The sequence below is a fragment of the Electrona antarctica genome (assembly GCF_951216825.1).
Source record: "Electrona antarctica genome assembly, chromosome: 13".
NCBI lineage: Eukaryota > Metazoa > Chordata > Actinopteri > Myctophiformes > Myctophidae > Electrona > Electrona antarctica.
Window position 1 is genome coordinate 21,559,729 of NC_136794.1, and position 144,179 is coordinate 21,703,907.

The 144,179-nt window shown below is 42.0% G+C and overlaps 8 protein-coding genes and 1 long non-coding RNA gene across 14 annotated transcripts in view; 3 read left to right on the forward strand and 6 right to left on the reverse strand.

Annotated features, from left to right (window-relative positions):
* Positions 1-27,510: 27,510 nt before the first annotated feature.
* Positions 27,511-48,370, reverse strand: LOC306935289. 2 transcript variants are annotated; one of them, XR_013791376.1, is made up of 4 exons: positions 48,248-48,370; positions 47,437-47,555; positions 44,016-44,074; positions 27,511-27,671 (listed from the first exon to the last, which is right to left on the reverse strand). It is a non-coding gene; the product is annotated as an uncharacterized lncRNA (long non-coding RNA). The 2 variants fall into 2 exon arrangements; XR_013791377.1 differs by lacking the exons at positions 27,511-27,671; positions 44,016-44,074 and adding an exon at positions 46,248-47,030.
* galnt5 (polypeptide N-acetylgalactosaminyltransferase 5) lies at positions 48,274-56,859 on the forward strand. The gene is made up of 10 exons (XM_079518252.1): positions 48,274-49,834; positions 50,549-50,715; positions 50,971-51,090; positions 51,415-51,550; positions 51,689-51,808; positions 52,016-52,133; positions 52,420-52,749; positions 53,127-53,207; positions 53,641-53,793; positions 55,583-56,859. The coding sequence occupies exons 1-10, from the start codon at positions 48,645-48,647 to the stop codon at positions 55,718-55,720; spliced, it is 2,553 nt and encodes an 850-aa protein (XP_079374378.1). The 5' UTR covers positions 48,274-48,644; the 3' UTR covers positions 55,721-56,859.
* On the reverse strand, positions 56,271-58,719 carry ermn (ermin; the record flags this gene model as incomplete). Its single annotated transcript, XM_079517693.1, has 2 exons — positions 56,271-57,991; positions 58,230-58,719. 2 exons carry the CDS (start codon positions 58,717-58,719, stop codon positions 57,594-57,596), a joined length of 888 nt encoding a protein of 295 aa, XP_079373819.1. The 3' UTR covers positions 56,271-57,593.
* A 2,691-nt stretch (positions 58,720-61,410) lies between these two features.
* Positions 61,411-68,714, reverse strand: cytip (cytohesin 1 interacting protein; the record flags this gene model as incomplete). The annotated part of the gene is made up of 10 exons (XM_079517694.1): positions 61,411-61,913; positions 62,675-62,741; positions 62,987-63,053; positions 63,665-63,758; positions 64,932-65,043; positions 65,516-65,570; positions 65,654-65,703; positions 65,982-66,146; positions 66,631-66,707; positions 68,672-68,714. 10 exons carry the CDS (start codon positions 68,712-68,714, stop codon positions 61,411-61,413), a joined length of 1,233 nt encoding a protein of 410 aa, XP_079373820.1.
* A 543-nt stretch (positions 68,715-69,257) lies between these two features.
* On the reverse strand, positions 69,258-86,435 carry acvr1c (activin A receptor type 1C). 4 transcript variants are annotated; one of them, XM_079518260.1, is made up of 9 exons: positions 86,329-86,435; positions 82,392-82,664; positions 75,787-76,029; positions 74,541-74,771; positions 73,595-73,762; positions 73,256-73,412; positions 71,835-71,959; positions 71,485-71,567; positions 69,258-71,058 (listed from the first exon to the last, which is right to left on the reverse strand). In XM_079518260.1, exons 1-9 carry the CDS (start codon positions 86,390-86,392, stop codon positions 70,933-70,935), a joined length of 1,470 nt encoding a protein of 489 aa, XP_079374386.1. In that variant the 5' UTR covers positions 86,393-86,435; the 3' UTR covers positions 69,258-70,932. The 4 variants fall into 4 exon arrangements, with proteins under 4 accessions (XP_079374386.1, XP_079374384.1, XP_079374385.1 ...); XM_079518258.1 differs by having other exon boundaries at positions 71,485-71,615; XM_079518259.1 differs by having other exon boundaries at positions 71,485-71,615; positions 75,787-76,008; positions 82,377-82,664.
* A 4,766-nt stretch (positions 86,436-91,201) lies between these two features.
* Positions 91,202-120,479, reverse strand: LOC306935280 (activin receptor type-1-like). Its single transcript, XM_079518253.1, has 12 exons — positions 120,090-120,479; positions 105,104-105,181; positions 102,496-102,753; positions 101,766-102,041; positions 101,120-101,386; positions 99,393-99,598; positions 97,056-97,155; positions 95,893-96,039; positions 95,498-95,773; positions 94,068-94,265; positions 93,164-93,294; positions 91,202-92,323 (listed from the first exon to the last, which is right to left on the reverse strand). The coding sequence occupies exons 2-12, from the start codon at positions 105,156-105,158 to the stop codon at positions 92,186-92,188; spliced, it is 2,052 nt and encodes a 683-aa protein (XP_079374379.1). The 5' UTR covers positions 105,159-105,181; positions 120,090-120,479; the 3' UTR covers positions 91,202-92,185.
* A 4,157-nt stretch (positions 120,480-124,636) lies between these two features.
* Positions 124,637-129,524, forward strand: LOC306935288 (uncharacterized protein C7orf57-like). 2 transcript variants are annotated; one of them, XM_079518264.1, is made up of 8 exons: positions 124,637-124,778; positions 124,998-125,053; positions 125,249-125,395; positions 125,481-125,568; positions 125,970-126,081; positions 126,477-126,550; positions 127,475-127,584; positions 128,576-129,524. In XM_079518264.1, exons 2-8 carry the CDS (start codon positions 125,011-125,013, stop codon positions 128,599-128,601), a joined length of 600 nt encoding a protein of 199 aa, XP_079374390.1. In that variant the 5' UTR covers positions 124,637-124,778; positions 124,998-125,010; the 3' UTR covers positions 128,602-129,524. The 2 variants fall into 2 exon arrangements, with proteins under 2 accessions (XP_079374390.1, XP_079374391.1); XM_079518265.1 differs by having other exon boundaries at positions 128,579-129,524.
* Positions 129,525-129,836: 312 nt separating this feature from the next.
* upp2 (uridine phosphorylase 2) lies at positions 129,837-133,622 on the forward strand. Its single transcript, XM_079518263.1, has 7 exons — positions 129,837-129,945; positions 130,217-130,331; positions 130,416-130,574; positions 130,766-130,880; positions 131,918-132,127; positions 132,507-132,653; positions 133,097-133,622. Exons 1-7 carry the CDS (start codon positions 129,893-129,895, stop codon positions 133,264-133,266), a joined length of 969 nt encoding a protein of 322 aa, XP_079374389.1. The 5' UTR covers positions 129,837-129,892; the 3' UTR covers positions 133,267-133,622.
* Positions 133,623-136,767: 3,145 nt separating this feature from the next.
* Positions 136,768-144,179, reverse strand: part of LOC306935283 (coiled-coil domain-containing protein 148-like) — a 51,254-nt gene continuing 43,842 nt past the window's right edge. Inside the window, exons 11-15 of the mRNA XM_079518256.1 lie at positions 140,842-140,982; positions 139,164-139,282; positions 138,578-138,695; positions 138,251-138,388; positions 136,768-137,117 (exon numbers count right to left, since the gene is read on the reverse strand). Coding sequence (XP_079374382.1) covers positions 136,971-137,117; positions 138,251-138,388; positions 138,578-138,695; positions 139,164-139,282; positions 140,842-140,982 — 663 coding nt within the window. The 3' untranslated portion in view covers positions 136,768-136,970. The remainder of the gene's footprint in view (positions 137,118-138,250; positions 138,389-138,577; positions 138,696-139,163; positions 139,283-140,841; positions 140,983-144,179) is intronic.

Consider the following 144,179-nt stretch of genomic DNA (forward strand, 5'->3'; position numbering starts at 1 on the left):
ACCGATGTTTTGACCGATGTTGTCAAAAAGTAGAACATTATCTAATAATAAAACTTAGATTTGATCCAGGTTTCTATTTGAGAACATTAAACTTATTATGCTTTGGCAAATACTTAATTCACAAGATGCGCAATACCGTAAGAACAGTGCATTTAGAGGGCTACTCTATACTCTCTGTAGCTTTTAATCCCAGATAGTTACAGTAGCGACATGTTTTGGTAAAAGGATATCATTAATCATGGGTATAATCAGATGACATCAGGTCATGGCCCACTAAGTGTGTTTTCCTCATTATGGTAATATGGAGGAGAGGGGTGTGTTTCCACGCTTTTTTATTCTGACACTTCTTTTCATGACAACCTGCTCCTGATTGAGGAGGAGAAAAAAAACGCTAGCACGTGGACACAAAGCCCATCTCTTTGAATCACTGTAATCTGACTAAATCACGCCTCCGATCAACTCATTTTAAGAGCCAGTGCAAATGGTTTTAAAGTACACTGCACGTTAAAATACCGGTACCCTCTTTTTTTCTTTTCTTTTTTTTTTTACAGTTCCTGCAAATACGACATTATTCTCAAAGTAAAGTACCGGTATGTATAATTGAGGGTCGGTACAGACAGAAATTAATTAACCACATGATCCCTAAAGTCCCTGTTCTGAGGTGAATATTCCAAAATAGCAGATCCACAAGCTCAAAATGCGACACACGTCGATGTAAGTGTGTAGCTCGGCTATTTTCAGCTAAAAGATTTGGTGTAGAATGAAAAAAGTATAGGAAGCCTAGTAGTATACACCCCTGGGGGACGCTGGTCAACAAAGTACAGTACATAGGGTAGGTGGTTACGTCAATTTGTTTAGCTCCAAAAATAATAGTTTATTTTTATTTATAAATTCATAGTATCCTCCACCCCCAGATTATGAATATACTGAACACAGTTCTGTGGTGGTAGAAAATAAACTATAGGCTATTTACTGTCTCCTTGATATATGAAGTTTGTGGTTTTGATTGTGTGTGATTATGTTCTGGGAGAATGACCTTTTAGTGGCAACCGTACTGTAGTATAATGAGGATGTGTCTGTCGACAGGAGTACAGTGACGAGACGAGACCAGGCATCCACCGCTGAGCGAATCGATCCACCCGGTGCCATGTGTAGGGGAGAATCTGAAATATTTCAACGGCTCCTTCCCCCCTCCGATACACAGGTGGATACAAGATCTCATCGAACCGCTCTGGGGCACTCGAGGCAGGCTGAGACATCTTGTAGAATAAGAAGTAGAGAGAGGCGCACGGGTTCTTTTGTCTGTGGCCAAAACCAGAAATGACTGGACTGGAATGGCTTGTCTAATTATATTTGTTAACAACTTAAAACCTCATTTGTTGACTGGGGGTCCCCCAGGGGTTGATACTTATCCCCTCCTTTGTTCAACGACAAATCTTTTCTGAAAATAGCCGATCTTCAAGCTCATAACACACGTGTTGCGACACGTTGTGAGCTTGTAGATTGGCTATGTTCAGCAAATGTTCACCTATGTTTCCCAAATGTTCGCCTATTATAGCATGACCAGAATAGGACCGCTAGGGTTCGTGTGGTTTAAATCAGGTAATTTGTTGGTCAACATACTATACTGTATGAGTACAGTATTGAGACTGCATATCATACTGTATTGAGATCATGGATCTGACATCAACTTGTTGAACATTTCACCATGAGTCTGTTGGTGGTCAATAGAATCATCCGTGTAATAAGGAAGGTGAATATCAAAGCCACTAGAATTGTCTTTGTCGTCAGACTTCAGGCTATATTTATTTAATAATTTATCTTGCTCACCGGTTTATTATTAGACGTTAGGTAACTGGCAATGTGACAATGTTGTATCGTCCTAATGCCAGTCAATGTGGAGAAGACGAGAGAATTGGAGGCAAAAAGAGTGATGTGTGGATTGATATGGTGATGGATTCTCTTACCTCCACCTTCTCATTAACTCTGGCCTGGGTAATATGACCTGGGAGAGATTTTCTCCACCCACTTCAACCCTAACACTGAGTCTCCAAGCCCTGCTAGGTAAGCCCCCATCTCATAAAGCACAATTAAGTGGGCCAATCAAACAGGCTTAGAATCACTCCTCTAGTGCCTCAACTCCATAATTAACCAAAATATTTCATCAGCAATGAATCAGCCACATGGATTTCATGTCAATCATAACGTTGTAATTTGATGTGACTTTTTCTTCGAGGACTACTCAGTGTGATTGGGAGGAGTGATTTAAAAATGATGTATACATTTATTTTCTACCCAGATTTGTGTCTACTAATGAAATTATAAAAATCAACCTTTTTTTTCTTGAAAAAGAAAAAGAAAGAAAAAAGAAAGGAAAATCTAGCTTAGTTTTTTTGCATTGGCTGAATGTGATTTGAGTGCATAGTGAATAGTTTATCTCTGGGGTCTGAGCCCTAACTATGGGAGCAGAGCACCAGTGAAACATTAATCACCAAAGTATTATGGCTCATATCCTTGGACAGCACATTAATTCAGGTGGCTATTAGGCTGCCTTGCAGCCAACCTTCGACAAAGGTCCACATTGAAATTCAGTTGACAGTGTGGAGAAATCTAGCAACTACAGTGTTGGTGGGTCCCAACAATAAAGTAAAATTCCAATTATTATTACATGCAATTAAAGTAAGCATTTTAACAAAATTGAGTAGCCTACATTTAACTACATTGGGCAGTGGAAGTAATCGTTGTGGACCAGTGCTGTTCATCTTCGCCGTCAACAGGGACAGACATTCTACCTGGTTGGAGAAAAATAAAATAAAATAAAATAAAAATAACAAAAGGGCTGGAGCCACACCAATTAGAAAGGCTCTTCCTCCTGCCTCCCTCAGAACAGCCAGCCTCCGCTAAAGGTCAGCCTGAAATTTGAATGACAGGGCCAAAGACTTTTTACTCATAATTTTTGTGTTTGCAATAGATTTCGGAGCAATTCGCAGCCTTAAAGGCCTTAAGTGAGCGCAGCAATTAATTGTAATGAATAATCTGACAAATCTGGTTGACATATGGCTGCTAATACTCCTCTTTTCTAGTGGGAGCAGTGAAAGGATTAGATTACCTCAAATGAAATCTGGGAGCAGCACCGTGCCATCTGTATGTACAGGGACAAGGCAGTACATAAAACGGGACGTGGGCGGAACTGGAGCCTGCATACTCCCCACACAGCCTGACTTCCTTCCGCCTCGCCTGCAACTGATTTGGGAATAGAGTCGCCGCCGTTCGTTTATTTAAAAAAAAAATCTCATTTTATTGAACCAGCTGCCTCCCAAGAAGTAAAAAGCAATATAGCCCAGGCGTCGCTAAAATCGAAGACAGCGGGAAAAGTAAACAAACATGACAGAAGTGATAAGTGTTGTGCAAACACATAAACATCGCAGTGTCACGCCACCCGAGTGCAGAGAAGCAATAACTTTATTAAAAGCATTAAAGAGTATTCTAAGAGCATATATAGAGAGCTTCACATCTGATCAGCATTATACACCAGCAAATGCTAAATAAGGTTTATTTAGCGATTGGCAAACTTCATTGTATGCCGTCATCGCTTGCTTAGCAAACTTTTTGTCTACTTTTGTTGATAGCTGATCAAAGTTGCCAAAAAGCTATTTTGAAGAATACTTACTAAATAGAAAGTAAATAGTTTAATAGAGGATACTCGTAAAAAAAAAAATTATATCTATACATGCACCGTGTCTCTGTCTGTACGTGTGTACGGCTGTAATCCACGTAACTCGAGAACCGTTCGCCCCACCCACTTCAAAGTCGACACACACGTTCCACACCCCCACATGGAGTGGGGTGCCTGGTGTCGAGATGGTCGGACCCACGGTTGTCCAGAACCGCCACAAAAGGCCTCTGCCCAGGCTCTGGACAGGGTCCATATATGGAGCTGGCCTGTTCTGACATCACAACACTCCATATTTGGCCATGCCTGACACAGAACCCCATATAGGAATAAAGGGACACAGATGTTCTGATCTATCTGCATAGACTGCATAGTCTATCTGCATAGACTCCATATTTGGGCATGTCTGACAAAGAACTCCATATATGGGCATAAAAGGGACACAGACCTACTAACTGTCTGGGGAATGTATTCCCAACCTGCATCGTTCCAAGTAGGCCAGTGTACTCCCGCAGCAAACCATGCATTAGCAGGGTCCAGCCTCCACACAAATGAAAGGAAATGCGATTTCAAGGGGGTGTGGTTAACCAGGCTACGAAAATCTTTGACGGAGAGGATAGAGCGGATCATATAATTCATTCATTGGGAGATCTATAGCCCAAACCACACAAATGGGTCGAGACTCGAGACAAATGGGTCGGTAGCGTTCGTCGCAATGGTGTGATATGTCCTGATGCACGTCGGCGCATGGATAACGACAGCACAGAAGTGCCAAAACTGCGAAAAATCGCGGAATGAGAAAAATCTTTACGAAGCCCTTTGGGCTTGAACCCAAAGGGCTTATTAGGGTTCAAGCCCTTTGGGCTTGAACCCTAATAATACATGTATTTTGTATATGATTTTAACATACAAATATGTTATATTGTACATTATTATTTATTGTACTTTATTATAGGCACTGAAAATAACTCAAACAACACAAGCTGATATAAAAATAGCCTGATCTTGAGCACTGTGAAACAATGCATGTGCAGGGCCTGGGAGTGTGCTGCTGTATCAACAGAGCAGATTAGGTGTAATGGCGTCATAGTGAAAATGCCTGCTAACAGCCTGATAAAAGAACAGCATTCTGCAGGATGTCTGTTAACAGCTAGCTGACATAAGCAGCCAGATCAGCACATTCATCCGTAGAGAGAAAAACCTGACCCTGTAATATGCATCAACATTCATGTTATTCTCAGCCTCTAAAGTGTGGAGGTCCCCTCTGACAGTTTGCTCCAAAACCTAATAATGTTTTTGTTGGTAGACACTTTGATCCAAATGGACATAATATTTTGTGAATAGGCCTACAATTTAGAGTCAGAGCGATATCGGCTGGGCCAAGCTGTCATTATTTGACAGATAGTCAGCAATTATGCAGTAATATTTTCAAAAATATTACTTAAAAGCTGTGAACTTCAGTGGTTAAATAATTATTTGTGCGCCCCTCCAATGCACGGCTTTTGAAATTATGTCATATGACAGTCAAGTCTATGGACCTTTAATGTTTGTTTAGAGCACTTTTGACAAAAATCTAATGGCAACCAAGTCTATGGACTTTTAATGTTTGTTTAGGGCAACATTGACGACGTGAGACTGGTTTCGTTCTATACAATAACACACTGCATTCATAACGTATATAGTGGCAGTGATTCAGCCACAGTGGGTAACACTCACTTCACATGAGTGTGATTTTGTTAAACATACAATATCATTTAAATGTTCTCAAATATAACTTTAACCAAATCTAAATTTCACAAATAGATTTAGAAAATGTGTCATTTTTGGACAAAATATCGGTCAAAACATCAGTAATCGGTGGTCTAGGACTGTCAAAAATGGGGATTGGCATCGGCCCGGCTCTAATTCAGTTAAAGCATGGGTAGTCAAAGAGTTTTCTTTGAAGATAACAATATGCAAGTTTGTAAAAAGGTGTTCATTTTGGTGTAATGGGCATCTAGTGCGTAATCTAGTGAAAATCAAAGCGCTTCACAAAACTACTGTGCACAGAAAAGGGGGACTGTGTGTTTGGAACGTTTCCTGTGAGAAAAAAAATCATCTGTAAGCAGAGATGTGAGATCTGAGACAGTGCAGTCTGCTCACATCTGCCTCAGCAGCGTTAACGTGATGAGATCCCACCTAGAAAACACACACTAATCACCTCAACCAAAAGACAGCAGGTGTCGGCTTGGATATCACTCACTACCGTCTGCTTTATGATCCCCACTTTAACCCTGTTGCAGCTCTCGTACAGAACCCCGCACAGACAACATTTATTCCACCTATAACAGAGAAGGGGGGAATGACATAAACACCCATATTCCTTCTTAGGAAATGCATTTGGAGCGGATAGTTCATAAGCCTGGGGTCTCACATTTAATTGCAGGAATTGAATAAAGAGCGGCTTCCATGAGGTACTGGTGTGTGGCTGGCATAATTGCCGGGGAACAGGTCTTAATTTAAACCGGGGGGTAATTATCATGCAGAGCATACCCACCCAGAATGTTTGCATAACTATCACAAGCGTTTTCATAAATGATGCTTTAATTAGTCTTAATTAGAATTTGTTTAAGTCAGCAGGGAATGCAGAGCCCGTGAAATGATGTATGTAATAAGCATCAGGGCCCGCTCTGTTTTTTCCCCCCTTACTTGGGGAATAGAGCTGACAAAATCACATCACATTAAATTGATTCAGTCAGAATTAAAATTCTTATGGTATTAATTAAATGGGGGGAAGATCTCATTAGCAGGCTGTGTGGTGAGGGAGAGACTTTCTCTGCCAGCAGATGTGATGGTGTCAGGGCTGCTGTACACGCTCGCCATTAGGGGCCCCAGACGAGGAGAAAGTGAGGGATGAAGGGAGGGAGGGACGGAGGACAGGAGGGAGCGAAGGGGAGTACAGGGACCAGTGATACACAGAGGGACTGAGAAAGAGTAGAGACAGAGAAAGGTGGCAAGAAAGAATAGAGAGTGGGTAGTAGTGGGGGGGAGAGAGAGAGAGAGAGAGAGAGAGAGAGAGAGAGAGAGAGAGAGAGAGAGAGAGACAGACAGACAGACAGACAGACAGACAGACAGACAGACAGACAGACAGACAGACAGACAGACAGACAGACAGACAGACAGACAGACAGACAGACAGACAGACAGACAGACAGACAGACAGACAGACACAGAGATAGCTGGGGCCCGTATTTGTTGGAAGGAGGGGTGGGGGCGAGGTGGCAGCATATTATTAATAGGATGTAGGGCTGCTCACCATCTATAGCTTTATTTAGCTTCATTTGGTCTATTTGGCTGGAAGAATTCAATAAGAGGAGAGCTAATGACCTGACCAGATACCCTGTTATCAGCACTGATGAGACACCCTTCTGCTTGACTCTTTATACAGCTGCTCTAATAGGCTTCTGGAAGATTCTTACCTCGCCTACTGTACAGGCCTCCGCTCTGGAAAAATAGAACATGATTTTGCCTTAGGGAGGTTCACTTTGCTGTTAAAGGACTCCAATGATCCTCTTGTTAGGGAACTAATAACTATTGACACGCGTCCTTATGAACTCAATTGCAGAATAACAAAACCCAGTGCAGCTGTGCCCGCTGTTCAGAGGAACAGATACCTCTTTTACCCTATTGTGTCTATTTCCAGCGTGGCTTTTTGTCCCTCAGGTAGTGTGTGACATCTTCAGGTCAGGAGATACTTGTGATGTTGAGCAATAGACACATTGTTGCCCCCCCCACAGCAGCTGTCACTTTGACTGAATTGCAACCTTGGGTCGAAAGAAAAATAGGAGCGGAAAGGAAGAATAAAATCACAAAGGGGTTCTCCGTACAGTGCATCCTCATGGGCCAATGAGGGAGGGACTATCAGAGGTAATAGTGGGTCTCTAAGGTCTGGATAGGAGTCATATCTCATATTTTGTGGAAGGTAGTAAATATGAACTAGTGCGAGATGCATCTCACTTGTGTTTTTCATATTTTGGAGCACAATAGGCTATGGCTCTTTGGACCATCACATTTATTTGACAATGAAGTTAAAATGTCCAAGCAAAGCTCTGAATAATCCAAAATTGCTCTCTAAAACCCCTAAGGCATATATGGGCCGGCGCTGTAAACACTAGAAGCCCTGCACTGTATTGAATCCAATGAAAATGATAATGTTGGGGAAAAATGGCCCCAGGCGATGTAGCTGCAACCTAGCATTGCCAATGTTACAAGGCATCGCTGTCCCTTTTATTAGAAGCAAGCATGGCTGTTAGTAGGTCCTGCATAAATATTTAGGGTAAATACACAGTATATCATTTTTCTTCACACTTGAATTGCATTATGATTTCCATGCAGACTCAGGTGAGCCGGGGTCAGGGAACTAAATTAAGTGGGTCTTGGAAGCAGCTGCAAAGGGTTCTCTCTTTAACCATGCTTGGCTGGTTAAGCTATCAAAAGCCGCTTGTACATGCATCATAAAAAACATTGGGTGTGTGTTTAAACTGGTATTAAAATGCTGTTGACCCTTAAAATTAGAAAGTGAAACGCGCAACTCCTTGCATGGTAATTATTTCATGTCCATCTCGGGCACAGTGGAGTAGCGACGTATAACCGAGGCCCCTTGGAAATTTATCGACGGCCAAGCGGAAAAGTCAGGTGGTTCATTTATGACGATGGAGTGTGATGACATCACGCCATAAAAGCCCGCCATAGGGTCAGATGGCATGAGCACTATGGTCCTACGAGTCTTTGTGTTTGTTATGCATGAATATAAAAGGTGCAGGGTCTTTGTGGAATGGTTGGCGTTGCTTTGCTATGATGTATTGTGAAATCAACTGCTGTTCTTTGAACGGCAATGTTCTGTAAGAGTAAGTCAACTATATCACTGCTTGTATTGCGTAAATGTTAGTGTTATACTGGAACTCCGGTCTATTGCGTTCCTGTATGCCACCAATGTGGAGGGTTTCACAAACATGTGTGATGCTTTTGTGAAGTGCTCTATTAACCCTTGAACTCCCGTTGACGGGATTGACGGATTGGATCAATAAATCCAAACCTTCCGTTGACGGAATTGACGGGCTGTCAATCGGGAGCTTAATCGGGAGCTTAATGTAGCAAAAATTAGAATTTTTTGGCTAATTTGGCTAACGGCCGATGTAATCTTCCTAAAACTGACCGAAATCCGCGCGTGCACGGTCGATCACGCACGCGCGTGATCGCGCATGCATCGCTGCGTAAAATGCGATGTTTTGGGCTTGATTAGAGCTTAATTTGACTTAGTTATGAAAAATACGATGATAGCTTAGCATTCCGGACATCTAATAGTGTTGCACAGTAGCAAAGATACTACCAGATATTTTGATCGCAAACCGGAAGTCGTCATCGCTCACTCGCTCTATTTGGTCAGAATCGGCATAATGGTGACGTTACCGCCACCATCAGGACTGATTGTCCCAATACTATAGTCTTGCCCCGTCAAAATGAGATATAGTGTGTAAATCGCGGATTTTTCTTTTGGCATTAAAATTATGAATTAAAAATATGAATATATGTCACAAAAAGGCTGCTATTGGGGGTGGCAGGTTTTAGGGTTTTAATATGCATTTCGGGTGGAACTGGAAAAGCTTCCAGAAGTACCTCTGAAGGTGGCCTTCAAAAGGTTTCTGAAACGCATCTCCCACTTTAAGTACTCTTAAAATCATGCTGCCACTGTGGGCTCCTCCCTCACACAAATGACAATCTGAGAAAAGTGACACCTTCCTTATCCACGATGTGTGATGCGGAGGTTTTATTAGAACACAACTGCATTTTAATGTAATATCTTAACAGTAAATAGCATACATCTTTTACCAGGAACCTTAAGCGCAATAGCAATTCTCAATAAGCATGGAAACAACTGTATACGCAGAGGTCATTTTGATAATTTAGCTAATTTATAATAATTAGCTGTTGTATATTCATTAGCCTTTTAATTGGCCGGCTCTGGGGACAGCCAGTGATTCCAGTCAGTCAAACACACTAATGATACAAAAACGTGCACGGATGCACGCACACACACACGCACGCACGCACGCACGCACGCACGCACGCACGCACGCACGCATGCACATACACATGCTCTCCACACAGAAAGACCACACAGACGTATAACCTCTTCCTGAACTTCTATAGAACACTCTTATTTCAATCGTTGCAGCTTTCAATACAGCTGTCGGTTTTGGCCTGCAGAAGTGTGAGGCTGAATATCCAAGGTTTGTCGTTAGCGAGAGGGGGCTACCTGTGACATCTGCGCTGGCATGTTGGGAGATAATCCTCCATGTGATTGTCAGACAAATTGGGGGTCACTGGCGCTGCAGACAGGGGAGTGGCAAGGGACACTGTGGAGATGTTCAATCACGGACGGGCCCTTTTGGGAGCCTCCCTTTGCATGTCCTCCAGCCCACATGCTTCTCTCTCTCTCTCTCTCTCTCTTTCACCTCTCTGTTCCTCCCTCTCCTCTCTGCTGCCTGCCCACAGCTGCTGGGCCTCCACTGGGAGGGAGTTGTATTATGGCTGGGTTAATTTACTGATTAATATCCAGCCACTAGATCCAGCTTTCCCCAGATGGCCAATTAAAAAGTACAACTGGCAGAGCACGTAGGCCTGGCAGCAGGTTGCCGTTGGGCCCAGGGCTGGAGGCTGTGACAGAAGGTAGGTCCTGTTTGGACCACACTAGCCACTGACTATCTCTACACGCCTTGACTCTCCTCACCAGAAGGACAAAGTTGACTAGAGCCACATTACTGTGCAGAACACAGGAGAACAGGACATTAGGTGGATGTGTTGGTCTCTCACTGTCTAAAAGCCCATTGAAACTGCTATTACCCAGAATAGAATGTGATGTAAGCCTACAGTGAAAGGGTAGGGCGCTAGAGAGGAGTTGACCTACCGTTTTTAAGGATAAGAGACCTTTTAAAGGCCAATAGTAAAACGCAACACAGCTAGATCAACATTGATATAGAGTACAAAATAGCTTAATAGGAATTAAAACATTATACTCTGTGTGTGTGCGTGCGTGCGTGCGTGCGTACAGTCTTAACCACTTTAACCCTGGCATATATATATATTTTTTTTTTTGTAAGAAAATATAATCTTTCAATAAAAACCACAACTGTGCAAATATGCACAACACATCGTGATGCAACTCATTGTGAGCTTATAATAGGGCAGAACAAAGTATATATGACTTTGGTTCATTTGAGAGGGGGGTGAAACAACCAAAAAGGTGATTAGCGTACGCTGAATCAGCGCATGCTAAAATGCCAATGCAACCCACCTCGCTGCTGAAGGAACTCACTATGCCAAACATGGACAGGACTCTGCCACCAAACAGCTGAGGAGACACTGGAGTTCATCCGGGTTCAAAGGCAACAAGGAGGTAATGGCTGCATAGGGCCAGCAGCACCAACTCCCTTCCCACAGTGTCAGGGAGTCCCAGTGGACTATCATTTTATTGACCGGGGCAGTTGCTCATTGACAGTAAGGTCTATTAGCTATTTATTAAATGATACAAATTGTACTGATACAAATTCTATTTTCTCATTGCCTTTGTGAATACTTAAAGGGCCACTTCACCCCTTTTGCAACCAGATCTTATCTGGTCTCATTTCCTTCCTGGACCACATGTTGTCTCAGTCATAGATATTTCATAGATATTTTAAACACACAGATGCACAAAGCTGGGCATAGGATGGGGCTAGCGCCCCTCAAAAAAATACAAATCACACCTGTGGGCCCGGACGGTTAGCTCAGCGGTTAGCTCAACCGACTCGACTCCCGATCCCGATGGCCTTTGCCGCATGTCTTCCCCCCCATTTCCTGTCAGATTACTTTCAACCTATCAATAAAGGCACACTGGAGAAAAACCTTTCTGCTGTAAACAATGCAACAAGAGTTTCAGTCAGTTGGGTCAACTGAAGAGACACCAGCATGTCCACACTGGAGACAAACATTCCACTGTTAACAGTCCAGGAGTCGTCAACATTTTCCATAACCACAACCTGTTGTAGATTAAACAATCTTCCAAAAATGAAGGAATGACAAAGTTCTTCAGGGTGAAGTATTCATTAAGAAGATTCGGCAGAGTAACAACATACAGAGAGTGAGGAACAGGCCTCCTTAGCCCCTCCGGGCGCAAGCCTCCCCAACCCCATTCTCAGACAGTCTTTATAGTCTTGTCTTAACAGAGATGCTATACTGAATGTCCATATAAGGATCTGCGCTAAACATAAGGGTGACACACAAATAAGTATACCTTTGCTGACAGCGTGGATGAGTCAAAGTCAGCTGTTAGATTGACAGCTACAGTTGAATTAGACTGGTGAGCAAAGAGACTTAATGGAAGGCAGAGAAATTCACAATAATGCATATATTTGGCAATGTATTTGGCATTCTAGAATTTCCATTACAAACCCCTTTGCTGGGAGTGAGAAGAAGCAGGGACGGACCCTTTTTCCCTTTGTTACAAAAACAAATCACACCCGTGTGAAGCGAGGGGCGCTCTTGTCATCGTACAAATTTACGTCATATTTGGCGGACATTTGACCTAATTTCTCCTTTCATTGTCAATGACAAATATGAGACGTGTGGGGACAAGATTTACGTCATATTTGGCATAAATCTCCTTTCATTGTCAATGGCAAATATTGAGACGTGTGGGGACAAAAGCTGTATAGGGGCTAGAGCCCCTCAAAAATCACACCTGTGTGAAGTGAGGAGCGCTCTTGTCGTCATACATCATCCAATAAAAAATGAATATACGGGCCCAGGCGGTGGCGTAACCGTCTGGGCACCCGACTGGTAATCCAGTCGTGCCGCGGGTTCGACTCCCGAGCCCGACACGGCCTTTACTGCATGTCTTCCCCCATCTCTCTCCCGTTTCCTGTCAGCCTACTGTCTGTCCCTTCAAAAACCAATAAAAGGCGTAAGCCGCAAAAAAAATAAATAAATGAATATACGTCTTCATGAATGAATTTGTCAACTTATGTTATTATCTTTTAACCATGATACAATGCTAGCGCCCTTCAAAAACAAATCACACACGTGTGAAGGGAGCTGCAGTGCATTGGAGCTGTGTCTTCAACGAAGGCGGAAGTCAAGTGGAAGTGCGGAAGGCAATGCGGAAGGCCAATCCGCATGGCCAATACTGGCCAATCACAGCGCATCTTTTCCGGGACCTATATTAATTAAATCGAAGGGAGCTTTATTGGCATGAAACATTTACATTGTCTCTGATTGGCCTACCGAAGGTCTCCTTCCGTTACGCACGTGGAAGCTTGGCAAGCTTCCGCTATGCTTCGCAAGGAATCTCCATATAGTATAAAGAAGGATAGACTGATCTGGCGCGAAGCTCCGCCCCCTCCGCTATTCATGTCAGTGGAAGTTGCTCAGTGGCGTTTTGAAGCACCCGGAAGGACCGTCTCAAAACGTCTACTTCCGCATTGGACCACCACATTTTGGTGGTCCAATGCGGAAGTGCAACCGAGCGCTCAATGTTAAAGCCCAGCTGCACGGGGTTTCCCGGTCATGAATCCACGGGTCCGCCTGTAGTCCCTCCTCTTACCACTAGGGCCCAGTGCTTCAACGTTGGAGTGCCTCACTGGCCCCTTGGGAATCTGGGGAAAGCTTGCCTCCGTGTTGCCTTCAAGAGAGACAAACGCCCCAGAGCCGATGGAGGTGTCTACCTTTTTATGTCTATGGTGTCAGTAAGACAACCCTCCCCCTCTCCACAAGGAGGAGCAGTGCACCAAAGCATTATGGTCAAACCCTAGTCAAACACACAGACTACATAATTTTTCTGGCCATAGGGTGGAAATTTCAGATTGTGCTACCGTTAACTACTACAAATAGTGAATAGTGACTCTTCCAGCGGTGAAATGTCCCTTTAAGGCTATGGATATGAGATAAACAAATTATCACCCGGCATTCAAAATTGTTGCCCTCGTTATCCAACCTCATGCAACAACGAATGCCTGTGAGATAATAAATGAACAAATAATATATAACATATATTTGCAAAAATCTTTTCAGATTTAATCAAAGGAAAGGACACATTCTCTACGTTTCCATGTGCTCTGGGTAGGCTGAATATTACCCGTCCGGGAATACTAATACTGTCCGTTACGCAGCAGTGTGTTCACTGTTGTTTTCAATACAACGACCCCCACGTTATGAGACGCCGCTATATTTAGATGGAGCCCATTAGAATACAGGTCTTAATACTGACACAAAGCATATAAATGGGCTGGGGTTGCCATGGAAACCCAGTAAATACAATGGCCGCTGCCACAGCTGTGAGAGCAACGGTAATTAATAACTGAATTATGGGATGGAGATAGAAAGCCAGACAGACCCATGCCGCCTTGCAGGGTCCTTTGATAAAGGAGAGTTTAATACAAACAGTTGTACTTCTACTGGGTCAGCTAAACCAGGGATATCTGGGCCATCGCTGTTCAAAGAGAAAAAGGCCAGGAACAGAATTGATGGCCCATTTCATTATGTAATTGCCTCTTTAACTCCCTCGTTCTGAGCAATCGCTCTTTAAACTCAAGCTCAAGGTAATGTATGCAGAAATATGAAGGTAGTCTCACAGACAGATAATTCAGTAAATAGCTGTAATCTTTGCATCACCTTTAACCGCCCCACACAGCCGGCCGGGGTGTCATCTTGAAACCTTAAGAGCTTTAAATGTAGAGGCACTGTACATAAGGAAACACCAGTTCGCTGCTTAAGCCCAGTTTATACTTCAGGACCAATACGGCTGTGCAACAATGTCAAAATGAGTCCTGCAGAAAACAGAGCCAAACTGATTCTTCAAGGATAAAACTATCCTGGGGGGTGGCCGTAGCTTAGTGGGTAGAGAAGCCTTAGCCAGCCTGTGTAATAAGGTCACCAGTTCGCCTCCTGGCCTGCCCATGTCTATGTGTCCAAGTAGACATGTCCCTGAGCAACTCTTAACCCCCAACAGCTCTCCCCAGAGCAACAATCACAACCATCTAAGCAGCCATCAGCTGGGTGAAGCTGAAACAGAATTTGCCCGGCACCAACTGAATTTGGCTGCAGGATTAATGAAGTTCATGAAAAGAACAAAGAAAGTAGAACTTGATGCTGTGGAAATCAAAAGAGGCCTTTGGTGGAGTGTGGTGTTGCAACAAGGCACCGACCGGGCAGCCTTTACGCTGCCACCCCAAGTGTCGGGGTACAGGGAGCACAAAGCTAGATATGATTGCCTACAAGAAGAGTGATGCTTCCTCTGGCCTCTGACCCTTGACCTTACGGCGCGCCCTACACAGAATCAAAGCAAACACCGGGCCGCTGTTCACAGCCTCTGAAGTGGGGAGATGCGGTAACACAACGTGGGTGACCCGCTTCCTTTCATTTTCTTCCTTCATAAAAATCCCCCAAATGAAAAATGTGATGCAACACACAAAGCAGTGTGTGTTGGGAAGGCTGCACTCTTATTGAAGGGTCAGTGGTAGGATCACCGGGAGAAGGTCACCAAAGACCCCAAATTCACACCCCATAATTGAGTAACAGGGGTCGCTGATTGCAAGGCAAGAAGCATAGCCGTAAGACGCGGAGGCTGGAGTTCCCCATGGCTCGTCCATTTAGAAAAAGGAACAGAGAGGGAGACAAAACGTTTGAAGGAGTCTTCTTGAAAGACAAGATATTGGATTGTCTTCCCAGGTCGACCACTGTGATAGAAAATGAACACTTAATCCATTTTTGGCGGGAACCCCTTTTGGTGTTTTAAACATTATGTTATAATTTAGCTATTGAAAAATAGCAGATCTACAAGCTCATATCGCGCCACCGAGTGGCGCGCTATGAGCTTGTAGGTCTGCTATTTTTGAAAAATCGTAAAAATGCAGCACAAATCTTTGAATAGGTATATATTCGTTCAGAGCAAACGTTTTTTTTATTTCGACGTCAGGCCTAAATGGATTAATTAACTGAGCAGCAGAATTGTAACAGGAACCAACCACACAGAGTGAGGGAGTAAAGAAGAAATGGAGAGAGAGAGAGAGAGAGAGAGAGAGAGAGAGAGAGAGAGAGAGAGAGAGACAGAGACAGAGAAAGAGAGAGAGAGAGAGAGTGAGAGAGAGAGATTTCTCTACGTAATTAGATCAATTGGGCATGAAGTGAAGTGGCCTCATTGAGGAAGAGTGTGTTGGTCTGAAGTGGGATCACTGACTGAGGTTTGATTAGAATTTGATCGTTAATGCAAAAAAAAGAAAAAGGAAAAACCGATAGGACCACTCAGTATAAATCCCTTATATATTTTCTAATTAGAGGACTGCAGAATTGTTTGTATTTATTTTCTAATGACTGATGTGTGCGTGAATCTTAGCATTAAGAAAAGCCAGACCTTAATGTACATCATAAATAGCCTTTATGGCAAACGTGCTTGTCACGATCAAATCATTAGAGGTAATTAATTACGTCCCTGATAATTCACCTGAGTGCTTTATGTCCTCTCACTGCGCCCATCAATTACTTCAACAGCGGGTATCGAGGTAGGGATGAGTGTTTCTTATCCACTTCCATGCCTAGATCCAACCAACAACTTTCCAGCCACTATAGCATGCTCCTCTAACCTTTTAGGCCAAAGCTTCCCCTCTTTAAACTGCTCTACGTGTGATCTACAAAACACTGCTTTTCCAGTGGTGATCCAGTGAGATTTATTTTCAGCATTTTACAGTTTACTCTTGAATGATGATGAAACTCCAAAAGAGTCCTGTGGAGAAGTTCCATCTCAATAAATACTAGCCTAGGTAGACATGCGCTGAACATTAAAAAACAATCACACTTGTGTGAAGTAAGGGGCGCTCTTATCATCATACATCACATTCCGTGATCAGCCAATCAAATAATCACATTCCGTGCTACAAAAACACACACAAAGCTGTGTATAAGAGGGGCTAGCGCCCCTCAAAAAGTAACATCCTGGTAGTGTTAATAAAGTGATAAATTCCTCTATGATTTGAGACGTTTTTGGCATGATTAATTCATCCTCTCTTGTATGAGAACCCAGAATTGAGGCTTGTCCCAACATGGCACCCCCCCCCCCATCCCGGGATGGGACGCCTCTATGGCCCAGTGGAGCAGTTAGTGTGTCTTGGTGTCTCTGCTGCACCTCCAGTCACAGACAGACAAGGGGACAAGTGTGAGGGATGGGCCTCATCGTCCAGGGGAAGCGGCTTGTGTCGGCCGCCCACGCCGCGGCCTCCCCTGTGTGAAATTGGCTGAGAGGATGTAGACGTATTCCAAGCACTGATCCATGGCTCGGGATAAACAAGCGAGCATCTCGCTTTCGCTCCCAGAAGGTCACAAAGCGTCCCCGTGAAACAGTAAGTGACACTGTCTCTTCCGTACTGGCTAACGGCGGAGGCTGACCACCCCCCAACTCCAACCCCAACCACCTCGTCCCCCCCTCTGTGTAGGTGTCCTGTATGTAACCATGTCTACACCTCTCCGATGGGAGCACTGATATTTAGGTGACTGAGTGTACAATCTTAATGAACAACACCACCCCACCTTAAAATCCTTGATGTTTATTTAACCCGGGAAGAGTGTAGGATGGAACCAAATGGACCCATAAGAATGGAACCAAATGGACCCATAAGGATGGAACCAAATGGACCCATAAGCGTAAGGTTCCATCCGTGCACTAGGATGGAACCAAATGGACCCATAAGCGTAAGGTTCCATCCGTGCACTAGGATGGAACCAAATGGACCCATAAGCGTAAGGTTCCATCCGTGCACTCTTCAGAGTTAAATAAACATGAGGGAATTTCACAACCATGCAGTGACGGATACTCATCAAGTTGTCATTGAGCAAACCAAGCTGCAGATACATTACTGTGATGCATGCAGTCTGTGACTGAAGATCCATGAACTACCACAAACACCTGTAATGTCTCCACCAGACGACACATGGCGAATCATCTGACTCATACTGTATATCATCTGTTCAGTTCAGTAGACTCAGGCAAAAAAAAAAAGACTACAGACTACAAAAAACGCAAGTTAGATGCTAATCTCACCACCACCGATGGGTAAGCGGGTGAGACAGGGCTTGAGAGCTGTGCATGAAATCAGATTGCGGCTGCAGTAAAATGGACTGGGGGAAAGGCATGAATGTAATTAAAGTGGCTGACACTTTTATACTGGGTAATGGGAGTCCAGGGCCCAGCTATTCCCAGACCATCTCCCCTCGCGCTCGTATGGAGTGCATTTTTAATACCGCCCCTACACGACGACTTAAATGCAACTCTCAAGGCCTTCATGGAGAAGTAATACTGATGTGTAAATAGGATAAATGCCAACATCCGAGGGTTTAAGGGATATAGTAAATAAACATTACCTCGTGCACAAAAGACATAAAACCACTGGAGCATCTGGCCATTGAAGAGAGACAGAAGGATGAAAGCAAGGCAGAGTTAGGCAAGGCTTGAAGGACATAATGATATGCAATGCAATAATAAATGCATAAATGCTAAATTAAAGCACATGAATGGAATTCTAGCGGATAATACAAAAGGCACAATGTCGATTTTAATTAATTTAAATCCAACTCTGAGCGACAATTCACAATGATTGAGATGTTCATGATTTCCATCTGCTTAATTATGATGGCTATTAACAAACACATTTGCAGCAAATCTGAAAATACGGACACCTGGATTTTGATAAATGCAGATACAAGGAATGCGTTATTATCTTCCTTACTTTAGAAATAAATTCTAAAAGTTGTGAAGCAAACGGAGGCATAGGAAAAACTGTTTAAGCTTTGTCCAATCTGTAATGTATTTGTTAACACAGGTAGGAAGGAGGGAGCCTTTGGAACACAGAGAGGCCGGTAATGAAGAAGTTAATAAGAGGAATGGTACCCCTGGAATCTTCCTCAACCAGCCAGGTCCCACAATTTAATCTGTAATAAATAATCCAGCATCATTGTGAGGTGGCATCTCATAATGGCAAATGAAATATGCTGGTATGATAGGTACAATAAATCTGGATTTCCCTATGGTTCCCCCAGGCTAGGACAATATGCAACTATAGTGCTCTCTGTCAGGAGGAGCAGATCTCAGAGCCCTCATAAAATCTAAATGGGCACTAATTAGGCAGGCCTTCCCTCTCACACTTACTATTTCTATTGACATTTCCGGCGCCCCTCCTCCCTCTCCCGCTCGCACCGTCCATAAGTCACTGAAAGAAGAACTCCCAGGATTGCAGATCACAGGGCTGTTATAAAGGGAACTTTAACTTAGGGGTAATGAATAAATTTGGACCCCTGTGCAGTACATGTTTCTTTTGTCTTGCACCCAAGCATACTCATGCATCTAAATGGTCATTTGCTTTGGAGCGACCAGTGCCACAATGGTGTAAATTAAACGTACTGTAGTGTACAGTATATGAACATGTCTTTGACTTTGATTAGGCATATTTTGGTTAATAAATATTGACATTGTAAAATCAAATCTAATGCACCCATACCTGTATGTTCTTGACATAATACTGTAAGTAGCAAGCTAACATTTTTCAGAAAGAAACATTTGTTATATTGTAATAGTTTCAACTATCAAGACAATATCAGTCTCTTAAGACATTTAGCATGTCATGTATTAAGCTATCAGCTAAGAATGCTCATCATGGTTTCCACATCCTGCAAATACTAGTAAAGCCTAGTCTCAATAACTTCTCCATTGGTAACATTGGGGGGCCAAGAGAATGGCATGAGGTGTGTGTGTGTGTGTGTGTGTGTGTGTGTGTGTGTGTGTGTGTGTGTGTGTGTGTGTGTGTGTGTGTGTGTGTGTGTGTGTGTGTGTGTGTGGGGGTCAGGTAAATATATATGCATTCTTGGCTGCTGCAAATTAATAAAACAGTGACGTGTGCCCAGCACAGGTCTGCTTGTTGAACATATGCTGCGAGCACGGCTAAGCCATCTGGCTCAGAGTCAAGTATTCCCACCAACTGTACTCTTATGTGCTACCTGACAGTGGAAAAGCTCTATTCCCTTGGCATCAGGGGCACAAATGGAGAAATATTATTGAAATGATTATCTGCATCAAGACTCAGATTTGGGCTGACATTTGGCTGGCTCTGTGTAATCCGAGGGGTTGTCTAGGAGAGGGCGGAGAGGGGGTTTGCCGGTAAGCCATGGCGGGATGATTAATGAAGCCAGGATACTGGGTGGACCCAACCCACCTCCACCCAGACCCAGGGGCCGAGCCCTGCATATGAAATTGGCCTGTGCTGCTCATCTCCCTGGGAGAGATGCCGATGATCTCAAACCCTCCCCCCCCCACACCCCTCTCGACACCGCTCCAGTCAGCAAACGCCACGCCAAAGCTCTGGCAGATCCAGGCTTACACAGGAGGAGATGCTCTTGTCACTCTGAGGCTGATGTGGGGATGTGAAGGAAGACTGGTTGGGAGGAGACCTGCAGAATCTACGCACCTGCTCCTCTGTCAGGCACGCTTCCACGGCTCTAGATTCTATTATCTTCCGACTAACTTTCAAGTGAACATCTGCAGTACTCCGTGTGGATGCAATTTTAACCACTTAATCCAGATTTATACTTTGTCATAGATGTCATTTTAGAGGGTGAAAAAAAATCTAATAACTTTGAAGATATTCGCATATTTTGGCCAGAATATTGATGCCAGGTTGAACATGGTTAATCAAGAACTTCTAAAATAAGTGCCTGTTATTGTAATTTGATTTTTTTTTAATAAATGTTATTTAAGGTAAAAATAACAAAAAGGGGTTTACAGAGTGCATCATCAGATAATAAAAGGACTATAAAATCTGGAGTATTAATTCAGCTCAGAGAGTATTAAAAATACTGACCAGTGAAGGATACATTTTTACACTCTCTGGGTTCAATTAAGACTCCGGATTTTCCTGCGCACTCCACAATTACACTGGTGGAAACCTTGGGTGCTTTACATCACTACAGCAGCCTTGTCGAGGCTCTCCCTCTGCCCCTTAGGCTTGATGGATGGGCCCGTGAAAGCCTCTTAGGACGCCGGTAATCGGATAACAGCAAAACCGACTCCTTGACCACAAGGAAGAGAAAAAACAGTGCCATGTTGCTCATGAATGAACACGGGAGCGACGGCGAAGGAAGTAATTCAGAAACGCGAGGAACGTCTTTAATCATGCCGTGTCGATGATTAGTCATAGACAATGTCGCTTTGTTAAAAGTGTACTGTAATTAATAACTGGAGCAGGGCAGAACAATCGGGGGAGCGAGTGTCATGCATTGTACAATACTAGAGAAGTGATTTCTAAATAGTGTAAATTAGGTGTTTACCTATTGTGATCCTGCTAGTGACACTGCAGCCTCTCTGTTTCCTTGAGAACAAGACCGGAGAGAATGATTAATTGCAAGCTCACGGCTTTTACAGCTTCAAGAGTAAATCAACTTCTAAGAAGTGCTAACTTGCTAAAATATAAACTAATTTTAGGCCCAGATATTAAAATATAATCCATCTTCTTCCTCCACAGGGAAAGCTAATTAGAAAATGTGACTGGCATAGAGGAGAGGAGAGGTGGAGGAATGGTGGGATTAGGCTCAGGAGCAGAAAAATCACACTCCTCGTGGCTAAATCTGGGGATTTCTATACACTTCAGATCAAGTCTTTTCCCCATTGCCACACACCGTTTGTCATACTTCACAAGACAGCTGCAGTATTTAAAAAGGGATATTTAAACAAATTATTGTGAAATTTCTTGCATGCGATCAATGAATAGATAATCGGTACAGATACTTGTAAATGTGTCTGTGTGTGTGTGTGTGTGTGTGTGTGTGTGTGTGTGTGTGTGTGTGTGTGTGTGTGTGTGTGTGTGTGTGCGTGTGCGTGTGAATATAGAATAGATAGATAGATAGATATGGATATATATACTGTAGAGAGAGATAGAGATATATCAATATATCAATGTAGATTCATTTAAATTAAGATGACAAGTCCCTCACACATTTAAATCAGGATTTCCTTTTTCATCCGTTTACAAGGAATAATGAGGGAAAAGCCTGTTTTCTCCATGAGAAATATTGATGCTTGTATCTCTCTGTGTGGAGCTTTTATTTGAACCTGTGCCTGGCACAGGTTTGCTTTAATACAATAGCCAATAAACAACAGTTGCCTGGGGCATAGAGACTACCTGACTGGGCTCGACCAGCATTCAGCTGTTGTATTCTTCATATGTATTGACCTTATGCACTAAAACATCCACAGCCTATTGTAGAATGCAATTTATACCCCAATGGAATGCAGTAGTTCAAAATGGTGGGGGGGTCCACAGTGTCCCAATCTCGAGGTCTAAAACAGAGAGCATGGCACAGCTGCAGTAATGAACAGAACGATAAATGCCTGATTAATTGATCTTGTAAGTGCTGCACTGTAAACAGTGGCACATCTCACTTACGCAGATATTTTGAATGTCAGAGCGATTGTTTCATATGTAAATTAGTGTGAATAAGCTCTGTCACAGTGCTGTGAGTACAGCATGTCACAGGAGCGCACACATGCAACAGAGCTGAGTAGTCCCAGCCAGCCGGGCTCTCACACGAGTCCCTGAGGAGAATCCCATGAGAGAAGCAGCATTCACAGTGGTGACAGTTTAAAGGCAATAAGCCTGATGTGACCAATAATAAAGACCAGCAAAGTGGCCATGGGAGAGAGTTCTATTCCTGCTACTTTCAAAACAACATAACAAACAAGTGTTCTTCAGGAGTAGACCATGAGCGGGTCCAAAGTTAAAAAGATGTTTTTTCTTTTTTTTCCCCCAGAGCTTTCTTGAACTGAAGCACTTAGTTCATCATTAGTGAAACCTTACGACTTCTTCCCAATCTGAGCATCAGATCTGAGCATCAGAGAAGGATGTAATTTTGTTGAGTGGCAAATCGACAATTTATTTTCAACAGCCGTGTTCATTTAACCCTTTCACTAAGTGACCTAGCTCTATAATCCATTTACAGAGGCACATTTTATTCCTATAATAGCGGCCCAATTGCTTGCCTGCTGGGTTCACAATGCCTTCCTACTGTCTGTAATTACCCAGAAACACTCAAGGAAATAGAAGAATAAAAACATACAAGTCCATACAACACTTTCTCTTGCTGAACCAATTTGATATCATGCAAACTGCACAAATAAAGTGATGGTACAGAATATTTGCATTAAAAAAAGTTCAAATTCTTTAATTTATTCACAGCTATAAAAGCAGCAAAGAAAATATGAACTCCTTCTCCAAAACCCAAGCTCATAAAAACTACAGAAAGCAATGGCATCCAATCAAAATTGTACCTAATAAAGTAACATTTACAAACATAAAACTGTAAAATCTCTTCAATGCATTGTGGCCCAGTTCTCTTTACTCTACACAACCAGATGGGTCTTTAGATTCGTCCTCTGCATAATCAACTTTTGTGCTGGAACTTTAGCGGCAGACAACAGTTCTTACAATTCAGTGCAATTGTAGCCTGTGTGAGGATGACAAATTTCTGAACTAGTTTGGAGACAAGACTGCTACCAGGGAAGGCAGTGGCCAATCTGATGGAGGGTCAAGCGAGTCTCATTTGGAATTCAGCACTGCAACATTGCCATCTTTTGGCCAGGCAGTATACTCAAAACTCTCAGGCATCTGACTAAATCCACACTGAAGTTACAGCACAGATTCTAGGGAAACATTATAGCCTAGGCTTTTTCCTTCAAGAATGTACAAAATAATCAATCCTACAAACTATTGTTGCATTATCTCTACAAACCTATTGATCACAGTTCTTGATTGGTAAATTGTGCATTTATTTTCTATTTCCTCTGAAGGTAATATTGCAGAATATCAAACATCTAAAATAATATGGCATGGACAAAACATAGAGGAAAACTGGCAGAGAACAAAACATAGCCAGTAGGACATGTTTTGTTTAGAATAAACAAATGTTATTTTATTTAGGAATTTGATTAATTTTATTTTATTGAGGAATTCTATTCAGAAAATAATTCCTGAATTGTGCATTATGTTCGAGTGTAAGTCATATTTCCAAATATTTTATTGATAACTCCATCACAGGATGGTTTGTGAAAACAAACACCTCTTCTTGCCTGATCTCGCATCTACAGCCCCTCTTCAGGGGACAAAGCTAGAGACATGTGGTCAACACAGACGACCGAGTAGGTATACCTGATCTCCATCTGAATAAATATTTGTCCGAAAACGCCAATGCTGTCCTTTTTTCCCACGGTGGTGTGTGGGACATCATGGATAAGGGAGTGGATGGGCTCTGACAGAGAATGACAATTCATCCGTCCGTCCCTCTAACTGACATGTCACATTCTCTGATGACTTTATTGTGCTCCCTGTCACCGCACTTAATCTGTGTGTCAGTCAAACTGGAGCGTCCCACGCCACCACCACTACGTCTGCACAGCACGGCTAATACCCACCCTTTTTAATGACGTTACATTTGGAGTAATGTCATTCAGAATAGCACAGACATTATCTTCTATTTGCATCATTCAGCCAGTGCTTTGGCCGATAGAGAGCTGGTCATTTCCCCATCCATTTCCACTAGGATGACAGATGTCAAGATGAACACTGCATATTATTTACTATAGCCATGATTTTTTCCCCCTTTATCAGACACAGACATGATGTCTCACTTTACTCTCGGCTGCCAGCCATTGCATCAAAACCTGATATTTCTGTATAATTTCATATTATAGGCCTACCTGAAATTGGGGGTCCTTTTTTGTAGCCTAAATTCTCTTATATTACTGTCAGGACACAATTGTGTTGACATAGCAAGTTTTGTCAAATGTTTCAGGATAGATTTTCTTGCAGTGCTTGTTAGATTGTAAAAGAACATCTTGGTTTAAACAATCCGGAAATTGCTTTTATTGCCAAAAAGAGAGCTTACTCTACTTTGAAAAGTGCCTTTAACAAGACCTCCTTATCAACGCTACGACTACAAACATCAATTTAATCCTGGCAGGGAGGACTGCACTAAAATTAACAAATCGCCCACTTATTACATGGTGCACACATGCCGTATTATACTATTTGTCAATTTAATCTACTAAGACTACAATCTCTTTTCTATTCCGAGCAACAGTTTCGCAGGCTAATTAATAAGTCCTAATGCTTGAGACCAAATGCTTGACAGTAGTTAGTAGAATGTTCCCCCTTGTACCACTGTCTCCTTCAGGTGCCATGATGGCTTTATAATGCACATGCCACAAATGATTGTGAAAGATGTGAATTCCCCTGGCAATCTGTTTGGCTCTCATGTCATTGGAAATGAGTAAGCAGCATTGCCAGCCTGTAAGCATCAGAGGTAACCAAATCTTTTTTTACTGACAGTGCATTTTCTCTCCCATCAGAGGCCCCAGCACCTAATTAAATGTATTTAGCATCATAAATATTCCAGGGGGACAGGTTGACACTGTGAATTAATGTCTCGCCTCAATACTAGAGCCTCTCCATTATTGGCTATGGTGAGCGAGTTGCCCGGTGCCAGGTAAATGCTGCTGCTTGCGCTTCTTGTTATAAATGAATGGCACATTTGTTTTCCAACACTGCAGAGCTGAAAATATAGTGATATTGATGAAATCACAAAACCCTGTGGAGGGAGACATAAACATTTGTAAATCTCTTTTTGATTAACTGCTAAAGTAAAATAAATAAATAAATAAAATAAATCAGTAATTGGATTTGTAGTTTTAGCAGCTACGCTTAAATTGCTCTATCGTTATAACTTCATCCCAAATACTTTAAAATTTGCTACAGCAAAACTAAAGTGTACATAACCAATGAGTATGTAAGGTAGCGATATACATACACTGTACTGTGTGAGTGTTGTTTATTTGCACTAAAACTAAAAGGGTTCACTTGGAAAATAGCCGATCTGCACTCACCGACTCATTGTGAACTTGTAGATCGGCTATTTTCGGCACGTGACACTAGCGTGCAACAAAGTATAAATTAAGCATAGCAGTCTTGTTATGCTGTTGTGTCCGTTTCCACCAGCCTATGCTCACCATTTATTTCTTACCCCTCTTTCTTGAGACCTACACACTCTTGTTCCAAAGTACATCGTCAAAACTTTCCAAAAGACTTCACTTCACACCGTCGTCAACCAGCTGTAGTATTTCTGTGCCCCTGCATCACCTTGATGGTACATTCACAAGTGCCCTCTGCTCAACAATGCCCACCGCAAACCCCTTAGGAAGACAGCAGGGATTTCTTTTGGACGACTTCCTAGGGGTTTGAAGCTCTTCCCAGGGTTTCACCCTTGAAGAAGACATTTCACAGCTTATTTGTTGCGCTCCTACTGTGTCTGAGGAGCGTGGAGAAGGGTACCAGTCTACAAACCAACCGCCAGAACAAAAAGATACGAATGCCAAAAGGGGCAGAGAGAGGGTGGGGGGAGGGTTTGAGGCTAAGAATTATCCGTTATTATGTTCATGTGTGTAAATCCAGATATTTTTCTCATTTTCTCACATCTTCTTGCCCGCAATTCTGCATAGACATCACTTTTCTCTTCGCTCAACACTTGTAATTGCAATTTGCAAGAGCTAAACTAATTTTACGACATGAGTACACCTGTATTCATCTCCATATTAATAGAAAACAGGAAGTATAAATCCCAATTTTCCACCAGCCAGTGTCACAGGAGATGTTCCTTGAGGGAGAGTGCTGTCTCCTCTCCATTAAAATATTGGTGCTCTCCCCTCGCTCTCCCTCTAGAGTGTCCCCTCTGAGCCCAAATCAGATATCATAATTATGAATGGCACCCTATCTACATTACAGGGCTTGACACATGTAATATCCATATATGCCATTGCACATTTAAGTTCCCACCGTAAAGGTGTTCTCCTTGTTGAGTTATAGTATTATGGGGAGCGGCTCTAGAATACAGGCCCCAGCGAGTCTCATTTAGCTGCAGAAAAGGGAGGTTTGACTGATGAGGCTCATTTAAATGTAAGCACAAGCACATTGTCCTAAAATATCTCCCAGAAAAGAGAACAAACTTTTATACCAGTCTCAAAGTCACTGGAAATTTCACTTTATGTCGTCAGCCTCAGCTACGTATGAACCGATTTGAAAGGACAGATTTGATCTGCAACAAATTTCAATGCAGATTGCAAGCTTATTTATTTTTGCTAAATGTCCAGCTTTGAGGGTTTGTGTAAACACAAACATTGAATGCCATTGACAATGAATTGCCAGTTTTGAGTGACAAACATTGTGTAAACACAAACATTGAAGACAAAAGTGAGGACGCAAATTGTGATTGGCCGGAATGAGATGATGTATGATGATAAGAGCGCCCCTCACTTCACACAGGTGTGATTTCTTTTACATACATATAAATGAAAAAAATCCTTCTGTTTCTCAGCAAAATAAAATATGGTATTTTAGTTTAGACTAACCAATGATGAATATGAGAGTCTCGCTGTGAGCTGCTGTGTGCTCCCGCATCCCCGCGTGTGTGTTCAACATTGCACCATGAAATAGAAAGCCTGGGAGCCATTGTCAGGTCAGACTCTACAAAGCTACGGCCGTTGTAGGTGGTCTACGTCGCTTCATTAGCAACAACGTGAGCGGTGGTCTAATGAACTTAAGACAACGCTAATTAACGGGAGAGAACAAAGGCTTAACATTTTTAGAAATGAGAGGTGCCCAAGCCCGCTTGTATGACAGCGTTTAAGCCAACCTTAATCCGCTTGTGATGCAGCACGCCGTGCCTCGACCCGCATGGCGCCAGGGCAGGTCAGAGGGAGCAGCTCCATACCTTCGCCGATACAGTCACCTGTGACAATCCTTTATGGGCTGATAAAGTAAAAGGGAAGTCTCTCAAGGAAGCGAGCGCTGACTTGGCGGAGGGTTCCCCCAGGGACCAGGTGTCAGGGTTGTCTATCAGTGGGCTGAAAGGAGAAAAGGGACGTGTTACTGGGCTCTATTGTACCCTGGTTGTCATTGACTGATCGGGCCCATTTAGCCGGCTTTCACAGTGAATGAAACCACCTGAATAGATGAAAGCGAGACAGCCTTCCTGACAAACAAGGAGCCGTGGAATATTCATGGAGGATCTGCGAGGGAAAGATTAATGTATTAGAAATTAAAATGGGGGCCCGGACGTATGATCTTGCTCTAACACTTGGCCAGACCTGTGTCACCCACCGCTAGCGCCTGAAGTCGGCACATGCCGCTGCCAAGGTGGAGAGGAATCATTAAGCACCCTGCCATTGTGTGAGCAGAATAATCAAACTTCACCCTCCTATTCTCTCCCTCCACACCGACAATGAATAATTCCGGAGCCATTTGCAATGTTAACGGCACCTATCTGTGCCATCCATGCCTTTATGATAAGAGCTCCAAATATGCATTTCAACGGTCTGAACAGAGGCCGCTTCGCCGGCATTTCAAAGGACACCTGTCAGTCATCTGAAAGAGCTGTCAGTCTCTGTCACGCAACGGTGCCAGTGAAATGGCCCAAAAGATAATCTTTACTCTCTCTCTTTCTCTCTCTCCACCCCTCTCTTTCACGCCAGAGCTTTTCCGTTTGCAATAGAGTGACAAGTGATTTACACTGGAAAATAGATTGTGTTTAAAACTGAAAAAGGGGCTTATTCTCGTAGGCAGGCGTATTCTTTGCAGGTTTACAACTGTATCAAATATGCTATCATAAATGTGATCTTGGCAACACTGAATGTCATTATGTGTGATACCATGAGCACTAGACAGGCTACTGAGCTCAAAGGTGACAGTGATAATTCCTATCTCTCCAAACAGAGTCCTGTGTGAGAATGTGTGTGTGTGTGTGTGTGTGTGTGTGTGTGGCTGTGTGTGTGTGTGTGTGTGTGTGTGTGAGTGTGTGTGTGTGTGTGTGTGTGCGTGCAAGAGGGGCAAAAAGTGGTGTGCCCCTCAAAGTCTGACCTTATTAGATGGAATCTCAAAATTGTGTGGCGTACATAGTAAAAATACAGAAACTTAGTTTAACGCTGAATGGTCAAAAACTATGAGATCAGAATTAATACAAAATTAAAAAGTATATTTACTATAAACTTTAATTATTTTTGTATTATTTTGTACTATACATCTCTATATCCGTAAACCAGATTTTACTTGCATGGCAACTTGGTTGGCAAAGAGGCTACTGGAGCCCTTCTCATGTAGGCCAGTAATTTGTTAAGCATGACTAACTTGCATGCCTGCCACTAGCTGTTGTTGGTATTTACAGTGGAGTGCAGAAGATGTACTTTGGACCTCAGCTTGCAGGGCCAGGGCAGGACAGGACAGGATAGGGCCCATTAGGTACCCTATGGCCACTCCATGGACTAGCTAGCACACCCAGTACTTATAGCATACAGTCCACATTACCATAGGACAATTATGTCACAAGGGGAACGTGAACGCAATGACACTTAATGGGTCATGAATAAAGCAAAGCAGAGTTTTACTATACTGTGCACAGCCTTTGTCTCCCATCTTCCCAGTGTGTTATCCAATGACACAGATGTGGGAAAAGAATGCAGAAAAGAATGAGGCAAACGGTACTCTCCCAATTATGAGAGGAGATCAGAGTGAGGAGCGAAAAGTCATGCATACCAAAATTTCATTAACATATGTCAAGCACTGAACTCCAGTACAACTGCCTGAAACAGTTCCTCAACATGCTGCCGGGAACATTTCCAAAATCCAGTGTCACTTTAGTTCATCCAACACAAGCCTGTACAGAGCTCCGTGGAAAACGCTTACCCCATCCAAAAATTCTTTGTTGTTTTCCAGCGAGTCGGACCACTTTCGAACAGAACAAACACCAATTTGACGGCCGATTCGTTCAATTTTTGGGCACTCCTCTCTGCTACATAGTTTCCACAGCATGTCTCTTCACTCAACAATATCCTCATTGTGGCTTGGGAAGGACACGGTTCAAGAAGTGACTCAGTCGATGAATGTTCACTTTCATTTCTGAGCCCAGTAGGCTGGCATAATCCCTGATACTGAGCCCTGACTCACCGGCCTTCTCTTGGATTGACTGTTCTTTTTCTTCCCGTCTTCCATTGTGGAAAATGACTTGCTGTTGTTGCACTTTTGACATGACACTTTGTTTGACTAGAGACTCTCACTGACCAAAATGTATCACACAGTGACAACAAGGCGGTTGTGAGCAAAAATATTAGGATCATGAAACGCATGGAAGACGGATGAGCCCACATTACAAATAATTCATGAGTGACTGAAATGTTCTGAGTTAATCAAATGATGTGAATAAAGGAACAGAAGCGGGTAGTTATCTTGTTCTTTCTTCTTTCTTTCTTCCTCTCCATTTTGAGTTCCTCACAGAAATAAATGTCAATAGATGTGCATGTACAACAGCTTTCTTACAAATTATTCAGTGACTATAATTTTGCAGTTGAAAAAGTCACAAGAAAGCCATTTACCTGAGTCACAAATGAGTATGTAATTGAGTCCTTGGGGAAAATAACTCAGCTTAACTACTGGAAATAATGTGTAAATTCAATACATTTCCTAATGAGCTCATTTGAGTTTGCTGCAATTATATTTGCTATAGTCTAGGTGCAGATAGAATTCCACAGCAGAGTTGAGGCGGACAAAACCACAGCTCCCTTGTATTCATTAAAATTAGCATATGGACCTGTCAACACTTCTCGGAGGCGCGTTGTAACAATGCCATTTAGCCCCGCATCAAGCCAATGCCAATGGAATGAATGCGTGTGGTGGGTAAATGCCTCCCCACCCCTAGCGACAGGGGTGGACTGGGACTGGCAAACCCAGCTCTGACGCACAAAAGAGCCTGCGTTTTTACAGCCAGGCGCTGGCCTCTGACCAGGGGCCGTCCACATCAACACTGCTTACACTCCACGTTACCTCCAAGCTATAATGGCCCATGCCGATGCACACAACCCAACCACTGGTGGTGGGGGGGGGGTGGGGGGGGGGGGGGGGGGGGGGAGAGAGACGCAGACAGACAGACACATGGAATAAAGCTAAATAAAATCTCAAGACTGAAAATGTAATGATGATGTTTTAGGCCGACCAGCTAAAGAAATCACAGATTTGAGGCATTACGGTTGCTTTTATGATATTTCTGAGACCATTCATGCTTCTAAGCTTGTATTCTATTGCTAGTTTGATCACTTCAAAGACTCTTTCATCTCAAAATAACTAATGACCGAAAATAACCAATCTACAACATGCTTTCACAGAAGACACACTGGCTTCCATGGAATCCAAATGACTGAAATCAGTCGTGGCGACTGAGAACTTAAATCCATGCAGACAGACAGAGATAGGAATAGAGTACCAAGAGGCAAAGGACAAGAGGTGGGTGCCTGGGCGGGTGATTGCGGGGACAAGAGAATAAGAGCAAAGGAGAGAGAGATATATAGGCAGAGATAAGAAGAGAAAAAGATGAGTCTTTGTTAGTATATTCATATTCATACACATGTCCGTGTCATGGATCTCCGCCTTTTATTTAGGGGAGGATAAATAATAAAAATAGAACCCCCAAAACTTTAAAATAAATAATAAAACATACAAAGTGAACTTAGAGAAATGTCCTTATCAAAAGGTGTCAGGAATAAGGAGAAGATGGAAAAGAGCTCCTTTGTTGTTTGTCATCACTTACGTCGGAGGCGCCAGTGAAGGCAAGGTATTGTTGCACAGCAGTGCACAGAAGGCCCCTGGTTGCATTGTTGTGCCAGGATTTTAAAACAGGCGCTAGTTATCAATAGACCGCAGACTATTCGACTCACTCAGCTGTGCCTCTCGATACACTTCAGAATCTCGCATGCTGAACGGCCAGGCATGATCTCACACAATTGGGCATCTTCACTGACAGATCCTTTCTCTCTCCAGATGGATTCACGTTTCTCCCCTCTGTCTATTTCTAACGGATCGGCCGGGGGTTGCTCTGGGTTTCTCCCTTCAGCGCATATATTATCAGGCTTAAGCACTATTTCAATTAATAAAATCCCATTAGAATGTGCCATTTTGGATATTTGTGGCCCGGCCTGTATTAAGACATAATTAACCTTGCGATTTGCTTGTGACAGCAGAAATGGATTCTGTGAATTCAGCGCCATAAGGAGGGTATAGGTGAATGAAAGAGAGGAGACAAGGCCCTGACTGTACTCTGCACTGATCTGCACACATGTGATTATCTGGAGGAGAACAAATCCAAATGTAAAAGCCCTGGGCAGGCTTTGATATTTCCGTCATTGGTTCGTCAGCTATGACCTGGGCTACATCTAACAGACCTAGACTGGGGGTCAGTGGAAGAGCACATGAAGATGACTTGACCGCGCGCTGTGCGCGCGGACACATACACACGCGCGGACACACACACACGCGCGCGGACACACACGCGTGCGGACACACACACACGCGGACACACACACACACACACACACACACTCTCTCTCTCTCTCCTCTAGGCTCATTATGGTTACCTTTGTCTAGTATTTGGTGCCATTACCACTCCCTCCCCAGCACTAAAAGCACAGGAACCGCCTTTATCCTGTCACTGTGCTAATTAGAAGATTACATACTGTACTCACACCTCCGTAGGACAGGGCCTTAATGAGCATGAAGGGAGACTAATCGAGTTTTCTTACTCCTTTTGTGACATAAGCTATATACGTACTCTAGGTATTAACGAGCTGGAGTGGACACCAAGCAAATTCTACCCTAGTTTGAGCAGAACAATTGTATTGTATATGATGAGACTGAGCTTAAAAACTGACTGAGCTCGTAAAAAAATGCTTTAAATTAGGATAACCGTGTCATATTATGATCGCCATATTGCAGTTTGGCGAATAAACTTAGGATAATGAGAAGGATGTTAATGAGTAGCATGCTAAAGTAATCTCTGCATTCCACAATGCCTTCACAAAATATATGCTCCAGCTTCCCAACAGTTGCTCTGTACAATATTAAACAAACATTATGATAAAGATCAAACATTGACAGCTCCTAATGCAGTCTCTCTGTAAGTTAATACATTTCATTTTTTAACCATGGCCAAATACATTCAAGAGATAACAATAACAAAGGAAGGAATCAAGTTAAAGAACAGTTTTCCAGTCACTTTGGTTGTTGGATCAAAGTGTTTCATGGACGTTAACCACATGAATCATAGCATCGCTATTCTGAGATTTACAATATCCCAATGTGTCGCAACATGACATATTGTGAGCTTGTATAATGGCTATTTTCATTATTTGTAGGTCGCAGTTAACTATGGAATCGTTGATTTCCCGTCAGTGTGTGTGTTAGTTGGTTGGTTGGTCGGTCTGTCGGGGTGAGAGAACACGTGACATCATCAGGGATGGAGCACGTGATATCACATGACATCATCAGGGATGGAGATCTCTGATGTCATCAATATTAAGCCCATATATGGAGATCCCTGAATTCATCAATATTGGCCAGAAACTCTACATCTGACCACAAACATTGAAACCTTAGATCTCCATATATGGAGCTGACCTGTTCTGACATTCCATATGTTGATCCTTCCCCATCCATCCTTCCTCTTCGATGTCTCCCTTTTGACTGATACCTGTCCATTTAAACTCTAGACAGGCCTGCCCCAAAGTTATTAGTGCAGCCGTGCCCGGCAGCCGGCGGAAACTATAGTTCTCAACAGGCCCGAAAATGAAGATCTTACCACCCATTCCAAAGCACTAGCGCTCGCCCAGCAGTCTGCTGTCACCCAGGTGGATGCGTGCTTCTCTGCTTCTCGCCCTCAGGCGTCGTACTGGTTGATAGCACAGTGGAGAGACACAGGAAACAGGGAGAGACTGAGACATGCAGACAATCTGCCACAAATGGAACGGGACATACTGTCAATAATTAAAGCCTATACTGTATGTGGTACTGCCTTAACCACTTGGCCATCACCGCCCCGATCGGCTATTTACAATGAAGATATTTGGTATATAGAGAGAAAAGAGGAGGGACTCCGGTCAATGAAGTATAAGGTTTATAAAGGGGTGCATAGTCCTACACCCTATCTCAAACCCTCACCCTAACCTCCCACGGGGCAGCACACCTAAACCTAACCTTAACCCTCTCCCAACCCTTAATGCACCCCTCACCAACCTTAATCCTGTCGTTTTAACGAATGCTATGTACTCTAACCAATGCTATGTCTAACCAAAGTATGCCTCCCCTGTAAACATTAGAGCACTTATTACTGAGACTGTGGCTACATTTTATTCCATACACTTACCTAAGTCTTCCTCATCAGGGTCCAGTTGCAATTTAGCATGTAGGCATTTAACAGGCAGGCACTCTTATGCGGAGCAACTTACAAGTGCAAGATTAGAGTACATGGCATGACCCCTAGTCAACAAGGGTTGGTCATGGTCATGTAAGTAGAGTGTGTGGGTTGGTCATGGTCATGTAAGTAGAGTGTGAGGGTTGGTCATGGTCATGTAAGTAGAGTGTGTGGTGGGGGTTGTACTACAAAGTAAGTTCTTTGCAGTGGTAAAATAAAATGGTAAATGGTGCATTTATATAGCGCCTTTATCCAAGGCGCTTTACATAGATTGTGCATTACATTCACCCATTCACACACACATTCATACACCGATTGCAGCGGAAGCCATGCAAGGTACCAACCAGCACATCGGGAGCAATTTGGGGTTCAGTGTCTTGCCCAAGGACACTTCGACATGTAGACAGGAGGAGCCGGGATTCGAACCGCCGACCCATGGATCATTGGACGACCTGCTCTACCTCCTGAGCCACAGCCGCCCAGTGCTACATATAACTAGCTACTAATGACGAGACACCATGTCCAAAAACTGTAGTACTAATCAGATATGTTTCAATCAGTGCCATAAACATATAATCTAATATATATTGGCTATACTGTTTTTGCAGGTCTGAATAGGCAGTTATTGCCCAAATGGAGTACATCCTTACATTGCATACAATAATGAATATGAATATTCTTGACTGACACTTAACCCCATACTGAAACACACACACACACACACACACACACACACACACACACACACACACACACACACACACACACACACACACACACACACACACACACACACACACACACACACACACACACACACACACACACACACACACACACACACACACACACACACACACACACACACACACACACACACACACACACACACACACACACACACACATGCCTCTATTCTACTACATCGCCTCTATTCTACTGAAACTATGAAAACTGTAAATAATGGGGAAAAGGACTTTCATCCATAGGATAAATCTGACTCCAGTCTGTGATTTTAACAGATTTTTTAAGTCTGCCACTGCTTCCCATGACAGCTTACAACTGTTTCTCTTTGTGTGTGTGAGACTGTGTGTGTAGAGAAGTACAGCCAAGCTCAAATTTCTCTCGTCCCTTCAAGCGCAAAATACAAAAAGGCTCTGCTGCCACTACCTGATTCAATCAAGTGTGTTACATTGTATACCCATGGGCAACAAGGCGACTTGTATTTTAATTAATAATGTAATACCCTAGTCTCAAAGGCTCAGCCCCCCTGGCATTCGCACTGCCTTTTTTTGTAAACACTTTCAAGAAACCAACAGAGATGATGCTTGGAGCCTTTCTTTCTACACGTTCTCCCTCATGCAGCTGGAGTCGATCCATAATGGTTGGGCCTATAACTAACACAGCAGCGTTCTCAAGCAGTTTGAGAGTAAATGAAAACGCGCTCTTGTACTGTACAACCTGAGTGTTAGTTTAACTCTGAACGTGTACAAATGGTACCAAATGCTATTCAGCACCATTTTGTACACTCTTGGAATTACAAATGGATAGATTAATACTGAGGATTTTACTGTGTGTACCAATTTCTAATTAACTAAGACCAGTTTGTCTGCAACTGTGGTACTTTAGATTATAAGGGGAATTTAAACGTAAAAGAAAGAAAGGAAGAATAGTGGAGAAGAGGTAGTAGGCCTATAAGACCCACGCGAGCCGAGCACATTGATTGGTGTGAATGTAAGCTAATGTTTAGGGCTATGAAGAGACACATAGCCATGGGTGTTGTGTTGTGAAGAATCACAAGCACAGTGAAGGGTGACAAATATGCCTCTTTGGAGATCCTGAACTGGAAGGAACCCTGAGGGAGCTCAGGGGCTTGTGGGATGTGGGCTGTATTCAACCTTTCTCCGTAGCCTCAAAGCAGAAGTACAGCGACAAATGAGGCACTTTTACGCCGTGCCACGAGAAGAAAATGACTAATCTCTTATTCCCCAAAACATATGGGACAACGTAGAATGAAGGGATGGATGAGCTGCTGAAACAACTAGGCAGCACATAGAGAAGGATATAGTGAACGGAATATATCAAACTACAGAGATGACTAAATCATAAGAATCATGAAAGAACAAAACGAATGGTGGCATATTAAGACAAAGGAAATGGAATACTTAAATTTGATTCTACCGTTATTTTATTTGTGGTTATCGTTATTTTAATAACTTGTTTATTAACATTTAGGCAAAAGCCATTATCATCAATTAGATCTCAGGCAATAATGGTATTTTGATCTGAAAAGACCCTGTTTCCCACAAACACCACAACTGATGAAATACAATTATTGTATTTCATCTGTTGTGGGTTTACCATTAATACAATATAACTTTAACTATAACTATTATTATAAGAATATTTCTAAACACAAATTCTGAGGTCCAAAATGTTTTAATTATTTTCATATGAACACAAGACACGAGTCTAAAGTGATTATTCCTGCCCTCAGAGAATGGCTGTCTCCCTGCGCTCTGTCAAAAGGTCAATTATGGCCCCAAACCGCCATGCAGTGACAGTGACCTGGAAGCAGTACTGATGACCCCACAACCAGGGGCCCAAAAGAGTTGATAATCTAACATGCGGGCCGCCTGCAGCCATGGAAATCTGACATTTGTCCTTATTCAAATGAACACGAACAATATGCAATGCATGCCTCTCCCTAACCTGTGCCAAATATAAGTCATAGGGACCAGCAGACTTAAAGCATTGTCCTGCAACTCCTGCCAACCATGTCCTCTAAACCCTATCCCTGTCTCTCCTCTAAAAAAAACATGTCCCTGTCTGTCCTCTAAAAAACATGTCCCTCTCTGTCCTCTAAAAAACATGTCCCTCTCTGTCCTCTAAAAAACATGTCCCTGTCTGTCCTCTAAAAAACAATGTCCCTGTCTGTCCTTTAAAGTCTAAATCATGTCCCCGTCTGTCCTCTAAACCATGTCCCTGTCTGTCCTCTAAAAGATACGTCCCTGTCTGTCCTCTAAAAGATACGTCCCTGTCTGTCCTCTAAAAGATACGTCCCTGTCTGTCCGCTAAACCATGTCCCTGTCTGTTCTCTAAACCATGTCCCTGTCTGTCCTCTAAAAGATACGTCCCTGTCTATCCTCTAAACCATGTCCCTGTCTGTTCTCTAAACCATGTCCCTGTCTATCCTCTAAAAGATACGTCCCTGTCTGTCCTCTAAACCATGTCCCTGGCTGTCCTCTAAACCATGTCCCTGTCTGTTCTCTAAACCATGTCCCTGTCTGTCCTCTAAACCATGTCCCTGTCTGTTCTCTAAACCATGTCCCTGTCTGTCCTCTAAAAGATACGTCCCTGTCTGTCCGCTAAACCATGTCCCTGGCTGTCCTCTAAACCATGTCCCTGTCTGTCCTCTAAAAAAACTTGTCCCTGTCTGTCCTCTAAAGTCTAAATCATGTCCCCGTCTGTCCTCTAAACCATGTCCCTGGCTGTCCTCTAAACCATGTCCCTGTCTGTCCTCTAAACCATGTCCCTGTCTGTTCTCTAAACCATGTCCCTGTCTGTCCTCTAAACAATGTCCCTGTCTGTCCTCTAAAAAACATGTCCCTGTCTGTCCTCTAAAGTCTAAATCATGTCCCCGTCTGTCCTCTAAACCATGTCCCTGTCTGTCCTCTAAAAGATACGTCCCTGTCTGTCCTCTAAACCATGTCCCTGTCTGTCCTCTAAAAGATACTTCCCTGTCTGTCCTCTAAACCATGTCCCTGTCTGTCCTCTAAAAGATACGTCCCTGTCTGTCCTCTAAACCATGTCCAAGGTGACCATGTCTGCCCGTCCTCAGCAGCATGTCCCTGATACCCATTCTCAAACATGTTCATGTCCAGAACCCTGAAATGTATAGGAATTCAATTTGAAATAGATCTCGTGTCAGAGAACCCCATAAGAGCAGATTAGACTTTCTCTCTTCTAGACAGTGAAATAATAGTGAAACTAGAAAAAGCGCTCCTTGGAGCACAGGTCTCCGCCAGGTCAGGTAGGTTATTGTGGCCTCCTGGCGCTATAACAGGCCAATGTGAAAAGGGTGGGATTTATTCCTCGGCCTAGTAGGAATGTGCATGCAAGATTTCACTGCACACTACGTTCATGCTTTGAAGCATTTTGTTCAAAACGGGCCAATCCTGTAACTTTGAAAGCCAATGTTAGCCAATTAGGATGGAATATGAAATATCTGACAGCTCCATGTTGATCACATGACTATAGAGATTTGTGGGATTTTGGGAATCTTAAAAAATCTTTTTGGAAAACAATCAGCCTCATGGTGGTGCTATAACGCTCAACGGTGCAGGAGATTATACACACGGACAGACAGACAGGGGCGAAAACATTCTCCTCCAGCTATTGCCTGGCGGAGACAATTAAGATTGATGATATGTACATTAATATTGTTGGATAGTAACTATTAGAATAGATTTAGGAGAATCATCAAAATAATGAGAGAGGGGGTACTATCAGCAACAGCTCAAGGGGTACATTGGACAAAAATACTGCTTTAAACCATGTCCCTGCTTTTCCCACTGACCTAAGGCATGCAGCAATAAGGTCTCTCAAAGTACCTCTACATTATGATTCTTAATTTCAAGGACCCTTGTTTGATATTAGCCATGGACTCCCATTTGATCACTGTAAAATCCACAGTGTTAAAGGGGTATTTTACTTTAAAACACTGCTGGGGTCATTTTAACGTCTACTCTGGCTTTCATGTGCACCCCAGACTGTTTTTAAGTTGTTTCATATTTTATATTGAATTTATCAGACACGCCCCTCCTATATACTGTACGTAAGCCCATTGAACTGAAGTAGATGTTAAAATGACCTCAGAGCTGTTAATTTAACTCTGAGAGTATGGGCCAATTTGGTTCAATTAAGAATGAAATGGACCATTACGAGTCTGTTACGAGTGTATAAATGATACACTCGTTACAGACTCGTAAGGGTCCATTTAGGTCTTAATTGTTAATGATTTAGCTGGAGGTCCCCCAAAAACCCCACAAAGGCCACTGGGGCTCCCTGGAGCCCACGTTGACAACCACAACAAAATCAGTTCATATGGGTTATCAGATAGGGAATAATATGTTTTTCATACATTTTAAAATGTTCCTGCATAGAAAGGCCACCTTAAACTAAATCTATGAGAACTTGATTGTTGAATGCCGTAAAATAGGACACATAATGACAAGCTTGAGGTTAGCCACATTCACTGCACAGTACACAACAAAATCCAGAGTGCCAATGTAGCTCTGAAAGGTTACAAATTGACCTGTACGGGTCCGCTTTTGCACACTTTCAGTCAGAAGTACATTAACACTCTTATTGTGTTGTAAAAGAAACGGGCGGGGAGGGGGGGTTGCTCTATAAGAGGGTTACTGCGACAATACCAGTTTCCCTACCAGTAAATTCCCTCTGAATAGCACTTGCCGGGAGCATCACCTACCATGTCAAATGTTTATCCATGTGGACTTTCCATCTCATGTTGTTTGGTCTGGAGGTACTGTAGAGAGGTGGCTGATAAACCGTATGACACAGAGCAGCGGCTCCCGTGTCTTCGGGGCATTCCACAGAGCATGATCATGAAAAGCAGAAACGCCAAGCAAACTGTAAAAGGTTGAGCCGTGGAAAACGTATTTCTTCTGCACGTCAGTTAATTCCCCCCCCACCCCACCCAACAGCCCCTCTTTGGTTCCATATCACTTTTTCTATTATGCTTCGACCGCATCGAAAACATAATACAAATCACGTTCTGCTGGAAGAAATCTAATCATTATACCCCCCCATGAAAAAACAACGGATAGCCAGTGAAAAATGGGGGGGGGGATTGTTATTTTTCACATTCTAATTCACATCACAAAGAACCCAAAAGAAACACTACTGTATATCAGATTGGTTTGCTGCCTTTTGCCCCCAGCCATGCAGCACACACTGATATTAGTTTTAAATACAGATTGCTGGCAATAGCGCAACAGAAGGCCCCATGCCTGCCACACTGGCCCGGCATGGACTGCTCCACGCGGTTGGCTCGCCGAGACGACTTCAATCAAGCAAACAAAAAAAAATAAAAAAAATAAAAGGCTCAGATAAATGTAGTTCTTTGGGTTCTGTCAACTGTAAACTGTTATTGATCCCCACAAATGAAATTTGTTCACGCTGATCGATCAAACGCATTATCTGTGTTTTCCAGTCTATTACCAGCAAGTGGAAACTCAAGAGGCGTCAATAAATAGAGTTGGGTCACCCCGGGTAGAATCCCTCCGAGCTGGAGGGGCTGTAAAAACAGGCGACCAAACATAAGCACTTGTACTTAAAGGTAATGGACCTGTGTCATGACTAAACACTAAATGCCTGGGGTGGCTGGCTATAGAAAGCACTTCTGTAGCACCTTCAAGGTCTGGAGACACTAGTGTGTGTTTCTGTACCTCTTTTTCTCCTTGTCGCTCTCTCTCAAACACACACAGACACACGCGTGCACATGCACAGTGCACACACAGGCAAGGGCAAGCACACATACAAGAGCACGCACGCGCACGCGCACACGCACACACACACACACACACACACACACACACACACACACACACACACACACACACACACACACACACACACACACACACACACACACACACACACACACGAAAGCCTTCCAGCTGGCACCCTGCAACTGTACTTGGCAGGTCGAGGGGAACAAGAGAATTAAACCTATATTGCCCCAGCTACCAGTTCTCAAATATCAACGGAGTCCAGCTCTTCACTGGGGACTGGTGAGAGGAAAGCATGTCAGTTGTACAAGCAGTTCCATCTGGCACCACTCCATTCAACTGATCTGCTGAGAGCTACTGTGGGAGAAAAGTTTTCATGGAGAAACTAAGTGGAAGAGAAGGGGGTTCACCACATAAAGGTGGATAACACCATATAAAAGGTGGATAACAAACTATCCCTGTTGTAGCTCATGTCTTATTCAACAGGATAAAGTTTGAACAAAAAGCACAATGATCGGTTTGGCAAACCCGTGGCGTTACTAGTTTGTACTATCTATTTGTATATAATGGCAGTAGTGTGACGACCAAGTGATATGAACATGTGTCTACTGTAGCCTTGCACTCCCATCAGTTTGTCTTTAAAATTATTAATTAGGTTTCTAATTAAATGTCCTTCTGTTGGCCATCAAACTGAATAGGAGCACGTCAGCACGATGATGATATAAGTCATTAGATTAGTCCATGTATAGAAATTCTGGGAATGATATTTAACACAGAGATTAAGTGTTGTTGACTCAGAAACCCAGAAGCACCACAGAAACTAAACATTGAAATGAGTATAGGATCTGGGAAACTCCTTAAAATCTACATCCCTTAAAGAGGTATAACATTATATCAAGAAACACCTTACAGCGCTAATAAAAAAATCCATATAATGTTATGAACAGTTACTAATAGTTCCGTATGAATAATTCCGTATGCGCCGTATTATGATTTTACAACATACCCTCTCTATGTTGATTATAGCTGTAGTAAGATGACTTTCTATCATGATTATTGCTGCCTGTGACTGAGCCCCTGAGCTTCAGAATCCTCCACTGAACTTCACTTCAACTATCTACTTCTTCGGTCCCTTTGCATTTCTTCAGACTAACAGAAGAGTGACAGCTTGTCCACAAATCAAAGGCAGCCTTACTAGAAATAAGAATATCCGCCCCTCTACAGTGATAGAGCAGCCCTGATAAGCCCTTTATTATGGAAAATTATTTTAAACAGCATAAAACGGCAGAGGCTCAATTTTTTCCCATGTTTCTGCCACTATCACTCTGGCTATTGGATAAGATGTCTACATTTATTGCAGTATAATTCGGCAGGAAAGGAGATAAAAGGCTGCTGAATAAAATATGAGGCGAAGGCTGTAAATTGTAGCAATGCATATCGTCTCATTCAAATGTAGGACGCAATTACCATCTGGTACACTCATCAGTCCCCTCCTTTATGACTTAATTATATGTTTAATGCTATCAGATCAAGGAAAGGGCAAAACAGATGAATGAGAGAGAAGGAGAAAAGATTCCGCAACAAGACAAAAGGCAGATGAAAAGAAACATAAAGGGGTGGAATTGATTTCATTTACCAGGAAATAGAAAAAGTTAATTTAGATACAATGCTCCCTCATCTCCGGTGCCTTTGTAAGATAATAAACCTGCCGTGTTTGCCAATAGGTCTCATATGAGTCCAACAAAAGAAGTCAAGTTCCTCAAATCCAAATGTCTGCCTGCATTCCTTTGAGAGAATGGCAACTTTGTGGATATTTCAAAGTATTATCTGATCATTGCAATTCCTATCCCTGCCATGAAATACATTCTCAATAAAAGTTTAATCACTGGAGTTATAAGTGGATCCAACATGAATTAAGATATATAACATTTGCATACTGGTATATCTCACACACACACACACACACACACACACACACTTCATTAACCAATTAAGCCCTATTACAAAAAAAGACTGATTTAGAGGTTCACAACAACATGTCTCAGTGCAATGCATCAAGGGGCTTGTAGATCAGATATTTTCCTTATTTTAGAAGATGCAAACAAATTTAAAGAAAACTAGATAAAGTGCCCCTCGGGGCACAAGTCTCCACCAGGGCATGTCAGGTTGTGGCTATAATAGGCCAATGTGTAAAGGGTGCCATTTCTTCTTACTAAACTTTGAAAGCCAATGTTAGCCAATTAGGATGGAATATGAAATATCGGACAGATCCGTCTTGAACACATGACTATAGAGATACTGTGTAACGATTTGTGGGATTTTTGGACAGAATCTGGAGGAGTAATATCAAAAAATGTGTTTTACAAAAGTCGGCATCCTGGTGGCGATATAACAGACGGTTCTGGAAAATTTGGGGCAGAGGTTCATCGTGGGAGTGTGTGTGCAAAATTTGGCATCGACCAGGTTAACAGTGCCGGAGATTAGCTGGTAACAGACGGACGGACGCACACACACACACACACGCACACGGACGGACGGAGTGCAAAACATACTCTCTCCCCATGCCTTCGGCCTGGTGGAGACAAAAATGTCAATGATTACAAGCCCAAAATAGGGATGTAGAAGGTTATACTAGCCTACGCCCTGAAACGTTTTGTTTGGATACACATGGCATAATAACCTCATGCTCAGTGTGCAGAAAACAAACTTGGGGTGGTCCAAATGGCTTTGGGGGAAAAGGCTAGCCAGTGGGCATCCCAGGTGCCAGCGGGCACTGTCCTAACTGTGTACCTTTGGCCAGAACTCATTATAGTGTGACATTTAGGTCTGCTGCTGTCCATGCCAAGTCAGCCCCTTGGATTGAGACAAATTATGTAGTTATTTTTTTATGTCAGACATTAAGTCATGTCCAGTGGGAGGGAAATCAGTATCACCTTCATGTCACCTGCTCAAAAGAATGAATGTGGGGAAGGCAGTGGACATCGTAACCATTTATGTCCTATTTTCAAACAATTAAAATGTTCTGTTAAATTTCAAAGACCCCCACCCCCCCTCCACACATACACACGCACTTATTTTTTGTTTTTTACATTTTCTCCTATGACCTACCAAAACAAGGGATGCGATGAGAAATATTCTGTTCTATCAAAGCTAAACTTAACAAGTATATTTTGATACTATGACATATCATCTTTGAAGGTTCAGAAAAGAAAGGTTAACAGTAGCAGTGTAGATTGTTAGTCAGAAATAGGGTTTGCAGTGAAATTTGGCAAAAATAAATAAATATAAATGAATAAATAAATCACAGTATAATACGGCACACAAGCAACGTCACAGTCATGTTCAACCCTATTCAACCTTTGCTAAAGTGTATTCTGCTTCCAAGGTAACCATGGAAGCTATCTCACAAATCCAAAGAGATATTCTACCTGTATACTGCAGAACTCTTGAAATATCCTTTTGGTGGTGCTCTTGTTGTCTTCAAAGGCTGGAGAGATAGAAAACAGTGAATAGAATACATTAAAACAATGCATCATTTGTGGTAGGTAAATTACTAATGTAACTAGTAACTAAGTAATTTGACACTTCATGCTGAGACTTTATTTCACCGATTTGAACTGTACAGAATGCAGATGGTTTGATAGAACACAGTATCATACACTTACCTGTCCTGTATCACTGATAGTGGTTTTATGACTATCATATAGCGTTTTGAAACTGTTCTACCTTAAAGATCAATATGTATTTCAAACATATCGGGATTTGTGGCACAAACCAGTACTTGAGAGGTAACATTTATACACTATATATTATACAATATATATAATTTATTATCATGGCAAAGGGAGTTACTGAGTGCAGAACTTCTTGTTCTCCGTTTCAAATAATTTCAGAAACCTATGTGGAAGAGAAGTCCCTCCCCATTGCAATATGAACAGAGCAAAAGCTCCATCTTGTGGCCTGAAATGTGTACAGTACTATAGTACAGACTGAGTACTCAAATGATTCCCTAGATTATCCCGCATTGCCAACTGCAGGATGATTGCAAACAAAGTTGTTCTAAATCTAGCAGACAGCTAGGCAGCAGTAAACTCAAACATGCATGGGTCAAACATTGAAACACCAAATCCATTAGTCAGTGTCACTCTGCTCAAATTGCTGTGTCCTTATAGAAGAAATCTCAAGAAACATCAATCAATGCACCTCATTTACTTGTAGGAGCACAATTAGAGATGTACAGAGATACAGAAATACAGTGCGTGACAGTCGGTACAAAATTAACACAAATGTCTGAATTCACAGTCACCGAGTGAACAAGCTTTAGTAGGCTTCAGGTATCTCATGACACATGAAATAAATCAAAAGTATTTATTTGGCTTGTACTGTGGGGTAAATTATAGATAATATAGCAGTTGATAAATTCAGAGTACAGTCCAGTTGGATATTTTCCACACAAACTTCAAGATGTAACAAACAGAAAAAGTGGGCGTAATTGATTTCAAGTTAATTGTGCAAAGGTCTCCCTGATGGGTACCATCTGTCAAAACAAGCTGTACATTCACTAATTCTAATCATAATTAATTAAATGGCTAACAAATTACATACATCATAGTTAACATAGAGGGGGAAACGACCGCAGGAACTGTTATGAAACAAATTAGCTTTAACAATGAAAGAAAATTACATCACATAACTAAATATTGTACTCATTTCCGCAAGCCATATTTCTTAATGAATTCTCTAATTAATTTAATTCACACAATGTGCATAATTTGGAGCTGAAAATGTCAGTGGGTCAGACTTAACCGTATTCTTGCTGGCTGTCTATTTCAACGACTGCTGTATTAGCAAAACATGACCTCTATGCAAATTACAGGGACCAACTGTTGTAATTTTAATTCCAGGGTCTAATTAACATGTTCTAAAGATATCTTACAACTACATTTAGCCCATTTTACATATGCCAGTGTCAATTTAAGACCTTCATTTGCCTGTATTTCATTTTGTATAATCCCTTGGATAGGATAAGGATACTATGATGATACTGATAAAACATATTGATATGACCAAATGTTACAATGATTGATATGACCGTATGTTACAATGATGGAAAGTTATTTTTGTTCACTCTAAAACTCTAAAAATTCTCACACCCATTGAGTCACAAAAAAAATCAGTTATTTTTGGTGAGTGACAGTCATGCACCAAAGTATAAATTAGGTTTTATGCACTGCTGCTCAATCCTATTTCAAAGCCCTTGATTTAGGGTAGCATTTTACTGTACCAGAGGTTGACGTGTAAGCAACCACTTCAATGTTCAATGTGTATCTCTCTCTCTTTCTCAATTCAATTCAAAGGTGCTTTATTGGCATGAGAAAACATACGTTTACATTACCAAAAAGTGGAACAAAACAATCAAGATAAAACAATACAATAAAATAAATGTGTAAACAGAGCTGTGTTACAGTAACACTTTGAGTAATACTATCTTGTGAAACTATAAAAAAAGATTTTTTTTTTAATACATCCATAAAGGAGACATTAGCTTTATATTTATATTCCCCCCCCCCCCCCCCCCCCCTGCATAAGAACTGGAGTCTGAAGGACCTGGCCATATTGAGGTCAACAGTCCCCCAGTGTAATCCAGTAGGAGTAGGTAATGGTGATTGACTCAAGAGGTGCCCTTTTGCCAGGGAATCTTTGGTGGTTCTTTACAGGACCATTTAGGTATTTTAGGAGAACTACAGTACTGTAATTGATCCCAAGTGGAACAGCTGTTATTTCTACACATAGCAAGCAACACACAATTTCAAGACTTTCTGTATTAGAACCAATGGAAAGCCAATATCTTTTCCAGTGTTGTAACTGAACAGCTAGCATGAAAACCACCAAATAATTAAATTCTCTGTAGTCAAGGAAAACCATGCCTATAGTTATTACAAAATAATTTAGTTCACAACACTGGGATACTGTTTACATACTATTAAGTCACAACACAGGTTAGTGGACTACAGTATGTCATTTCAGGAAATTAAACAGATTTTGTGTTATTATATACTAACAAATAATGTCTAAACTTAAAGTCAAACACTACATGTCACCTGTTCTATCTTGCTATAGTGTCTTCCCTAACCCCACCACCATTAAATAGAGAGAAAATGCAATCAAATTCAGCAAAATGATCACATCGTGTGTGTGGATGCAAAAATGGATGAATAAATGAATAAATTGGCCAGTGAATGGAACATATAAACTAACACATGCATTGCAGAGCTTGGGGGCTATCCCGAGGCCAATCATTTAGCTAACACGCTAATGAAAGCCTGTGTAGTGTGGCTAAGGGCAGCCACCAGGGGAGGTACGACTCCTCTCTCTCTTCATGTTGAGGTCGGGGACTGTTAATAGGCTGGATGGAGCCAGTGTGACTCCCAGGAGATTGTCTGCTGATGAAGAGGAAAACCTGTCGTCGCCCTCACTAATCACTGCCTAATGGCCACAGTAATACAGGTTTTGGTGTGTGTGTGTGTGTGTGTGTGTGTGTGTGTGTGTGTGTGTGTGTGTGTGTGTGTGTGTGTGTGTGTGTGTGTGTGTGAGAAAGAGAGAGAGATTGAGTATACAACACCACCTTCAAATTGAAGGTGGTGTTGTATACTATAGCATTGTTTTTCTATAAAGTTTTCATGTTCGGTAGCTGTCTCGCATCTCTCCAGTTCTTTAGTAAACAGAAAACATTTTCAGGTCAAGATACAGATTTCATCCAATCAAAAGTGATAACTCATAATGCATACAAGAGAGAAATCATGAAACAAAAAATTAACAGACCTATCTAAAAAGGTATTGTCTGCTTACCAGTAAGACGTCGGGCGAGAAGCGTGTGCACGCATCCGCCTGGGTGACAGCAGACTGCTGGGCGAGCGCTGGCGCTTTGGCATGGTGGGTAAGATCTTAATTTTTGGGCCTGTTAAGAACTGAGAATAACAGGGAGACTGTTATGGTTGAAATGATGAAATGAAATGATCATGAAATGATCATTGTCACAATAGAGCTTTAACCATTAACAACAACAAAAATGTAGTAGTAGTATATAGTATGAGAATAATATCTAAATTTTAAGTTGTATCTCAAAATAATGACTGTAATTAAGTGTGCCTGCATGCAATGGGAAAACACAGCCTATTGTTATTTTATTTAAAAATGACATAGCCTATCTCAAAATGATAATAAATAGTATCTCAACACGTGATGAACTTTCTTAAAACAATGGAGTGAGGAGTCTGGAGTGATGATTAATTAAAAAAAATAATGAGAAACCTCAAAATACTGAATTATCACAAACATTTGAAACATTAATTCATTTTCAGAAAGTTGTTCATTTTGACATGCATTTTCTTTCTTTCTTTACATTTAGCGTTACGTTCTTCCATACAGTAGCCTAGCTCTGAGTCTGGTCCATAGTTCATAGAGCTGTACGGAATCTAGACTGTACGGATTCCTCCGTACAGTAGTAGCCTATACTGCTCTGGTCCATCTAGTTAGCCTACATTACTTTGGATATTTGACACTTTGTTGCCACCCCGCCTCCACGTGGGCCGAAACTTTGTCGTTTTCTGTCCAATCACCATGTGCTCTCAAAGTGCAAAGTTGAAGTAAAGCTACGTACGTCGTGGTTCCATAATGAATCACTCTCATGGCGTGCTGGATTTTATATGGAACGACCGTTTCGCTTCTCCTCTTCTTACCGACGGACGCCTGGGTGAGTTGAGCGAAACAAAACAACTTGTCCGGTGAGGAGGAAATGCTCCCAGGCGTCCGGTGTTTATTACAGGACAGGACACTGACTGCACCGTGCGCGTGTGCGCGGTCCCGTTGATGCCACCGAAATGAGCACAGAGTCATCCGTGACTGACGTGCCACGCAGGCAGAGCTATATCTTTACCAAAGAACAGCAAAGTTTTGTTGCAGTAGTAATAAGTATGAGCGAGTGGCGCCACTGCTACGATATGTTGACAATCTGAGTTATTTTTCCTGCTTATTGGATCCAAGTTTTGTTTTTAAATATGAAGACCATAAGGAGATTCTTTAGGGATAGTGGGAGGGTCCTAGGGTTTGTTTTCATAGCTTCTGTCATTTGGCTACTGTTCGATATGGCGGCACTTCGTATATCATTAAATGATGTGAATACTAGTGGTCAGCTGTTGAAGGAGCGTGTGATCAAGGAAAGGGAGATCATGAAACAACGGACGACCAAAGTGACACTGTTGGATAACCGGGGTTTTAGACATCCAGTGCAGAAGGTGGACTTGGATATAGACTATGCGGGCAAAGGGCCACTCATTGCAGTGAACAAGGTCGCCGAAGTGTACAGACACCGAGCAAAGAAACCGGAACAAAAGTTGAGAGAAAATAAACTGAGCTCCTTTCAACAGCAAGGACATATCAAACCCAAGCTTGACAGTCCAAACTATGTGGTTTCTAAGCACAATGAAAATGCTACCCCACAACATATCACTCCAAAGAAAAGTTTAATTGTAGAAAACAAGGCTCCTGCCAAAATAGCAGTGAACCTAGACCTGAGTGAGACAAAAACAGATGTAAAGGAAGCTAAAGAAAATGTAATGTTACACGCTGTACAGGAAGCTAAAGAACATGTAATATTACATGCAGTGGTTTCTAATATTACCAAAGTGCCACCTAGTGTTCAGGGAGAAAAGCACCTCATCCAACCTACCTCACAGAAGAAACTCCATAACATTGGGGATTCACTACAAAAAGCTGTTGAAAACATGGACTCAAAGACAATAGAGAAAGGCAAGGATGAACCCATGCCAAAGTCTAACAAACAGGCAACCCATATCAAGACTGAGGCAATGCACCTAGTTAAAACCACTTCTAAACCTCCCAATGAGGTAAAATCAAAAGAGTTGGATGGCAAGAAAGAGGAAAAGCAGGTCAAAGTTGATGTGAGCGAACCCCTGAAACCTACAATCAACCTCAAGTTACAACCGGGAGTGGACTTCAAGGAAAACTCCACGGTTGCACGTAAACCAGGTGTCCACAAAGTTCTCCCTCTTGACATGACTCATGCCCCTAGAGATGCCAATGCGGTTGGCCAGTTTGGTCATGCTGCCATCGTTCCCATTGAGAAGGACGCGGAGTCGAAGAAGAGATGGAATGAAGGACACTTCAATGTCTACTTGAGCGAACAGATCCCAGTGGACCGTGCAATCCCTGATACAAGACCTGAGGCGTGAGTCTTGCGTGTATAATATTATATAATTTTATATTAAATAAGGGGGTAGAGAGTGGCAGACAACATTGTCACTATGATGACTCATATATATTACACCAATCAAACAATACTGTATATATTACACAAATCAAAAGCATTAAGAATGAACTAGGACACTCTGCCCCTGAGAGTGTAGATGGTGGATGGATACAGTAGAATATCAGGGGTGCCCACACCTTTTTGACTTGAGAGCTACTTTCAAAATGGCTCAACAAGATCTACCCACCTAAAAAAGAATATTATACCATTGCTGAAAATAGTTAAAATATGGAATAGCAGCGCTGGACGCTGGTGTTACATATAAGACAAATCCACTTGGAATGGAGATATGGAATAGGTAGGTCGTTTTTTTGTATTTAATCTGTAATGCTACTGATGTTTGTGCACAGCAACACTCTTGAAAACAAAATATTGCATTGTGGGTTTAAGCTGACAGGCCCTTTTTGATGTCAATCAATGAATCAAGTCACATTAGTGACAGATGCCAAAAATGTTGTTTATACTTTTTTATAGGGGCATCTCATGTGATCTACCTGCACAGCCCTTGTGATCTACTGGTAGATCACAATCTACCTTTTGGGCACCCCTAAGTAGATGGTCAAATCCTCAATGTTAATTTAACTGTTTCTCCTGCAACCTCTGCCGTGTGCTAAATGTAATGTGTTTTCCTAGGTGTGCACAGAGTATTGTCCACGACAATTTGCCCACTACCAGTGTGATCTTCTGCTTTGTGGATGAGGTGTGGTCCACACTGCTCCGCTCTGTGCATAGTGTTCTCAACAGGTCCCCACCTCAGCTCCTCAAAGAGATCATCCTGGTCGATGACTTCAGCTCCAAAGGTATTGGAATGTTACGAAGATCATTTTCGTAACTGGTGAAGATATTCACCAGTGTTAGTAACTTAGTCAAAGGAGCTGTAAGGGATGTTGTTTAGTTAACAAAACATTTTTTTAAGTTACAGCTTTATATTTTGATAGTAATGATTGCTATCGAGTGTTCACATTCAGTAACAGTGGTCTCCCCTCTCTCCATGCCAGCTCTTTAAATCCACAGAAATAAATCAGAAGTTTGACCACTGTTCTTTCCTTTCACAGACTATCTGAAAGACCAGCTGGATGTGTACATGTCCCAGTTTCCCAAAGTCCGCATTATTCGTCTGAAGGAGAGGGAGGGTCTGATCAGGGCTCGGATGGTAGGAGCTGCAGTTGCCAAAGGTAAATATACTGTACAAAAATAGAAATCCCATATCATTACATAGAGGGGTTTATTAATTTAATTTCTTCATTTCACAGCACAACTAGCAGCCCAGCCCTAAATAAATCTATTCATGTACTGCATTAGGGTTGCTTATGTACACTTATGTTGTATTGTAAGTATAAAACAATATCTTATCAATAAGGCACTGAAAAGCGTTCATTACCAGGAAGTAATATTTGAATTTGTTATGGTGCCTCACCCACACTAAGTAAATATATTACATCCTTGTCCTGTTGAGATGTGGCTGTGTGACTGAAACAGTTTGTTTGCTTTCCTTTCAGGCGAGGTTCTTACTTTCCTTGACTCCCATGTTGAATGCAATGTGGGCTGGTTGGAGCCGCTTTTAGAGAGAGTCTACCTGGACAGAAAGAAAGTGGCATGTCCGGTTATTGAAGTCATCAGTGATAAGGATTTGAGGTGACCGTGTAACGCATCCTGTTCAATGTCATAATGCATGTCTGTGCAGTGTTGAAATAAGTATAAAAGCAAATGGCATGTTGATCTGCAAATCTCAACAAAATTATTAATTCTTCCATGTTGGGGGTTTCTTTTCAGTTATGTGCTTGTCGACAACTTCCAAAGAGGTATATTTAAATGGCCTTTGGTGTTTGGCTGGAGCACATTATCAGAAGAGCACATCAAGAAGAACAACCTGACAGTCATAAGTCCAATTAGGCAAGTGTTCAATTACAAACATTGAAACTCGACACACTGGTTGCTTTTTGTGCACTTTGCAGCTGCTTCCCATAGTAGGGTTTGAATGGACAAAAGGTGGAGTTTGTTCGAAAACAAATTGTAGTAGCATCTTTACTATCTTGGCATTTAGATTAGAATAATTGCCAAACTACTGCTGCTAAATAAACTACTAATTCAATTATACAGGTGTCCAGTTATGGCTGGGGGTCTTTTCTCTATAGACAAGAAATACTTCTATGAACTGGGTGCCTATGATCCTGGACTGGATGTATGGGGAGGAGAGAACATGGAGATTTCATTTAAGGTAAAGTGTATTTTAGCTAATTTAATACTCAAAATATATCCCTTGCAACTATGTAATCAAAACACTTGCAAGTCAGTTAACAGAATATACATTAAAGTATGACGGATCTGTGCAAAATTGCTAAAACGAATGGCGTGACATCAGCCAATGAGATCAACCCATGGCCATCTGGCTTCTACAGTTTAAAAAATCACAGAAAACTTTCTTGACATGTTGATATCATACTTGGTATAGGTACCATGCAGCACTTCTAACCTCATGATGATGTCCTTTTGTCACTGGACAGATCTGGATGTGTGGGGGAGAAATCGAGATAATCCCCTGTTCCAGAGTGGGCCACATTTTCCGAGGCCAAAACCCCTACAAGTTCCCCAAGGACAGGCAAAAGACTGTGGAGCGTAACCTAGCCCGTGTGGTCGAGGTGTGGCTGGATGAATACAAGGACCTCTTCTATGGCCATGGCTACCACCACCTGCAGTACAAGAACGTCATTGACATTGGCAACCTCACCGAGCAGATCGAGCTGAGGAAGAGGCTCAAGTGCAAGAACTTCAAGTGGTACCTGGATAATGTATATCCAGATATTGATGCTCCTTTAACCAAAGCAGAGGGCCTGGTATGTTGATTTGATTCTAAACAGTTGTTTGTATTCAGTACCGACTCACAATGCTCTAACCTTTGCTTTCACTTTAACCCTGTTTACATATCCCTAAACATTCTCTAAATAAAAGGACAATTGTATATGTTTCCTAAGAAGTCAGTGATGTCTCTGTGGAGAGATCTTTAATGACTCAACCCAAACAAGAGCCTGTTGTGCTCGTATTGAACAAAGACTGGCCTGTGACAGCTAATGTCAGTGTTTATTGAAGGAACAGAGAAGGAAAACAAGCTCCGTCTCTCGGTCATGTGGCACGATGAGTGACTGAACAAATACTTAATGCTGTTCTTTCAGATCTGTGACATTGCTGTTATTTTACCCATCTCCCTCTTTAGGTGTTCAATCAAGGCTTAAGGAAATGCCTTTCTCTGCAAAAAGGCTCACTATCGTTTGAGATATGTGATCTCAGCAAGGAGGTAAACATCTTTGCTCCCCTATCTGATTTGTCTTTGCATGTGTAGTATAAAATACATTATTCCAGCCATGGACAGTCCGCACACGATGAGTCAAGATTCAAGAGTTCAAGCTAAAGTGATACTAGACACCACTTGAGTTGTTAGAATAGTTCTTGTCCATTTTCTTCTTAGTATTATATAGAAATAGCAGATCTTCTCTTTTTTTTCATTAGTCATAATCCAAAATTGTCATGGCAAGTAACCCAGCACAGAAATATACAAGACTAGAACCAGGCCAAGACAAATAGGATCATAGACGTAAATAAATGCATTCTTGTTGGTTTTCAGAGCACCCCCTCCCACTGAACCACTCTTGGAATAACCTATAGTTTTCATGGAGCTTAATTATATGCCTGTCACAAACTCTTCCCCTTTCTTTCCCTCTAAAATTCAGAGTCAGCACTTTAATTACACCTGGATGAGGCACATTCGCCAGCAAGATTTATGCATCGTTCCTCAGGGCAAACACACTAGCCTGACTCTGGAGCAATGTGACAATTCCAAGCCGAATCTCCGCTGGTTCCACAAGGGCTCCAACTCAGCACTGGTAGGTTGGCTTTCGGTGGGGCACTCGCTTTTGTCAGCACGGGTGGTTCTTAAGCCATTGTTATTCACAATTGAGATGATGTGTTTTTCTCTTGTCACTAACCACCTTTACACAGATTGTGCAATATTGGCAGGACTAAGAGCTCGCATTAACGTTGCATTTCTACACAGAATTGAACTGCAGTAAAGCCTCCCCGTGTGTCTAAATTGCATGCAAGCATTGCAGAATAGACGGTGTGTGTTACACAACAGCATTAGCATTTGATCGCAGTTGTAGATTCTATACAGTTATACATAGTTATAAATAGTTTACACATTTATTTCACAAAATACCAGCAGGAAATGGACTGAAGCTCCATAAGTCCCATCCCATTCCTTTACTGAGCATGCATGCTCAGTGAAGGAAAATACTCTCAATCCATCCTTGATGCTGAGTGCCAAGCAGGGAAGCACTAGGTCCCATTTTTCACAGTCCCAGGGCGGACACTCTAACCACAAGGCCACTGAGCTGTCTAAAGTTGTATAACCAGTTGTATAATCAGTTAATTATAAAATGACAAAGCTCACGTCACGTCATAAGATAATTCACTCCCTTTCTCTCATACACTTTCACTGCTCTCTCACGCAAGATGACAGTGTCAGTAAACTATACATTTATGATAGCCTATGCATTTATTTCACAAAATACAGACTCAAGATTTATGTGTTGTTTTTTTAAATGTAGGGGCCTATTTATTTATTGATTTATGTTGTTGCCACTGTGACTCTCATCGCTCACATTTTCTCACAAAACATTGCACATACTGTAGCTAATGTGCACAGTTTTTCAACCTATTCCGTTTAACTGTTGCAAATTAACTCAAGAATGGGTGGAAGGCTTTTTATGAGTCAAGGGCAAAGTCAAAATTACATAATCACTCATATCTCAAGTAGAAATTGTATAGTGTTGATTGAGGTATGTACACAGTATGTCATGGTGAGCATTTACAGGGGGGCTCGGTGGGGAGGGCAAGTGAGTCAAGCTGAACAACATGAAGTTACTTGTTATGACCTCAGATTTACTCAACAACGGTGGCCACATTTATGACTGATGGGCTCAGTTGTACGACAAAGAACCAAGGTTTTAGCACAACCACAAACTGCTTGCCATGCCTTCGTTGTAATGTTGTTCTAGAGTAGATAGCCACAATGAAACAAATAACAAAGGCCAGAGTCAGTACCAGACATGTCATGACATAACCTGTCTACCTGAATGTGTGGGGATGACATTCATACACAATAGGTGTGTAGTACCATACCATACCACGCACATGTATATCAGCTATCCCTCATGCAACAGTTATTACTGTATGTATAGTAAATCCAGCATACAGATAATGAAACGAGGAGCACTTCTTACTTTCAGTTTCCAGTTTTATCATTCTCCTACCGTGCACTCATGCATCTGCAACAGTATGTGCATGTGTAAACTTATACTTGGCAATGGTACAGTACAGAGTAACGTGTTGTAACAAAATGTACAACAGTATCAGTTCAAAGTGGTGCATTCATTATCTTAGACTTAGTGGAAGAGACCCTTGGTGGACCTGACCCCTCTCTCTCATACACACACTTATAAACAAACGGGCTGGCGCTGATGGGCCTTTCAAGCATAAATTCAGCTGAAACAGAACTCAACATGAGTGGCATTAAATGTTGTTTGACCTGGTCTCAGTCTTTGAAATTCCCTGATCTAGAATATTTATTAATACTTTCCACTAAACTTAATTATCTGTTTTGTCTTTGCCAAGGACGAGCACCTCATAGCAGAGTTCTTTCCCCATATGTGCTTGGAGGCTGGTCTTCACAGTGACACTATCCAACTCGGCCAATGTGAATCCAGCAATGCCTTCCAGAAGTGGCAGTTCACACACTACTACGCTCAGTGATGGGAGTTAAAAAGTCAGAAGTGTTTTGGACTAGAAACTCTCAGTGGTCCAGCGTGGACACACACCGGTCCCATGGAACTGGGGAATGCTGCACTGGCAGTCATTTCAGTGGTGCTCATTCTCATTCCACCAGTAGCCTGAAGGGGGAGCACACCACTATGGGATCTCAGGAGGTTGAGTGGACATACTGTTCAATGATACCAGCCTTCACACTGACATTGCAGTGTAGTCTGGCAGCCAACAGGCTTCTTTTGTTTAAAGTGCAGAATTTGGTATATAGTATTTTGTATTGGCCTAAAATATTGTCTATATACATACATTCATGAATACACTCAATTCATGAATGTTTGTATATAGACAATATTTTACGCCAATAAAAAAGACTATATACCAAATTTCCCACTCCACAACCCCGACTGCCGGACTAGTGTGACTTTCTTACCATGCCCAGAGTGGAAAGAGAGTCTCTAGTCTTCTGGAGGAACATATTGGGATATTCAGCCTGCTACTTTTTTTTTTCCCTTTCTCTCTCTCTCTCTCTCTCTCTCTCTCTCTCTCTCTCTCTCTCTCTCTCTCTCTCTCTCTCTCTCTCTCTCTCTCTCTCTCTCAAAGCTCTTCTGTTTGGTGAATGGTAATACGGGCATCACTGAGATGTGTATAAAAATGAACTTTGAGCACTCCATTTGATAACGCAGAAAACCACATGTGGTTTGACTGCCGAAGATAAAACATTCTCTGATAGTAACAAATATTTTTTATTTTTGTTTTCATTGTTGGGAATGAATTTGATATAAAATGCCAATGCATGCAATGTTGTGAGTTTGTTCCATGAATGTAATGTAAACATATCAGCCAGACACGCCAGACTTCAGATGTCATCTGCTACACAAGATGGTTTGATTAGACACTTGAGCTGGTAAATGGGGTTTAAAACCTAAACCAAAGTAATGGATTATTAAGGTTTAGTTTTGATAATGCATACCTTCTCTTGGTATGTCTCTCTTGCTGTCACTATAGGGAAGTGTTGATTCAAGATACCTTTGCTGTGAGTTTCTTACTGGTGATTTATCTGTCACCTAAACATGAAATGGGGGGATGGTTAATTAAAATGTAAGAATAAACGTGATTGTTATGACAAAGGGTTTTGTACCAATTACTTTATTTCACATTAATTTATTTGAACCCACCAAGACATTCAGTATACCGGTAAGCGTTAAAATAGGGACCTTGATTAAGAGTTAAAAAACATTCAAGTAAAATATAATCACTTATTCCTAGAATACAGAATACATCTGAACAGTACAGATTTGGGTACACTGAATATGCATTCAAGACTACTTGAATGCATATATTGGAGATTGGTATTGCTCCATAATGTACTTATAGTTGATTCTGCAGTGAATGCTATCCAGGGTCTCTGCCGTACTGAAGCTCTAATAACTACCAACCAACATCTCATTAATATTAGCTAGCAGGATTATAGGGCCTCAAGCCTCTTATTTTTAAATCTGCTGTACAAATACCTGGTTTACATAATCAAATGGTTCATGCTGTAAAGCTATTAAATGAAAAACCTTTATGAGATTAGATATAGATAGGTCCCATGGATCATTCTCCACCCAGTTACCATGCAACAGATATGAATAGAATGCTCCTTACTGGAGTCATAGCATTTGTTGTCAACCCTGGCCATATAAATTACATAACGTTTCTGTGAATGGACTGTGGACAAGTATATTTTCAAGTAAGATCATCTAGTTTGTGTGCAGAGAGACATACACCCACATTGGTCATTATTTCAGCATCCTGAAATACTAATTTTTAACATTTTATGGGCATTGTACAGATATTTACAGTGCAATAATAACTGCTCTTATAAATTCATCATCATGGATTCAAAATCGGCGATCTTCTGACGGGTGTTACCTCTGCGGATCTTGCGGTAGGAAACTGTATTGTACTTGGAGGTGTGATGGTCGAAGGATGACTTGTCATCAGTGTGTCCAGACTTCTTTGCCCGGGGCAGGGTGGTGTAGCCGGGTTTGGAGTCTTGAGGTGACCCAGAGGAGCTCTGGGAGCTGTGATCCTGGTCCAGCTCCCCCTGACTCTCACCAGATCCCTGGAGCTCCTCACTAGGCATCTGCTCTGGGGTTTCTGTACCTCCATTCATCTCGGCCCCCATGCCCTCTTCAGATTCATGTAAGGAGTCAATCTCAGGTGTTTGTGTTTCCGTCTGATCTTGCAGCAATGGTGCTGCCTCTTTCTCCTCATCTGGTATGAGGAAAGTTGAAAACAGTTTTATAATAGCTAAAAGAAACCAAAATACAACATTGCTAACTACGTATGACTAATTACATTACTAACATAACTACTGCTTGACCAAGCAATAAAATGTAACTGTACCTTGGACCTATAACTACATCACCATTGTACCCATAATCATAGCATAAATAAAGCCCTTGTGGGTGTTTATTGATGTGCTCACAGTGTTATTCTGAGTTTGTCTTACCTTCATGTGTGGATGCTGTCTGTAGGTTTTGTGTTTGGAGCCCTGTGTGTGTTCCGTCATTTACGTGTTTTCCACTGGTGCTGACTGACATTTCTGGGGTAAGCTGATGTTCTGTAACAGGGTCTGTGGGCTGGGTTTCTGGCATCTGGGCTGTCTTCATCTGCAAAGACATATTTTCACTGATGAGATCCGCACCTGTGCCACCTGTAGCATCCTCTTCCTGTGGAAAAGGTGTTCTGCTTGCATCACTGCAACTCCCGCCCCCAAACTTAGATGTGCCAAAGGGACCAGATGCAGCTTCTTGTGCGTCCTTAGAAGCCGGGTCCTCGTCGTCGTAGAATACAGAGTCGTCTCCCTCATCCAGAGACTGGAGGGCTCCTAGAGTGATGCCACTGATGATCTCCACCACCTGGCTAGCCAGTGCATCTTCATCTATCCCCAAATCCAGGGATGGTTTGGGAGGGGCCATGCTCTGTTCTGTCTCCATCATTTTTGTTTGTTTGTTTTCAAAGCCTGTAAATACTCAAATGTCTCTGTTCTTCTAGGTTATCAAGTAGATTTTTGCAGAATCGTTAGGTCAGCTCGCCATTGTGTTTTTATCAAAATAGACTTTCTTATCCTACAGTTTGCGAGTGTAGAGAGAGAATGTCATCCTGCATGTTAATCAATGGTGCATAGCCACGCCGTTTTTCGGTGCTATACTACGCAATGTAATTCTGTGTGTGCTGAGCCACTGAAGAACAGTACTTTTGTTGTGGGGCCAATAAAGGCTCTTTGTCACTTTGGCATACACAAATGGAGAGATTGTACTGATTTCTTAATCTTTCCTGGGTGGCCACCTTCTTCCAGCAACATTATGAGGCACGATTAACATTCTGCCATAGATTTAGTCCAATGCAAGCTAATGAGACTGGAATTTATTTCCATGTATTCTGAGTTGAGCCTTGTTATGTCTTGAAATGTATTTAATGACATTATGTGTATATAAAGACCTTACATTCTCAAAAGTAGCTCAATTATCTGACCTGCAACACATTCTTACACAATTCTGATTGCCTTCGATTATTTATTATTTTTTTTACTTTTCTATTAAACTGCTTTTGAAAAATAATTACATAAATTAATATTTTACTTAAAAGATGAAATCTGAAAGATTTCTTTTTTTTTAGTATCTCTGGTGTATGGTGACAGTCAGAGATGAACAAAGAAGTTGTATAGTGTGCTTTCTATAGGCTATCAAACATAACGTTTTCATTATTATTATTAGGTCACCAAGCAGTGGAGCCACCCAGTTGGTTGCAATGTTTGAACTTGAATGAGTTTGTATTGCCATCTAGTGGACACAATGTACTATGGCTCGCCTAGCTTGTTTTTTCCCCAAAACATTTTTTATTTTACATTGAAATATTCTAAATATTTTGGGAAGTGTAACAGAGCTTTTTTTATTACAGTTTAGTTCAAATCAAAATGATAGGCCAAATATTAATTAATGTTCACTAAAGTAGTCACAAACGCCCCCTTTCTGTGATCTGCATTTAAACTGTTGTCAGAACCTGATTAGCTTAAACATAATATATAATTTCCTTGTGACATGTCATCGACATCAATAGCCTCAAACATGTCATAGGCTACTTACATGTGGGAAGGGAAATATTTAATTAAAAGCAGGAACCTTTTAAAAAATAGGCTAACCAATAATATTTAACCTACTTCACCTATAGGCCTACTCCAAATGAATAATAAGGAAATCTACTGTAATTAAAACATTTTAATTGCATCTTTTTATCATTGGGGAAAGAATACACAATTAACAATTAGAAAACATATAAGGAAACTATTCTGCACTGTATATTTCTAAAAGTAGGATGTGCATAACCTGAAAGTGAAAAATGAAAATAGTACCGCTCTTAACCACATCCTGTTTTGAGCCTCACTCTCTCATCAGTGTGGTATGAACTATGGTTTTCAGCCTCCTATGTTGAACGTGAGAAATGGCAGACAGTATATTGTCAACAGAAGTTAAATGATGGTAAGAATCATCTAATATATCATCCACTACTGACTTTAAGGCATACAGTGCAACAATTGAGGGAAAACAGGTCAGGTCAAATGCATTAGTTAGATCACATTCACGTTACATTTTTCATGTAGCCTGCATGCACACAGCATCTAAAATCTAGACACTATTTCTCACAGTGACAATAATGCTTATCATTCGTGGTTATTATGGCAAAGCAGAGACTCTTTCAATACTTTTAGTTAAAAGCTACATTCACAATCGCTCTTCTTTTTTACATATAGGCTACAAACTAAACTGACTCAAAGGTTTGCTCAAAGAAGCATAATGTTGCTTAATGCTTTTTCAACCCATGTGTCTATCTCTGAGCTATGCAATGATTTATCACATTTTCCAAACTAATTGAGAATGTGCTTTTCTCTTTTGAATGAATAAGCACTTTGGAGAATACTCATGATGCCAACCCAAGAGGCACATCAAAAGCAAATTAAGTCATCAACACTCACAAATCAGTAACACTTCCAAGCCTTCTTCTGCATTTCTGAGAGGAAATGTGTAGCTCATGCATGTCGCGCCAAAAAACTGTGAACGTGCTAGGTTTTCTGGTGTCTGAATTAGCTACTGCCCTCCGGTAATGAATAGGATATTTTCTTCTACTAAATTAAACTTATCTTGGGGTGCCCGCTGGCCTAGTGGTCCAGGAGCATGCCACTTAGGCCCCATTTACACTGGCAGCCAAATCCAGCCTGAATCAGATCTGAACCACATCCATATTGGAATCTGATTTGTTTAAATGAGTCATGTGACATGATGGACTCATTTAAACCAATCGGATTTCAATCTCGGTGTGGCACAGATCTGATTCAGGCTAGATTTGTCTGCTAGTGTAAATGGGACCTTATAGGCTCTGGCCTGACAGCACGTCACATGTTCGAGTCCCGAACTTTGCTGCATGTCTCCCCTGTCCCTCTTTCCTGTCAATCTTCACTTGTATCTATCAAGAAAAAACAAAACTTTAAATTCTTCTTGTCTTCTTTGTGTGTGTGTGTGTGTGTGTGTGTGTGTGTGTGTGTGTGTGTGTGTGTGTGTGTGTGTGTGTGTGTGTGTGTGTGTGTGTGTGTGTGTGTGTGTGTGTGTGTGTGTGTGTGTGTGTGTGTGTGTGTGTCATTTGATTTCCATCTCATTTGGTCTCAGTTCTTCATCCACTGACTGTTGACGGTTGAATCCAGGTATTAACTTCAGAATGTGTTTTCGGACGTTGCCTCGCCTGTTCTTCCTGGGGAGTGTGCCAAATAACGTAGAGGCCCTGGTTTCATCCCAGGAAGGGGTGGAGAGGGAGTTGCTGCTGCCAGCCAAACTGGAGCCGCATGTGTGGCTGCGGCCGAGGATACGATGGGGGCCGATGGGACTAAATATAATCTGACCACCAGGGCTCTCCTGGTTTGGGTAATCGGTAGAGAAGAATAAAGTGTCATCTGTGGTGCCGACAGTGCTGTATGAGCTGGGAGAGCTCAGGTCCCCAAACATGCTGCTGGCCTGGTCACTGTCCTCGGTCATCACACTCCTGTAGCTGCTGTCGCTGGAAAAACGCTTGCCATGGCTTGTCAGCGAGTCTAAAGACGCCTGGGACTCCAGAGAGGGGTGCAGAGAGCTTCCATTCAAGTTACCTGCATGGGGGGATACAAAATACATACATTGAGACTGTGATATGTTGGATAATATTGAGACAGAAAAGATGATTATCGTAGACTGGCAGAAAATATGGACTTGCCCTATAGTTTTACTTCTCGTATATCTGCTCAGGACTCTGCACACTTCACTAGCAGTTTAGTTCCTGTGAAATCAGTTTCCTGGCTGTCACCTGTGCTGTACAGCAACAACTTTTTTGCATACCGCTTGCAATTTGTGATTAAAGGGGAGGCGTCCAAAGGCGTCCTGTGGCACTGAGTGAGTTAAGAGCATTTCTACAGTAATATATAATCTATGCCAAAATTAAATGGTCTCACACTGTCCCATTGTACTGAATGTGAGATCCTGTCATCCTTCTACCATATGTTGCTGATGTACATACACATCATAATGTATCAGTAGGCTATGTTAAAGCATTAATGTAATCAAAATACATTCCTGTAATGGACTGAGAATGAAGTGAGTGTTGTTCTGAATTAATACATTCATTTGAACTGTGTACAGGATGTGGTTGATGTAAAGCTGTCACAGTGTCACATCAACCAGGTTCAGAGGAAAGTTCATCCCAGCGACAGGAAATGTGTTTTTTGACCAGGGAAACGTATTCTTGTACTTTACCTTGAAGACTAGACTGCGCTTGATTTTGTATCACAATATTACCATACCAGCTAAACACAAATGATCATGATAGTGGGAAAGGAAGTGCTGTGGTTTGACAGCTGGGCAAAGAAAACCTCACCTCTCATCAGCCGCTTTTCCTGTAACGTAAGTGCTTGTAACTCCACCCGTTTCTCTCTCAGCATTTGCTGTATATGGAAAAATAAATGTTTACACATTTTAAAGTTGATTGTACATTTAATATTTGGAGCCCTTAGATTAAAATGATAGGGTTTTAACTGGCATAAATATATTGTTTATAGGGCACTAATTATGTGTAATGTGAAATATTTAATAATGCATAATACATTATGTAGTGATGCAACAGGTGAACCCACGGTAACCTGCTGTTTCTCTTTCATTTCTATCATGTATTAGGGTTAGTGACACACACCTTAAGCAAGCTCATCTTCTTCTCAAGCTCAATCCTTTTCACAACAGTCCCACAAATGGTCTCCATCCTGCAATCACACATCCACACAAAACAAGTCAGTTCTCCATGTCAGGAAACACTTTCAGGTGGTGTTCATTAGTCTCACAATACTGGTCTCCAAATAGTGGAGCTACAGCAGATTCTATAAAGTGTGTATTCATTTATTAATGTTTTTTCATTTATTTATTGATATATACTAGGCCTACTCATTTAAATAAATGATTTAAAAAAAACCTGCTTCTTGATCATTCGAAGTAATTGATAGGATAATCACTACGAAAATAATCGATAATTGCAGTCCTGAGCAGAACGATGATAGGCCTATCTCACAGCCCGCTTTCCACGCCCACTTCCGGTAAATAGTGGTGTCATTTAACATTAGCATTTACACGTTTTTTTCTCTGGAGAATCTAAGTACATTTCCTAATGTAAAAATGTGACAGATCAATATTATTATGAAGCAAACAAGATGGTAAATCAGCTTGAACAGATAGAACAAACCTTACCTTGAGAAGATGTAGCGTCTATGGAGTGACGTCACGCTATCACCACTAACCCCGAAAGGGGGCGTATTAAGGGGGCGGGGAAATTCTGTGAGATAGGCCTATTATAGAGACATGTATAATTTCTGCTACTCACTTCAGTAAGTTGGTGGAGTCTCGGATCAGGTCAACAATGTGCTGATGAGTCAGTCCTTCAATGCTCGCCCCATTGACGCTGATGATAACATCACCTATAACACACAGAACACATTGACGCTGATGATAACATCACCTAACACACAGAACACATTGATGCTGATGATAACATCACCTAACACACAGAACACATTGACGCTGATGATAACATCACCTAACACACAGAACACATGATAGGGTGATAACATCACCTACCACACAGAACACATTGATGCTGATGATAACCTAACCAGTGGTGGAAAGTACTCACATTTTTTACTTACCGGTAAGTAAAAGTACCAATATTGGCGTATAGAAGTACTCCATCAGAAGTAACAGTCCAGTAATCAAAATGTACGTGAGTAAATGTACTAAAGTATTGGTATCAAAATGTACTTAAAGTACCAAAAGTAGAAAGTACTCATTATGCAGCATGTCCCATAATTTCAAATTCAAAATGGAAATGATATGAAAATAGCAGATTGTAGACAAAATTGTACTAAATTAGTGGAATACCACTAATTTTCAACATTTTACTATGTCATTAATATACCTTAGAGCTGTTGTGTGGAAATAATAAAAAAGTCCCCCCATTCTGTTTCCTAGAACTGAAAAAAATCATTAACATTGTGAATCACATCATCAAGATGTGATTCACAATGTTAATGATTAATGGTTAATGATAATGCTCTACGGTATATAATGACAAATGTTGAAAATGAGTGGTATTCCCCTCAGTTTAAGTGCCAGGGACGTTAAGACGAGCCCGCTTTCACTATGTACTGATTGCCAGGGACGTTTTTTTTATATATATATTTTATTCTTTATTCTTTATTCAAAACTAGGGCCCCGCCCCCTGGCGCTGAAAGAGTTTTAAGTACAGTATTCATGTACTTAAGTTACTTTCCACCACTGCACCAAACACAAGGAACAGGAACACATTGATAATGAATCCTATAGCATCCCTATGGGGGGGGGGGGGGGGGGGGCTGTGAAAATAGCACATCTACAAGCTCACAACGCATCGATGCACTGAGAGCTTGTAGATCGGCAATATTTGGTGAAGATATTTAGTGTCGAATGAAAGAGATGGGCCCTAGTATAGAGCCCTGGGGGTCTCCGGTGAACTAAACATAGGTGTGTGTGTGCGTGCGTGCGCACAGTGCATGCATGTGTGCAGGGAGGAAGTGAAAGAGGCCACACAGTGGGCGGTATTATGGGAAGTTCACCTGTGGTCAGGCCTGCAGTTTCAGCCGCGCTGTTCTCTTGCACCCTGCATACAAAGGTGCACATCTCCAAAGCCACGCTGCTCGCGCTGCTCTTCTGCTGCAGTCCGTAAGTCTGCAACAGGAGACAATTTGTTCTCAAGATCAGCCAAAACAAGATTGACTCAAGTAATACTACATCCATGGTGACACTATATGGATGTAGGCTAGTATAAGTAAAACTTTAGCAAAATATTGTTTTCGGCATGCTTCACCTTGACATGATTATGAATACTGTGTATATAATAATAATAATAATAATAATAATAATAATAATAATAATAATAATAATAATAATAATAATAATAATAATAATAATAATAATATAACCTTATTATAAAAAACATGTTTTACACACATACATGTAACGAACATTCACAAAACACCACAGACACAGACACATACTCAAAACAACATAAAACAGGTATAGCATATAGACCTAGACCAATTTGTTAAGTAACATTTTAGTACAATACAGAAAATAAAGTCAATATTACCAAATTAACGTCAATAAAGAAAATATAACAGTATAACCTTAAGAGCCTCACCTGAATTTCAAATCCATATGTATCATTGTCTTGCTTCTCCAAAACCACAGATGTTCTGTGTAAAGTAGAAATATATGATTGTTAGCTTTGCAGTTTACAATACGAGTCAAAGTAAGATTATACAATCTATATATTTACCTTTGAGGGTCAGAGTAGTCAATCAAACTGTTGGACTTGCATTGTTTTGTCTGCAAAGGGGGAAATGCAGAGTTCCTCTTAGGTTCAAACAAACAATGCGTTCTACTACATTTTTGTTAATTTTGATCCTAGTCTGTTACATAACTCTAAAAGATTAAAATTGTCAAAGGGCTTTGTGCCTGTGTCAAGGGATGCTGGTGTGTTGTGGTTATTAACAGTTAGTTCATTGCTTCTTAGTATTGCACAGTACAACTCATAAGTATCTGCATCACATTTTCTATTAAATTTAGTCACTTGGTATAAATACATATTGCCCTCCATCACTCACCTGTTTCCAGCCTCTGGGTAAAGTTCCAGAAGCCTGTCGCCGTTTGTCATCACTTTCCTTCATTGAGCGGCGGTACCACAGGCCACCTTTCTTCCTCAGAGAATTGTCCAGAATGCAAGTGTCCTGGCTGCCCCGCCGCTGAAGTTCATTGATGTTCATGGTGGACTAGACGGTATAGAACTCTTTTCAAAGCACATCCAGTAGCTGTTAATGAACTATGCAGCCCTATGCTGCAACTCAAAGCAACTGTGTCAAAGAGGAAATCCACCGCATGTGATGGTTGGCTGCTTGTGGTGGACCTGTTTCTGCATAGCTCAGTCCAACTTGCTTTCTTCTCTTTCTTGTTTCTTCTCTCTCTCTCTCTCTCTCTCTCTCTCTCTCTCTCTCTCTCTCTCTCTCTCTCTCTCTCTCTCTCTCTCTATATATATATATATATATATATTTTTTTTTTTCTCTCACTCTTTCTTGTGAATTGCTGATCTGCTGCTGTGAATAGGAAAGGAATCTGCTTAAGCCCTCCCCATTCCCCTCCCCTTCAAACAGTCCCTTTTCTTCTTGCAGTCCATGCAATTCGATTTATGGTCTGTCTGAAATCAGTAATGCATGAGATTCTGCCACCTCTACGAGCACCTGTCTCTCGCCTCTCCACTCTCAGTTTCTCACTGGCCTCCCCTCGGTAGAGCAGAGGACTCAGCCTCTCAACCTGAGCCTGAGACCTAAACCTGTCTTAGGAGGACAGGACAGACAAAAGGCTGATTTAGCTCGGGGCCAGTGACATGCTCTCCAAACAGACAGCACGGGTCATTGGGCTGAAGGCATCAGACGTGGTTGGATCAAAAGCATGCACGCACGCACCTACACCCAAACACACACCCACACACACATGGATGAGTTAGACAAAACTGAGCCACAGGGCACAAATGCCAAATCTCACCAAAGCCTATAATATCAAGTGACATCAAGTTATATCTGCAAAACATGCATGTACCATCTTTCCACATTGTTGTAGTATAGTGAAATTGAGCTTGTCTGTGAATAGCATGTCTCGCATGCCATCTGCTCCGCGTTGCATTCCAAAACATCCTAATCAAACAACAAACATTGTTGCCCATTGGGATAATTGAATATTATGCTATAGGCTAGCCATCATATTCACCATCTATAATAGTCTCCTAAAACAGCTGACTGACTCTTCAATTAGCAGATTGCCTCAAACAGATCCCCTATGCCCCACTAAACGTGGTTGACACCAGGCAGTCATTGGAATGTCTGGAACACAAGTCCTCCTCAAAGTAAAGACATTGCAACAACTATGATTTAAAGCCATCCCTACATTCCCTAGGCTCTGAAATCTTTGTTTGTATTGTATTATATATGTATTGTATTGTATTTGGTATATTTTACTGCATCCATTTCCCTCACTGCGATAGTTTGTATTGTTCTGTATTGGCAGTTGTTATGCTGCAGCTACAGAATGGCATCTCACATACCCTGCAGAACTCGGGTCTTTGTAAACGAAAATACATGGGAACATTTTGAACCCATTAAAACATTAAAAAGAATTGTGCAACTGTGCAATCCAAAGGCTTTGATGAAACTCTCCCTTGTGTTACCATACTGAACAATACTGATTATTGTTACTGACACAACAAAGTTGTGTGACTGACTGAGACTAAAATCCGTGAAGGCTGTGACTCATCTCTGCAGCAAAGGTTACATGCTTTACTTAACCTTATCTAACAGACACAACCACAGTAAGAGAAATGATACATAGAAAATTACAGCAGAAATTCGAGATGAGTCACAAACAAATAATCAAGGATAGCTACATGATTTCTCTAAAGATATTTCAAGTAGGGAAAATGCTGTATCTTGCAGTGGTTAGTGTGTACAGTTCTACATGATGCACCGATCATAATGTCATTCTTTGTTTATTTTTGAGCGGTGCCTCCGCTCCATTACGCAGCTATGTGTGTCCTTATGTATGTACTGTATGTACAGTATGTGTCCGAGCACGGAAAGCTGCAACACCTAAAGTGGCCAGTAGAGTACAGCACAGAGTAAAGTGGCACAGAGTACACAACAGTACGAGCCCTGGGCGTGTTCCTGGGGGTCTGGATGTTCTGGGGACCTGCCGGGGACACCCATACGGTAACTCTGTAATTTCTCAAAGATTTTTTTTTATTGTATGCCTTTATTGATAGGACAGTAGACTGACAGGAAATGGGGAGAGAGACGGGGAGTGACACACAGGAAAGGTCGTTAGGATTGGGATTCGAACGAGCAACATGCTGTCAGGCTGCATTGCAGCCTAGGAGCCAGGAACTCAGGCCTCATAATGACATTCATACCGTTTTTTGCGACATTTTACAGTTCGTACATTTCAAATAGGAGAAACCTGTATGTTCATGAAAAATTGTTTATTGACGATCTGTACGTCATGTATTTTTTCTTTTCAATAAATAGTGCAGCAAGACAAAGCAATGACAGGTACTGTTACAAGAGACCTACATGTGAGAAAGAAAAGGTTTTACATCACTGTCGGAAAACAGGTGTAAAAAAACAATACAAAAAAAGAAATGTCCCCAATCATAAATTGCACATGGTAATAATCTCTCTTTGGAATGACTGAGGAGTCTCTTCTAAGCTAAGTAACTCATCCACTTTCAGTGTTTACATTTCTCTGTCACCTGTCATCTGGTCCTTAGCAAAACACTCAATGACAGGCCTCATGGCACAACACAAATATGGCTCAGCATATGCAACCAGACAAAGAACAAAAACATTTATGTCTACAAGATATAGGCAGCTGACATGTACATAACCACAATACAATGCATTTACAATCTTTATCATCTGCAATGGTGTATATGAATTGAACATTTATTTGACACAACCCATGATTTGGCATGAAGAAACTGTACCATCCAGAAAAGTGCTTTCTAACAGAAGCTATATGTTAGCTTATTTTCAACTGCAATTAGTGCTGATTAGTATGCAGTAATATTCTTTTATTATTATAAAAATCACACCCGTGTGAACTGAGTGGTGCAACTCCCCCCCCCCCCCCCTCTCTCTCTCATTAGCTGGCAACAGTGCAACACTATCTCTCTCTCTCTCTCTGTTTCTGGCACGACAGCGCCCCTACTGGTACTCATGAGTCACACATGAGTAACACACATAGGTTAACACATAGGTTAACACATAGGTTAACACATAGGTTAACACGAGTCACAGACATTGCTGTTCCTTGGAGTGGTTGCACCACTCAAAAAAGAAAATAAATAAATCATGCACAATGTGGAAAAACAACGGACCAACATGATGTAACACTCCTAATGTAAATAATGTATGCTATACATATAGTGTTTTAATTAAGTGACAAAAAGTAAACAACTCAAGTACAGTTAAACTAGACACAGATTAAATATGCAATCTGTAACTTCCTTTAGTGAATAGATTTTAAACCAATCTGTATGTTAGAATATGTTAAGACAATATAACTAGCACATCTTCAGTGGTTGGAGGTGGTCTCCCTGCTCTTCAACTGAGATATGTAGACCCTGGCTGTGGTCAGGTAAGTGGGAAAAGTGGTCATATCTGTCCTGCCGAAGCAGACATTCCACCTTAGCTCAGTGGCAGAAATTGTGTCTCCTGCACCTGAGAATAGTATGGATAACAGCTTTAAAATCCATGGGGGATAGAAAATCATGAAAAGATCTTCTGCGCAGCACTCATTTTAAAACATGGTAATGATAAATGGAAAGAAACAACAAATACCAGAGATAAACACAAACCTGCATGCTCACAAACACAAACACACTGGGTGTGCACAGATTTCCATTGTGTCGCCTTTGCCTAAGCCTGTTATGACAAGGTTTTTTAAAGCCATGTTTGTCAAAGGCATTAGTATCACAGGCATCCAGGAAATATACGAAATACAGATACTACTTTAGACCTTATGATATAGGCCTACTATACATAGCAACAACTAGGCCTACCCAAAAAGAGGTTCCTCGATTGAAAGGTATAGTAAAGTCACTTCCTACAGTAAATATGGGTTAGGCTACAATAATTGTACACACATTACATTGATGCACTCAAAATAACGTTAAGTGGTTTGTTGGTCATAATCCTATTGTGCAACTTGGCAGTATTGATTTAAACTTTTTAATCAATAACATGCTTCCAGTGTGAATAAATATAATCAAGTATACATTCATAAATTCCTAAATAATCTGCTATTTCACTGGAACGCTATTCAGCGTTCAGTCAATAAGGTGCTTACATTGAAGGATTTTGTTCTACAATGTTCCTAGTAGGAATTTGTGCTCATTGTTGTGTATATCTACATTATGAAAAATAATTTGCAAAACATACATAAAAAAGTTGATTAATTGGGAGCTTTCACTTTGTAAAAAGCTGTATTTATTCCACACAGCCTCCCTCCCACAAACATAGTCTGAATGATAAAGTCACTACATTTAGTAGTGTCTTATCTAGTATCCTTCATGACAGTGAGTTAGCAGCATGTTGCGTACAGCACTATATACGAGACAATATGGCACACAAAAAGATTCCTCAATGTGCAACTTCCAGCTCTGGGCACTTACATGTCTGAGGTAGAAAAATCATTTATATATACTTTGTACATATTATTCTTCAAATGGCGCTTACTGCCCAAAGCCATAGCTGTAGTGTACAGTCAGCCATACTTACATGGGCAGTTCCAATTATCTTAGGCAAGGCTGTCCTAAATACATTCTCAAATCTTTTGGCACTATCGACAAGCCCATCATGGTCGCTGAGCATGTACAGTTTGGTTTTGTCCTGAGGGGGGCAACCTCAGACAGTCTGACAAGCTGGCTGGCTTCTTTAAGCAGTCATAGGGGATGGTTATCTTTGGCACTTGCGCCAACACCAGTGCCAGTCTGTGAGACAGCGAGTCAAGCTAATCTTTGATGTCCTTGATGACGATCACCTGAGAGATGGTTTTCTTCACCCGCAATGCAGTGAGACGAGCTGCAGCGTTGGCATACCAGCACTCTCTCATCAGCTTGCCCATCACACGCAAAGCCTGACAAAGTAAACATTAACACAGTATGTGTTATTATTTAACTAAACCCTACGGTCACTCAATTTTGAAAGGGACAAGTATAATAGCCTCTATATATGGTTCTCATTTTCATGTCAAGGACCTCTAAATTCACAGGTAATAAGCCATGGATCCCCATTTGAGCATGGGACTACCTGGCATGATAGATTTACAGGGATACGGATTTCTGTAGGTGGAGAGAGTGAAACCTATGATAAGTCTATTAATATTATATAACTTTAATATTTTCTGAAGAGGTGGAGATGGGGACAAACACTATAGCAATACTTACTATAGAACTCTAACACTAACTCAAAACAATACACCTACTACAGCACCTTTAAATATGGCTTCAAGTGATAATCATACAATGAATGAATGAATGAATGAATGAATGGCTTCCCTCACCTCACAGCTCTGCCACTGGTTAGGAATGTTGGGTCTCAGTTTCTGGTCACAAACCACCTTTCTCATATCCTCAATGGATGGATCTGAAGGCACCAGGTCATAATAAGGCAGTTGGAAATCCTCATGGAGCCCTGCAAAAAGCAGGACATCCCTGCTAGTACAAGTGCTGTATTCTGTTCTCTTGCTTCATGACGCAACACTGCAACTACCTGTATCTTAACTAACAACCTCAAATAGATATCGTGCAAACGGCACGGGTCAATCTGACATGACACACGATAATCTGACATGACACACGATAATGACATTATGTGTTGCATTGTGTGTGCGTGCGTGCATGCGTTACATACCTCTAACGGAACATCTCCGGGCCAGTTCCCAGAATACCAGGCCCAAGGCGTATATGTCAGCCCTCTTGAATGTCTCAAAGCTTCTCATGTTGATTGTCTCGTCCAGTATTTCTGGGGCCATGTACCTGCAGAGGACAGAGTGATTCATGGGCAAAACCATAAATGTCTCTTTTTGGCCACCAAGCTGGCCTTGACAACTGGAGCAGTCTCATCACTATGTTAACAAACACAGCAGCATATGTTGTGCTAAGAATAGCACACTGGGAATGATGGGGCACGTGAAAGCAGACACCTGTATTCTGCATTCTGAGTTCCATAAACAAAGGTGGCTAGGTCACTGTGGGCGCCTGTTGCTCACAAACACACCGTCTCTTGAAAATGTTCTAATCTGTAAGCACTCTTGATTTGACGTTGTTTGTAGTAGTATGCAAAGCATAATCTAGCACAGTGGTTCTCAAACTTCTTTGTCTAGGTCACCCCTGTAAATATCTTTTTCATCCAAGGCACCCCTGAATTACATTTATGTAAATATGTAAAATCTTAAGATACAGTATGTGTCACGAAGAAAATGTAATATTATGAGTATTTTACAACAGATTGACAATAACACATTACTTAACATTTAACCACTTGGCCCCAGCATCCCTATTCTGGGGGGAACATTGGTTGTGATTTGTGATTTGAGCCGCTGCCTACGTAAATTGCATAGCTCTTTCGGGCAACAACCGAGTTGTTTTTGAGGGGCAGTGTAGAAGTTGTCTTAACACAAACATTAAATGCCATTGACAATGCATGGAGAATTTACGTCATACCTGTATGTGTCTGAGCAAATCGGCTGTCAGTATGTCGGTGGAAACCCTTGGCCAATAAGGGACCGCCATTCTTGGTGACGTAACTAAGGTAAGTTTCAAGGTTGTCAATAATTGATTAGAGCGCCCCTCACTTCACACGGGTGTGATTTCCCCCCCCCCCCCCCCCCCCCCCCCCCCCCTATCCAGTATCCAGATAGGACCATGCAGGTACGCACAGGTTCTCTTTACAATTTGTTTGGATGAATGTTTGGATCTATCAGCCATCAGATAACAGAGCAACAACTAGTGTAGAGTGGGTGGAATTATAGGTATGGCCGGGACTGGTCATTCTGCGCATTCACATAAAAAATGTATTATGCATTCATTCCATAAATGAATTATGTGTGTGTGTGTGTGTGTGTGTGTGTGTGCGTGCGTGCGTGCGTGCGTGCGTGCGTGCGTGCGTGCGTGCGTGCGTGCGTGCGTGCGTGCGTGCGTGTATACTGTGTATACTGTGTATACTGTGTATATACCGTATAATATATGCGTAAACAAAAATTAATAACCTATTATCAATACATTAGCCAACAAACTGAAATGTTTTCCTTGATTGATTGGAAAAACATTCACCTCTTAGTTCCAACTCTGTGGTTGGATGGTATATCTATGGTGTTGGTGTTGGAGTCGTGTTTCACAGCGAGCCCTAAGTCTGCAATGACTGCGGTGCCATTCTTCTTCACCAGCACGTTCTTGGACTTGATGTCCCTGTGGGCAATTGCAGGCTTTCCTGAAAGGCAGCAAAGCACAACTATTTTAGTTTAGTTAATTATAGATCCAAACTATGTGTATAATGTATTAATTTACACATGCAGCTGGCACAAATCCCTTGAATCCTCCAACATTGGTGAACGATCTACGTACAATTCACTGAAGATATGTCGAGCACATACAGGAATGACGAGTCCTTACCCTGAGTGCCAATGATCTCCATGTGCAGGTGGGCCAGACCACTGGCGATGGACACAGCATAGACGATCATGCCCTCCACAGAGACAGTGTACCTGTTCAGGTAATCAAATAGAGATCCATGTTCATGGTACTCTGATACCAGCCACAGTTGAGTCCATGAGCCATTATCTGCAACAAACAGCAGAGGACGTGTTTACACGTTAGCACAACGATCTAATAAATGCCACATCTGAAGAAACAACTATATTTATACTTAAAGGACAACTTTAGTTTTTTCCAACCAAGGTTCATGTTTTAGGTTGTTATTAGAGAAAGTAAAAGGTGAGTGTAATTTTTTTTTCATTTGCTGCTTTCTTTCGTTTTAGGGATTTTAGCTGTTTTTGACAGGGGGGCGGGGGCATTCGAGCATGAGGCTAAATAGGTCTTTTTTTACAAAATGTTATAGCGATTTATTTTTTTATTATTTACTATAGTCCTACTAGACCCCAAGAAATTACATCTGGCCACAAAAGATCACGGGATCTACTGAATGTGTCAAACTGACATATTGAGCCTATGACACACAGTGTGGCTTCCCCCCAGTAGGCCTCCTTCACAATCAGTAGATCCTGTGATCTTCTGTGGCCAGATGTAATTTCTTGCGGTCTAGTAGGACTATAGTAAATAATAAACAAATAAATCGCTATAAAACTTTGTAAAAAAATACATATTTAGCCCCATGCTCGAATGCCCCCGCCCCCTGTCAAAAACAGCTAAAATCCCTAAAACTAAAGAAAGCAGCAAATGAAGAAAAATTAACACTCATCTTTTACTTTCTCTAATAACAACCTAAAACATGAACCTTGGTTGGAAAAAACTAAAGTTGTCCTTTAAGCCATTTAGCGGATATCCTTTCACAGAGACATTGTAAATTACTGTTTACGTTACTCGCACTAAACACACCTACCTTTGTTGTCAGCACCAATGAAGCCTAAAATGTTCTCATGTCTGAGCATGATGGTCTGATAGATCTCAGCCTCTCGAAACCACGACCTCTCGTCTCTGGAAGAGAAGATCTTCACTGCCACGTCCTCTCCTCGCCACTTCCCTCGCCACACCTCACCAAATCGACCCTTACCGATGCTCTCCTGCAAGACGATGGTCCGAGCTATGGTGCGCTGGACAAGCAGAGGCAACCCTGCAGCAGGCACCATGCAGCGGGGATGTCATTAGAGGCATAATTGATCATATAAGCAACACATTGAACACAAGCTCAGATGATTCCAGGAGGAGACGGGAGAGCAGCAGCAGGAGAGAGGGAGTGAGAGACACAAAATAGGAGAGAGAGAAGGTACTGGAATGCTTTTTCTTGTATTTTATTCCTGTGTTGACCTGTTGACCCATTCCGGCCGCCCCACAATAATTGTGTCTGGAATCTCGACCCGTCAGGCTGCCCTGCGGTTCAACGGTCGGCCTGTGCATCACTAATCGAGAGATATATATGAATATTAATATAGATAAGAAATACTGTGACTATATTATGACTATTATTATTATGACTTGTGGTTCTAGCTCTTATGGTTCTTGAAGGTGCTGTGTGTCAGGCTTCTTAAGTTATAAACAAACTGTATCTCTGTGCCAGTGTCCTTGGCATTGTGTAACAATTTAGGCTGCCTGTGACCTCAGGAAGGCAGTCCTTACGGAGAGGCACATTGGATTCCACTGAGCACAGGACAGGTAGGCCGGGGGAGGTTACTTTCCTCTCTCCCCCCTCCATTTCTCCCTCCCTCCCTCTCCCTCTCTGGGTCTGAGCACACTTTAGATTCCATGCGCGGACAGAAGAAGCTGTGTTTTGCGTCATTTCCGTTTTTTTAGACAGCTGGTGGATGGAAATGAAGCTCCACCCACGCGGCAGATTGCCGCGTCGGCCAGATTCCCGGAAAAGCTTGCCCCAGTGGCATTCTGCCGCGTGGGTGGAGCTTCATTTCCATCCACCAGCTGTCTAAAAACCCGGAGATGACGCAAAACATAGCTTCCTTTGGCCGCGCATGGAAGTTCAAGTGTGCCCAGGCTGACTCTCATCCATCCTCCCTCCCACTTTTACTCTCTGCTGATCAAGCTTTACCTACACACATTCAATTTGTTATGCAACAAAATAGAGCCCTATGAGTACCGGTATGTGAATATGCATGGTGATGCAATGTTTTTCTTACCAGAGCCAGAGCCCGAGGTACTCATGTCATAGATCAGGTCTTTGAGGCATTTGTCAGTTGACATCAGCATTTGGTCACCCAGGGCTTCCTCTGCATCCTGTTTGTGGGTTCTGTTGTAGGCACAGCCCTGGCCAAGTATAGCAAAAACTCCAACCACAATGCCCACACATAGCAGGCAAGAGGGCACCAGGATTACCAAAGCTAGCTCCAGTCTGCCCCAGGCTGGTTCTTCCAAAGGCCTCTCTGAAAAGGCCAACATAGAAAAGCTATTAGGATAGTGGTAGTGCATCTAGTAAAAACATATAGGTATACACAACATTCATTAAAGTCCCATTGTGCATTAAATGCAAAAAAGCGGTTGGTACGTATATACACTGTTTCTGGGAATGTCCCAAGATAGCCAGGTTCTGGTCTTGTGTGACAAAAGAATTTAGTTCAATTATGAAGTCAATTTTTATTAGGGCTGCCATCCAAATTTGGGGTGCTAGATCCTAGAAGGGCTAAGCTACTTAATAAGCTTCTCTGTGTAGCTAGAAAATGCATTTTGTTTAATTGGATTCACGAAAAAAGTACTTACAATGGAAAGGCTCAGTGCCAAATTAAAAGAGAGAGAAAATAACTTTATGAATATATGGCAACCGCTGATAGATTACTTGCCCAGGGATCTACCTACTGTGATTTATAAAGGAAGTGATTCATTGGATTGGAGAGCCCCAGCTGTACTCTTGCAATTTGCCTTCTGATGTGCCCATGCATGTGTGTTGTGTATGTATATGTGTATATATTTGTATTTATATTTTTTTCCCTAATGAATAATTGACTGTATTGTGTATGTGCTGCTCATTTTCTATTGTTTGTTTGTTTCGTTTTGTTTCTGTGCTTTTTGTTTTTCTTGTCTGTTTTATTGTATTGTGCTTATAATTTATACCTTTCTAGTTTGTCTCACTTTATACATTTGATTCATCTTTATGTGAAAACATAAACATTCAATCAAAATAATAATTATGCAGTCATACACAGTTGCACACCATGACACCAAGATGCTTATTTTTATGGCAGGATATTGAAATTAAAACAGGGCAGTTACTGCATACACTGTTAGTACTGCAGTACCCTCTAGTGGACATTGTCATTTATGTCAGTGTCACTGGATTTTGAGGGGCGATAGGCCCTCCTATATCCAGCTTTAAGTGTGTGCAAACACAAACTTTGTCCTAACACAAACATGAAATGCCATTGACAATGAATGGTCAATTTTGAGTGTGTAACTGTAAACACAAACATGGGTAACACAAACATTGAAGACAGAGGTGAGGACGCAAATTCTGATTGGCCGGAATGAGATGATGTGCAGTATGATGATGTACGATGATAAGAGCGCCCCTCACTTCACACGGGTGTGATTTTGTTTTTACACTGAATGTTGAATGTTGTACTGCTAAAAAAATAACATTTGCATCTGACCATACATGGCACATGATGCATGTAAAACATCATTGGTGACTGTTTCATTAATCACCTCATGTTTGCAGATGACTTGGTGGTTCTATGTCCATCTAGTGCTGGTCTCCAGCAGTTACTAAGAGTATGCTCACAGTACGATTTTGATGTCAAGTACAACGCTAAGAAGAGCATAACTCTGATTGTGAGAAGTAAGGAAGACAGTAAGCTGGTATTTCCTGATTTCTACCTGTCTGGAATGTCATTAAAAAATGCAAAGAAACCAAATATCTAGGTCAGTGGTCCTCAACAGGCGGACCGCGGTCCACGACCGGACCGCGGCACACCTCTCTGCGGACCCTGGAGAAAATGATAGAATAAAGAGAAGAAAAAAAGTCACCGCGACCGCAAGTTGAATTCTCCGCTCAATGCCGAGCAACGCAATTAACGCTCTGAATGCGGACCGACTGATTGTGTCTGTGCGCGTGTGTGCCTGTGTATTAAGGGCCGGCATGTCATGATGACAATGTTGCGCTGACTGGCTCACTAGCTTTAATGTGACACATTCACACATTCAGTTGAATGAACAAAATTGGATTTTTGGAGGTGAATCATGAATATTTGTCTCTACTCTGCACCCCAGTATTGGTTGGTTGGATGGGACCCGATTTGTATAAGCTTGTTTTGACTGTACTAAACAAGCATGGCTGTTTCTAGGGGTGGGGGGCAGCCCCACCCCGTGGGGCACACGTGGCCCGCAACCCGCAATTTTATTTGCGCGTGCATGAGACTGGACCATGGTCTTATTCAAAAAATATTTGTGGACCTTTAGCATTTCTAGTTGAGGACAAAGATCCTGGCCTAGATCTTTGTGTTTGAACTTTGAACACAAAATGCATTTGTAGAATCCAAAAAATGTCGCGCTTTGCGCGCACGCTGTGCGGCCCTCCACACACAATCATTCTACAGTTGTGGCCCCCGACCTAATCTAGTTGAATACCCCTGATCTAGGTCATTGTCATGCACTAGGGGATGCATGGCAAAAACAGGGAGTACTGTCCACACAAGAGTTTAAACGTATAACATTTTATAACAAATGACCTATCTGATGACAGAGATATTTTTAGACAGCGACGTAAACTGTATGCTCAAGCCAACACACTCATACGTAAGTTTAGTTTCTGCTCTGTTCCAGTGAAAATCTCACTTTTTAAAGCCTATTGTACTCTGCTGTACACTGCCCACTTGTGGCGACACTACAAAAAGGGCAGCCTGCAAAAAATGACAGTGGCCTATATAAGTCCACCATGTTTGTTTATGCTTTGTTTATTTATAGTTTGTTTACTTTTGTGTTTTTATGTTTTATGTGTTCCGCTCTATGGACCCCCCTGTGAGTGTCTTGAATAAAGTTTGAATTGATTGAATAGCACCTTCATCCAAAGGACTGCATTCACATTCACGCACTGACAACAGAGGAAACCATGCAAGGCACGGATCTGCTCAGTAGCATTGTTCCTGAGCACTTAGGGGTTTGGTGTGTTGCTCAAACACAATTCAACTGAAATTTTAATATATAGTGCCACATCAACAAGTTGCCTCAAGACACTTGAGACAGAGCAAAGACCCAACATTGTCTCACCCTGACACTAACTCGTGGCGATCGAACCAGGAACATTCCGATTATCAAGCGGCAGCTCTACCTCCTGATCCACCGCTGACCCCAACCAATATCATACAGTCGCAATCAAAATCGATAGCTGGTTAGCAGATTCCGTTTTTTACTGCCAAGAACACAAAATTATAAATACTTTCAGTTTGTTTTCCCTATCTAAAAAGAATAATAAAAAAGCTAGCAAACACAAATTCCACAACCTAGTCCCCCAAAAGTGAAAAGAATACATATGGATGACTGAGGTTATATATTGGCCTACATGTACTCTGACAAAGTACAGCACTAATATCTTGAAAACCACAGTGAATGGCAGAATGGTGACAGGGCCCACGTACAACTGTGAAGCTCAGTAATAACATATCTGCCTCTGTCCTTGATTCTCTCTGTGGGAGGACAAAGAAGACACAGACACCACTAGAAGGGACCGTTGGAGGGGGACTGCACAGGTCATTATGTTGAACACAGTAAAATTCTCAAAAGGAGTGTAAGAGTGTAAAACACAACATAACTACATAACACTATGGCATTTTACTGTGAATTTACTGGCAACCAAATTAATCTAAGTTTGTTGCCCAATACAGTAAAAGTGTCCCAATATTTCCCCCCAATCCATTAAACTTCTTTGTCAAAAGGGACTTGCGACATCTACAGATGTTCAAAACAGCGCACGCACGCACGCACGCGCGCGCGCACGCACGCACGCACGCACGCACGCACGCATGCACGCAACACACACACACACACACACACACACACACACACACACACACACACACACACACACACACACACACACACATACACACACAACACAAGCTTATTTTTGTACTGTGTTGAGTGATGTGAACAGTCAAGTATTTCTTAAGACATAATTTAGCCTTTTACCTAAAAGACAAACATCTCATATCCAACTGGAGCAAAGTGCATGGTGTAAAGCAAGACTGAAGCCTGCACCATTCCCCTGAGTCAATAAAACGCCTGCAACTTCTTAACATCACAACAAGTGTGTGAGAGAGGTTTTTTCTTTTGAAATATCCCCTCACATACAAATTACATCCTGGAAATCATTCTACATTCATTCAAACTCCTACATCTGACCTTTGAGTCGAATGATATTAAATCCTGAAAGAAAATATTTCTGAAGAAGAGGAAAAAGCAAGGTCTTATGCACACCTGATCAGCTCAGAGACGGGTGCGTAGGCAGGGAACGGACATATAGAATTTAGGCCTAAATAAAGTTGTCATTGTGCAAGTGTAGATGGTGTGCAGTTCATTTTATTGTATTAAAGAAGAAGACGAATAATAATAAAGGTTATGTATGGACAATCAAAACCTGATGGAAATTCCATTCACTTCACCCCATAAAGTTGATTCTGATTCTTTACTTGATGTAATTAACATGGCTAATGTATTTATTTAGAAAGCAAGACAAGATGGAATACTGTCTGTTTCTGTGTTCCACACTTTATTCCTGCCATTAGAGAAGTGCCTGCAATGTCCAGAAAGACCTGAAACTCTCAATGGACCCTACCAGTCCCATCAACAGTAAAGTCTTCCTCACACTCATTCACTTCTAGGTGGTTCTTCCCAGATGACAAGTGACAATTCAACAACTTTTTAATACCTTTTTAATACCCCAAATAAGAATAAGAAGGAAAAGACCATTACTGCATCAACAGTAATGAACATTGGCCAAATTATCAAATAATATAAGAAAGAGGCAACAATTGTGAAAATAGAAGTTAGAAATAGAATCTGTTCTAATGTAGATGATAATGCCAATGAGAGCTGCAGCCAGGTGTTTATTTTGGGAAGGCTCTTTGTAATGACAAAGGATGGCAATCGCATTGGAAACGATGGCAATTTGGCAAGACTTGAAACCTGTGCTTCTGTCCATGGAATCAATGTGGTTACCAGGGAAACAATCATTATGTGCTGAGAAACAGGCACTGAAGAAGAAAAGGATGCATCCTCCAGAGAAGAGAAGTAAAGTATCATCCACTGCAGCAACAGACCAAGTTCACAGCAAAATCCGGGAAAAAATGAAAGAAAACAAAACACACCATTATGAGGGACAGCAGATGTTTCTGCTCTGGTGATTGTTTGTCAAGGCTTCCAATCCTGTTCATAGTGTTCAATAAATCTGCAGTCATTACATTCACTGGACTAAACACATACTGTTTATTTACATTCACAATCCATGGTTTGAAAAGAAGCTCTTTTAACTCTCAGAACCTATTACAACTGAAATTCAACTCTACTTCAATGTAGACAAACACTGACGTTGTAAATTATTATTCTACAGCTTCAAAATACAAGTTACAGTCATGTTTCTGATACTATTCAAAAATGTCTGATTGTGATGAACAACTTGGAGAAAATGCTGTCCTCATTCCAATGAACTCTGACTGAATATGGAAAACAACAATTGTAACATGAGACATACACACACACACACACACACACACACACACACACACACACACACACACACACACACACACACACACACACACACACACACACACACACACACACACACACACACACACACACACACACACACACACACATACATACATGTACACAAAGACAAATCTCAGAATTTTTAAGCAGTTTTTAAGGACCCTTTTAGGCCAGTGCACTAGAGCATGCTTTTGCCTTTTTTAAACCTCACCCATTTTAATCCAATACACACACACACACACACACACACACACACACACACACACACACACACACACACACACACACACACACACACACACACACACACTACACACATTACATACACGTATACATACATACATACATACATACATACACACACACACACACACACACACACACACACACACACACACACACACACACACACACACACACACACACACACACACACACACACACACACACACACATACATACATACATACATACATACATACATACATACATACCGGTACATAGGCTACAGTATACATCGTACATATCCATACATCTAACCACAAACATTTTTGAAAGAGAAAAGTGGTAAAAAAAACATGACGTCATCCAAGATCAACACAAACCATGCAGCTCTACAGGTGGGAACCCAAACCAGGTTGGCCGCTTGTTTCTCCTGCTTGTTTCTCCCAACTTTAACAGACTGTTAAAAATCAGACCTGTCTGAAGTGAGTGGTGCAACAGCGCCCCCTGTTGGTACCCTAAACATACATAGGGACACAGGGACGGACAAAGCTGGACATTGTAGTCGCTGCACCCTATGGTTGCACCACTCAAAAATAAGCAAAGCTCTGTCGTTCCTTCACTTAGTACTTTCCCTTTTACTTTCTCACTCAGTCCCTTTCAAACGACCACAGACCAATTAGACCCAGTGAAATCCTGAACCAGACTCACATCATTGTGTTTAAAAGCCAAAAGAACAAGGCAAATAATTAGAATTGACTAGGTTATGAGGAAATTCAAACACAGCAACTGGTGGCTTTCTTACTTTTGTTGTCGCTGTTGTCAAAGCTACCCGGGTGAATGTGTAGAGTCTCGTTGTTACAGAAGTCTGTTTTGCAGCAGTTCCTTTTAACAACGTTAGGCATACGGGAGCTGAAGCAATAGACATTCTCAGCCTTCATTTCTGCAGGTGACATGCAGGACCTGTCTGTCTTTTCCATCCCGTCAACCAGCATCACCGAGCTCCAGCATGCCCCGTCGGCCCCTGTATCACATGTGTGGTTGGTAGTGGTACACAGCTGGCAAACACACCGCAGCGCTGAAACACACCACACAATATTACCAAAGTTATTATACCAGTAAGACGCCCTAAAGGGCAAGGTCGCGACAGAGCTTCTTAATACGGCACAGTTGAGAAGCAGGAGTTAAACTATAAATCTGGTGTCAGTGAGGTCAGATGTAGAGTTTCTCGTCGGCTCATATATGCAGAGTATGTCAAACTAACTATGTATGGCTACCCGGGGTTTGATGAGGTCAGTGATCTTCATATATGGAGATCCAGGTGATGATAGTCAGCTCCACATATGGAGATCCATGTTTGTACCAACTTGGTTCATTTGCAAGTCTGAGTCGCGTCGCGATATATGGACCTTATTTTTCCTCTTTTTCTTGACATTCCCATATATGGGGAAGGGCCCCTGGCGATGTTGTCTACGTCGCGACTACATATATGCCCATATATGGAGATCCCTTATGATGTCATGTGATGCCACGAGGCATGACCATATATGGAGGCGTGGGGTGATTAACGGAGGGACGGGACGGACTGACGGGAAATGCACAATTTCATAGTAAATGCAACCTGCCGTCGCAACACATACAGGCATTTCCTGTGGCAAGGTTTCTCCCCTCTCTGAGATCCACACTGCAGCGACACGATTTTGAATTATATACGATTACGTATCATTAAAATTTCCTTTGACGTGCAAGAGTATTAAGCAATTGCAATGGCACTTTACTTCAACCTCCACATCCCCTTCCCAAAAATAACCAATTTATTTAAGAATTTGACTGAAAGAAAGTAATAGCAGAGTGTTTCGGGGGTTTCTATGGCTGATGGTCTTTTACTTTCAAACCAGAGGTGTCCTGTTGTGTAAAGCAAATGCCTGGAATGGTAGGAACAAGAGTAATGCCTCTTAGTTTAACACTCAGATAATCTTGTGCTTTTCTTGGAACCACTGTCCTTTATTTGATAAGGTCATGAGCAATAGGAATGCAATTGGCCCTCACAGACAGGAACTGAAAATCATCATCATAACGGAAATCGACCGCATTTCTTTCACTCGTTAACTCGGGAGACGGGGGTGTCTATGTAGATGTAGGAAATCATTCTATAAAATTGAGGCATTCCACTCAACCCTATTTTTCTGTTCCAACAGTCTCCAATGCATTAGGTAAGAAAGCATTAATATTTAAAGCCCCCTCTGATTGGAACAATTTACCAACCCACATTCGAACCATTTCATCTTTTAATATGTTCAAAAGTGCACTGTCTTCTTATACTTCGACCTCTTGTACATGCCCATGACCATCTCACTCCATTTTATTAACTGTATCGTAATGCTGACCTATGGTAGTGACAATGATATTGACGGAACAAATTATCCATCTTGCTGTACTCTGCTTGTCTAGTGTAATACCCTGTTTTGTGTTGTTTTGTGTTGTTTTTTGTTGTTTTGTAACCGTTTGATTTGTGTTTTTTCTTTTTTCTTTTCTGTTATTACCTGACTGTATACGTGTGGACCCTCTCGAAAACGAGATATTGTATCTCAAGGGGTATTCCAAATAAAGAATTTCAATATTTAAACTGAAAAAGGTCAACGGTTGTGTCAGTATGTTCCAATGAACAAGACTAGTGATTGGTGGACATTTTGGAACTATCCTATGCTGTACATGCTAAGCAGTAGGCTAGTTAGAACGTTTCAATCCATTCCAATTTCTCTTTCTAGAGACACTACATCTTCTACAAAGAAATGGCTAGCTGCCCAAGTAAAATCTTAAGTTTTGGGTCTCTCACTTTCTCCTTGATGTCTGTTGATTTTGTGTAATGTACTAACTATACAACATAATATAAAGCCCTCAAGGGAATAGATTACCAGATTTTCTACATTTAAACAAGTGATGGGTCGCACTCAGTGCCACATGTGAGTTAGTTTATTTTATTTCTCCATGTCCTTCAAGATATAGGGACTTGTAAAGACATGGAGAAATAAAATAAACTATAAGCTCACTCTTGGTAGCTTCGGAAACCCAGACGTTTACTATGAGTGCAACCCATCACTTGTTTAAATGTCATTGTTCTAAGTCTAGACTGCACCACACCAGAGGAGCCAGAGCACCCGGTGGTATGGAGTTTACCAAACTTCTACATGCCATTGGCAGTTGTGGCTGGTAAAGCTAACTTAAATTACTTCACCACCACCAATTTGAAGCTACTGTATGTTGCTTACAACTGTGTTCTCTAAACAAAGTAGCCTACAGAAGAGCAGGCTACTTAGGTGGACCCTCTTGTAAACAAGTCTAGTGCTTTATTGGTCGTCCACTCACAGTTTTTTGTATTGAGTTGTGCTGAAATGTACTGTACTTCTGCAAACTGTTAATAAATACTTTTTCTAATAAGGATCTACAGATGAATGTAATAGTTAAAAAAAAGCCACCTGCCTCTCATTCTGTATACAGGTCTATAACAGCGGTGCTACCACTGTGCAATGCAGTTACAGATTAATATACAACTGAAAAAGAAAGCGTACTCCCTTTGTTAAATGGAGCATCTATGTTCGATGACAGACAATGATCACACCTATCTCCCATAGAGTATATTAAGGATATAAAGGAGATAAAGCTATCTCCTTGTCCCAAAGGAAACATACCGGTAATACAATATTGTACAATCTCTGAGCTACAAATTGATAAATTAACACTGAGGATTTTACTATGCAGGCATAATTTGGCAACTCAGTGTTCAGGATTAGCATAAAACATTAACACTGAACCTGATGTTTTAAAGGTGACTGCATGCCCTTCATGGCCAGTAATGTAGTGGCATAATTATGAATTATGTCAAGTGCAAGATTCTAAACATTAGATCAGTTTTGGCATGTATTGTAGCCTGTCCTACTATCCTGTTATATTGCTTCGCCAATGCGTGTGTTTTCTCCTGCAAATAAAGCTCTTTTGAAATGAATTGGCTACCATTCCCAGTAGCTCAGCTATAGTTTAAAAGTTTTTTCTCACTCCACTCTGTGAATACCGGTATGTCTATAGATCTTTCGTCAAGGTCTCTTCTATTGAAGTTTGCTGTGCTGTCAGTCAGTAACCATGAAACAGTATCTTGGCGCTTCAAACGGAAATAAATATTAATAGTGTATTAGATTTGTATTGCACTTTTCATTCTCAGAGTTCTGTTCAAATTCAATTGTAATTATTTTAATTAGCTAAATTCTAAGTAGCCTAGCCAAAAAATTAACAGTATGTATAGACTATGTCAAACAAGTATAGCATATAGACTACATTCAACCCTAACAACTATATAGGCTATATTCAGCTGAACAGCGTTTTGGTTAATTATCGAATTTTCATTTACCTACATATAACGGAAATCGACCGCATTTCTTTCACTCGTTAACTCGGGAGACGGGGGGTGTCTATGTAGATGTAGGAAATCATTCTATAAAATTTACAATTTACGAAAACGTATTAACAGTGATCAGAGTATACAGCCAACAGGCTGTGACATGTTAAAGTGGAAGAACAAGCTGAAGTATAGCCTAATCGGAAATTTACAAATCAACACAAAAAAGTGATAAAGTTAACCAGACTCCGCATAAGATTGGGGGGCATTCATATAATTATACGCCTGCTTCCAATTAAGTTCAATCACCATCGTCTAGTCTAGAGTCCAAGACAAGTAGTTTGCTGTATACCTGCTGTCAGATGTGCGATGGACAGGAATATCAACGCCGCCTCCATGGTCCTGGTACGAGTCATGTCTGGACTGGAGCCGGAGACGCATCCCCTGGACGACGCACTGTCTACGCTACTGTTCTAGGGAGAAACATATTTTTCGTGGTACGTCCGCCAAACATGCATGGACCGTCCACATTGCTTCCATTTCTAAATAAGTGAGAGAGAAAACTGAATACGCAATGACATTTGCTCCGCCTCTGTCGACTGGAGTTTAAGAGGATTAACGCTCAGAACACCACTGAATAAAGACATGTGAACGAGAGTGCTGGAGAAAGTGTGAGTGACTGAGAGTGAGCGTCCCTTCGTGTAGTCTACGCATCTTTCCTGTCATGGCTACAAGTAGGCCTACAACAACACTTCTTCTAATCTTCTATAATAATTTGATTGATTGATTGATTGATTGAAATATTTATTAACAGTTTACAGAATTACAGTACATTTCAAGCACAAACTCAATACAAAGACTGTTAACTGTGAGTGGACGACCCAATTAAGCATTACACTTGTTTACAAGAGGGTCCACCATGTTCAATTCATCAAAACATTTAGAGACGTACAAATAGACAGTTCTATATAGTCAAAGAACAGAACAGGAATTCATCATAGAGGTAAAAAGGGAAAAGAGACATATACAGTGAGGGGAAAAAAGGGGGCGGGGGGATTCAGATTTTTACGGGTGCCAGTTTCGAATTGCAGCCGTCCGTAGGTGCCCTTTGAGAGCGGTTTTGAAGGAGTCAAGGGATTCGCATGTCTTAATGACTGTTGGTAGGGCGTTCCACATTTTGGTGGCATAGGAGCGAAAATAATTTAGTCCCTTGTTTGTGCCGAATCTGGGTTGTACATGGTTCGTTGCACTCCTCATGGTGTTGTGGGTGTGGACTTTGTTAACATTAAGGAAGTATCTAGACAGGTACATGGGTATCTTGGTGGAGTATCGAATCTTGTGGACCAGACCCATTGCAAGATGCTGTACTCTGTCGTCGACCCTAATCCATTCCAGTCTGTCAAAGTGGGCAGGGGTGAGGTGGGTACGGGGGTGAGGCCAAGTAGGAGCCTGACCAGTTTGTTTTGGGAAGTCTGGAGCCTAGTTTTAAGGGCCTTTGAGGTGCTGTGGTACCAGGAGGTGCATGAATAGTCAAAGAAGCCTTGTACGAGGGCTCCTGTTAAGGTCTTCAAGGTGTTTTTGTTGACCAGTGAGGAGATCCTGTAAAGCAGTGGTGTCAAACTGGCCATCCGCGGGCATTTTGCGGCCCGCGGAGCCGCCCAACTAAAAAAAAAAACATGTCAAAAAAATGAATGTAAAACGTGGGCACTCTGTTTTTTTTTTAAAAGTGGTGTGTGGGCACACAAAGTGTTAATTGCTGATTTTCAAAAAGGAAACAACGCTGCTACTCCCCCTCCCCCACCTGCCCCGCTAATGGCCCTGCTGTAGACAGCTTTGTCTCTGCCCAGGTGTGGAATGTTGTCACTGATGGGCTCGTTAAGTCTATTCAACTACTAGTTGAGTTGTTGTGGATTTCTCTCCTCACACTCTGATACAGCAGGACATGGAGAGGCTAACCATAGTTGTTACAGCTCAGTAGAGTTTAATTTCCCTTAACAAGTGAGGAATATAGTCTACTTACACACGATAGTCAAAGCAAAGAGATGCAAAGTGTCAGATTTCATGATGGCTACATGTCAATTTGCCTTTATGGATATTTTTGATAAAATAATGATTGCATTTTTAACTATTTTCGAGTGGTTTATTGGGTCTTTTTTCCACCTCTCATACCAAACGTCTTGTAGCCTACAACTGTAATACAAATAACGTCAATTTATGCCAATAAACAGTCTAGAAAACAAAGCCAAGTGACAACTGTGTAAGTCAACGCACGTGAGCTGCAACTGGCCGCGGCCCTCATCAAGTCACCTTTCGCGCATTGTGGCCCTTGCCCCAAGAACAAGAACAAGATTCCTTTACAGTGTAACGGAATCTTGTTCTTTGGTTGACTTTTTTGATTACGTTGGTGGCCATTTTATCACCGGAAAGATTAGCCTCCAGGATGGAACCTAGGTAGGTAATTTCATCTTTACGTGTACCAAGAAGCCATTTGCCTTGCTGAGATTACTATTAGATCCAAAGAGAATGGATTCAGTTTTTCCCAGGTGTAAAGATAGTTTGTTATCAGCGAGCCAGGTGCAGATTCTACCGAGTTCAGAGCTGAGGGCATTTTCAACCTGCAGTTTGTTCCTGTCCGAGACCAGCAGTGCCGAGTCATCTGCGAACAGGAACAAGTTGCAGTCACAAGCTGAAGTCATGTCGTTTACATATATTAGGAACAGTAGAGGCCCTAGTATGCTTCCTTGTGGAACGCCACAGCTCACTGGGAGGGGGGGGGGGGGGGGGGGGGGGGGGGCAGTGTTCCGTTCACTTCCACCATCTGTTCTCTCCCCTCCAGGTAGGATTGCATCCAGCTCACTGATGTGCTATCGAAACCAATTGCTTTTAGCTTGTTAACCAGTATGGTGTGGTTCACGGTGTCAAAAGCCTTTTGGAGGTCCAGCTTGACCATGCCGCAGTATTTGCCAGCATCCACCTCTTGTTTGATGTGGTCGCTCAAATAGAGAAGGCATGTGTCAGTGGAGTGGGATGTTCTGAAGGGATGTTATTAGTGGCAAGATACTTTTCAACCTGTTCATAGACTATTTTTTCCATCACTTTCGAGATGGAGCTCGGTAGTTGCCGGGGTCTAATTTACTCCCTTTCATGCCGTTAATGCTCCCGTCTGACTATATGCCTATGACTAGCTTGCTCTTGTTGCAAAGTAATTTATAGGCTTATACATATACCCCAAATCTACAAAACGCAATTTTCTCATTTTAACAACCCATTTACAAGGAATCTGATTCCTGAATCTGAGAACCATTATTGTGGAGTTTTCGCTTTCATCATGTGGGGGGAGGACGTAGCAGGGGACTGTAGCAATTTAGCACAGGAAAACAAAACAAAAAACAGAATTGCAGATTTGCTCCAAGAGCTGTATGTCAATCGAACCATATAAATACGGTAGGCTATTTGAGCCCAACAATTTTCATATTCATTTTATCAGTATTGTTCTGACAGCTGTTGTAATTATGGGTGCGTTCGGATATAGCGCACTGTGCAATAATGCAAACGAATAGGCGAGTGTGCTCCCGGTGCGCATCTCCGAGCGCACCCTATAAACCAGTAGGCTATATATGCAACGTGACACGTCAATATCATTATAAATTGTGCACTAATGAATAATGAACTAAGCAGTGACTCATTAGCTCACTGTAGGCTAGTTACACAATTCATTCAAATTAGTTGTTTGAAACAGGTTTTCACAAGATGGCCATTTCTTCAAACCACTATAGCCTACTATTGAGCACACTTCAAGTAGCCTTCACAAACGAAAATTAGGAAATGATGAGATTCTGAAATGTGTGACAAATCAAATCTTTGTTCATTGCAGCTGGAGGGCATAACAGTCTACTTGCCAGCCCATATGAGCCCCATTGTGAACCCCGACATGTTGAGTACACCAAGGTTTTATGTTAAAAATGTTGAGCATGGGTACCACTCCCCAGCATTTAGAAACTGCCGGATTTTCATGATGCTGAATCCATTCCAAGCATTAGTTTTGCAAAAGAAACACTCATTGGGCGAAAAACAGCCATAGCCACAAATGTGCTGACATCATCACATTTGTGACATTTTAGCCCAAGGATTATTTTTGTGTGCAAAACTAATGCTTGGAATGGATTCAGCATCATGAAACTCCCTAGTTTGACACGTCACATGCTACATAAAGCATGATGACATTTTGCCTTCTATAGGTTGTTAATGGTATGGTCACAGATTATGCCAATTATGAAAATTGCTCAACATATGAAAGTTAGCATCCGGCAGTTTCTACATGCTGGGGACCCATACTCAACATTTCTAACATAAAACTTGTGTACTCAACATGCCTGGGTTCACATTCTGGCAAGTGGACTATAACGTTAGCTGTATGTTCATTCATGATGGGAGACATACTGTAGCCTACATAGCCTAGCTATTTTGTCACATGGTCCATGTCATCTCTTGCATATTATTAATCAGGCTGGGAAGACTCATGACATGCAAAACATGTTTGACATCTGCCAAGAACTTAATTCAAGTAACTTTGAAAAATGTGAGTGAGCAACAAAATATAAATGTGCCTTTATGGAAAAGAAACTGAACCATGTTTCATGTGAAAATATATATATATTATTATGAGTGATAATATGCAAAACACACCCAAAAGATTAAAAGGGTTAGTTCTGCAGCAGTCAATAGTTGGGTTAGGATTGCAACTATAGAGGGTATGCGCATGCATAAATTGAGTGGCAAATAGAGTAGCGAATCGAGTTCAACGTTTAATACAATCAGATAGGACTTTTCTGTCTGGATTTATGGGCTGTCAAAGGCCAGAAAGTCGTTATTGGCCACTCAGTATAGGCGTTCCTGCATAACTTCCGGGTATGATGATGTCACACGCATACCATACAGGTAAAGTGCTCACTGCTGTTGAAGTTTGGGTTCAATTTGCATTGGGGGCCTCTGCTTTAGTGCTTTTGATAGGATTGGTTTAAGTGATTAAGAAAAATACACATTCAACTCTAGTTGAATTTAAACCTGGACTGTAAGTGTTATTTGCCCAGAAATATAATCAAATACACAAGTCACACCCAGATTAATTTTGTATCAACATCAATGTCCACTGAGCAGAATGTCAAAATGAATGTGTATACAGCAGTAGAAGAAAGTGGATATAGCAACAACACAAATGAGACAGATAACATCTTTTTCTTCTATTTAATTAATAGAAATCACTAATTGATATAAAATATTAAAGAAATAAAAAAAGGCTGAAGTTTGACTTCAATTACTGTGACAATGCACTCATTAAGACAACAATGCACACGTTTCGCGTTAAGACAGTATAGCTTTACAGGCTTACTTTGTGGATGAATAGAGTTCAAAGTCATCTAGGTAGTTTATTTGATCTTTTAGCATTTTGTCTCTGTAAAGCTGAAGAAATAAAAACGGAACGGATACATAATGCAGTGTAAAAATGCACTGTGATATACAAAATGTTTGCAGCAGGTTACGTTTTGTTAGAACATCTCCGGAAAAGAAGACCAGTAATAACTGCAGTTGTACTACTAACTAAGGTATACAGCATCAATGGAATCCAATGGAGGTCATTGTTCTGACAATATTGTAAACAGTGGTGCGTGAGATGTAGTCAAAGTAAAACATAATTTGTCATTTCCTTGCTCTGATCATGGTTTAAGAATTGTAAGACATGGAAGAAGTTGGTGAGTTGGATTGGTGAGTTCAACCCTTTCCCAAATGCATCCACCACAACGCAGACAACAAACGCAGCAAATACTAGTGCAATGAAAGAGATAGTGATGTCAATAAATGAAATATGTTCATACATTTTTCAAACTAAAAACAAGTCAAAATAAATCTGCAGCTCTAAACAAAAGCAAGCTTACTCAAAATGCCCGGGTAACAGTTGTTTTTTTCTTCCTTGAGGAACATAGCTAGTTAAGTAGTACTTCCGTTCCTATGTCTCAAGATGAATCTCCTAATATCCAAGAAATGCCCTGTAAGCCATCTTTGGATGCCAAAACATGTCCCACCAAGTGTTTTAAAATAAATACAATGTGCCACTATAAGGGCACTGAGCTCATCCAGTCTCTCATCTTCAATGATTTCCCCCCGGAAAGGGCATCTTTAGAACGTCTGCCTCGTCACTCCGTGAGGAAGACTCAAATGTCTGTTTTAATTTTGTTGTTTTGAGAGTTGTCAATCTTTGTCAGAGTCTTTTTGATGCGTAGAGCCGTTAACCTGGCTGATGGATTCTGATACCAGCACTCCTTCATAAGTTTAGCCATGGAGGTTAAAGTCTGGAGAAAGATGATGAGAAAAAGAAAAACGACTCAATTTGATTATATTTGTATGGTTATAGCTAAGGCTAAAGAAAGATAAGAAAAGTAAAAAAAACAAAAACATTATTAACGACTTATAAACCAATATATCCTTCAATGACCGTGGTCCCTTAGCGATCTACCCTTTCCCCTCTTCACCAAATCTCTTCAGTGAAAATAGCTGATCTACAAGCTCACAACTCCTAGCTCAACCTAATTCTCTTGTTAAGACATGCCTAGAATAGAGACGCTAGGGGCAGTATTATGCGTGTCTTAAGTACCAGGTCTTATTACTTAACTTAAAGGGGAAAACCACCCATTTTAAACAGTTTACTATGTCATTAATATACCTTAGAGCTGTTATGTTGGAAATAAAAGTCCCCCCATTCTGTGTTTCCTAGAACTGTAATTATGAAAAAAATCATTAACATGGTGAAACACATCTTGATGACATCATCAAGATGTGTTTCACCATATTAATGATTTTTTTCAGACCTCTAGTTCTAGGAAACACAGAATGGGGGAACTTTTATATTATTTCCACACAAACAGCTCTAAGGTATATTAATGACATAGTAAAATGTTGAAAATCCCCTTTAAGACCTGCAGGCGTGGTCAATGCTGTTTGGCCACTCAGAATAGCCAAATGGCATTGATCACGCCTCCAGGTCTTAAGTTAAGTAATAAGACCTGGTACTTAAGACACGCATAATACTGCCCTAGGTGTTCAAGTGGTTAATATTATGTGATTTTGATCGACAAATACTTGTTGCAATGCAATCAAGTATGAAATTGTTCTAGCATCTAGGGGGTACTCACCGGGTCTGAGAACCATCTGTTTGGGATGTTGGGCCTTTGCTGGTCCACGCACACAACCTTCTTCATATCCTCAAAGCTGGGGTCACTGGGGACAACATCATGGAAAGGAGGCTTGTAGTCTTCCACGATGCCTACATGAAGACAAAGCAAGAAATTAGTATATACTTCCGCTGGACACATCAGCACATGTGTGGATTATGGGCATGTTATATTTGTCAACATTCTGCAAAAATAGGCTAACATTTGGCAAAAATAGCATCTTTGCAATGTGTTGTGAGCTTATAGATCAGCTAGTTTTGCTATTTGAAATACAACAAAGTATATACTGGGTTTAAGTGGTTGAGCAAATCACTTCTTCATTTACAGCTTATAGTGAATAATCAGTATCTCAGAATAGATTAGCCATTTTTGTCATAACTTGCTCCAAGATGCCATTGTGGAAGAGAAATGGGAATGTGAGGTTTCGGTGTCCAGTGTTAGCCAATATCTTAAGTGTTGCCGCCAGCGCAGTTCCCACTAAAAATAGCGATAAAGCCATTTAACTGTGAGACAGAAAGCAGGATCCATTTCAGATAAGACGCCACTGGGCTTCCCCACAGACCACAGATGGTGGGTGTGGGATGGGTCACTCATAGCCAAGTTATTTCATCAATGGCAGGCTTTCAACAAGTTGAAGTGATTAGTTGGTTAATAATTTACAGCCATAACAACGTTGTATTATTTTAACAGGCCTGGAATTTAATTCTTAGACAGCTCATGCCAAGTGTCCATATGACTGCTTGAGTAGACGGGTCATAAATCCACAAGTATACAGTATGTTGTGTTTAATAGATCAAGCTAAATGCAGGCAAGAGAGTGATGCGACTCTGTGGAGACTAACAAAACAATGTGAACATGTACTGACCATTGCTTACAGTCCTTCTGGCTATCTCCCATAGGACCAGGCCCAGGGCCCAGATGTCCACTCTCTTGTAGGACTCGAAGCAGTCCATCTGGATGGAATCATCCAGTACCTCAGGGGCCATGTAGCGTTTTGTCCCTACTTTAGGATTGTTGCCCACATCCAACTCATTGGTGTCTTGGAAATGCATCACAGCCAAACCTAGAACGGAAACACAGGTTAGTTCTATTTTAACACACCGGTATTAACCTTGCATTCCTATTTTTTTTTGGCATATCTTAATAGGTTAACATTTGTTTGTAACACTAAGCTTATTTTTTCCAAAAAGATTTGGTGTAGAAGGAAAAAAGGAGGTGGCCATGTAGACTCCTGGGGGACAGCAGGCAGTAAAATATATATGTGGTTAAAAGGACCATACAGGTTTAGCCAATATACTACAATTCTTGAAGTATATTTGACATCGACATTGAGTATTTTCCAAAAGCATGCCAGGTTGTGTCTTATTTTATATGAAAACATTGGATTCCATTCATTTCGGTACAGTATGAAAATCAACATGCAGAGACAAGAAATGTCTTGATACGGTAATAAATTATTGTAACAAAATATTGCACTTATTTTATGTCAAAGTTATCATTGCGTTTAAATGCATTTTAAAGTGGAGACATATTGATTTAAACCACACAATGATGTCTAGCCAACATGTATGTAAATATTCAGTTTAGTTGGTCAAAGTACGATGTCTAGCCAACATTTATGTAAATATTCAGTTTAGTTGGTCAAAGTACGGCAGAAGCTGTGAATAGACAATGGCAGGTATTCAGGTATTCACATCAGTATGGTCCTTTCACAATGTTAAACGTTGTGTCAATGAAAGCGAGTAGGCTTACGTTATGTCAATTTCCGAAAGCAGATGTACTGCCTTATTATCACACCGTGGACAAATTGCACTATGCCTGTGGTTTTCAGGACATCCGCACAAAGGAGAAGCATCAAATACTGAACATCCAATAAACAAATGTACCCAGGTTAGAACCAGCACCTGAAATGTTCTTTTTTTTTTAACCTTTTCATTAGTGCAAAGAACATTGCCAGCTTGAGACGGAGAGGTCTGAGTGCTTCTTAATGTGTTTTTGTTTAAAGGCTAAGAGCTCGCTCGACTGCTAGCTATTCATGGTCTAATGTTCAACAAATGGATGAGAGGGACAGGGCTAGAACACTAGAATGTATTGCGGATGCATTTTTCATGCAACAAACAAACAAACACAACAACATAACAGTACATCATATGAAAACCCTGAAGGGAGAACAGGACCCTGAAGGGAGAACAGGACGCTGAACCCCATTACATTACAAAGACAGCGGAAATGTGCAACAACAGATAAAAGGCTTCCAAGTGAATTGGCTTTGTCCTGATTTATCAGCATCCTCACCCAGGTCAGCGATGCAGCACTGTCCATTCTTGTTAACAAGTATATTTTTGCTCTTGAGGTCTCGATGGGCGATAGCTGGCTTCCCCTGGGTGCCGAAGATCTCCACGTGGAGGTGTGCCAAGCCACTGGAAATGGAGAGTGCCATGCGCAGACAGCTGGCAGCGTCCACATCGCTGAGCTGAAGGTAGTCATACAGTGAGCCCATCTCATGATAGTGGGTGATCAGCCACAGCTGGGTGCTGGAGTTCCTGGAGGTCATGTCGGAAGCTATGAAGCCTGGGGTAAGAGAGCATGCAGAAGCTTGAATGAGTGCTTCTCTAGAAACGAGTGCTACAAGTCCATCCACAGTGCCATGGCATAATGTCTCCATACAGCATGTTACGCAGGCTACATACCAAGAATGTTCTCGTGCCTTAGCAGTACTGTGTTGTAGATCTCAGTCTCTCTGAACCAGGACTTTTCATCTCTGGAGGAGAAGATCTTCACAGCAACACTTTCTCCCTGCCACTGGCCCCTCCACACCTCTCCGTAGCGGCCCTTACCTGGCAGAGGGGAAAGCAGTGTGGTTAACTCAATGTACACATTGGTCAATATTTTCCCAGATTAAAAAAAAAAGGTATAAATGTATGAAATTATAATAATTATTATTATTATGTTTACAATGCAGACATAGTTCAGAATGCTTATTCACTCCAAAAAAAGCTGTTCAGCCGATGGCTTGGCCTTTCACATTAATGACTATAAGTCAAGACATTGCAGCTGAACCTTTGTTATTGAGAAAACACGTTTGCTGATATATTTTTTCTGGCGCTGAAAATGCTCAAGTAGATCTTACAAATCAAAATGTGTGCAATGTTGGGCTTAGGGACTTGTTGCTGGGACGGTTGCGCCAGCATCCTGGCAGGCATTCTGAGCACTCCCACAGCACACTGGCTTGTTTTGTAACCCAAATACCTATTAAAAATGAACTGCACTTATGGTTAAGTGCTGCTTGACCAGTGCTTGCAATGGAAGCACTCAAAATAGAGCTGGACTATGACTCAATTAGTGTCACGAATAAAGACGCCATAACATAGAACAGTGATGCTCTCTTAGCGAACTCCGTTAACAATGTTTCATCCTACTGGCTCGGAGAATCCATCAAGGAAGCATATATATTGACTGTGTTTTGTTTTGTTTTATCTCATGTATCAAGCAAGTGGGCCTCGAGTTGTAGGGCAGTATTTTCTCTGAGCTACATGAGTGCTAATGAAGGATTGTGTTAGCTCCTGCAGTGCTGGGAATTATTACAAACAAAATTGTCTCTGTAGAGCAATATTCCTCTGACAATGTTTTACTGAAGACAGACATATCTAACCGACAAACGTTAATTGCTGTTAATGTTAATTAAAACAAATGCGTTAGAAATTAGGGTTCTTGTGGTGGGTTGTCCCGTTTCATTGTCTATTTAATCGGTCAGTGTCAGCTGTACTGGTTCAGTTCAGTTGCTGATGTTGAACGTTTAGTTTAGTACCGTCCTCAAACTAGAGCCCCACAATTGGTGCCAACTTGTACTTACCCACACACTCGTTGAGTGTGATCTGTCGAGCCACTGTTCTTTGAACAAGAAACGGGAGTCCTGAACCACTTCCTGAAGTACAGGAATGATCCAGCAGGTCCTGTTGAAGACAATTGGAAATAAAGAGTTTTAAAAAAATAAAGTTGTCCCAATGGAAGGCCATGCAAAAGGAATCTAATGCCACAGTCTTTAGATCACTGGTTTTCAAAGTGGGGCCCAGGAGCCCCCAAGGGCCCTTGAGGGCTTTCCAGGGGGTCCTCAGCAAAATTAAAACATTAAAGCCCCAATTTATATTTTGGCTATTTGAAAATAGTGAGGTTGTAGATCGGTCATTTTCAAAATCACAGATTTAGATGAAAAAGCATCTGGGATGGAACTTAAAGGACCACTTCACCACTTTTCAACTTCTCTTCCTATAATTGGTCCTAACTAATGTTCATGATAAAATACCACCATTCTTTCCTACTCAGTCTGTGTCTCATAGGAAGTCTGTGGGCAGTTCAGAAATCTGTCCACCAGTGACATCATCGATGTCAAGCTCATAGAAACGGCAGGCTTTCTTTTCCTGAAAAGTTGCAATGCAAAAGTTGAAGCCATCGTTCTCATGATAATACAAATCTAAATATATTTTAAAACAAATCTTGTTTAAAAAAACATCTGCCTAATGATGATGTCACTGGTGGACGGGTGTCTGAACTGCCCAAAGCCCTCCTATAAGACACAGACTGAGTAGGAAAAAATTGTGGTGTTTTATCATGAACATTAGTGAGCACCAATTATATGAAGATATGTTGAAAAGTGGTGAAGTGGTCCTTTAATGTAAGCAAGATGCCTTTGATGTTTGTACCGACCGGTGGTGGAAGGGTACAAGATGCATGAGATGTTCAAACTACTAGGGTGTGTGTGTGTGTGTGTAGTAGGGTGCACACAAAACTGCACAGTGCCCCCTACTGAGTACACAACAGCAGCAGCACACACTCCCTGGTTATTTGTTTGGGGGCTGGATACTATCTAATCCCATTGCCAGACTCAAAACAGGCTGGATGGCGTTAAGCCATTTATTTTTATCTCCACTTGGCCACCGCATCGACCCATTGTTGACACAAGGGGGCAGTGTACAGCAGCCCTCTGTGAGATGGTCGATTACTGCTTACAAAAACAAACTGCCAAACTGGGAGGGCAGGAAAAAAAATCAAGTCTCAGATAAACAAATGCATAATAAAACAGCTGAGACACTTTGGAACAGCAACACAGGAATGTGAGTAGATGCAATCAAATAAATGGGTAATTTTGCTAGGTTAAATAGCCCGGTTTTGTGGGAGGGTACATCTGGGCCAGGCTATTCTGCACCAGAATCCAAGCAGACATTAGAATAGATTTATAATCAGAGCTGAATTCTGAACCCTGGGCTACACATGGACAACAATCACACGTTTCAGTCCAATTTGCTTTTTACAGCATCACTACCGTTTCTAATAACCTTCCTCATGGTGCTGCCAAATGTATTTTTTGGACTACTGGTTGCCTGGTTGGATTTTGAAAATCAGCAACTCCTCACACTATGGCTGGGCAATTAAACAAAAATATATCGAAACCGATATTTAGAACCGATAACCAACCAAATAATCGAGAAGGTTGTTTTGTCTTATATATGAATAATATTTTTTTTAAATAATCAACTAAATGTATTAGTTAACCTTGTGTTATATGTGCCACTATAAACATGGTCCTCCATGCCTTTATGTTTAGTCATTAAAGGATTGTCTGGGATTTCAGTTGCCAAGCTTGGAATAAGGTTTAGAGAAATTGACACAGTTCAGTACAAGAGTACAGTACGTCCTTAAAGACTCTTTGTAGCCCTAGCACAAAGCAACATGGGAATTATAAATGTTTATATGCTGCAGTACAAACAATTGCTCTCAAATTCGAGGGGAACAAGGAATATGTTCTACATGTATATTATTCCATGATTTAAGGGATAACGAAACAGACCGAAGTGACGCAAAACGCACATTTTTGAGGGCACGCACCAGATTGCGCATTGTTTATGCTCAACTTGATTACATAGTGCCATCAGCCAATGACTGTGCTTGGTTGTCATTCAGGCTCAACGCTAACCACAGGACTCCACCCAACCACTGGAGCCGTATGAAGACCTCAGAACATAAACCACTGTGGATGAAACCCACATGTTGGGGGTTGAACTGCAGAGGAAGACTTATACCGACACAGAGGAAATTTCTTTTGTTTGCCAACAAAATCGCTCATACAAACACATTTATTTATTCGCAAGGGTGATCGGCAGAGCAAAGACGAGTCAGCCAAAGCGCTACTCACTGCCAGAGTGCTCTCTCCCACGTTGGAGGCTATGAGACCATCGATCGTTCCGTATTCAGCGTCCCGTGCCGTTAACCTCTCCATCTGGTTGTTGTGAATGCGTCTGAAAACCAGGATAGCGATGGCGGACAGCACGATGAGGACGATGATAGGAGCCACGATGACAACGGCCAGGGTCGTCACACTGTAGTTGGGCAGCTCCTCTTCTGTGGAGAGGGAAACCATTGTAGAGTTTAGTGGTTAAAGGAAATAAAGTTCAAGACTATCACATGGCCAAACAGTGAAACACACACACACACAAAAAAGGTGTGTAGCAGTGTCTTGACCACACGTGCTGGTCGATGCCGTGTCAAGGACCACATCACACTAGTCAGGTGAGTCAGTGCCTGAGGTCAACCAACTCCGCCTGGGCTGAGTCATAAAGACAGGTGACGCACGCACGCACGCACACGCGCACACGCACACGCACACACACACACACACACACACACACACACACACACACACACACACACACACACACACACACACACACACACACACACACACACACACACACACACACACACACACACACACACACACGTGGAGGTCCATAGAACACACAGGAGGCGAACACGCACATGTGTGCACAGAATTGCACGCATGCACACACGTTCTGAGGAGAACGTTACTTTCACTCACACACACCCACAGATGGAGCTCATCCAGGCGGCGGAGCCCAGCCTCGGGAAGTGACCACCGCACAACAAACTCCAAACATTCCAGGGGGAAAGACTGGTACAGCCTCTAGCACAGACAATGCTCCCCTTTTCTCCCACCATATACTGAACCCTTTCTCCCTCTTACATAGACCTGGCAACACATTCTGCGAGCTACCCAGACTTGAACGAAACACATAAGCCAGAGGGGATGCATTTGAGTCACACATCCCATACCATAGAAGATTTGGGTCAAATGTACAGATATGTTGTTGCTGCTTGGAATGTCTGATGGGTTTAGCCAAATAATACGACACCATTAGTATAAAGTTCAAGAATCATAAAACAAGATTCTGTTTCCTAATACTGTTTGATGCAGGTCTGCTCCAAAAATGTACACCAGGAAGAAAGATTGCAGTCACCTATGAAATATATCCCAATGCGATATCCTGGCTTTTTGAGCCAGGCCATCTGTTTGTTAACTGGTGGAGGTGAGGGTGACAAAGACTTTACATATGGTGGCCTGCCTCTTGTCTCTCCACTCCCCAAGGACGTCACCCCTTGGTCTTATGTCAGCCAGCCATGACAGCCGCAGAGGGGACAGGATAAGTGGACCATGACTAAACAATATATTCACAGCCTCCCTCTTCATTCCCATTCCCCCTACTGTCCATTCCATTTTTTTCCTGTTTCCTCTGTGGTTCCCCTGGGATTGTGACCGTACATATATACCCAAAAGACTAATGCGAGCTGGCGAGGATGGACAATTTCATGGCAGAGAGCTTGTTGACTTGTTGTCCCCCTTAGTGGAGAGGATGGAATGTGCATCCTTTTTACTTAAACACAGGCAGAACCAAACCCTCAATAGCATTCCTAATTGGAATGATGCAAAAAAGAAAAAGAAAATCCCCTTGGATGCACTAGGGCTAGGCTGATGCACACCAGACATAATGGAGCCGTGTTTCACAAATGGCATGGAAAAACAGGACAGATGGTGCATGTAATGCATTCTGGGTAGTGCAGTACCTTGGACTGGCAGCTCCACTGTGCTGTTCAAGTTACACAGGTGCCCATGGCAGCATTCGACTATCTGGTCCCTGGAGGGCGGGGTCTTGCAGGTCATCCTGCTCTGCTCGTAGACCTTGAAGCAGCCTTTCTGGTACACCAGGGAGCCTTCGTTCATCGTCAGCGATGAGAAACATTGATGGCCCATGCAGCGGCCCCCCGTCACACACGAGCTGCCCTCGCACACACATTCATGCTCCTCCTTGGCTAGGGGCCTGGCTTCCTCCTCTGAAACATGAAAGAGGACAGAATTAAAACCTTGAGCCAGTGCTGATGAAGCCAGTCCTGTACTATTATCAATGTAAACATTCGCTTTCTGTGGGGGTTTTGAAAAGGAAAAAGGAAAATTAAAAAGCAATAACTCATCAATTGAAGTGTTACACTTGAAACGCAAGGACGCTGCTTTTCTTTTGCTCCTTTTTAATGAATGCAGCCAGTCCTACTGGCAGCGCAGTTTATGTTCAGATGCTTTTGGAAATTGAATGAGATGATGGGGATAAAGTTTGATGCAGAGTTGGGCCTCTATCTGTTGCGTTTACAAACAAGATTGCTACTCAAATTAAAGTGACAATGGTCTGTGTAAAATGATGACTATGGGATAAATCACCTTTCCCTGTGCCTGCTTGCACAGTGACGTTCATGTTACACAGGTGGCCCTGGCAACACTTGACAACATGGGCCGATGAGGGCGGAGTGGCACATGTGCCTCTGCCAGCCTCGTCATCCCTGAGGCAGCCCTTCTGGTGGGCGGCGGCCCCGTCAGTTATCGTCACGGAGGAGAAACACTGCTGACCGATGCAGCGGTCGCCTTGCTCACACGCACGCCCCTCACACACACACTCCTGCTCTCTGAGGACCGGTCTGCCGGAAGACACTTCCAGATCTGATGAAAGGAATCAAGACAGATATGAGGAAATCCATTAGCGCAATGCCATTATCATCTGAATAAATTGAATGGCATTTAGTGAGATGGAAAAAAACACAGAAGATTAAAGTGTGTTATTGTAGTGAGGCTCACTCAACGCTAGTTTAAACCCATTCAGGACAGGAACCCCTTTTGCGGTTCTTGTTGCTATGTACAGTAAATTTGCAGCATAACATTTTTGTAATTTCTGAATAAATATTTGAGGTTTGTCAGAAAACTTCAGTTTTTAGGGCGTTTAGTCCTAAATGGGTTAAAGGTAGCACTTCCCCCAGCTTGTTCCTATATACTTAACTAAGAATGATATAACAAACTTCATATATGGACTTTCTTTTCCCCTACATGGATACATCACTTTGAAACTATTTCTTTCATATAACAACATGTGGTATTGACTGTCCGACTAACAGCTCACCTCTTCCTAGTGGCTGCACAGTGATGTTTATGTTACACAGGTCGCCATGGCAGCACTCAATCACCAGCTCAGGGGCTTGGGGGCCTCTGCAGCTCAGCGAGGCCTTGCCTCCGTTACCCACAATGCAGCCTTTCCGCTGAACCCGTGTGCCGTTCAGGATTGCAAGGGCGGAGAAGCACTGCTGGCCGGAACATCGTTCCCGGTTGCCGCAAGTCGGACCGTCACATATGCAGTCGTAGCTCCCTGCACCCTCCTTATCTAAAAGAAAAACAAACGGGAAGGAAGCTGTCAGAATATACAATCACAGATGGATCATCGTCGAAACACTTTGATCTCACGCATGGCCGTTCATGGAACAAATATGATTATACAGTATACCTCAAAGTTATCTAAATGCCCCCGCCAGGGAAAAATAACGAGACCATTTGCAGATTATTGTAACTCCATTAAACAATGTGAAAACGTAACTTCTTGCCATGTTCTGAATGTGCAATGCGCCACTGCAGTTTAAAAATAAAAATCACACTCATGTGAAGTTAGGGGTGCTCTTGTCATGTTTAGTTTGTTTATTTTGAAGGGACAAGCATATTCATAAACATTACAACCAACTGCAACGTAACTTGTGCATAAAGTGCATCATCATACATCACATTCCGTGCTCAGCCAATCAAATAATTTCCGGGGTGCACAGACCAGAGTAATATAGTAAGAGAGTGGCGACACTAGCGTTGACTCCCATTCTAACAATGGAATGCGGAAGTGCTCATTCTATCTCAATGGGATAGTTCCAGCCATAGGAGCAATGTTTGGAACTATAGCCCATTAGGCACCCGCTTTGCGGCGAGATCAAAGTGTGTCGCTACTCTCCTACTCTACACTCTGGCACAGACACACAAAGATGGGCATAGGAGGGGCTAGCGTAGCACCACTCAAAAAAAAATTCTGGCCAATCACAATTTGTGTCCTCACAGTTCCGTCTTCACTTTTCTGCCCTCACTTTTATCTTCAATATGTACTTGAATCAATCAAATCATCACTATGGGGTGATCAGCCAATCACAAGCCAATGTTTGTTTTACACAAACCTGGAAAGCCCCAGATAGCGCCCCTCAAACACATTGCGAGACAGCTGAAGTAATGGAGTTAGACTGAAGTGGGATGGAGAATAGTGTTTATGTCATAGATATGGGGTGGGCAGAGAGTCAAAGAGAAAGCAAGAGGAGAGAGAGAATGCAACACTGACATTTATGACATTGTTCTCAAAGTGGGGTCCGGGGACCCCCAGGGGTCCTTGAGGGAGTTGCAGGGGGTCCCCAGCAAAATTATAGATAGTTTAGGAACCAAATAGCCCAAATGGACGCTTATGGGTCTGTGACTCAGAGTGTACAAATGGAACCAAATGGACCCGTTAGGGGTCCATTTTGTTCCATTTGTACATTCTCAAAGAAGGTCTTTGACCGAAACGTTGCCTAAATAAAGTGTTCATTTTGCAAGTGCAGACGGTGTGCGTGTCTTTGCGCACTTGTGCATTTTTGAGTGGTGCAACCACTCCAAGGAACAGCTATGTCCCTATGTTTAGAGTACCAACATGTGCCTATGTTTAGGGTAACAGGGGGCACTGTTGCACCACTCACTTCAGACCGGTCTGAATTTTTCTAAATACATATTGCACCTGTCTCAGAGCCTATCAGGTGTGTATAAGACTTTGTTGCCTTACATTCTCAGAGCTAAATTAACATCTAACTATAAATGCACCATGTCTGTCTGTCTGTACGTATGTGAGTACGTCTGTAATGCACCTCGAGAACCGTACGCCCTCAAATTCGACACGCGTTTCACCCCCCCGCAGGGAGTGCAGTGCCCGGTGGCGAGTTGGTCAGACCCACGGTTGTCCAGAACCCACGGTTGTCCAAGGTCCATATATGGAGCTGGCCTGTTCCGACATCACAACACTCCATATTTGGGCATGCCTGACACAGAATTCCATATATAGGAATAAAGGTACACAGAAAGGCAGATACAAAATTCTCCATATATGGGCATAAAAGGGACACAGACAGACAGATGGGTGGAACGGGTACAACGGGTATTGTAATGCATAGCCAGGTGGGGCATGGATCTCCAACTTCCATCGCTTTACAGCCGGGCACCAGTCTAGTTGAAATATAAATGGAGAAATGCCATCCTAGCCTAATGCATGTCAAACCAGGGATCTTTGAAATTAAAATGGTTGAAAATCAATGCGTAAAAAATCTTCTGGGGGTCCTTGGCATATCTTTTCAAATGGGGGTCAGCGGGCTAATAAGTGTCAATTTGGGGGTCCTAGACAAAAAGGTTTGAGAACCACTGATCTATGATGATGCACATATTTAGTACTTTTAGTCCCTTCCTGGTGGCAGGTGAGCTGACCCTGCTGACCCACAGTGATTTATTCATATACACACAGTAGCTGGGCTGATGACTCTGCAGTGCATGTATAGTGTAGTTACAGACTGCCAAAACAGTCTGCCAGACAGTCAAAAAGCCCAAATATCTCTCGTCCGAGAGACACGAAAAGTCACCATTGTGGCTAAGCTGGAATTAATAAAGACCTGTGAAGAGTAGCTTACCGTCTGCGCTGGTGTACGGCAGGAAGACCAGGGTGATGAAGACCAGAAGAAACATGTCCTCGTTTCTTTATTGCAGACCTGGAAGAGAGAGGTGCATCACTGACATTACTACCGTGATGAGAAGTGTTGCACACAAAATAATCTGTTCGTTTTACATGGTAAGCAGAGGGGAGAGAATGTTCTCTGCCTTACATCTGAAATTTTACATTTAGCAGCAACTTCTACAGTAAACACACAAGAGGCATGCCTTTGGGACGGCATGTAGTGAGGAAAGTATAGAGACAGAAAGATTCATTACGGGAGATAGAGAGGTCAGACATCAGCTGGATGTACTGTCGATCTAAGGGCATTAGACAGAGAAATTTCACAGAGCGAACTTTGCTCCCCCCCCCCCCCCCCCCAAATAAAAAGTCAACACGAAGTTTAAAATGCTCAAGCAAAGTGGGTCTCATGCCTTCCTGTTGTCCTGGCAACAAGGCATTGAGTGGCAAGCAATGGGGTGACTGCCGCTCTCCTATTGGCTGACTGCATATGAGTTTTCGTGTGTGTGTGTGTGTGTGTGTGTTAGAGTTAGAGAAAGAGGGACAGGCTGCTTGGCAGTGAGGGGAGTGGAGCAGACAGAGACGAGGGGAGATGAGAAGGAGGCGGAGGAGGAAGAAAGACCACGGGGAGCGCAGCAGGGTGGGCGCCCAAATGCTATCGTTTAGAGACCAGGAGTCTGATCTGTCAATATTTAATGCATCTGCAGGCATGTCCTCCTGAAACCTCCTCGTTTGTTTGTCAACGCGACTGATTTTGGGAAGACCGCTGGGTTCGATGAACACAGAAGAACTCACATTGGACAGATAAAAAACACACAATCCAACTAAAATTAAATCACCCTTTTTTTTTTAAACTGTGTGATTTTTGTGGAGGCTTAATCACCCCCAACATGCCCCTCTTTATGACATGCTAAGTACTGGCTGTGTGTTTCTGTCTGTGTCTGTGTGTGTCTGTGTCTGTGTGTGTGCGCGTGTGTGTACACGCACGCCACTGATAAATATCCCAATGGTTGTTGTTTTTCTTCCCCTGAGCCTTTGTGCCCGTCTCCCAGACATAAATGATTAAGCACGTAATGGTAGCATTAGCCCGACGGCGGCGTCTGTACGGGTCGCTCACACACAGACCACATGCTGCTCCTTTAATCAGAGCACAAAACAGAGGCTGCCACACAGAGATAATCAGGAGAGGGTTTTTTTTTCTTTTCGTTTGGGGGTTGGCGGGGGAGGGAGGGGGGAGGCTGAAGTGAGGACACGGGTAGCAGTGAAGGGACAGTCGAAGGTAGAGCCAGGGGGCAAACGGAGGGCAGCGGGGCAGAGATAATGGGACCAGTGTGGAGGGAATGTGGGCACAGACATGGGAGAGCAGAGAAGTGGCAGTGGTGCGGAGCTAAAGTAGGAACAGAGTAGTGGGACATGAGGGTGTCCGCTATCACTCCGTGTGCCCATTGGGGGGGAGGGGGGGTTGGCACTGCTGTGCATTGACAGGACCGCCTGGCTGGGTCAGGGTAGGGTGCAGCCAGAGGGCAGATGAAATTGGGACAGAGGGAAGGCACGACAATGGGACAGTGTCAGACTTGGCGTCGTCTTCGTCAACCTTGATTTGAACCTTGCGGATGCACACTAGTGGATGAACTAGTGGGGGAATTACAAGGTGTATAATATCCTCCGTCTCTCCTTGTTGAGAGATACATAACTCGCCTTAGTTAACAAACCACAGCACATCACAAGGCTCCACTTAAAAAGGGATATTTCGGTTTTCAGGGAATGTTACTATCGTTTCCTGACTTGCCCTAAGTTTACAACCAGATTTTTGATATAGGATTGCTGATGTTAATCTACTTCAATTAATCAAGTATTGGATTCTTCATTCACGGTAAAGGAAGGTTAATGAAAATTCTCCTCATGTCCTCATCACGTGGTGAGTAAATAATAGGAATTAAAATTCGGGGTGAACTACTACTCTGTCCCCCTCTGTCTCATTTCCACTCTCCCTCGCCTTCATTAAATTGCAAGTTATCAGATGCACTTGTCTGCCTTTTAAGAGACCAATTCGAGGCTGCTCCAATGCATGACCTAGGATTTTGCATTGAAGCCTGAACGACTAAAAGACTATTTGGCTCTTTTTGACTACAAAGGGTAAAACCTTCCCCAACCTGAAACATTCCAAACCCCATAAAGTTCTGTAATTGTTTACATATTATGTATGTCCTGCAATGTTGCACGTAAATATACAGAAACATATCCACGCAATCTGTACGTTTTATTTAGTAGTACGGCAGCCATCAGGCTTCGTTTGTTAAAAGTGCAAAATTTGTTACAGCATAGTCTTTTTTATTGTCTATATACATACATTCATGAATCCACTTGCTGACCGGCTATCGTTATTGAGCAATTATTTTTATAGGGGTTTGTATGTGACCCTACCATTAACATCCTATATGAGGCAAATCACTTAAAATGTTAAACTTTCCTTATGCTTTAAGCATGTGGCATGTCAAACTAGGGGGTTTTCATGATTCTGAATCCATTCCAAGCATTAGTTTTGCACAAAAACACTCTTTGGGCTAAAAAACACCATAGCCGTCATCACAAATGTGATGAGGTTAGCACATTTTGGGCACATATGGGCAAGTGGCTATGGCCGCTTTTAGCCGAAGGAGTGGTTTTGTGCAAAACTAATGCTTGGAATGGATTCAGAATCATGAAAAACCCGTAGTTTGACATGTCTGCTGGACTATAGCGGTGTATTGTTTTTGCAGGTGTTTGCACTTTAAAAATGGCAGTGTTGTGTTGCTCGAGCAGTGTCGTTCACCGTAGCTTGACATTCCAGAGCAACAGTACTGCTTGCTCTTCCCATGGGTTGCCAGAACTCAGGTTAGAAATGACGTTCTGAGAACCTGTGTTACTTAGGGGAAAAAAGGCAACTATTGCGAAGGTACTAGGCTGCCAGACAGGTGCGAGTCTGACAGGTTTGCTTGGGGGATACATAGTCAGAATGCATAGCAAGTCCTGATGTAAGAAACTTCTAATAGGATCCTGGTGAAAGAGAGAGCGACTAAGACCAACAGAGAGGGAGGGGGGATGATTGGTCCAGCATCTGCAGAACCGATTGAGATCTGAGTAGACAAACTTTTTGGAGCTCTCCGTCTGCACGTGTGTGTCTGTGTCCCTATCCCAGCAGATTGAATTCTCTGGCAGTGTTCAAAGAACTGACATCCAGCCAAGGGTGTGCTCTCAAGACCCTCATAAACCCTCCTCTTGCCTCATGCAATCCAGATATGCAACATTAGGAAAACTATGAAATCCACATCGCTAGTATTCGCTACATAGCTAATCTAATACAAAACTATGTCTTCTGAATGGCATTGTAGTTGGCATCACGTTCTTCACAATATTCTATAACTTGCATTGTATATGTTTTACTAAATTGACTTAATTTGACTATGACTAAGACCTGTGCTAACTTCATCAGATTCATAACCCTAGATATGATGAAGGGCTCAGGAGGTACAGCGGCCGCCTGGGAAATCAAATGGTTCCCGGTTCAATCCCCAGCTCAGCTCCTCCTGGCCTAATGTGAAGTGTCCTTGACCAAGACACTTAGTTAACCCCTTGCGGCCTCTGCCATTGGTGTATGAAAATGTATGTCAATTGGTGAATGCAAACCACACTGTAAAGCACTTTGCATAAAAAGGTACTAATAAGCACCATTTACAATTGTATTGACATTTATATCTGCTTTTCTTCACCAGTCCCATTTATCTATTTCCGGTTTGCCCTCCTCCATCTCTACCTCAAGGTCGGGCAGGCGGTTCATGTTAATTGCCATTTTCTGAGCATCTATAGGCAATATTTTGTATCATGGCAACATTGTAGGAGGAGCTGAAGCAGAGAAAAGAGCAAAAATACAGATCACACTACTCTGTGCATAAGAAGAGAACGGAGATGGGTGGAGTTTGGCAGAGACAAGGCTCTGGCTCAATGTGGTTCTCATCTCATTTCCAAGACCAAAGTCTCAGTCAGCAAACAAAGAAGTAGCCAAAGACTTGACTCAATAGAAAAGAGTGGAAATAAACCTGGCCACATGTACAGTATCTCATGGTACATGTCTCTTGAGCCAGACATTTGCAAAGCTTTGGAAGTTAATCACTTAAGTCTTAAACCCTATATACACTTTGTCATGCAACGAATAGCAAATATATCTACAACCTCTGCATTGTGCACTTGTAGATTGGCTATGCAGCGATGTGATCCCACAGTGAGTGTTAAGGGCTATGCAGCTATGTGATCCCACAGTGAGTGTTAAGGGACTTTCATAGTCAATTAAAGTAACAACTAGCACTGTACCAGTAGTAAGTTATAAGGAAATTAACCGATTTTGCTGCATGTTTCCAGTGATCCCACTCCAGAGGGCAATCTTTAAGAATTTGAAAAGCGCCACTCATATGGGAATGACTCAACACTCTCCTCGATACAATTTTTGCACCTGAAGTCACTATTTAGTCACCGATTAGATGTAATGACTCAAAACGCGTGTCGACTGACGATTAACATTTCGACCTACAATACTGATCAACATCTTCAGACGCCACATTACGTTTCATGCATTTCACGGAGACCACAAGGGGAGGTCAATGCAATTCCTCATAGAAAGGACGTGTCCTTCACTTTCCCTTTTCTCCTTTATACAGTGTTTTGTACCAGTATTTGTTGATGACACGCATTATTTTTTTTTATGCTATGTTGATGAATTGAATACATTGGACCACAATGGAAACACATCCCCAGGACTTTTTGTGTGTGTCATCCTTTTAGCCTTAATTGTTTACATTTCTGACTAATACAAGTATTCAATCAATCAAAAAACAGTCAAGGTGGATTGCTTTAAGGCCAATTGATGCTCTATCATTTTGGGTTGCTTCTGAATTTAGGTCAGAAAGGAAGAGAGTGACAAACCACTATTTTGTCTGGTGGGTGGGAGGGAGGGAGGAGGGAGGGAGGGAGGCTGGAAGCCCTGCAGGAGCTGCTGAGTCATCATCATGCTGGTAGGGAGGCAGACGAGAGGTGGAATCTGTGTCTGAGCTGGCAGGCTGGCACAGTTACCATGGCACAAATAGCTCTGTGTGCATCAAGGAGAACTGCGACGACTCTGCGGGAGGACAGGGTAAGAAACAGGGCAGAGACCGGGGGCGACGCCAAGCCGAGCTTGCGCTCGTGTCCCTGTCGTCTCCGACCCAGACAGCCAAAGTGCTAGCGCGCCATCAGGGACACGCAGATGGTTCGCTCCTACGTGGATGTGGGTGTTAATACAGAGCTGAGGGCAAAACTTGTCCTCACTGCAGCAAGGCAGCCCACACTGTTCACACCGACTGCAGCTCAGCAGATGAACACGTGTTCCCCTACATGTAAAATAAAAAAGGCTTCTCTGCCCACAGTCAAAACACAAAACACAGGGTGAGAAAAATAAATGCATGTTTTCATCTTTTTGAAGACAAAGGTTGTGGCGATTTAAACAGAGTTGGGAGGTTGGCAGGACACAACCGTTGTGGAGAAAGAAAAAATCATCTGCATTCCGAGACGTCATTTCTTTTTTTTGGGAGTGTGGGAGCCTGGGAGGTGAACTCGAAGAAAACAAACAAGCACTCCTTTTTCAATCCGACTGGTTTTTCAATCATACTGTAATATATATATATATATATATATATATATATATATATATATATATATATATATATGCACACAGTATTTATACACAGTATTTATACATATATATAGTATACATAGTGAGTATGTATAATCCTTTCCCTAAATGAAAGGGGTCGTCTTCACATAAAGTACAAGCTCACCGACTAGTGCTGCTGCACTCAATTCTGTGATTGGTCTGTGCTTTGGCTCTTTAAGTTTAATTTGCATATTCATACAGATGTACTACCATTTACTTTACATGTGTCATCATCATTGCAAAACACATAAGTGGGGAACGAAACTCCATAAAGAGTTTGAAAGAATCTAGGCCTGAGACCTCCGCTATTAATCAAGGCATGCTAGGCAGCTAGCTAACTAAACAGCTGGGAGAGCTGCCATAATTGCACCAACTCTATGCATTTGGAAGAAACGCTCATTTAACTGATGGAAAGCCTCCTCCCTGGCCAAGGGCCTCATCAAATAGGAGATTAAAGAGATGGAGTGAAAAGCCCCCTGCACAGCCCTGTGCCCCCCTAGCAGACCCTGTGGAATCTACAGTCCCATCAGGTCTAGCCAAGTCCCATCTCACAGCTCTTCATTCAGCAGCCGCCTCCCCTCACAATGTGAGGAATGTAATCAAATGCAAATGCCTCCATCTTCATGTAAACTCTCACTCATACGTGTTTGTGCACGTCCGTCCGTCTGTCCCTCCTCCCCTCCCCTCCCCTCCCTCTCTCATCAGACACTTTCTACAAGGATCCAGCATGGAAGGTTTTGTTCCAGATACAGTGCAACTCAGGGTCATTTCACAGTACTACTACACACACACATATACATGCAGATTGCACACACAAACACATAATGCATTGTATCAAATGTAATATATGGATTTATATATAGCCAATATCCCCAGTTCCCCACCCCCACCTCTGACCCCTGCACCAATACCACCCTGGTATACACTGGATTGCTGCCAGGTCCCTTAACAAAATGGACATTAATTCTTGAGCAAACTTATTGTTTCTAATCATATCACATAAAATTGTGTAAAGTTTGATTTCCTTTTAGAACAACATACCTCTGGCAATTTTGCATGACAGAGTAGTAGTAAGTACAGTTGGAGGCCATCGATATTGTCCTTTTCTTTTTGCTGTGGTTTGCGTGATCTGCGCAAAAGGACAGTTAACCCATTTTGGGCGGGAACACCTTTTGGTGTTTTAAACATGTTATAATTTAGCTATTGAAAAATAGCAGATCTACAAGCTCATAGCGCGCCACCGAGTGGCGCGCTACGAGCTTGTAGGTCTGCTATTTTTGAAAAATCGTGAAAATATTTATTTCAGAAAACTGGAGGATTTAGAAGGATTTTTTTTAAATTTTGAGGTCAGGCCTAAATGGGTCAAATGTTAAGGGACAATATCGGTGGCATCCAACTGTAAGTAAGTATAGTAATAGCATGCCATGCATGACACAGGCAGGTAGTATTTGAAGAGAGATACAAGGTGTATAAGATGTATAAAGGTCCTTTCAAACAGGCAGCGATGAACGCAGACATTGTCTCCTGGATCAACGACAGGTCTCCTCCAGGTCTGCTCAAGAGGGGCGCAACAACGCAAGCGTAAAAAAAAGCCAGAATCCAGGCGTGTGCACATAACGAGCACGCATGCAACAAATTCACATGACCGCGCTAACGTAAATAAACTTGCGATGTTGCCCCTCGACTTCTCCGCGCGTACAGAAAAAAAAAACGCAGGTCTCATTGAAAATGAACTATAGGCGTGTTAAATCGCCCTTAAGAGCGCACTCTAGTATAAAAAACAGAAACACAAAAAAAAGGTGGTGTGGTCTGTGGAACGAGTTAAAAACTTATTTAACTAATTACCCAACCCATTGTAAAATAGCTGATTTACAAGCTCACAATGCGCAGAGGCCTGTGATGCGTTGTGAGCTTATAGATCTGCCATTAGTTTATAGTTAAAAAAAATGGAGGGTCCCTGGCACAAAATCATTTCAATTGGGGGAATAATACATATCAATTTGGGCATCCTGACTTGATGAAAATGTTTGAGGACGACTGATGTGAACTACCTCCCCATTGGTCACCATGGGACTCAGACATTCATTGTCAGACTACCATCAAAATACTTGAAACCGCCAATTCAAACACCGTCTTTGTGACCTTCAGCCATGTTTGCAGACAGAGGAATGCACAAACACTGCTCTTCCAAAACGACCCTCTCGCAAAGTTCACCGTGCTGGAACGACACAGTTCTCTAAAGAGCACCTTGATTTGTATCACAGTAGACCCTTTTACCACATTTTTACCCCCTCCTGTGTGGATTAGTCAAGCAGACAGATTGGTCCGAGAGACGGGGGATTTTAGGTTTAGGCATTTGCCTAATTGAGAGTTATGGGGACTGTAGACAGCTGCAATTTGCAAGCAAGGAATCAAACCAATAACCCTCACAGCTGTGCTGACAGATTCAGCTGCGGAGCTCTGAATCCGTCTTGAGAGACTGCTCTCCCAGTGGCCCCCAAATGTCAAGCAAGCCAGTCCTACCACCAATGTCTTAACCACATGAACCCTCACGTCCCAATTCTGGACATGTCATAATAGGTGCACATTCCGCGAAAACGTAACTCTTTCACCACCAGGGGGCAGTAGCGAGAGTTCAGCGACTGCCACCATAGACTCTTGTTCTATTTCCAGCTGAAATATGTCCGTTTCTGTGAGTTTTGTTTTAAAGCTGTTTTACTGTATAAAACATACCAGTGTAAGTGGATAAGATATCACTATCATATGATTAACACCCCCAACGCCTGGGGGTATTTAGGACCATTAAATCAGGGCACCCAGCGATTGGCAGCTTCAGGACCTATTTCAAGGTGGCCATCTTGGAACATTCAAAAACATTTTACGTTTCTTTTTACTAACAGAACAGCCCCAATAGGACATCTTTTGTCATCATCAGTTAAGTGTAATCATGACCATGGCACAAAAGCACAAGGCAATCTAGATGTGTGTCACTGGGCTACCTAAAACATCACATACATGTGACTCGTCAGAAGTGGTCAACATCTCAACAGCATCTCAATTTACAACACACAGAAGATAAAAGAGGGGGCATTGTTTACTTTGTGGACAAAGTGGCCACATCGAAGCGAGAGCCCAACCCCGGGAAGGAAGGCAGCGACTGAAACAAAGCCATAACTTTCCCTCTAACAGCTGAGCGATAAGGCAAGGCCACTGAACCGAGTGAAGTGCTCATAAAATGTGTATTGCAGACTGTCTCCAGTGTAGTCTGGGGTTAGCAGGGAGAGAGAGATGAGACGAGACTGGAGCAGTGGCATATCCGTTTTTGAGGGGCGCTAGCACCTCCTATGTCCAGCTTTGAGGGTTTGTGTAAATACAAACATTGTCCAAACACAAACATTGAATGCCATTGATAATTAATGGCCAGTTGAGCGTTTGTCCCAACACAAACAAATGCCATTGATAATGACTGGCCAGCGTTGAGCGTTTGTCCCAACAAACGCTCAAAGCATTGCGTAAACACACATTGAAGACAAAGGTGAGGAGGCAAATTCTGATTGGCTGGAATGAGATGCGCCCCTCCCTTCACACGGGTGTGATTCTTTTTTACTACTTGGTTGCATGCTGTGTTGTACACTGAAGATACAAGATCATACACATGTAGACCTATCTTCGGTGTATGATCTTGTATCTTCAGTGTAGACTCTACAAGATCACACTGTCAGATCGAATCGCCTTGCAAGCTTGTAGATCGACTATTTTCAGTGTGCGACACAGACACGCAACTAACTAAGCATAACTCAGGCTTATGTGTGTGTGGGTGTGTGTGTGTCACTGTGTGTGTGTCTGTGCAGACACCACCAGACTCCTCTCTCCCGGTCCTCACTTGCTTTACCTCCACATTTGAACCCAGAAAAGCAGAAATCAATGACCCCAAAGAGATGAAGTGGGGTAGCTGAAGGAACATAGCAGTTACTGAAATAGGACCGAAGTGTAGCAAACAAAGCTCAGCTTTTTCTCTTGCTCCTTTTCCTCCCACCAAGTTCCTGTCTCCTGCTGAGAATACAGTGCCCGCCAGTCCCAGACGGCTCCTCTCATCGTGATATGTTTGGGCTACATACGGCTTATGATTATTAAAGGCTCAAGGAGGACACCCCCCACACCCCTCTAAAAATAACATTGCCAACCGTTCTGGAATGGAACAATGAGCAGAAACAGGCAAATTCATCCCACATGGGGTGCGTTCCTCCCCAGCCTGCTGCCTCGTCTGATGCCAGCTTCATGGCTAATACTGTGTTGCATAGCCGCATCGACATTTTACATGTAAAATGTAAAATAGGGATAATCAACAGAAAGACTCCTCCTTACACTCAACCGTGTCGTTCACTGGCTTCCTATAAAACAGCGTAAATCTATTTTGTGTCCGAGCATTGACATGGTAACGCCCCGCCTGCCTCCGATTGGCCTACCGACACTGCCCATCTTGACTGTCCTCCGAGGTGGATATAGCTATGCTGGATAGTCAGATGCGAGGTTACTCCGTGGTGGGAAATAATACAAGTACGGTATGATACAAGAGAACTGTAACTTGTAACTTTTATTTTTGTAGAAGAGGCAAACTAATATTGTTTATGCCGTTTGCTTTGATTGAACATGTACGCCATAATATGATTTGATCCGCGTCTCGCGTCTCGGAGGACAGTCAAGACAGGCAGGCAGTGTCGGTAGGCCAATCAGGGGCGTTACCATGTCTATGCTCGGACGCAAAATAGATTCACGCTATAAAACTGCGCTGAAAACTCACCTTTCAGGAGACCAAAGGGAGAGGAAATGATCACTTCTCCCTTTATAGACAGGTGACACCCCCCTCTTTTCCTGCTCTGTACAGTGTTTTAAACAGTTTCTATATTTGTGATATTGAATTTCTGGTGTAATTTCTTATGTTGATGAATTGGATATAGGACCCCAATGGAATCAAGACAGCAAGGACTTTTTTTGTGTAATCCTTGACTATACTCGTACTGTTTTGCATTTCTGTCTAATAAAATATTCAATCAATCAAAACCAAAGAAGTTTTACATTAATTTTGCAATCTGCCTAGTGCCTGCCTAACACAGCTATCTTGTGGGCAAAGTGAACATTTTGGCTTCCCGGGTGGCACGTTAGGGTTCATCCTCCAGGGAGCATGGTGTTCAACAGGTTTCATGGCAATACACCCATCAGGTTTTGAGATATCTTATTTGGGACCATAGTGTTGGATGGACTGACAAGGATGGCATTTGGTAGATGCCCAACTGAAAATCAGTTCATTCATAAGCTATGAGGCAGTGGGATGAAGTATACATTACGCCAGTGGTTCCCAAAGTGGAGTCCGGGGACCCCCAGGGGTCCTTGAGGGAGTTCCAGGGGGTCCCCAGCTAAATGATAGTTCCCTTATGGGTCTGTAACTCCGAGAGTGTACAAATGGAACCAAACGGACCCTAACAGGTCCATTTGGTTTCATATGTACACTCAGTTAAATTAACATTGACTTTACAATTATAAATTGGGGGTCCCAGAGATAGAAATGCTATTAAATGGGGGTCAATTAAACAGGTTGAGAATCACTGCTAGAGCTGTAAAAAATCTTTTCTTATGGGGGTCCCTGGCTGGCATATCTTTTCACACAGGGGTCCGCGGGCTAATGAGTGTCAATTTGGGGGTCCTTGACATGAAAACGTTTGGGAACCACTGCATTAAGCTTCGCTGCTAATCCAAACAGAACTAAACTTGTCAGCATGCCAATGCACGCACAGTCGCACACACAAATCCAGACACATAGTACACATAGCTCAGACCACTAGGCTCACAGCTGACAGATCTTTAGAGACTGATGTTGTTCAAGTCTCAGCCAAGCATTGACCCATTTCCTAAATGTCCCTCCATCTCCTTCCCTCCCGTCTCTCTCTCACACGACATATACAGTGACATACAGTATCTCCTCCCTCTGCCCCCTCCCCCAACACAAGAGCCACCTACACAGTAGTGCACTGCGCCTCAGAGGCTCAGACGCTGTCTTGCTCAGACTTGAAGCCGTCTATCTCCGTCTCAGTCTGGGACTAAGGGCAGTCTGTTGTTAATGACAGTGTGTAACCTGATCCCCCCCCACCCCCCCAACTGGAGCTAACGCTTCCCTCTCTCTCCCTCAGCTCTCTCTCACATTGTTCCAAACCATACAGCCAGCTGCTACTGACAGCCAAATTACTGTGTGTGTGTGTGTGTGCATAGAGAAATGATTGCTGTCGGAGGACTATTCGGAAGACTATTCCCCCCCTTCCCTCTCTCGCCCCCTGCGTTCTGAAATGTGCAGGGCTCTGTGGGCAAATTATACACTGTGGTTCTTAGAAAGAGCAGCTGCGGAAGGGATCTGATGAGCAGAGGCCAACTTATATCTGCTCCAAAAGTACTAATGACTTGGATGAGGCCTCTGGTATGGAGGTTAATTAACACCCCCTAAGATTCATCTCAAAGGACTGTTCTGCAGTTTGCTGAGCATATTATATAATCCTATATTAAAATAATGTTTTGCTTTACGACTCACTTGAACTCAATATTAAGTAGTTTAATAACCCATTCACAAGTTACCTAACTTTAGATTTCAATTCAGAAAGGGAAAAATCAAACACAAATCATTTTAAAGCACTTTTTTTTAGCCCCTCCTGTATTCAGCTATTATTGTAGATTTTCGTCTTACAAACATTAAATTCCCATTGACAATGAATGGAGAATTTACGTCATGTGTCTGATGATGTACGATGATAAGAGCACCCCTCACTTCACATGAGTGTGATTTTTTGCTAACAAATGATGACCTAGACATAGTCTAAAAAAAAGAAAAAGAAAAAAGTACAGACTCCCAGCCATTATCCCACAGTAGGGAATGTATTAAGAGGCCAGATAAACTCTTAGCTCGGAGGACTAGGTTACCACAGATAGCCCAGATTGAAACAGAGCCACCGACCCATTGACAAAACATTGACAAGGCCATGCCATAAGAGACATGTTGAAGGGGATGGCTAATCAGAGAAGGTTCTGGGTGACTGGCTATCATCAAGCTAGTGGTCTGCACCTCAGAACGGGAGACCCGTGAAGAACCCCTGGTGCCTGACCCACGTCCCAGTGCAGACTGACTGACGTCCCACTATCTGACCGCTATCAGCCAGCCTCTGGGAAGCAAGCCACTGAGCACACCAGGCGCCTACAAAAAGCAATCTGGACTCAAAAGGCAGGAATCAGATACAGGGCGCCGCAGAGCACTTCCAGATCACCAGCCAACCACACAAACACAGCACCACAAATGACCACATTGTCCGTGGACCAAAATGCTGCTTCTAAACCAAGCTGTGATTTTTTTATTTAAATATTTTCTCCATTTCCCAATCCTGTTGGAAAATCGTTTCATCCATGGCAATTCAATCAAAATTTAAACAATCAATATTCCCAAACGTGTGTGGACTGTGTATTCATACTCTAGTTCACATCAGCAGACCACCACAATTCACACAACCCCCACCCCATTTTATAGATGCAAGGTGTGAGAACATTCCCTGGCATCTCAATTCACACTTGCAAGCTCCCAACCTTAAATAATAATAATACAATATTTACTCAGTTATATGTGTAAGACTGGGTTGGCACTGTGGTACAAATTCAAAGGCTGTTCTCTTCTCTTAAAACCATATAGAATTAAAGAGCACTGCAGAGGCTGAAAGTGACCTAATGATGCCATGGGGCTGCTGCTTCAGGTGCAAATGACATGGTGCCGGTTAACTAGTAGGTCTTCTGGTGTGCCTACACGACACGTGAAGCACTTTTAACTGGCAGTCACCTGGATGGCCCATGGGTCTGGGTCAGGGAACAGCATCACTGAGGTGTTAACCAGTCCATGGAAGAAGTGTTCTTGCAAAAACACTGACAAGACAGCCTCCAATTGAACTCGTGATTTAAACCTAATAATTTGATTCAATTTTTCTGATGATGTATACGTTTCTTACTATATGGACACTGGAGTCTGAAATTATGTAATGATTGAATTGAAAGTGTCAATAGTATGTTTTTGTACTGTAGTGCATAATACTTTAACTAGATTTACTACTAACCCCCCTGCTTAGTATAGAGGCCTACTATATACACTTAAACTTCATCGACCCCCCCCCCCCCCCCACGACCACACACACACACACACACACACACACACACGCCTTTTAATCAGGGCAATCACCTCTGAATGCCTTCAGTTTAGCATTACCACCTTTCCTAATGCAGTTTGCACCCTCTCACCAGTCGGTGCTAGCTTCACCTTTAGATTTGCCCTGCTGTCTTATCACATTACTAGACCTATTTCCTGTTGCACTGTTCTGGGGGCCTAGTATGAATCCAATTTGAGACAAGACCTGTCCCCAAATAATTTTAGATAATGGCACTATGGTGAGTTTATGGTCTGAGCAGAGCTCAGCCTACATAATATATTCATGGCACCAGCTTTCTCTTAAACCAAGGCAAGATTTAACTGATTACTCCACATGCAGACTAATCAATGTGTCCACCAATGTCGTTAAATATTCATAAGGTTCTCCCCCTCCCCGGGTGCAGGAGCCATTGTGACGCTTAGTTCCCTGCGTGGGATGGAGACACGATCAAGCAGGAACGACCCTCCCAATAGTGTTGGCATGACAAAGAACTACAAAAGTGACAACTAGCTGCAATGTTGTCCCCCCGATTAAACGTGAAAACCACAAATGTAACAAAAAAGTGACCATGAAAATAAGACAATCCCACGCCGAGTCAGTTTATTCGACGCAACGCATACATTTCTCTATCAACACTTATTATAGGATATCGTTTGATCATGCGCTACACCCAAATAAACTATATTTTTTAGCCGTTCCAATGTATTGGATTTGGAAGCGATCAACAACTAGAACCCAAAGTATGTAAGTATTGTAATATATAAGCTACATAGTAGCCTAAGTACCTACCATACGATTTGTAAAGGATTTGAAGGGAGAGGTTGAAATCCTTGAAGGCTACTTGAAAGACTTTATGAAAGAATAAATGACACTTCAAAGACTAAAACAAACGTCCCAAATGCTGATTAATGATTCGCGTACCCAAACAGAGAACTGTGTAGCACAAACAACTGTGCTGGGAATTCCCACTTTAAGTAGGAAAAAAAGCTTAAACTTACCTCGCATTTAATACTTCGATGCTTTATTAAGGGTCCGCACAGTTGTAGAAGTCAAACTACTCTGCCATCTCCCGATAATTCACCGACAATACCCTGTTTGTTTTGATGTGTAAAAGCACTGCCTGCGTTCAGAAAACATTGTCCTTCGCCAATTCGACACGACGTGAAGAGATTTACTCTACATTCATAATCCAAAGTTGATCCAAAGTTGCGATAATGTTACTTCTTCGGCGTGTTCCATTGGAGATCGCAAAAGTTCTTCTTGGCATAATAGCACACGCTCCGTGTGCTATTACCGCTCCGGTTGTGCCTGCGTCTGCCTGGCGCTCTGGCTGCGCTGCGACGGCCGAGCGGCTGCTGGATTGAAGGAGGAAGTTGCCTTGCAACTCACTGTAATTAGAGGACCATTACCACATCATTTCCTCTGCGCATGATCCACACTCAGCCGCTAGGGGCAGTGCTTTTCAAAGTGTGCTGTGGACTCTGGGGGACCACTCCGCCAGAAAGTGAGACAGGTTCCAGGCATGGGGACCGGGGTCCACCGCCAAATGTGGGTTTTGATTGATCCAATTCCAAATTCCTCAGAGACTCTGCATTCTCTATAGCTCCAATCATCACCTACATAATTAACCTCTCCATCAAACAGGGACACAGGTCCGGGTCCCTCAAGATTTCAAACTTGCCAATTAAAGTAACCCCCCTGTAAGGGAGCTCCATTTTCAATGCATCAGAACATTTAAAGACAAATATACACTTCTATGAAAAAAAAGAAGAAAGAATCATCATATAGCCTACACGTAAGGGCATTCACTTATTTACAGGAGCCAGATTCACATTTCTTAACGGCTGTAGGGCGTTCCACATTTTAGTGGCAGGAGCAAAATGAGTTTAACCCCTTGTTTGAGCCGAATCTGTGTTGAACGTGGTTTGTGGAACTCCTTCTGGTGTTGTGATCATGGACTTCGTTGACATTAAATAAGTATTTTGACAGGTTACGTACATGGGTATCTTATTGGTGTAGCGAATCTTGTAGACCAGGCCCATTGCAAGTTGCTGTGTACTCTGTCGCCAACACTAAGCGGGCCCACGGTGGGGCCACGGTGAGGCCTTTAGGAGGGCCATTCAAGCCTCGGGCAGAGCCTGCGGCACCACCGGGGGCAAGGTGGAGCCTGCGGAACCGTTGCGGCTCGGGAATCCACCATTCCTGAGTAAAGTGCCTGGTGCTGGGAGTCTGGTGCGGCACACAGGGCCTGACCTGGTGAGAGCAGGAGTGGACCTGGTGAGACGTAGGAGGGGCCCGGACAGGAGTCAACCCACAGAGCCTAGTCCTTCCACGCGCCAGAATGGTACCTCCCAGTCCCGGCAGAGTAGTTTAGGAGGAACGGATTGTGTGGCCCTGGTTTTTCCCTAATGGGACTGATCGAGGGTAGCTACTGGGACGTAAGTCGGGACTTGATCACCCCGGCTGGGTCACCTGAGTGAGGGGTATGATGTTGGGAGACCCGAAACCCCGATGACCTTGGGATGCACGTCCCAGGTGCATCCATGTATGTATGTATTTTGTTTTAGCCATTCCTATCAAAATGGGCAGGGGTAAGGTGGGTTAAGTACTAGCCTGACCAGTTTGTTTTGGGATGTCTGGAGCCTTGTATTTAGGGCCTTTGAGCTGCTGTGGTAGGCTACCATGAATGAGGTGCATGCATAGTCGAAGAAACCTTGTATGAGGGCTCCTGTTAGGGTCTTCATTGTATTTTTGCTGACCAGTGAGGTGACCCTATGTACAGGAATCTTGTTCTTTGGTTGACTTTTATGATTACATTGGTAGTCATTCTGCCACAGGAAAGCTTTGCCTCCAGGATGGAACCTAGGGTCCATGACCTTTTGCAGACCATGAGACCACGGCCATCTTGCATTTATAAGTTAATGGCAGAGCCGCAATTTGTCATTGACAGCCCATACATCCAAACAGAAAAGTACTGATTGTATTAAACAACGTCAAACTCACCAACGTTGTACGAAAAGCTTGAATTATCCTCTTTCTATCAGCAAAGTGTTTGTTTCATAAAAGTCTACATGTTAGGAGCTATAGGCTGCTATACTGTCTGTCAAGAAATTCGTTGCAGGTGATTATTTTTCTAAGTGTCAGAGTTTGGAAGCGCTCGCTTCCTTTCTCACCTGCAAGGAACTTCTCGCTATCTCTAAAATACTAAAATACACTATTTTTTATTCAGGAGCTGCTGCCCCAACACTCACACCAAAATGATGCATGTGTGGGATTTGGAATATATGCTTGATTTATTTATGTACGTTGAAGATAAAACTTACCACCCACTGGACCCTGGTCTAAAAAGCAATCATTTTGGGTGGCTGGTCCGTGTTTTTGAGTGGTGCAGCCGCAATGCACATGCAGTACTGCGTGTCCCTGGCTGGCTGGCTGGCTGGCTGGCTGGCTGGCTGGCTGGCTGGCTGGCTGGCTGGCTGGCTGGCTGGCTGGCTGGGTCTGTCTCTGACTGGGTCTTTCCGTCATGGAAATAGAGTTATAGCGTTTGTTGACCACCAAGTGTCACTGTTGCGCAGCCTAACACACACACACACACACACACACACACACACACACACACACACACACACACACACACACACACACACACACACACACACACACACACACACACACACACACACACACACACACACACACACAGGCTTGTACAGTACAGTACTACATCAGCATGAGTACAGTACAGCACCACTCAGTTCAGACGGGTATGGATGTCTAAGAGCCGGGCCCAATAATTCATTAATAAATACAAAAACTTTAATAATAAATACCGCAATGAAATAAATAAATGCAAGGAAATAAATAAATAACACAGTTAAATAAATGAATGTATTTATTTAATTTGAGTTTTTATTTATTTCATTGCATTTTTATTTATTTCATTGCGGTATTTATTATTAAAGTTTTTGTATTTATTAATGAATTATTGGGCTCCTAGATTTGCATAGATGGGTCTGATTGTCTCCACCAGGCCGAAGGCATGGGGAGAGAGTATGTTTTGCACTCCGTCCGTCCGTCCGTCCGTCCGTCCGTGTGTCCGTCCGTCCGTCCGTCCGTCCGTCCGTCCTTCCGTCTGTGAACAGCTAATCTCCCGCACCGTTAACCCAGTCGATGTCAAATTTTGCACACACACTCGCTGGATGCCAACGATGAACCTCTGCCCCAAAATTTCCAGAACGGCCTGTTATAGCGCCACCAGGAGGCCACTTTGTGCAAAACAAGTTTTTGGACAGTACACTTACAGATTTTGTCCAAACATCACGCAAATTGGTACACAGTCTCTCTAGAGCCATTCAACGAAACGGGTCTTTCAGATTTCTCAGACTCCATCCTGATTGGCTAAAATTGGCTTCCAAAGTTTGCAGGAGTGCTCAGTTTCAAACAAAATGCTGCAAATCATGAACACATCGTGTGATTTCCGTGAAATTGTACACGCACATTCCTACTAGGCCGAGGAAGAAATGCCACATGAACATTTTCAACTCAGCCTCATGGTGGCGCTATAACTGGCCGAAAAGTATTTTTACCTCTAACTGCACGGATCTGTGGATAACTTTGTATGCCAACTCCCTAGAGGCCAAGGAAAAACCTTTGCCTGGAATTTTTCACATCTGCTCTTTATAGCGCCACCAGGAGGCCGACATATGTAAAACACATTTTCTAATATTACTCCTTCAGATTTTATCCAAATTTCACGCAAATCGGTACACATGCTCTTCATAGTCATGTGATCAAGACGGGTTTGTTTGATTTCTCATAATCCACTCTCATTGGCTACGATTGGCTTCTAAACTTTTCAACAGTAGCCCGCTTTGTACCCGTTTTGTACAAATCGCCACAACTACTCAACGCAGCGTCCGATTGTGGTGAAACTGTGCATCCATATTCCCACTAGGCTTTGGAAGAAATGCCACTTGACAGTTTTCAAATCAGCCTCATGGTGGCGCTACAACAGGCCAAGCCGCGTCACACACACGTTTATATTGCTCCTAAACATTTTGCCAAACATCACACACACACACTCCCATCCTCCTGGTGGAGACCTGTGCCCAGAAGGGCACTTTTTCTAGTTTTAACTGAATTCTGCCATACAACACACAACGAAGCAACCAGAGGTGTCGCCGAAAAGATGAATGGATTACACAGGAGGTCTTTTATGGTCTTTGCTGAATAATTCAATTCATTTGAAATTTGAAAAGCTTTTAAATAGGGAGCCCGTGGCCCCGTGAGAGAAAGGGTATGTGTCATATGTATACATGCAGTGAACTTGGTAAGTCTAGGAAAATAAACAAAAAACAAACAAATAAACGAACAAACAAACAAACAAACAAACAAACAATCACACAAATAAATAAATTGTAACAGTAACAGTAACACTATCATATCTGGTCAATAATAGTTCTACTCAATGGTGCCGGTTCTATAAACCATAGTTCTAGCCATTCCAGTTCTATTTCCAACAAGTCCATACCGTTCTACACCTTCTAGTTCTATTCTGAAAGTTCAGTCACACAGACCGTTTCTACGGCAACACACAAAACCAAGCAGTAAACTCAAACTGAACTGAAGTCAAACACTCAGAGCTCTGTACGATCTTCTTCCTGGTCGTTGTTCAAACTTAACTCCGGGTATGTAAAAGACTATAAAGATATTAGCTAAAAAGTAATTGTGTGCATTTGTTGCTGTTTCTAACGTAGGTAGAAACGGGTCCATGGCTACTTTCAATTCATGTGATTGTGAATGCATAACTGTTTTCTATCGATAAATGTGTGGTAGGTAGCTAATGCTAGCAAATGAAAGTTAGCAAGATTAACAATGTATTGGGTTTTGTTTTCCATTTTTAATAGAAAACAAACGACAATGGACATGAATTCCGATTCGGAACTTCCACCGTCAACATATGGCAAGTACAAATAAAGCGTCATTCATTCATTCAGCTTTGGGTCATGTTGCTGCAGGTGGGGGGGGCTAGCCCTGGTCCAGAGGGGGAGGAGGGAGCGCCCATAATGGTATCGTGGGCTATAGGGTGAAATGTAACAGATTGACATAACTTAAAAAATTACGATGAAAGACTTAATTTATTATCTATTGAAAACAGGGTCTCATGGTATTGGGGGCCAGACATCTCACATCCCTGGATTATCACAAGGTGATAGTCCTGAGGAGAAGGGTCGTGGCCGCAGAGTCGGAGTCATGGAGACAGACTCTCCATATGTCAAACTTGCAAAACAAGGGGGACTGAAAGGTAGCTATGATCCTATGCTTTTTCAGTTGTTAGGGTACTGTCTGTATATGGTTTAATGTTGTTATTTCTCCCTACAATATAACAGATCTTTTATGGCAGGAAGAGGAGGAAGTAGTTGATCCAAAATCCAACTCATACAGAGCTCCAACATGGTTCACAGATAATAAGCCAAGGTAGGACTTTTATCACGTTATTCTCCACATTGTCCAGTTTCATGATGAAGATGAAATAATACTAAATAATAACAATAATAAATTACAATAAAGGATTGTTTATTGTTTCAGCTTGTTTCAAACAGATTGAACAAGCAAGAGTGAACAAACATTAACAAAATATGTAATTGCTTGTTCACTACAAACTGCATGGGGCCAGTCTAATAAAAGGAAGGGCTCTTCTATACTAGGCACCCTCCTGTTTCTGCTCAATACTACTATTTTCACCGAAAATAGCCGCTCTATTAGCTCACAATGCATTGCAAGTTTGTAGATTGGCTATTTTCACTGAAAGTTAGCACCAGAATAGGGATGCTAGGGTTTAAGTGGCTAAAGTGAAGGCTATATTACTTTTCCATCAGCCTAATTAACAATGAAGAGAAGAGAGACACTGGAGCCGTTCAACAGCTAAATGCTCCCTTTGGGGGAGACAACAAGTCAGTTTGGGAGCGGAACAGTGATGGCAAGGAGAAGGTAAACCGAATCATGTGTTTGAATATCATAGTCCCTTGAGCTGTCGTTATACAGCTATCTCATTTCTCAAAGCCTTAGTTTGCTAAACCTCATTGCTTAGCGAAATGCCTATAGAAATAACAGTTGATGGTTACCCGATAACTTTGTGCTAACTAACCGATAACTTGGTGCTATACTGTTAAGCTGCCCATGTTCACTTCATTTAATAGTTCAGTCATGGGCCCTGTTTGTCTCAAATTATTGCATTATGGCCAGTTGTCTTGTTCACAAATTGATTGTCAGAATGAAAGTTTTGTCAGCCAAAGATTTGCAAGCATTTGGCTGATATATAGTGTTATATTTATACTCTGTAAACACCAGATAATGGTTTTGTTGTTACTGGCTTTCCCCAACAGCAGGACAATGATCCTAACAGCCAGATGGAGAGGATATCCACTCACAGTCATGAGACCAGCAAATTCAGGAAGACGTAAGTTTCTGTTTATCACAAGATGGCGCTGTTGGCTTTGTTTTACTCTATTATTCAGACAAGGTATCTTCATCTCAACTTGCCTACCCATGAATCAGAATTGTACCAGATAGATTTTAATCTACTGGCCTATGCTCAAATAATGTTGTATCCATAATTTATTGAAGAGACGTTTGTAAAGGCCTATATCATAATTATTATAATAATTTGCCCCCATTCCTTGGGGTGTTTTTTGTCAACCAAACCATTCAGCTAGCCCCAACTTTGCATAATATAATATATGATTGCACTCATTATCCAAAATGGCTATAATATTAAAGTATATATATATATAATATGTCATTAACTACTGAATGCAAAGTGACATTTCTTCTATTAACATTTAAGATATTAATATAATTTCAGCTGTATGGAAAACCTGGTGATGAGAGGCTAAATTTAATGACAGCACCAAGACATTTGAATATGTTTTATTTGTTTTAGAGCAAAAAAGAGACGAGACCATACATAGATCTGGGTCAACATGATTCTGATTCTGACATTACATTTTTTACCTTTATTTTACCAGTGTCTTTTATGAAAATGAAACCACACAAAGCACGCTGGCTTCTAAACATAGGCAGATCCTGTGCAGCAGGAGTGTTTGAGTTGGCCCTTTATTGCTCTGTGCAAATGTTCCAATATCATTTCGTAAAATGTCAATGGCCTGTCCAAATTCAGCAGAATCTATCTAGTGCAAGTTGCAGGTTTTGCACACATTCTACATTGTATCAGGGAATAGAGGTACACGTGTCAAGGTCAATTGTAAATGTTTAATCAGAACAACAACAACAAAAAAATGTGGCTAGAGGTTTTCAATATCCTTCATCTTTGCTTGTCCTGTTCATTTGATTCTGTCAAACTGCCTTTAAAACGTTCTCCTAGATCCTTCACCAAGAAACCAGTCGAGTACAACATGGCAAAGCTCTTGAGCTTTGGTTATGTAGATGAGGATGAACCCACCAAACATAACAGTGATATTACTGTTATGCCTTGTAAGTATAGCTTTATGATGGTCATTTGAGGTCTAATTTTAAATAAATATAAATACAAAAGTAATAAAGCATAGTCATCACAATATGCAATCAAAATGTACCCCTGGCCCTGATATAATATATTTTAAATTATGTTTTTAAGTAGCATATTGACTTCATACTTGACAATAAGATCATGAAAATAAAAGCATGACATTATAATGAAACTACCGTTAAAGGTATATTCAGTGATTTCACTTAATTAAAATATCACATTTTCCTGTTTAAAAAATAATAATCCTCCCTACTATAGAATGTGCTGACCATATAAGGAGTTCCTCCCTGTCAAAAAACCCTAGTTTCGGTTTTGGTGGTGGGTAGGAAAGCCTTCATCCAATCATGATCGAGTGGGGGCGGGCCTTGCTGCACGTGCTGTTGGCCTGTTGCACTTCCCCCCACTGTAGAGCGTGTGCATGTGCACATCTTGTTACCGGGGCGTACCGGGGGGGTTTCCAAATCACTGAATGCTCCCTTAAGGTTAGAACTAATGGTGATATGCACCTGGACAATTCATTTTAGAAAAGATAGAATTCATCATGACTTGCATTATCTGAGATTTTGAGCAGCAGCCAGCTAAGTGTGTGTGTGTGTGTGTGTGTGTGTGTGTGTGTGTGTGTGTGTGTGTGTGTGTGTGTGTGTGTGTGTGTGTGTGTGTGTGTGTGTGTGTGTGTGTGTGTGTGTGTGTGTGTGTGTGTGTGTGTGTGTGTGTGTGTGTGTGTGTGTGTGTGTGTGTGTGTGTGTGTGTGTGTGTGTGTGTGTGTGTGTGTGTGTGTGTGTGTGTGTGTGTGTGTGTGTGTGTGTGTGTGTGTGTGTGTGTGTGTGTGTGTGTGTGTGTGTGTGTGTGTGTGTGTGTGTGTGTGTGTGTGTGTGTGTGTGTGTGTGTGTGTGTGTGTGTGTGTGTGTGTGTGTGTGTGTGTGTGTGTGTGTGTCTGCCTGCCTGCCTGCCTGCCAGCAGATGATTTGAAGACTGGTGTATGAAGATGATAGCCACCCCGCCCACCCGAGAAAAATTGTCATCATGACATGCTTTGCAGTATTCAACAAATATATCCATCTTCCAGTAACACTCATTCACATGAAATATTTTGTTTCGGATATGATTCACCTCTTTCTGTGCACTTAGATCAACAAATATACACTAGGACATTGGCCTGACTAGTGCTCCAAGCAACCTAGATTCTCTCTCCTGGCTAGGTAAAAGTTAAAGAGTAACTGTGTGTTGATCAGAGTCAGCGTCATAATCCGTCATATCATCAAGCAACAGACCCATGTTTTCTCTTGCCTTCCATTGTGTCTGATGTTTTCTGTTTTTGTATTGTTTGTTTTTAGGGCTTTTAGTTTCTTTCTCAATTAAATTTTATTTTAATGCCTTGTGTTTGATTGGGTGCATGTTTTACTATTATTCTTACTGCTGTAGGCATCATCATTTTGTTGAGCTCATTGGAAACGTACAGTAGTTTAAAAAGGTGCTTTATAAATAAATCAGTTTTGCTTACAGCACTTGTAGTTGCATTTCCAAGTATCTTATTTGTGGTTCATTCATCTATCAAATACCTAACATAAACAGAAAATGGTTAATCAGGAAAAAATGTAATACAGATGTTTAAAGAAAATAGTTAATTTTAAGTTGTAGTTGTAAAGGGATGATTCACATCACTTAAATAGCTATGAGTTGCTGTTGGAAAATTGATTTTTATTTTATTTTATTGTCAGTAGGTGTGATGTTATTTTTTTGTTTTTTGAAAGTATACCATACCATGTTATGTAATGTTATTTCTTAATGATGCAAACCTCAAACATTCTTTGAAACAGTTGTATGTCAGAATGTCACTGTCTGCAATGTTGCTACCTGCTGTATTCTGTACATTATGTGTATGCGATCATAAACAACTTGAACATAACATACCTGAGTGGCATCAAAGTACATAAATATGTTGTTATTAAGACCCATTGGAAATCCCAGCATTGGGTTGTTTTGAAGCCTGGAGACATGGTTTGATGTTTAAACATACACCAAGGCTTATCTTTGAAACTGTTTACCATTTAAGACCTCGTGTTGCCATTTGTTTATTTGAGACATGAATGATTTTAACTGGCTGCGGACAGGCAGTACTCCTCCTTTTGCAGCCAATCAGTCCAAAGAAAGGACCGGCGGTCATATATATATATATCAGCCCTACGGCATGACACAACTTTTCTATTCTCACCAGCTACAGACTTACTTGTGAAGACATTTCAATACATTGCTTTCTGAATATCCTATCCAGTCATGAGACCAATTCTATTAAACTGCTTGGGGACTGATCCCATTGAATATATCAAGTGAGTATAAAATCTTAGCATATTATTTGTGGCTGTCAAAAAGTAGGCTTTTTTTTTTACCATTTGAACCTCCGTATCCATATTGTAAGGGTAACTACAAAATGATCGCCTGTTTTTGGAAAATATATTTGCCATAGATGGAAAACAGTATGGCCTACTGCTGTGTGGATTCACAATCACAATCGCAACATCTGGAGATGTTCATATAACTTAAGATAAATGGACTTGTATTTTGCTGTGCTTTGACATATTCTGATATGCTGTGTCAAAGACAACAGGTCAAGGTACAAAATCCCCATTTGATTACAATGGAAGAGGATATTCTCTACCACTTCAGCCTAGGCACCAAGACCCACAATCTTCCTGAGATGTTTGGAGATATCAAGGTTTGTGAGAGAGTGCGAGAACATGAAATATGTTTCAAAGTATCGCCAGCAGAAATCCTAGAAATCTCTCTCTGTCTCTCATAGTTTGTGTGTGTTGGTGGAAGTGCAAATCGGATGAAAGCCTTTGCCCAGTTCATCCACCAAGAATTGGGTCTGCCAGGCAACAGAGACGAAATCAGTGATGTCTGTGAGGGAACAGATCGCTACTCGATGTACAAAGTAGGACCAGTGCTCTCTATCAGCGTAAGTATTACAATGCAGTTTTTCTACATAACAGGGACATCCATTGTTCGGACATACATTGCTCATGTTTAAATCAGAGGTCAACAGCATTATGTCGTAATGATCAATCGTGTGACTCCTGTTATAAACAGTCAATGTAAGTTGTGTGCTATGTGTAGGTTTTTAACCCAATTGCTGTTTCTTCTTTCCAGCATGGCATGGGTGTCCCATCCATTTCCATCATGCTCCATGAGATGATCAAACTTCTACACCATGCCCATTGTCATGATGTGGTACTCTTTCGCCTCGGAACATCTGGCGGAGTCGGTAAGAACATTGCTTAATCTGTTTCCGTGGGGGTAACTGGGGGCTGGGATACACATATACAATATTTCTATATTTAGAATTAGAAAAGAGGTAATATTAATAATTACTGTCAATTTACCCATTACTTTCAGAAACTTAAACTGCAGTTCATCTACAATTCACTATTTGATTTTTAAACAAATATATACCCCAGGGCTTGACATTAAGGCTTAAGTATTAAGTATTAAATCTTGCCGACGAGGTCAGTCTGGTAACCGTGCACGCACTGCGCGGATAGGACCGATCTATGGCTTGTGTATTTGGAATACATGAAATATATGTAAGATCATAGACATTCTAATCTAGGGCTATTAACTTGCAAACTTAGCATATTCACCTAATATTCAAACATGTATTCACCAAGTAAAATCAATTTACAGTTAGTTGATTTAAAATGTAGGCCTATTTGTGTGCTCGTGCTCTGGACAAGTGACTTTTGTGCAGTGAATGGGAAATGTACTTGTCCAAAGGACAAGTGCCTCAAAATGTTAATGTCAAGCCCTGTACCTTATACTACCTATAGACTATAGTAGTATATACACAAACAAAGTGTAATTCTGCCTTGAATGGTTTGTTTGAGCATGACATGAGCAACATTAGACTTCCAAAGAGTATTTTATACCAATAGCGTTATTGTGGCCTTATTCTCTATTCCATTACTCTCAGATTTTCCTTTACTCAACGATCTTGTCATTTCGAAAGTAATGCTAAAGTAATATAATACTAATACATTACATTACGATTACATTACATTACATGGCAATAGAAGTCACTGAAAGTAATATAGCTCATTACTTTTTAATGAGGTCAATACTTAACATATATTACATTTTAAAAGTAAGTTTGCATGCCCTTTTCCAAGTAATCTTGAGTAGAAATAGGCAAAGCTATTCTGAATCACACTGGTCTGAAATCCTGGATACCGTACTGTACAGATACAAGCACTGTGGACAGAACACCATGTCAATTATTATCTTCTTGATGTTCTCCCCTGTTAGGCCTGGCTCCAGGGACAGTGGTGATCACAGACAAAGCAGTGGACTACTCCTTCAGGGCTCAATATGAGCAGGTGGTCCTGGGTAAGGTGATCACCCGGAACACTCAGCTGGACGATGGCATAGCCAATGAGCTTCTACAGTGCTCCTCGGAGCTCCAAGACTTTCCAACAGTGATAGGGAACACCATGTGCACCCATGACTTCTATGAAGGTAAACAGCACGTCATCCTGTTACATGCACACACGCACGCACGCACGCACGCACGCACGCACGCACGCACGCACGCACGCACGCACGCACACACACACACACGCATGCACGCACACACACACACACACACACACACACACACACACACACACACACACACACACACACACACACACACACACACACACAATCCAATTAATTTCTAAAGTTACACAACATGGAGTTAATTTAACACTCAGAGTTAAATAATTAACACTCCAGACTTTACCATGCATAGAGTGAGTGATCCACTTGCTGGTGGAACGCCAGCTAGATGGCATCTGGCTCATATGCTGCTTGCTGCTAAGATATATTAACCTAACCTCTGCTGTGTCTCTAGGACAAGGCCGACTTGACGGGGCGCTCTGTTCCTTCTCACTTGAAGAGAAACTAGAGTACCTGAGGAAAGCCCACGAGGCCGGAGTCAGAAACATTGAAATGGAGTCCACAGTGTTCGCTGCAATGTGTGCAATCTGTGACCTCAAAGGTAATTTATCCAGCACATTGATACTTAACCACTTGAACCCTAATTCTTGGCATGTCATAATAGGTGAACATTTGGCAAAAACATGCAGATCTACAAGCTCACAACGTGACACGACGCAACATGTTGAGAGCTTGTAGATTGTTTATTTCAGTAAAGAATGTTGGTGTAGAATAGATGGAAAAAAGGAGGGTACCAAGTGTACTGTAGACCCCTGGGGGAAGTATATACTGTAGACAAGAGTTTAAATAGTTAACCATACAGAGGCATCACTACTGACTGACAAGACATGTCCTGCTGTCAGGGAGTTTACAAATGCAACCAAATGGATATGGATACGTTTCCAATTGTACACCGATTCAAATAAATGCTGAGAATTTCACTGTTTAACACTACAGTATTGGTTCAAGTTACTGACATCTTGTTTTCTTTTTTTTATTCCTCAGCGGCCGTCATCTGTGTTACGTTGTTAAACCGCTTAGATGGAGACCAGATCACCACACCTCATGATGTTCTGGTGGAGTACCAGCAGAGACCTCAGGTCCTGGTGGCCCACTTCATTAAGAAACGCCTAGGATACCTACCAACTCCCCCAGCCTTAACCCTAGAACACTAAACTTAACGTTTGTCAAACCATCACTAAACACGGGTATATTTTACCCAAAGTAATATATTCCATAAAAATATTTCTCATCAAAATATATGGAAGTACAGCAATACATGGCAACTTGAGATACTGTTCTTTAATATTTAATCATGACCTTTTACCAAAAGAAAAAACAGATATCATGGGGGAGCAAAACAAAGGCCATTGTGTTTTTTAACTATCACTAAACTCGGGTGAAATTCACACAAACACCTGCCTGGTATGTGGGTTGTGGACACCATGGTATGTGGACAGGGCAACAAACCTACCTTCTATGATGTCACTGAGCATCATGAAGGTACTGAAAGACCCACCCACCTCAGACATCAGCAACATTATGATGTCACTGAGCATCATGAAGGTACTGAAAGACCCATCCACCTCAGACATCAGCAACATTATGATGTCACTGAGCATCATGAAGGTACTGAAAGACCCACCCACCTCAGACATCAGCACCATTATGATGTCACTGAGCATCATGAAGGTACTGAAAGACCCACCCACCTCAGACATCAGCACCATTATGATGTCACTGAGCATCATGAAGGTACTGAAAGACCCACCCACCTCAGACATCAGCAACATTATGTCACTGAGCATCATGAAGGTACTGAAAGACCCACCCACCTCAGACATCAGCAACATTATGAAAATCACCTGTGTTTAGTGTTCTAGGGTTAAATCAACATTTATGACCCCAGCAATGGGGTGAATTCAACAGATGTTATCATTATACTGCTGTAAGAAACAACAATGTGTATATAGTAATGACTGATGAATATGTAGATAAAATGTAGATATATGTATAGCTAATAAATTATGTTCATATGTGCATTACTTAGTTCCCTACATGGTTACTGTAAGAAGGATATGTGATGATTTGTGATTTCTTTGAAGCTCAAAGAGTGTATGTTACTTACCTGTTATATATTGTTTTTATATTTAATATTTTGCTTCTTATGTAAGGAGCTATGACTGTAATTTAAAGTAAATAAAATATGTTCTATACAATATTAACTCCTGGCCTCTGATTTGATCAGAAATACTGAATTTCTTAGATGCATGCAGATGTTGCAGATAAAGTGAATCTTCCTACACTGTATTGAACTGAAATTGCTTAAATGCATCAGCTGATAAATTACAGACTTAGCATTAACTTTGCAATTTTTATATCAGGTAACCAAGTGTACTTGTGATTGTGTTTATGACTTGCCACATTAGGTTAATTATATGGAATAATTGTAGTAATAGTAAATCAGACATGGCTCTGTTGTGCCCTATCATTTCATATTAAAATAGGCCTAGTTCTGCCATCCACTACAGCTGACATGATGTCAATAATAATAACTAGTCCATAACCGGGGATGTGTGCAGTCAAAAGTATAAGTTTGCAGACATTGGGTTACAAAGTATACACAGTAGCCTATGCTTAATTAAACTTTGGGATACCAAGTTTGTTGCAGTCTTGCATGTTAATAATAGCATTGATTGAGCACAGGTGATGGGACAGACAGTCTGGGGCTGGGGAGAGAGTTAAGAGATCAGCTTGGGATGTGCACATTAACAAATGAAATAAATCCTTTTCTTGAGGCAGGTGGTCCACAGACCCTAGGTTGGGTATAAGTTGGGTGATAAGACGACAGCAGTCAGTGTATTCCTCTGACTCGATCTTTAGGCTACTGTACTATGCCTAACCATGGACAGTTAAACACATTTAACATCTTTATTTGCATTCACATTTTACAAGAAATTCTTGAACACGAACAATAGTATATGCGCAAACTTGGAAAACTCCACAACAAGTGCTTCAGGATACAGATCACGGGTACAGAAAGCATCGCATTCTCCATATATGGCGACTGCCAATTATTGCAGACACTGAACAGAATTCTGCCGATGCCTTAGCTCTCGGCTTGGGCATGCCTGCAATCTGCAGGCCCCTCACGACTGATTTATGGACATTACCGAGGCTTCCAAATATGAACACAAGTAGTTTACATTTGTAGCCAAGCTGTTAGCATCCTTAAGACGCTGGTACTTAAGTGGTCAAATGTACATGCCACTTCCAAAATGATCACTTCTCTACTGTCCTCATCAGCAACAACAATATCTGCTGTATTAGCTGTGACATCTGAAAAGGCATCATTTTCATTATTGTGCATGAACATGGCAGTTGAAACACGTGAGTGCTTATATACATTTTGGCAGATGATGAAACATGTGAATTTATGTCCTTAGCTAATAGGTCAACAATTCTGTCGTGCCTAGCAATGTACATTCCCTTATATACATAGCAGCCATTAAGAATATGTGACAGTGTTTCTGTAACTGGAGTGTGGTCATGGTGCAGACAATGAGGAGGAAACGTGTTAGGGTACCACAGAGAGATTGAGTCTGGTTGGAAGGACATGTAATCTGGCTTTGACTGTAAAGATGACTATATCCTCATCAACTGCATAATTCTTGAATATTGTATGAGATACGGTGTGGTCTGCATCGGGAAGGCAAGCTAGCTTCCCCTGTAGTTTTAAACCAGTCCAGTGTTGTTTTTGCTGTTGTAACATTACAAGGTACCTCCGTGCATTGACTGGATATGGTGTTCCGTATCAATTACAGTACTCCTTACTGAGACACACACACACACGCACCGTATCAATTACAGTACTCCTTAGTCCTCACACACACACACACACACACACACACACACACACACACACACACACACACACACACACACACACACACACACACACACACACACACACACACACACACACACACACACACACACACACACACACACACACACACACACACACACACACACACACACACACACGCACACACACACACACACACACACACACACACACAGGGCCCTATTTTCATCATCCCTAAACTTCTTTTCCTTTTTTTGTATACTATATTGAAAAACATTTTTAAATAGTTCAAATAGCCGATCTACAAGCTCAACGTGTTGATGTATGTTTAAGTTTTTCAAAATAGTAAAAAAAATTCACAGAGAGAAGCAGCGGCTCACGCATAGAGTTAAAAATAAGGGCTCACGTCGTTTCTCATCTTGAAAATAGTTGAAAGAATGTACTTTCTGACACGTGCGCACATAAACCGCAGGAATGTCCCGTTGTATCAATCGATAGTACAAATGTTAAAATTGAAAAATATCTGTCTGCACATGGTGCCCGTGTGCATGTTCGTGTGCATGTTCAAATCAATTGCTCAACCCACCCACTGAGGAGAAAAACTTGTTAAGATTGACCGACAGACAGACGTTCCAAGAATTATATGTAGGATAATTCTGATTAATTCTAAATTGTAAGATGGTTTTTTTATAGCCTACACAAAAATACTGACAATAATCCATACAAAGATACATTTTATTCATAGGAAACATGTACCAGTATGTCTATATTTCAATGTTTGAGAATGAACACTCAAATATCTGCATTTTTCTCAATGATGAGATTGTAGGGTTTTTCTCATGATACAAAAACAATATAATTTAACATTTGTACTAAGCAGCTGTAGAAAACAATTAAATTATTCTGTGCTGTCCAGTGAATACATCCAAACTGACAAATTGCATTTTACACACCTGTGAAGGTAAAATGCTACCAAATTCCTTCCAAAAGATAGCTTCTTAGCGAGTTGAATTAAGAATTCATGAATGCTGACTTGGTGTCCCGTCGCGGCGGTTTCGTGGGTTTGATACCAGCCAAAACCTCTTTGGCATACTGGGTGTGGTGGAGGCCTGCTTCCCGAAGAGCCTGTTCCACCCGCACTCTTGGGTCAGACACAATCTAGAAAACAGATCAAGATATCATAAACATGCACAGATACAGTATCCTATACAGTAAAAATGTAATGTTCTGGAAAACCAAAACCAAACATCTCATACACTAGTGTGCACTGATTGACTGGTCAGCCATGACGATTTAAAGGTTCATTGGAGGAAAAAGGTTTACCTAAGTCAAACATTGTTGTGATCAGCCTTATGTAAAGTGTGTGATAGTGTGTCTCACAGAAGAAGCCAGACAATATCCAGCGCTGCACCCCGTGTTCTTGCTGTTTGTTTGCACTTGATAGTACCAATGTCTATGTACACAGTTTGTATCATAACCTGTGCAATGTACCTATGACTCTGAGAGTGACAGACAAATAAACAGTGGTGGAAAGTAATTAAGTACATTTACTTAAGTACTGTACTTAAGTAGCCTACAATTTTGAGTTATTTGTACTTAACTTGAGTACTTCCAATTCACAATACCTTTACTTCTACTCCACTACATCTTGGGTGCAAATATTGTCCTTTTACTGCACTACATGTATTTTAAAACTTTAGTTACTAGTTACTTTGTAGAGTTTGATTATTATTAAAATATACATTAAACACTTCAGACCTATACATTTTGGCCATTTGAAAATAGCCGATCTACAAGCTCACAATGCATCGCAATTGCATTGCAATCGCACCGCGACACATTGTGAGACCTGCTATTTTCATAATATTTTTATACATTTGAAAACTTGAAATGGGACATTCTGCATACTGAGTACTTTCTACTTTTGGTACTTTAAGTACATTTTGATGCCAATACTTTTGTACTTCTACTCAAGTACATTTTGAATCCCAGACTTTTACTTGTAAGTTGTAACAGTAAGAGTATTTCTATATTGCCGTATTGATATTTTGACTTAAGTAAAAATTGTGAGTACTTTTTTCACCACTGTCATCATAGCATATGATCGTCATGCTGCTCACACACCCCGCCTGTACTGACCCTACATTTATTGCAGTGTAGTGTTATCAGCTAGGTAGATTGCAAACATACTGTGGGGAAAAGAGTCACCAGATTGCGGTATGTTTTGTTTGGTGATGTGAAATCATGAGAACATAAGGTAAAGGTTGTTTCTAGGCCTTGCAATAGCTCACTTGGATGTCTGTATACGTGTTGATGCTATACAGAGGTTTGTGCAGCACAAACTCATCCTGCTCGAGACACTGTCGGCTCCTCCAAGCCTCTGTGTGTCCCATCATCCTCGCTGGGTCTGCCTCTGCCACCACCGCCACCTGAAATTAATAAGAAAGCGTTCAATATTGTGACATTACTGTTGATATGACTGTCTTCTTACTTTCCGCCAAAAGGTGGCAGTGGCACCCCAATTCAGCTCGGAACAGTTGGAAGTGTCTAAATCTCCCAGTGTGTCAAGTGAACTGAATCAGTGCAGGTGAAAAGGTTAAGGGCTTATAATGGCCCACCTGATTCCTGAGAGCCTCCAGACGATTCTGCCTCTGCTCTTCTTCTTTGAGGCAGTCCAGCTGTCGAGCTTCCCTCTCCTCCTTGCGACAATGCAGCATCCCCTCCCGAAACTGCACCCTAAGGGGCCGCAGAGAAGACCTACATCAGACCACTTTCCACCACTAACATCACCAACTATCTCTCCTAGTCCTGACACATCATGCGCCTCAGGCTGTGGAGGCATTTATGAATTTGCCGGACTACAGCTCCTGTCCCATTATTGACCAATGACCATCCTCATCTCGCTTGACCCCTTTTCACCGGCCTGAGTTGCCCGTGTCTCATCGCCATAATCACGTTGGTGGAGAAAATGGATTTGCCTATTCGGAAGGGCATGAATGAACAGTTCAGAGTCAGAAACATTTGAACAGGATGGTGACTTTAAATCAATACACCCACAAGTCAAAGGCTAAACAAATTAATGTTTTAGCTTTAGCTTTAATGAAGCTGAAGGAGGTTGCTGTAGTACGGTCTGGGTTCTCCTTTAGTAACCTTGACGCAGTATTGCTGCAACCGAAGCGGCAGGTCCCGTGGCGCAACGCTCACCTTTCCTTATCTTGCCGAGCCTGCTCTTCCATAACGGCCCTCAGCTGGGCGAGTCTCTCCTGGTCCCTCTTCTCCTGTTCCTCCCTCTTCCTCTGCTGCTTTAAATAAAAGTGCCTAACCTGAGGAGAAGACAAACATTCACAAAGATTGACAACGAAAGGTTAATGACAACAATAACAGCGGCAGCACTTCCCCGTGAGTCGGCTCCGGAGGAACTTAAAGATCTTCATGTCCTATTGATTCTGACAGCACCGAAATCAGATAGGAGTAAATAGAGAGAATGAGATGATATTTCATTGTCTGCCAGGCCATTTGTGCCAAATTATATGGAATCCAATGCTGCCTAAATGCTCTCATTAATCAGAGAGCATCTCAGGTTGCACATGGCAGAACCCCTTAGGACGGAGTTAATTAAATGGACACACAAGCACTCCAGTGCACTGTACACACTACACACACACTCCAGCACAAAGAAACATTATCAGTTTGAAGAACACATTTAATTATCTTAAATTCAAAGTAAAAATACCCTAAAACATAAAAAACTATTTGTGGGGTTGTTTAAAATGTTTAAAAGAGTCCATCGAGTCCTCTAAAATCAAAACACTCTAAACCCCATAAACCACACAGGTTATGTAAGCAAGTTTACATCGTAGCTCAGTTCACAAATTAAATATTTGAATAGTCTAAATGACAGCTGTTAGTCTCACAAGCTACACGCTGAGAACAAAGGCTAAAGGTGGTCATTGACATGACATGTGCAGATAATCCATCCAACACAGAGCGGCATAGGAATCCAGAGAATCATCACATTGAAACGAGTTTGCAATGCAATTAGCCACCCACCAAGAAATGGATTATTCCACCAGGAACAACAAATAATATAGCTGCAAGCAACGATAGACGGGGCCAAGCCATAAAGTTGGAGACGATATCGTGAATTTAAAGTAGTAGGTGGGTGTGTATTGTGAGAATTGTTCATCCTGAACCCTAATTTGTATTTCGTGGTTTTTCAGTTATTTCCAGTGACACTGTCGTACAACAATATATAAATTAGGCTTCATGGTAATAATAATAATAATAATAATAATAATAATACCTCAGATTTATATACAGCACTATAATTGCATTGTATGTAGTCATAGCACATCATAGTACATATGTATAGCATAGTATAGTATATATGTATAGTTTATATGTATAGTTTCATTATATAGATATTCCACTGTTACGTTCTTAGCTTACGCCAGGGCTCCACCGGGCGCGTCAGCGTCGCGTCTCCGTCACCGTCAGGGAATGTTCCCTTTTTAATCAATGAAGTGTGGCTCCACTGTCCGCGTTGCGTGACATTAACGCGTGCATTAAAATTGAACCGGTGCGTTTTTTGACGCACGCGACGGAGACGCAACGCGTCCGGTGGAGCCCTGGCGTGCGGTACGCATGTTTCATGATAAATGCTTTTTATGTGATGTATTCCCATGCTTTTTTGTTCTTGCTTAATGTAAATCGCTCTGGATTAAGAGTGTCTGCTAAATGCCTAAATTGTAAATTGTAAATATAGTTAATATAAGTAACTCCAAAGCATTTTTACATACAAAAATATGTCTTAAAGTAAAAACAGTTGAAACAGGGTGGGGGTCTGAAGAGGTGGGTTTTTGAGGGCAGTAAATGCGTTTACTTTTTCCTTCTGCTGTGACCTGAAGGCTGCTTCTCTCTCCTGTTCCCTCATCATCCTCTCCTGCTCTTCCTCCTGTTGTCTTTCCGCCACCGCCGCCTCCAGCCTCGCCACTTCCTCCTGCTGGGCACGCCACTGCTGCAGCTATACATGTGAACACACAGGGTTGGGGAGGTTACATTCAAGATGTAATTGGTAACAGATGACTAATTACGTGCATACATTGTAATCAAAGTAATGTTCTAATCTAATTACCTTGGGTAGTTTGGATTACCCCAAAATCAATAGAATTCAAGTAATCCAAAGGTTACTGAAAGTAGCACGCACGCACGCACGCACGCACGCACGCACGCACGCACGCACGCACGCACGCACGCACGCACGCACGCACGCACGCACGCACGCACGCACGCACGCACGCACGCACGCACGCACGCACGCACGCACGCACGCACGCACGCACGCACGCACGCACGCACGCACGCACGCACGCACGCACGCACGCACGCACGCACGCACACACACACACACACACACACACACACACACACACACACACACACACACACACACACACACACACACACACACACACACACACACACACACACACACACACACACACACACACACACACACACACACACACACACACACACACACACACACACACACATAAAACTTCAGTGCCATTGTGCCACAGTGCGGTGTGAACGTTTGATGGAGGCTTTAAAACAGCCTCTCAAACAGCCTCTCAAACACCATTTGTTCACTTTACTTGAACGGCACCAGAGACTGTTCTCTGTGGTCCACAAACACTTCCTTGTCAAGAAACACTGTCACACAGAGAGTATTAAGTCTATGCACAAAATACACTTACATACAGACTAATATGTTGGTCACATTAGTTTTGACCCATTAAGACCTGAGGCCGAAATCAGTAGCTCTCAAATGTTCAGATTTTTTCTAAATGTTAAGAATAGCAAGTGTTGGCCTACATCTGCTAGCCAATGCAAAGATCTAAAATGACACAGATGCTTTAATGGTGAACATTTTGAAAATGTTCAAACATTCTCATTTTGAAAAATAAAATAAAAATACTAGTTCTACATTCTAAAAGAACGTAGAACTAGTATTTCTATGTTTTTAAAATACACACACACGGCACGCACGTGCACACACGCACACTCACTCTCTGGCCCCATACACACATATCAAAAACGTTCTGTGTGTCTTGTCTGCGTTTAATGGCTGTCACAATGCTTTTTCAATGGAAGTCACATGGTTTGAACCAAACAATTTTGTTTGATGGGCAGAACACAGCCATCAAAAACACAAATGTTTGGTCAAACCATGTGACTCCCATTGGAAAAAACATTGTAGCGGCCATTAAACACAGACAAGACACAGAACACGAGTTTGATAGGTGTGTATGGGGCATATGTGTGTATGGGGCCTGTCTCTCTATCATATTAACAATCAAAGTTGTTTGGAAGCGTGAGTGACAGGTATGCTATGCAGCAGGCTCCCTGCGGCATGGTGTGTGTTGAAGTGTTACATTTCAACCCGCCAGGCACATTCACAGATCTATCAGCTGAAAGCTTAAGCAGCCCCGCAGGACGAGGCTGCACATTAACATGGCCTAACTCACATTAGCACCGTCCAGCCGCGTCATCAAATCAATCATTCATGGTGCCTACTAGCTGACAAATACCAACAACTATCTTCCCTGTTGTTTAACCACTTCAATTCTATTATACTTAGCTGTATGTTAAATAGCAAAAGTAGTGGATCTACAAACATGTTCACAACACGTAGCTTGTACTGTACATCGATCTTTCCATGCCAAGAAACACTAGTGTGTAATTTCCTATATGAGGTTAAAAGGGGTCAATCCTTCCTATAGGCCTAATCCATATCCATTTGAATGGATGGGTAATTACTTAGCCTAAGATTTAGACTCTCTGTTAGGGACCGAGTTGGTTGGAAGGAGAGACACAGGGAAACTTGTTGTAGGTTTAAAGTTATTTTTTTTCTTTATTTTTTGTTTTTTGAGCGGTGCCTCAGCTCCATTACGCACCTATGTGTTTATGTATGCGTACGTACAGTATGTGTATGCATGTGTACGTACGTGTCCCAGCACGGACACCCCCACACCCTAAAGTGGCCATTAGAGTACAGTAGAGTACATCATGTCTTAGAAAAATCCATTATGGTAAGTTCTGCTTCTCCAACTTGAATGTAATTGAGTGTGGTACAGTATCAGGTTCATAAATTATATACTAGTCTTAATGCTACACATTGCAGTGTGGTAATGTGTGTTCATTGAACAACAGATTGTGTCAAAATGACAAAAGAACAATAAGGATTTAAGCTACAATACCATATGAGTTACGGTGCAATGTGTTTTCCCTCTAACTTGAATTTAAAATTACATATTTCCAATATATAAGCAAGGAAGAAAAGCAAGTGGATTGTATGCATGGTACAGTATGACATGGTCTTGGTCAGTATACAAAATATAAAAAAAATATTGATACTTCATAAATGATGAAGAGAAAACTGTTAGTATAGAATCAATACCAAAGCAGAGACATTCTGTAGATTTTTCTCCCACCAAAAAACCCTGGACAACTAGCCCTAAAATTACACCATCCATCAAGTTTGGCCTGGGCCCTGATAAGATAGCTTTGTGTTTCATGCTGGAAATGGGGTGACATATGAAAGCCTTAAGTAACACCATCTTTAATATCTGCCTGGACAATAAGAGAGCTAATACACCAGATGTTGTTGATGAGGACAGTAGAGAAGTGACCATTTTATGTCTAGAAGAGGCATTCCTTACCAAGGTGCTTAAGTACCAGCGTCTTAAGGATGCTATTATACAGCTTGGCTACAAATGTAAACTTGTGTTCATATTTGGAAGCCTTGGTAATGTCCATAAATCAGTTGTGAGGGGCCTGCAGATTGCAGGAATACCCAAGCCGAGAGCTAAGGCATTGGCAAAATTCTGTTCAGTGTCTGCGATAATTGGCAGTCGCCACTCGCCATATATGGAGAAGGCGATGCTTCCTGTACCCGTGATCTGTATCCTGAAGCAGTTGTTGTAGAGTTTTCCAAGTTTGCACATCTACTATTGTTTGTGTTCAAGAATTTCTTGTTAAATGTGAATGCAAATAAAGATGTTAAATGTGTGTGTGTGTGTGTGTGTGTGTGTGTGTGTGTGTGTGTGTGTGTGTGTGTGTGTGTGTGTGTGTGTGTGTGTGTGTGTGTGTGTGTGTCATGATGAAAACAAAGGAAATGCAACCCCCGCTATGCATGATGGGATAGGTGTCTGTAGT

Coding starts and splice junctions, on each gene's coding strand:
- upp2 (XM_079518263.1), top strand. CDS start 129,893: ATGAGACCAATTCTATTAAACTGCTTGGGGACTGATCCCATTGAATAT. Junction 130,575..130,765: donor GACCAGTGCTCTCTATCAGC/GTAAGTATTACA, acceptor TCTTCTTTCCAG/CATGGCATGGGTGTCCCATC. Junction 132,654..133,096: donor TGCAATCTGTGACCTCAAAG/GTAATTTATCCA, acceptor TTTATTCCTCAG/CGGCCGTCATCTGTGTTACG.
- acvr1c (XM_079518258.1), bottom strand. CDS start 86,392: ATGACTCGTACCAGGACCATGGAGGCGGCGTTGATATTCCTGTCCATC. Junction 71,960..73,255: donor CACAGAGTTGGAACTAAGAG/GTGAATGTTTTT, acceptor TGTCCTCTGCAG/GTACATGGCCCCAGAAATAC. Junction 71,059..71,484: donor ACCAGTGGCAGAGCTGTGAG/GTGAGGGAAGCC, acceptor TTACTTTGTCAG/GCTTTGCGTGTGATGGGCAA.
- galnt5 (XM_079518252.1), top strand. CDS start 48,645: ATGAAGACCATAAGGAGATTCTTTAGGGATAGTGGGAGGGTCCTAGGG. Junction 51,091..51,414: donor AGGAGCTGCAGTTGCCAAAG/GTAAATATACTG, acceptor CTTTCCTTTCAG/GCGAGGTTCTTACTTTCCTT. Junction 51,551..51,688: donor ATCAGTGATAAGGATTTGAG/GTGACCGTGTAA, acceptor GTTTCTTTTCAG/TTATGTGCTTGTCGACAACT.
- LOC306935288 (XM_079518264.1), top strand. CDS start 125,011: ATGGACATGAATTCCGATTCGGAACTTCCACCGTCAACATATG. Junction 125,569..125,969: donor TTCACAGATAATAAGCCAAG/GTAGGACTTTTA, acceptor CTTTTCCATCAG/CCTAATTAACAATGAAGAGA. Junction 126,082..126,476: donor ACAGTGATGGCAAGGAGAAG/GTAAACCGAATC, acceptor TTTCCCCAACAG/CAGGACAATGATCCTAACAG.
- LOC306935280 (XM_079518253.1), bottom strand. CDS start 105,158: ATGTTTCTTCTGGTCTTCATCACCCTGGTCTTCCTGCCGTACACCAGC. Junction 97,156..99,392: donor TGGGAGAGAGCACTCTGGCA/GTGAGTAGCGCT, acceptor TGTCTTCAACAG/GACCTGCTGGATCATTCCTG. Junction 94,266..95,497: donor GTGCTGCATCGCTGACCTGG/GTGAGGATGCTG, acceptor TTTCCGTTCTAG/GTTTGGCTGTGATGCATTTC.